Source organism: Manis javanica, chromosome 8, assembly GCF_040802235.1.
Source record: "Manis javanica isolate MJ-LG chromosome 8, MJ_LKY, whole genome shotgun sequence".
NCBI classification, from domain to species: Eukaryota; Metazoa; Chordata; class Mammalia; order Pholidota; family Manidae; genus Manis; species Manis javanica.
In genome coordinates, this window is record NC_133163.1 from 109498273 (window position 1) to 109630375 (window position 132103).

The 132103-nt window shown below is 39.4% G+C and overlaps 1 long non-coding RNA gene across 1 annotated transcript; it reads right to left on the reverse strand.

Annotated features, from left to right (window-relative positions):
• Positions 1–31934: 31934 nt before the first annotated feature.
• LOC140843172 (uncharacterized) lies at positions 31935–111005 on the reverse strand. The gene is made up of 3 exons (XR_012120718.1): positions 109473–111005; positions 107434–107494; positions 31935–39625 (listed from the first exon to the last, which is right to left on the reverse strand). It is a non-coding gene; the product is annotated as an uncharacterized lncRNA (long non-coding RNA).
• Positions 111006–132103: the final 21098 nt, after the last annotated feature.

Consider the following 132103-nt stretch of genomic DNA (forward strand, 5'->3'; position numbering starts at 1 on the left):
GTGTGGGGCAGGAATCTGAACTAAGGCCTGAAGAATCAACTATGTGGAAATGGCAGGGACGAGCACTCCCAGCAGAAAAAACAACAAATGCAAAGGTTTTGAGTCAGGAACAAACTCTTGAGTTGGATGAACAAAAGGGAAGACTAGTACCCCCGGAAGGTGCTAGGTATGGGGAGACGGGGAACACACCAGGAGCCAGGAGAGGCAGGCGGTAGCCCAGCCACATGGGACTTGTAGGCCATGGTCAGAACTCTGGATTTTACTCCAGCTGTCCTGGGAATCTCTCAAAAGAACCAAATAGAGGCCTTGGCTCTGCTCCACACCCCTGATGAGTCATAAACTCTCTAGAAGTCAGCATTTGCATTATTCCTTGGAATGAAGGAACAGCGGCACTGTGAATTACCTAGGTCTTCATGGACGGTGACTGTATCTGACACAGACTTGTTTCTGTTTGGGCAAGAATGTGAATTCTCTCTGGCAGGCACTAGCCAGCATCACTGAGAAACCTCCCAGCTGTGGATCGGATTTCCTTGTTTATCCCAGGCCCAGAAAGTATTTGCCTACCAGGCCACAGGCCCTGGGCTGTCCCTGCGCCCAGCAGAAGCTGGTCCCCACAAGCCCCCAAGCCCACGACACCCCGGCAAATTCTTACTTGCACACACACACATATCATCCAGACCTTTCTCCCCTCAGCAACCAGGAAGAACAAGCCTCAGAATCTTGTAGTAGTGGTGTAAACTGGATTTGGACTCAGATAGGCAGATAATTTAGAATCCTACACTGCGCATGAAGGGAGTTAGCCTCTTTGAGCTGCTTTCCTTTTCTATAGAGAATGGTGGTGGAAAAACAAATCCCACAGGCTTGCTGGAGAATGAAAATGTGATGACGTATGTGAAAGCACCCAGCTTAGTGCCTACCTTGTCCTACATGTTCAAAAATGTCTATTTTTAAAAATTGGAGCAGCCAGCCCTCGCCACACAAACCTAGACTCAGATAAGAACCCCCACCTGGGGATTTCTGTAAGCCACCTGCATCCTCTGTCTGTGGAACAAGAGAAGGGAAGACGAGCAAATTCAAATACAAAACATTGCTTCAAAATACAGCTATATTCAATATTGAAAAAAATGTAAAATTTAAATATGAGAATCACCTAAATTTGGGAGATGGGAAAATGAATAATAAATGCAGGTAAAAATTAAGAGTTCTGTTTTATGCATTCAGGGGAATAATTAACTAATCTCAAAACATGTAAATGAGGGCTTAGAAGCATTTTCAAAACACCACATCCAATTCCAGTTACATATGCAGAATTTGCTACATTATAATAATTAGCTTTTTTTTTACAAAAGATTTATTTATTTTGAATAGAAGTATTAAATATTATACTAATTACTGGTTATTTTACTTTGTACCCAGGGAAAAGAAATGAATATTCATTAGTTCCTTGAGCTACTGATTCTCCAACAACGAGACAGATTCCAACATCACCACAAAGCTGTGGGAGGGTGGAAAACGCTCCCTGTAAAACTAGGCTTGCACTACAAATCACAGCTCAATGTATTCTGCTAATGTGCACATGCTAGAATCCCCAAGTGATTTCTGCTAACACTCTACCCCCAGAGTTCCCAGCTGAGTAGCCAATAAGCCAGAATAGCTGTTAAACTGATCATAAGACAACAGAATATTTCTGTCTACACAGTCCAGTGATCTTGAACAAGACAATTCTTAAAATATTAAACATGGTTTCATACAATAAAACTAACATCGTCATCTACCTAAAATATGCCTAGTTTATTCCACAGGAATATTTCAACATACATATTTTGATCACTTTCTGGCTTGGTTTTTGACCCTACTCTAAGGAAAATATCCACCCCAAAAGGACAAGGCTTAAGATTTTAATTTATGAGGCATTTTCACTGTACCTCAATAGGCAGATACTGTTTTTTCTTTTGTAAAAGAGAAAACCAAGTAGGCAATACACTTCTCAAGTAGCACTCCGATTAATTTTGAATTCTTGCTGAGTTTCGGGCACCTCTGTGTTGAAGTCCATGTGCTGCCTGGTTTTTATTTTTCGGTTTGTTGAGCTATGGGAACCAAGTGAGTGCTCGGGCGAGTCACTGCTCCAGATGAGGGAAGGGGTGGTGGCTCTGGGGGACACCTGGTTCTGCAGGAGGGGTCTCCAGTTTCTCTCCTGGCTTTGTACCTGTTGACCTGCAGCTCCAGTGGAGTATCTCTACTGGACAGAGGCTCCTAATTATACCAGATTGGGCTAGGAAAAAATAGCTCTATCAGGGTGTCCTCAGCAATATGGACTATATGGAAAAACAGCCCTGGATCCTGCCCTGTGTGGGTAGAATATCAGGATGGGGGTGAAAGTAGGTAAAACACAGCTGGATAGAGTTAGCTTTCCAGAAAGTAAAAATTCCTCACCATCTAAACAGAGAACAAAGAGGAAGGATAGGTCTTTGCAGGAAGTTTCACACTTCTGTGGGTTAAGACAGAAGACTCATTCAACAAATATTTATTGAGTACCAAGCATATGTTATATACTCTTGTTACTCTAAGTGTGGTTCCCACACCAGCCACATCCACACAAATCTAGGAACTTCTTAAAATTTTTTCAAGCGTCTTCCTCAGACCTCCCAATGCAGTGTCCTGAGGTGACTCCTGTATTAAAGTTTGAGAAGCACTGCTGGACTATGTCCAGTCTTCACCATCAACCTTCACTTAACGTGTTAGAAAAGTCTAGGTCTTTTGCTGCCAAAACTTATGTCACAGCTTAAGATATAACTCTAAGTCATTGCAAGGGATACAACTAGGCATTTACAGTGATATGAAGTAGTCTGGGCCCTTTCAAAAGACCTCATGGGCCAAGCCAAGGAAAGGTCTTACTTCAAAGAAAACAAGGGTACCTCGACCCCCTGATGCAGGTAAACCAACAGGGCTCCCATTTCTAAATTTAGGTTGGAAGAGTTTCCCATGAAGAAACCCCAGACACTAGTAAGACCTAGGAAAAAACAGCGGGTTTCATCTGATTCTCAGCTGGCAATGAGATAGGGCTAGAAGGAATATTATCCACTTCATTTAGCCAACTAATTTATTTAGGTCTTCCACTAGTCCCGGGCCCTTGCATAGAGGAAATTGCATGAGGTAGATAGACATCAGGGAGAGATGTCTCCACTGATTTCACTGGACGGTTGTGTTACACTTAATCTTCATTTTCTGCTCTAATAGATGCTGGTGATACTTCTTCACAGGTTGTGTAGAGCCACAGATTTTCCTAAGCCAAATGTAACTGGCTTTAAAGATATTGTAGAAATTAATGACCCATGAGAGTTTTTTTTTTTTTTTGGAGAGGGCATCTCTCATATTTATTGATCAAATGGTTGTTAACAACAATAAAATTCTGTACAGGGGACTCAATGCACAATCATTAATCCACCCCAAGCCTAATTCTCAACAGTCTCCAATCTTCTGAAGCATAACGAACAAGTTCTTACATGGTGAACAAGGTCTTACATAGTGAATAAGTTCTTACATGGTGAACAGTACAAGGGCATTCATCACAGAAACTTTTGGTTTTGATCACGCATCATGAACTATAAACAATCAGGTCAAATATGATTATTCGTTTGATTTTTATACTTGATTTATATGTGAATCCCACATTTCTCCCTTATTATTATTATTATTTTTTTCATAAAATGCTGAAGTGGTAGGTAGATGCAAGATAAAGGTAGAAAACATAGTTTAGTGCTGTAAGAGGGCAAATGTAGATAATCAGGTGTGTGCCTATGGACTAAGTATTAATCCAAGCTAGACAAGGGCAGCGAAACATCCACGGATGCAGAAGATTTCTCTCAAAGCAGGGGGCATGAGGTTCTGAGTCTCACCTCTGTTGATCTCCAATTTCTCACCTGATGGCCCCCCTGCGACTGTGCCTGTCTTAGGTTGTTCCTCCCTTGAGGAATCTTACCCGTCTCTGGCTAACCAGTCATCTTCCGGGGCCATACAGGGAAATGTAAAGTTGGTAAGTGAGAGAGAAGCAATATTCTTTGAAAAGGTTAGCTTTTTACTTCTTTGCAGATTTATACCCTGTGGCTTCTATGCCCAGCATTTGTCTTGAGGTATCTTTACCACTTGGAAGAATTATGATACTCGGTAATTTCGATATGAGGCACGAATTCTACTTAAGGGCCATGAGAGTTTTCTATGGACTTTGTATCTACTGTCCCTGAAGCTCCTTCCATGTCAATCTTTATCAACTTGTCTAGTTACCAGCATCTTGTTTTTATATTTTTCTTTCAATTTTAAATTATAAAATCATTACATAAGTTCATGTTTTAGAAAATATTCAAATAACACAAAAATGTTATTGTAAAAATGTTTTTAAATTCTCCTTCACTTTTCCAGACCTTATCATATGCATTTACATTGCATATGTATCTATCCACATGTAGTAGCTTTACATATTTGGACCATACTATATTATTGTACTGCAACCTTTTATTGTTTGTTTGTTTACTTCCTTTTTTCCACTTTATCTTGAAAATGGCTCTCACATACTATGTTTTATACACACACACACACACACACACACACACAATTTCTAGAGAGCTGCATAATATTCCATAGACTAGATTTACCCTGATTAATTTAATCATTCCCCTATTGATGAAAATTCAGATTATTTCCAATCAATTTTTAAACAATTATAACAATTTTCCTAGATGGCCAGATATAAGAAAAATACATGAAAATCAAGAGCTTCCTATACATCACCAATAACTAATAAGGAAATGTAGTTATTTAAAAAGCTCATTCACAGCAATAGAAAAGTAGAAAAGTACAAGAAAAATATGAAAAAAATCAATAAAATATATTGACAGATATAAAATAAGACCAGAATAGTAGAGACATATACCTTGTTCCTAGATAAGAAGACACAATATTGTAAACATATCAATTGTTCAATTATCTTTACAAAAGTCAATGCAGTCCCCCCAAAATGGCAGTGGGATAGTTTATATAATTTGACAAAGTGGGTGTGAAGTTATCTAAAAGAGTAAGTGTGAAAAATAGCCAAGTAAATTGGGGAGGAGAAAGAAGACACAGCTAAGATACTCTCAATTTTCATGAGTGAATTTGCTTTATCTCTAACGTCATCACACCATAGGAGCCCAGTGCCAGTAGAACACACATGTTTTTGGACTGGAGGCCACAAGGGCACATGTAAGAGAAGGGGGAGGGTGGAGAAACTATCCAAATACAATTTAAGATTAATTTGCAAATCTAATTTCCAGCACACTACCACTAAAAATATCAACCAGGAAAGAAGTCAATGTATTCTTTATGACCAATTATCAAATATAGTAACAGTTTAGGAGTCATTTGAAAGGAACATAGGTTCTTGGTTATTTTTTGTTGCCTAAAAATAACACACATTACATATTCATAGTCAAGCTTTTTAATTCCACCCGAACAAGTACACATTCTTGGGTCTGCATACGTTGACTCCTGAGGAATGTGAGCACTTGAGTCTTTCTTCAGTTTAGGGAAATTTTATTTTATTATACTTACGATTAATTTCCTCTTTTTTTCTTTCTCACTCTCCTGGTCTTCATCATCTCTGTTGTTGTCCTCCTTTCTCCTTCTTCTCCCTACCCCTTCCTTATTTTTCAGCAAATTATTTTGAAGCAAATCACAGACATCATGTCATTTCAGCTCTACATACTTGAGTACACAGCTCCTGAAAATATGTCATTCTCTTATGTAACCGTAATACCGTTTTTACACACATAAGCAAAATGTAAATTTTGGTGATATTATCTAAGATTTAGATATATTCATATTGCTCTAGTTGTTTAAAATATTTTTACATGTGGTTTTAGGGATCCAAATAAGGTCCACCCATTATATTTAGTTATCTAAAGTCTCTCAAATCTAAAATTCTTTCTCCTCCCTTCCCTTCATTTTTTCCTTTTTTACAGGTAATTGACTTGTAGATAAACCAAGTCCTGTAGAAGATACATTTGGAATTTGTTTACTTCCTTGTAGTATCAGTTGATTGTTCATTCATCCTTTCTAGTTCTTCCAAATGGAGGCTAGCTTTAAAGGTTTGATTGGATTCAACTCTGGCAACAATCCTTCACTGGTCATAACTGCATCATATGAGACATGCACTGATTGATGCTAAGATTGATCAATGGGTTTGGGGCATGATTGTCTACCTCCTCCATTTTACATTTTCCAACAAAATTTCATCAAATAGTTTTATCAATTAATGATTATTGTCCAAATCTATTGTTTATTACAGGTCAAAAATGCTGATTTTCTAATTCTATTATTCCCTGTGCGTTTTTTTGTAGAATTTTTCTGTAAAGAAAAACGTTCACTCATCCCCTGGGGCTATTTGATTACACCAATGTACTATTTGTACATAAAAGACAAGAGAAATGCTTAATCTTCCCTTATAATTGACACCTTTTAGAGTAAAAAGCTGTTGTCCTATTTACTTGCAATGACACCTACTAAGATGTTTTTGTTTGTTGGCTTTTTTTCTTTTTCTTTGTTAAGTATCATTGTAGAATCCACGTGACCAATGTTTTTCGCTCAACACAATGCACTAATATTTTTGATGCTAAAACTTTGCCTTTATCCACAGGATCTTCTTCATGTTGGCTTCTGTATCCCTTTGACAAGACCCATTAGTCTTTGATAGCTCCCTTGCTTTCAGGCACAAGACATTCCAGAGACATCTTATCAATTTTTTGTCCCAGACCTGGAATCAATCATTCCCCCAAGGAGTCCTGATTCCTTTTAGTATTTGGAAACTACAATTTGAGAGCAAGATGTTTATTGTCCTTGGGCTTTGTAGCTTTTTCATACTTTTCCAGTGAACAAAACTAGAAAAGTGTACATTTTTTTTAAAAAGAAAATAATGAGTTTGTACAACTGTAATGGCAAAATTTTTTATGTGCAATCATTAAAAAGATAAAAAATAGTAAGTTTTAGTAAGGATGTGGAGAAAAGGAAACCATTATGCACTGTTGGTGAGAAAGTAAATTGGTGCAGTCACTATGGATAACAGCATTATAGAAAACAAAAAATTTGTTAATTTTTAACAGCTTGAAAATTTGAATCTTTCTATCCATGAACATGGAATATCTCTCCATTTATTTAGTTTGTCTTTGACTTCATTCATCAGTGTTTTAGGTTTCCTCATATAGATCTTAAACATATTTTGTTAGATTTGTACTTAAGTATTTCATTTTTTGGGGTGGTAATGTAAATGGCATTGTGTTTGTAACCATTAAAACTTAATTGCTGGTATATTGCAAAGTGACTCCTTTTTGTGTATTAACCTTATATCTTAAACTTGCTATAATTGCTCGTTAGATCCAGGTTTTTTGTCTATTCTTTTGGATTTTCTACATAGACAATCATGCCATCTAAGAACAAAGACACTTTTATTTTTCCTTCCAAATCTGTATACCTTTTTTTTCCTTTTATTGACTTAAAACATGAGCTAGAACTTTCATTATTATGTCGGAAAGGGGCGAAAGGGGACATTTTTTCTTGTACCTGATCTCAGAGGAAAAGCACTGAGTTTCTCACCATTGGGGATGTGGTTAACTGTAGGTTTCTGTAGACAGTATTTATCAAGTGGAGGAGACTCCCTTCAATTCCTAGTTTACTAAGAGTTTTTACCATGACTGAGTGTTGGATTTTGTTAAGTGCTTTTTCTTCATCTATTAATATGATGTGATTTCTCTTTTTTAGCCTCTTGATGTGATGGATTACATTAATTATTTTCAAGTATTGAACAAGCTTTGCCTACTGGATAGATGCAAATTGATCGTGGTGTAAAATTCTTTCTTACACTTTTTATTTGATGTCCTAATATTTGGTTGAGAACTTTTGCATCTATGTTGATGAGCAATATTTGTTTGAAGTTTTATTTTATTGTAATGTCTTTTTCCAGTGTTCGTATTAGGGTAATGTTGGCCTCACAGGATGAGTTCGGATGTATTGCCTCTGCTTCCATCTTCTGAAAGAGACTGTAGAAAATTGTTATAATTTCTTTGTTTCACCTTTGGTGGCACTCACCAGTGAACCCATTTGGGCCTGGTGCCTTCTGTTTGGGAATATTTATTAATTACTGATTCAGTTTCTTTCACAGATATGGGCCTTTTCAGATGGTTTATTTCTTTTCTGTGTGAGTTTTGGCAAATAGTTTCTTTCAAGAAATTGGCTCGTATCATTGAGGTTATCACATTTTTGGACATAGAGTTGTCTGTAGTATTCCTTTCTTATCCTTAAGCTAGTAAGTCCATAGGGTCTGTAGTGATGTCCCATTTTCCATTAGTAATTTGAGTCATCTCCTTTTTCTTCTTAGTTAGCCTGGAGAGAGGCTTATTGATCTTTTTAAATCTATCTTTTCAAAGAAGCCGCTTTTGGGTTTATTACTTCTATTGATTTCCTGTTTTCCATTTCATTGAGTTCTGCTTTATTTCTTGTCTTCTGCTTCCTTTGGAGTTAATTTGCTCTTTTTCTAGTTTTCAAAGGTGAAAGCTCAAATGATCTTCCTTAAGAAGCTCAAATGATCTTTCTTAAATTACAGATCTTTCTTCTTTCTAATACATGCATTTAATACCACAAATTTTCCTCTAATCATTGCTTTCACTTGGTCCCAAAAATTTTGATAAGTTGTGCTTTCATATTCATTTAGTTAAAAATATTATTAAATTTGTCTTAGGGTTTCTTCTTTCACTCGTGTTTATTCATTCAATAAACATTTTAATGGGCTTCTCTCTGTGTTAGGTATTAAGAATATAAAGTTAAATACAACATTCTTTTTGTCATCAAGAATCCCTAATTAGGATATGGGAACCACCAACTATAATTAAATATGATAATAAATACATAATGGAGATAAGTATATATTATCCAGGGAAAAGAGACCAAAGAATACTAAATCTGACTGGGGGAGTGAGGAAATGCTTTCTTACTCTACTCTTATTCAAATGTAACCAGCTTCTTGCTTTTCTTGGTGGATAAAGGCAGGAATATTGCTTTTTTTTGATATCATTAATATACAATTAAATGAGCAACACTGTGGTTACTAGATTCCCCCCATTATCAAGTCCCCACCACATACCCCATTACAGTCACTGTCCATTAGCATAGTAAGATGCTATAGAATAACCACTTGTCTTCTCTGTGTTATACTGCCTTCCCTGTGCCCCTCACCTACATTATGTGTGCTAATTGTAATGCCCCTTTTTCCCCTTATCACTTCCTTCCCACCCATCCTCCCCAGTCTCTCTCCCTCTGGTAACTGTTAGTCCATTCTTGGGTTCTCTAGGTCTGCGGCTGTTTCGTTCCTTCAGTTTTTTCTTTGTTCTTATACTCCACAGACAAGTGAAATCATTTGATACCATCTTTCTCTGCATGGCTTATTTCACTGAGTGTAATATCCTCTAGCTCCATCCACGTTGTTGCAAATGGTAGGATTTGTTTTCTTCTTATGGTTGAATAATATTCCATTGTGTATATGTACCACCTGCTCTTTATCCACTCATCTACTGATGGACACTTAGGTTGCTTCCATTTATTGCCTATTGTAAATAGTGCTGTGATAAACATAGGGGGACATATGTCTTTTTTAAAATGGGCTACTACATCCTAAGGGTAAACTCTTTGGAGTGGAATTCCTGGGTCAAAAGGTATTTCTATTCTGAATTTTTTGGGAACCTCCATACTGCTTTCCACAATGGTTGAACTAATTTACATTCCCAACAGCAGTGTAGGAGGGTTCCGTTTCTCCACATCCTCACCAACATTTGTTGTTGTTTGTCTTACGGATGTTGGCCATCCTAACTGGTGTGAGGTGATATCTCACTGTGGTTTTAATTTGCATTTCTCTGATGATCAGCAATGTGGAGCATCTTTTCATGTGCCCATTGGCCATTTGAATTTCTCCTTTGGAGAAGTATCTGCTCAGAATCTCTGCCCATTTTTTAATTGGCTTATTTGCTTTTAGTTTGTTGAGGTGCATGGGCTCCTTATATAATTTGGATGTCAACCCTTATCAGATATGTCATTTAAGAATATATTCTCCCATACTGTAGGATGTCTTTTTGTTCTACTGATGGTATCCTTTGCTGTACAGAAGCTTTTTAGTTTGATATAGTCCCACTTGTACATTTTTGCTTTGGTTTCCCTTGCCCAGTGGGATATGCTCATGAAGAAGTTGCTCATGTTTATGTCCAAGAGATTTTTGCCTACATTTTTTTCTAAGAGTTTTATGGTTTCATGACTTACATTCAGGTCTTTGATCCATTTTGAATTTACTTTTGTGTAAGGGGTTAGACAATAATCCAGTTTCATTCTCTTGCATGTAGCTGTCCAGTTTTGCCAACACCAGCTGTTGAAGAGGCTGTCATTTCCCCATTGTATATCCATGGCTCTTTTATAGTATATTAATTGACCATATATGTTTGAGTTTATATCTGGACTCTCTATTCTGTTCCACGGGACTGTGGGTCTGTTCTTGTTCCAGTACCAAATTATCTTGATTACCATGGCTTTGTAGTAGAGTTTGAAGTCAGGGAGCATAATTCTGCCTGCTTTATTCTCCCTTCTCTAGATTGCTTTGGGTATTCAGAGTCTTTGTCATTCCATATGAATTTTAGAACTATTTGCTCTAGTTCATTGAGGAATGCTGTTGGTATTTTCATAAGGATTGCATTGAATCTGTAGACTGTTTTAGGCAGGATGGCCATTTTGACATTATTAATTTTCTTAGCCAAGAGCAGGGGATGAATTTCCACTTATTAGTGTCCTCTTTAATTTCTCTTAAGAGTGTTCTGTAGTTTTCAGGATATAGGTCTTTCACTTCCTTGGTTAGATTTATTCCTAGGTATTTTATTCTTTTTGATGCAATTGTGAGTGGAATTGTTTTCCTGATTTCTCTTTCTGCGAGTTCATAGTTAGTGTATAGGAATGCCACAGATTTCTGTGTATTAATTTTGTATCCCGCAACTTTGCTGAATTCAGATATTAGGTCTAGTAGTCTTGGAGTGGATTCTTTAGGGTTTTTAATGTACAATATCATGTCATCTGCAAACAGGGACAGTTTGACTTCTTCCTTGCCTATCTGGATGCCTTTTATTTCTTTGTGTTGTCTGATTGCCGTGGCTAGGACCTCCAGTACTATGTTGAATAAAAGTGGGGAGAGTGGGCATCCTTGTCTTGTTCCCGATCTTAAAGGAAAGGCTTTCAGCTTCTCATGTTAAGTAGAATGTTGGCTGTGGGTTTGTCATATATGGCCTTTTTATGTTGAGGTACTTGCCTTCTATACCCATTTTGTTGAGAGTTTTTATCATGAATGCATATTAAATTTTGTCGAATGCTTTTTCAGCATCCATGAAGATGATCATGTGGTTTTGTCCTTCTTTTTATTGATGTAGTGGATGATATTGATGGATTTTCAAATGTTGTACCATCCTTGCATCCCTGGGATGAATCCCACTTGATCATGATGGATGATCTTTTTGACGTATTTTTGAATTCGGTTTGCTAATATTTTGTTGAGTATTTTTGTATCTATGTTCATCAGGGATATTGGTCTGTAATTTTCTTCTTTTGTAGTGTCTTTGCCTGGTTTTGGTATTAGAGTGATGTTGGCCTCATAGAATGAGTTTGGGAGTATTCCCTCCTCTTCTACTTTTTGGAAAACTTTAAGGAGGATGGTATTAGGTCTTTACTAAATGTTTGATAAAATTCAGCAGTGAAACCATCTGGTCCAGGTGTTTTGTTCTTAGGTACTGTTTTGATTACCAATTCAATTTCTTTGCTGGTAATTGGTCTATTCACATTTTCTGTTTCTTTCTGGGTCAGCCTTGGAAGGTTGTATTTTTCTAGAAAGTTGTCCATTTCTTCTAGGTTATCGAGTTTGTTACCATATAATTTTTCATAGTATTGTCTCATAATTCTTTGTATTTCTGTGGTGTCTGTAGTGATTTTTCCTTTCTCATTTCTGATTCTGTTTATGTGTGTAGAGTCTTTTTTTCTTGATAAGTCTGGCTAGGGGGTTATCTGTTTTGTTTATTTTCTCAAAGAACCAGTTTCTGCTTTTATTAATTCTTTCCATTCTTTTATTCTTCTCGATTTAATTTATTTGTTTTAATCTTAATTATGCCCCTCCTTTTACTGACTTTGGGCCTCATTTGTTCCTCATTTTGTAGTTTCATTAATTGTGAGTTTAGACTGTTCATTTGGCATTGTTCTTCTTTCCTGATGTAGGCCTGTATTGCAATATATATCCCTCTTAGCACGGCCTTTGCTGTGTCCCACAGATTTTGTGTTGTTGAATCATTATTGTCATTTGTCTCCATATATTGCTTCATCTCTGTTTTTATTTGATCATTAATCCCTTGATTATTTAGAAGCATGTTATTAAGCCTCCATGTGTTTGTGGGCTTTTTCATTATCTTTGTGTAATTTATTTCTGCTTTCATACCTTTGTGTTATGAGAAGCTGGTTGGTACAATTTCAATCTTTTTTAATTTACTGAGGTTCTTTCTGTGGCCTAGTGTATGATCTATTCTTAAAAATGTTCCATGTGCACTTGAGAAAAATGTGTATCCTGTTGCTTTTGGATGGAGTGTTTTGTAGATGTCTGTTATGTCTATCTCTTCTAATACATTGTTCAGTGCCTCTGCCTCTTTACTTATTTTCTGTCTGGTTGATCTGTCCTTTGGAATGAGTGGTATGTTGAAGTCTCCTCAAATGAATGCATTGTATTCTATTTCCCCCTTTAATTCTGTTAGTATTTGTTTCACGAATCTAAGTGATCCTGTGTTGGATGCATAGTTATTTATAACAGTTATATCCTCTTGTTGGATTGACCCCTTTATCACTATGTAATGCCCTTCTTTGTCTCCTGTTACTTTCTTTGTTTTGAAGTCTATTTTACCTGATACAAGTACTGCAACTCCTGCTTTTTTTCCCCTGTTAATTGCATGAAATATCTTTTACCATCCCTTTACTTTCAGTCTGTGTATGTCTTTGGGTTTGAAGTGACATTCTTGTAGGCAGCATATAGATGAGTCTTGTTTTTTAATCCATTCAGTGACTCTATGTCTTTTGATTGGTGCATTCAGACCATTTACATTTAGGGTGATTATTGAAAGGAATGTACTTATTGTCATTGCAGGTTTTAGATTCATGGTTACCAAAGGTTCAAGGTTAACTTCCTTACTATCTAACAGTCTAATTTAACTCACTTCATGTGCTATTACAAACACAACCTAAAGGTTCTCTCTTTTTTTTTCCTTTGTTTTCTTCCTCCTCCATTCTTTGTATGTTCTGAATCATATTCTGTACTCTTTGTCTATCCCTTGGGTGACATCTATTTAGCCTTAGCAACACTTCCATTTATAGGATTCCCTCCAAAATGCACAGTAGAGGTAGTTTGTGGGAGCTAAATTCTCTCAACTTTTTCTTATCAAAATTGTTTAATCCCTCCTTCAAATTTAAATGATAACCTTGCTGGGTATAGTATTCTCGGTTCAAGGCCCTTCTGCTTCATTGCATTAAATATATCTTGCCACTCCCTTCTGGCCTGTAAGGTTTCTGTTGAGAAGTCTGATGATAGCCTGATGGGTTTTCCTTTTTATGTGATCTTTTTTCTCTCTCTAGCTCCTTTTAAAAGTCTGTCTTTATACTTGATCTTTGCCATTTTATTTATTATATGTCTTGATGTTGTCTTCCTTGGGTCTCTTGTATTGGGATATCTGTGCCCCTCCATGGCTTGAGAGACTATCTCCTTCCCCAGATTGAGGAAGTTTTCAGCAATTACCTCCTCAATGACACTTTCTATACCTTTTTGTCTCTCTTCTTCTGGTACTGCTATAAAACGACTATTGTTCCATTTGGATTCATCCCACAATTCTCTCAATGTTAGAGATTCTTTTTTCTCTTTGTGCCTCAGCTTCTTTGTATTCCTCTTCTCTAATTTCTATTCCATTTACCTTCTCTTCTACTACATCTAATCTGCTTTTAAATCCCTCCATTGTATGTTTCATTTCAAATATGGAATTTCTTAATGATTGAATGTCTGACTTAAATTCATTCCTGAGTTCTTGAGTATTTTTCTGTACCTCCATAAGCATGTTTATGATTTTTATTTTGAACTCTCTTTCAGGCAGATTGGTGAGTTCAGTTTCATTTGACCCTTTTTCTGGGGTTTGTGAGATTTTGGTCTGAACCATGTTATTTTGATGTTTCATATTTCTGTGTGGTGCCCACTAGTGCCCAGATGCTCCAGTCTCTGGAGCTGCTCAGCCCCTAGAGTGAGGCTGGGGGTCATAGGGAAGCGGAGCTGGTGCCTGGGGTGAAGAAAGATGTGTTTCCTGATTCCCATCTGCGGAGCCTGTCTCTGGTGTCAGAGCCAGTGGGCCGAGCACACAGGTGTAAGCCTCTGTGCTTGGCATCTCTAGCTGTTGTAGGCGGGGCCTCCCTCTGGCTGGCCTGATGCCAGCACAGTGACTGCATGTTTGTGAACCGGTGTTGGCAGGCTAGGAGGAAGGCACAGCAGCCTGTGTGTTACAGTGGGGGTCCTCAGAGCTGAGTAGGCTGCCACAGGGATGGGGCACCTGAAGCTTCTCAAAGCTCCCAACCAGCTGGGCAGAGCACGCCCAGACAACCTTGTCTAGCTCTCCCCTCCCCCCGCACAGCAAGCTCCATGCATACCCTGCTCCTTCAGCAGCCCTCTTGCTGCCAAGAAGCCTCTCAGACCACCCACCTTTCCCTTCTTCCAGAGCCGCCGGGTGTGCATCCCCTCCTCCACAAATGGCCGCAGTCTGTCTCTCAAGCACTCCGTCTGTCTGAGCTCCCCAACATCCAGAGCACCACACAGTGTAGGTTTCTGCTCCCATAGCCCAGCTCCAGGGCCGGGTGTTCAGCAGTCCCAGGCTTCCATCCCGTCGCCCACTCTGTTTCTCTTCCGCCAGTGAGCCGGGGTGGGGGAAGGGCTTGGGTCCAGCCTGATTAAGGCTTTAGTACGTTACCCTGTTTTGTGAGGTCTGCTCTGTTTGTGAGGTCTGTGTGCAGTCTGGTTCAGCCTTCTTTCTTGTTGTTGTTTTAGGGTTAGTTGTATCAATTAACTACATTTTCAGACTATGTGTGGTTCTGGGAGGAATTCTCCATCTCACCTCTCATGCTACCATCTTGAATTCAGATTAACATATTTTTTGTATGAAATTGAATAAATGCAAAAAACAAGGGAGAGGTTTGGGTACAATAACATTAAACAGCAGAGACTAATAGAACAGTCTACTATTTTCATTATTCCTGTGTTACTGTCATTGCTACACATCAGCAAATGAATAAACAAGTTCACCACTATTTGGGCATTTGTAAGCAAGTGTAACCCAACTGCCACCTTGGTCATTAAAATAATAATATTGCTAAAAATTCCAGAAAAGCAGCCATAGTTCTGGGGGTCTGATTGCTTACAATTCTCCTATAAGTCTCCCTAACTCCTCTAATGAAGGCAAAGGGATGATGTTCTTATTTTCCCTTCCCCCTGCTCTTTTCTTGTCCATTTCCCGACTTCCTGTAACTGATTTCATACATACATAGTAATTAGGAGGGAGTCCATGTGATTTTTCCTTGCTCCCCACCCCCACCCACTATCCCTAGGAATGACCATAACTATACAAAATAACTTTTCTAGGGGAGTCCTTTAGAAACACGCTAAGAAGTAACTACATCTTGGTGTTCTGTGTATGCAAGAGAAGCCATGAGATGAGCCTATGTGGGAGCCCGAGGTGCAATCCCCTCCCCACTAGAAGTCAGGTATTTACCAATACTCTTTCATAGGCTGAAGAATCCTGAGGTATACAATGTGCCTGGACCATCAAGACTGTGTCTCTAGACCAGTGGTTCTCAAGGTGTCGCCTCCAGACCATCAGCATCATCTGGGAACTTGTTAGAAATGCAAATTGTGGAGTTTCACTCCAGACCTGATGAATCAGACCTGAGTACCAGCAATCTGTGTTTTAACAAATGCTATGAGTGATTCTGATGCTTGCTAAAGTTTGAGAACCATAAATTATTCTCAGTTTTGGTCCATTAGAGGTGGTAGCATACAGTGTGAAGGGTGTGGATTCTGGAGCCAGAATTTCTGACTTCAAATCCCAAGTCTCCCAGTCACTCTATGCTATTGCACAAATTGTTTCACATTCCTGTACCTCAGTTTTCTTATCTTTAAAATGAGGTTAATAATAATAATAATAATAATAATAAGTATCTATAGGATGGTTGTAAGAATTAAGGAGGTTCAATAATTCTTAGCTATTTTCATAAAGTTAAACTACTTATCAAGGCATCTCCTTCTAAGGAAAGGAGATCTGGTCAAGTACTGCCTTGGGAAAACTTTTCTTTCCTGAGATGCCACAGTGACTTCATCTGTGAATGGGACAATTATGTCTGAATCACTTGCACCACTGAGCTGCTGTAGGGACAATGTGAGAAAACGTGTAAATTCTTTGCACCCTGAAAGTTATTTAAGTAAGGCAAGGTATCAAATGAATGTCAAGTCACCAACTTGATTTTCCCTTCATCAGGTGCTGTGCAAATCCAACGAACTCTTTTAGTTTCTTTCTACCAGCTAATCATCCCACGCCTTTTCAGAGAGCACTCAATCATACTAGGAACAGCTGCCACAGTCTATGAGCTATGTTTCTAGTGTCTTGTCTAGTGACATTCTCTTCTTCTGTGACTTCACTCTCACTACATAAATATTTGTGATTTCCCCCAGTGGTTTCCATGTGAGTTGAAAATATGCCATAGTTAGTGGCATGAGTTCGTTGCTGGTATCCTTACAAACCTATTTAGAGTAACTGTACTGAAGACATGTTACGATAATAGCCATCTATTGAGCAACTATTAGGAACTACTGTGCTTAGGCTCCATATACTTCATTTCATTAATTCCTCAAAACAACCCCAGGAAGTGAGTTCAAAGACTTTCCCTGTTTTATAAATCAGAAAATCAAGGCTGAGAGAGGCTAAGAAACCCAACCAAAGCTTTCCAGCTAGAATCCCTCTTTTATTCCAAGAGCTCTTTCAACAGACTCATCCTGTGGAATAAAATCATCTTGTCCTGGAACTCTTTCAGCACTTTGAAAACTGAACACGTGAAAAGAAAAGACAGACAAATAAACCAGCTTGCATCACATGCCTCTCAAGAAGAGAACCTGTGTTTGGGTGTGGTTCAAGTGACATTCTAAAAACGAATGCTCCAGGGGCACTCCATCCTTCTCCACCACCTCTGTTGCCACATCAGCTGGGCACCTAACTTTCCCAGAGTAAATCAAAATCCAATGACCACTCCCATCACATTATGCAATTACTGTTTTTTTGCTGCTGTTGTTGTTAATATTCAGCACATTACCCACCCCACCCTTGGGCATACTGTATGTAACCAACAATTGAAATGACCTCACTTGTCCATTCAAAAGCATCTTTTATTAACTTTTTGTTATATATACTTCTCATCATTGTAAGAAGCCAGTATGCCCAGAGTTACCTGGAAAAGCTTAAATATCTACAAAATCTTTAAGTTTATTTAGAAATATGATCTGTATAAAAGAATTCTATTTACTTATAAGATCACCTTAGATCTGAGAGAAAAATGCCCAAAGATCACCAAATGGGTGTTTATAAAATCCTATAAGTGTAAACATTTAAATAGAGCCAAAGACCTTTCAACCAACCGCTTTACTTGACAGACATCATCTCTGAGGGCTTCTGGAGTAGACTCAACCATGTTCCTGCAGCTGGTAGAAGCAGTACTTAAAGCTCAGTTTTATTTAAATGGGTTTTTTGCTTTGCTTTGCTATAGTGCCTTGAAAAAAAATCTATGTAGTTTCCCAAGCATACAGACCTGAGAATTGCCTTCTAAAATATTTGAATAAATCAATTTCCTAATTCGTATGCAAATGAAATATAATTCAGGGGATCTTTACACCCCCAAGCCTGAGTTCTGTAGAGGTTCGAATGCATTTGTTTCAACTTTTGAAGTAGATTTTGCAAAGATCCTTGACTATCACTCATGGATGGTATGAATTTATGGAGTGCTAGCCTGGATGAAAACAGCATTATAACATAAAATGCATCATTAATACTTTAAAACCCAGTATGATTTATATTTATATAAATAACATAAAAGAAGCCAATTAAACCAAAGTCACTGAAGTGTAAATAACATAAAAACTTATTGTTCTGTAAGCTACTGAAAATAAACTAATAATGAAAGTATTTATCATATGTCTAAAAACCAAGCAGGTACCAGTGGGTTAAGCAGACTGCAGGGGGAAACATTTTTATTTTTCTGACATCTTTTAATACAGCCCCAACATTTTCATCGAGTTCAGATCCATTTAAAATGTGACATTTTATCTGAAAGTTGTCTTTGTCCATTTGAGTAATCAATAATTTAAATGTAACAAGGACATCTTGATTCAAACACTTTGTAATCTGACTAGGAGGATATTTAAAATTCATTACAGTACATTAAACTTGCAGCAAACAGTTAGTTTCATTGCAAAATAAATAAATAGCCAATTTGCTTTGATCAGCAGAAATTCTGATAAAATCAGCAAAACACCAATTAAAATGTGAAAAATGTCACCTACTGTAGTTATTCTAATGGAACATGGACTTAGAGGAAGGAACTGATTCAATGTTTATTTTCATACCAGCTGTGGCTTCCAAATGTAAATCATTTCACTTTTTGCTAGTGTAGCTAGCTCTTCCATGGCCACTGCACTCATCTTATGGTTGAACGATTTGTATTACGTAACAAGGCAGCTCTACTGGGGCTGCGGTTGAATTCCCTTAATTTTCTGATAAATCATTGTTTTTTTTAAATGTTGTGCCAGTCCTCTCATCTCGGGGAGACTGCTGATCGAGGGCCAAAACTGTGACCGAATGATCTGCAGTCCTGCCTGGCTTGTGCGAACACTGTCCTGGGTTGAAGCAGTCTCTCTTGGAAGCCTCGTGGCCTTTTAATTGTGTCAGTTATGTTCGACCATCAGCACAATGCTGCTACCTGTCCACAATAATCCAGACTTCAGTCACAGCATGGCAGGTTCAAGTTCAGCATGTGCTTGTTCATATCCAGTACTTAATCCAGTGCTGATTCAACCAATGAGTAGTGGAAGGACTGAGGGGTCCCACCTGAATGTCCGTCTCCTTCAGTTAAGTCTATGGCAGGTGCTTAAACCTCCTGATCTCAGGATCCAGAAATCAGTTCTCAGGTCCTCAGTGCCTCCAAAATAGAGGGAATAATTATGGTGAAAATGAAAAAAAGACTGCATAACACTTTGCATGCCCTGCTTGTGGCTTAAAAATAAAAGAATAAAAAATAGAATTGCTTCAAATTGCAAGATGGGTTTTTTTTCCTCATCTGCCTTTTCTTCTACGTAGGCAGTTTCTTCTTGACAGAAACTGTGAATTCATTTCTAACAGGCACTGTGGAATCTCTATCAGTTCTGGCCACTCCAGAAATCAGTAACAGGAAAGGAATGTGTAAAAATGAAAACAGTTGTGCTGTGTTGTGGGCACTGTATTCTTCTTTTGAATCTTTTCAAAATGTTATTTCACCATCTTTTCAATAATTACATGCAATAGATATTTAAGAAGAAATGTTATGATGAAACCCGCAGTGTGGAGCCTGGCCCATTGCAAAAACCTTGCTCATTATTCAGTTAGGAGATGCCACCTACATTTAAGCAAATTCACAATTCAAAAACCCCAAAATTAAATTTAAACATCTCAGGGAAACCCGTAATAAGTCTAAAATTAAGTGAAATTAACAGTAATTTTACTGAGTTCAAAACAACTAATTGTTTGGGAGCTGCTTTCACTCATTTGAAGTTTTGTCCAATTATTGCCAGGACATTTCATACCTTGAATTTGTATTTTTGCTGTAGTTAGCAGGTTCCTCTTAATGAAAAGGGATGGGCCAGTCCATTTGCCAGTAAGATGAATGCTGTGTGTATGCCCTAACATAGACATTACAAAACTCAACTTCGAGTATGTGCACATGAATATAAGACAGTATTTGTATCCTTAAAGAAAAGTTAGACACATGATCTTATCTGCAACTGGTCACTTGTTTTTATTGAATTCAAGAAAGCATAATGGCATAGTGAAATCAGAACGGTCTATCCTCCACCACATATTTGCTGAGATCTTAATCTCTCCAAGCCTTTTTTTCTTGTATTTATAAAATGGGATAATGATAACCTAATTGAAAAGATTGTTGCAAGGACTGGATGTTCGTCAACATAAAGTATGTAGGATAATGCTCAGCAAATAGTAATCACTCAATAAATTCTAGCCACTATAATTGGTCACTATCAAGCCATGTCTGACAACCACTACCAAGCAAATTAATAGGGTTCAGGGTCTTGGTCTGCAAAAGGATTGCCAGATAGAGCAAATAAAAGTGCAGGATGCAATATTTGGGGCATAGTTATACTAGAAAATTACTCATTGTTTACTTGACATTCAAATTTAATGGGGCATCCGGTATTTTATCTGGCAATTTAGTGCTTAAATTCTGGTACACACAGACCTCACCATTTCATATTTTCCTTTAAATACCTGGGAATCAAGCAAAGGGCAGGTTAGAAGTAAAATGTTTAGAGTACTGCCCTAATTCTTCACTTGACTTTGGGTATGGAGACAGAAAGTTCCCACTGCTATGCTGGATGTCCTTGGGACACCACGACATGTAATCAACATCACCTGTGTTCGCTGATCATTCAGAGCATATGATGCCCTTGTTTATAGCACCTTCAATTCCACAGACATTTTTACTTGACTAATTCACTGTTTCATACCAGGCAGTGGGTGGGGAAGAAATCATGCAAACTAAATGCTTCTTGGAAGTTCGGTTACTTGGCTGGAACACAGCAGATAAATTGGTAATTGCAAATGGTCTGAAATTTGAGTGATTCTTTTTCCACTTCAACTAAATCTATTGAGCACACCCAAATAATTTTAAAGTGCTGAAAATAAGCAGTATTGGGGATTAATGAAAGCAATATATTCACTCTGTTGCATTTATTATTTTTAAATTATAGTACTCTCACTTGAAGGCATGCAATGAGGTTGAAATGAAGCAATTTTGTTGTTAAATATTGTCATTTAGAACAGAATCCACGTGACTCTGGAATGGAAATAGCATTTGCTATTGCTGTTTTCTGTTTATCCTTAGTTATCTTCAAGTGAACCCCCTCCTTCAAAAACAAAAAGTAGTAAGAAGGAAGTCCCAAATCTCAGTGATCCCACAGAGGACCAACCAGTCTTGGCACAAAATAATTTGGGATGTGAGGACACAGGGGGCAGAGACAGGCATTCAGAGCTCTGGCAGCTCCTTCTGTGGCTCAGCTAGGAATGGCCCTTCTTGAGGACTGGCTGTGTCCCAGGACCTCCAAGAAGAGAGGTGAGGTCATGTGAAATAGGGAGACCTGGTCATCAGGACATTCTTTGGGGCATAGATCCTGATCTCATAGAGCTTCCTTTATAGTGGAGGAGACAAACAAAAAATTAAAATATTTTACATCAGATGACATAAGTGTTATGGAAGGAAAATGGGTTTTATGGGTCTATGACTTTTGACAAATTACTTATTCTCTCTGAGATTCAATTTCATTATCTGAAGAATGAGAGATAATATCTACCATGCAGTGTTCTTGTGAGGACTAGAGATGATGTACACAACATGCACACAGTTCCTGGGGAACAGAAGCAGTAACTGTAATGGCTTTTAACACTATTACTTTGGTTATTCATTGATTTTTTTTGCCCTGTCTTGTTCGAAATGGGAAAGCAAAGGTAGAGTTGCCAGATAAAGTACAAGATGCCCAGTAAAAGTTGAATTTCAGAAAAACAACATACAATTTTTTAGCACATGTATGTACCACACAATATAAATATATATATATATATATAACACGCTCATGCTTTTCAAAAAAAACCATTCATTGTTTATCTGATGTTCAAATTTAGCTGGGCATCCTGCACACACACCCCCACCGTCACCAAGCATGGCTACGCTAAGCAAAAGGTCCTTTTCAGGAAGCCTATTGAAATTAAAATCTTTCTTAGTCAAGTTCCTCATTCCTACTCATTTTTCTGTAATGTTGGTGTTTTCTTAATTTTGTTTTCCTTTTAAATTAATCTGTGTCACAGCCAATTCTTCATTAGGAAAAACGTGCAGTGCTCATTTACTTCTTCTATTTGTCTTCTACATACAGCACAAAGATCAACTCCAGTAATATCTTCGGAGTGGCTCTGGATCTGTGTATGTAGGGCCTCTAGGAGTGCATGCTCATCTGTGAAAAGCGGTGGGACTAAAGGTGACCCAGCTTATAGGACCTTCAGTGGCATGCACTAAAGCGTACGGAGCTTGGTGCACGGAGAATGCACACAGAAAAAGAAGCTATTGTTATTCACTCATTCATTCAACAATCATCCATCGAATTTCCATGATATGGCGGGCAGTGTGTGAGGCACTGAGAATACAGCAGGGAGCAACTCCCAAACTATTGTGAGTTTCCATATGGTTGGGATCCTGCTCTCACAGAACTAACTTTCTACTGGGTGAAACAAACAAAGAAAAGTATCTTACGTCAGAGGATGAGAAGTTCTATGGAAGAAAAAAAGGAGGGTGGGATTAGCGAGCGATAGGGAGGTGTAATTCTCAATAGGGTGGCTGGGGAAGGAAGGCAATGCTGATAAGTGACATTTGTGCAGAACCCTCAATGGAATTAAGGAGCAAGCCACATGGATATCTGGGGGAAGAACATTCTAGAAGGAGGGAGTAGCAAGTGCAAATATCCTGAGGCAGGTGAATGCTTGACATGTTAGAGGAAAACATGCTAATTTTCACAAGCCAGTTTACCTGGAAATGCTGGCCTTGTGCAGACCTCAGGCTCTCATTTTTCAGCCCAAGTGCAGCCACTGCTTACAAAGTTCACTTTGACAACCTCTTGTATGTGTCCTACGGTCTGAGTGCCTCTTTTGAAGCCTGTCCTTAAGGAGAGCGAACACTTCCCCAGATGCTGCCACTGTGTTTATCCAGCCCCATCAACACTATGAGGTGACCCTCCCATAGCCACCTGAATAGTGTAGTAGACAGGGGGCTGTCCAGTGGGAAGAGAGCTCCCAGCTAACCTCGCCCAACTCCATCTTTACTTTCTATTTCATCCATTATTCTGTTTTAGCTGTTAATTTCTATCCTTGTCATAGTAAATGATTATTACAAAAATCTGTCCCTTCAAGTGGCTAGTATACAACCTGACCTCTGGCATTTGTCCATTATCTCTGTTTCTCAGTCATCATGCAGTGCATGTAACTTGGTGAGATGACCTTCAGGTAAAGACGAGGTTATTGAAAATCTTTAAAATATGCAGCTGACTAGTTTTTCAATATTTTCACATTTTTCTTCCCCTAGAGCTCTTGAAAGTGCTCCCAAGAATAGAACAGAATTATTCAAAATAATCAAATTCATTTTTAATATGCCAGCACTATATTAAAGTGGTTCTTGGATTCAGTAACTGTATCTCACACTTTAGTGTAAACATTCCTTTCATTTACATTACTTCCTTCTATTTGTCTTCTACATACAGCGCAAAGATCAACTCCAGTAAATTAACATGTTGGGATCTTTACATTCAATGCTGTAAAGGGCTTTTGAAGCTTCCCGCTATTCTTTTCAGTAAACATTTTACCACTGTGATGGAGGGAAGTATAGATACCGAGCCATTTTTTCCTGTTCCTCCTTCTACCAGAATTAACCCTGATGCCTCCATAATACTGAGGCATAAAAAGTTACCTCTGATAAAGCTCCTAACAGTTTAATCAGTAAGAGCTGTTGAAGACCTGGAAACAATGGTTCCTTGAACTTCCTGCACAAGGACTTGCCTGTGCCATTTTAACTGCTTTTATTAAGACTTCTGAGCAATTACTGATGTCATGACAACACATGACTCTGCTAAGAGGAAAGAGTTACTCAGGCTAGAAGTTGCCAAACACTAAATCCTTTAACCTACTGAGAAGTACTTAAACGCAAACAGTATATTGTTAAGTTTTAGGAGCTAGGTAAGTCATACTTTAGGGAGGCAAAGCCTCCTCCACCTTTGGCTGGGATCCTTTCCTCCACCCCAAAGCATAGCAAAGGTTTCCATTTCTATGAGAAATGGCCACCATCTCACATGTTCTTGGATCGAGTTCCTTGGCTATAGATTCTATCATTGTCAAATCTAGTTTTAACTCTCAAATGGAAACTATAAAAAAGAAAAGAAAAAAAACCCCACACTCTTAGTTAATCTACCAAGCTGGCTGCATCGAGGAGGCACAGTTTATAAAAATTGTGTCATACCGCACATCCATCTAGAAGCATCAATCTATAGAAGCACCACCTTGCCACGGTAGCTATCTACTTTAGAAACGCTTCTACCTGGAATTGGAGGTGCTCCTGAACACTTTACTTTGGACGATGAAGATGAATCCCAGTCTCCCAGAAGTTCTTTCCATCTCCCAATAAAAATAAGATGCAGAGCATCAAAACAACAATAATATCCCCTTCTGAAGCCAGAAATAACCCAGAGAGTAGAATGGGAGCTTATTATAAGTAAACACCACGAAAACATACTGTATTAATTACTAAAGAAAAACTTTCCTCTCCATGCTGTTCAGTTATCCTGCTCATTTCTTAATAGTCCTACATTCACGAAAGGCCAAAGGACTCTGACCTTGACAAGCTAACTGAGCAGGAAAAGGCAATCATGTGTACAAGGCTGTCACCCACCTCACAAATTATGATGAAATACACCTCGGGATCAGAAAAAAGAGTTGCATATCTCCAGTGACATCCATAGTAGTACATTTAAGGATTTGAATAGAACAGCAATTTATTTTGCACTAACATGTTTTATGGTTATCATCAAGCATTATGTCTTCAGAGACTGAAAGGTGATGTTTTTATGGACTCTGGCTCCTTGTTGCATGATCTTCACAGCTCAAAAATTATCTCTCTTTTTAACCCCCCCTTCTTACTCCCTACCTTTGTCCATCACTTAACAAGACAGCTGTTTTTTGTAAAAGAAAGAGGAAAAAAAGATACAATGAATCCACATTACACAAAGGGCACAAAATGAACAGATTTCCAACCCTGAACAGTTTAAAAATGAATGATTATCTGGCTAATTAGTGAAATAAATAATAATAATTGCCTGTCCCTCCTCATTAGAGCCCTTAATAGTAAATGGAACCCCAGTGCAGAGTTCCAGAAAGCTGGTTTTGCAGCACAAGATTCAGCTCTCAGTTGGAAAAAAAGAGACTACCTCTATCTTGAGGATGCCTACATGCTAACCCCTAAAACTGGAAGAGCAAGAAAAAAGGGGGCTTTTGGATTTGCAAGGGAGGTGGCTTGGAGAATATGGGGAATATTTCTGGCTATGTTCCATGATCAAGGATTATTCTATGTTCCAAGTATCCAAGAGAGTCAAGAGCTATGAACACAGACCACTGGAGCCAGAGCACAGAAGAAAAAATTCTCACCTGTTCAAAGCTTATCTATCTAGTAGCATCCACATTCTTAAAGTCTAATCTAATCCATCTGCTACATTATTTACCTGGAAGGCTGTTCAACCTACAGTTCAGGGCTCCCTCCCCGTCCCACTGACTCAGAAGCTCTGGGAATGGGCCCAGGGTCTGCATGCACAACAAGATCTCTGGGTGCTTCATATGTACCTGAAGTTGGAGCACCTGGGTAACAGTCAGGAGCTGGTGAGCTGCACACTGCCATGAAATGAAGCATGTTTCTGCCTTGTGGGGGAGATGCTGAGCAGGAAGTCTCGTGAGATTGGACCATCCTCTCGTAGATCACCTGCAGATTGTTCAGCCACAGCATCTTCTTGCCAGAGCTTCTCTCTGCCCCAGCCCTGCCACACCTGAAACTGGCAGAGGCACTTGTTGCTGCTCTGGCCCTGGAGCCAGCCCAGCCGAAGCTACCACTCAACACTGAAAGCATTTGACTGGCTTCTACTGAGGCTGCAGATCAGCTTTCAGGGGTCTGTTCTCAGTGTGACGTATGAATGGAGATCCCATTAATGTTCATCAGTGGGAAATTCCCACTATTTGGTAAACTCTCTTGAAACCCAAATTATCTTCTTTCTGTGTTTTGAGGTCCCCACTATACAGGTCCTAGCAGGAAATAGGAATATAAAGATTTTCCTTAAACTTCTCCTCTTTTCTGAATAAGTTTTCTTTCCATGCTGAGCCCCCAATCCATGTTGTTTCCTCTGTCATGATATATTTTATCAAACTGCATTAAGCGATTAACTATAATGTGCTTAACACTGGGGAGACAGAGGTGTTTCTTGAGCTTGAAGAACTTACAGTCTAGTCTGGGAAACAGACTAGTAAACAGACAATTATAATATCGTGTTCCCCATAGGATGAACTGAGAGGGAAACTTGGGTCAAGTCTCAGAGATGAAGAGGAGATGCTCAATAGGAGATGAAGTGATGCTCAAGAGAAAATGTTCAAAAGAATAGCAGTTTAGCAAGGGAAGGAAGGGCTTACACCAGGCTCACCTCAGTCAGCAAGCTCCAACTCATCTGAGCTTCTCATAACAGGCCCAGTGCCCAGGACCCAAGGTATTTTTAGAGGACTGCATAAGTGTTTTAGTTCTAATTTATTTTAAAATCAGAAGGAAAAAAAATGGATACAGAATAACGAGTCTGTCCTGCGTTATACTCATCTTTATGTCAACAAGGTCATAAAATTTAATTTTTTTAATGGAAGCAGAGGCCCATAAAGATAAAAGCGTATTGGGCCCTGAAAAGCCACAATGCACAACGTATAAACCCTGGCTTATGTAAAGATACAGGTGAGTAATAAGGTGTGGGAGAACATGTGACAATGCCTGAAACACACTGAGCCCTCAGTGTATGAGGCACTTGATGAGCCTTTCAAGTATTAACCTCTTTACTCCTCACGATCCAATTACCACAACCCCCATTTACAGATCAGAAAATCCAGGCAGAAGAGGGTAAGTCATACAGCTAATACACTCATACAGTCATCCAGATAACTAGGTCGCCTGTTTAGTCACTGTGACTTCAGGGAGTCCGCACCCTTAAGCTGTGTGCTGATGCTTCCCAAATTATTTACAGGAATTATCTGTGATGAAGAGCCTGTTTTCTTTCTTTCCAGTCACAAACACCTTTGTAAAAAGCAACAAAAATGAATTGCTAGAAAAATGAAATACACAACAGAAACATACAAAAGGCAAGGCCAATTTAAAAAAAATAAAATTCATCAGACACAAAATAATTTCTCAATAGCTGCACTTGGATGTTGCACCCACGTCAAATTTATATAAAAGTTTCTCGGGGCTCAAGAATGGACTAACAGTTACCAAAGGGAAAGGGACTGGGGAGGACGGGTGGGAAGGGAGGGATAAGGGTGGGAAAAAAGAAAGGGGGCATTACGATTAACATGTATAGTGTGGGGGGGGGCATGGGGAGGGCTGTGCAATGCAGAGAAGACAAGTAGTGATTCTACAGCATCTTACTACACAGATCGACAGTGACTGTGAATGGGTATGTGGGGGGGACTTGGTGAGGGGGGGAGCCTAGTGAACATAATGTCCTTCATGTAATTGTAGATTAATGACACCAAAATAAAATTTAAAAAAAAAAGTTTCTCGGGGCTCACCCTCAACATCTTAGGCTTCCCCCACCTCACATGGTTACAACGAGTCATTCTGGGGCCAGCACTGCTCCCTGCACACACATTAGGAGCATTGTGCAGGCGACACTGCCAGCCAGGCGAGCTACATGTTGCTCTTTCACAGCAGTGGGGTGGAAGGGAGACACACAAAGGAAGATGCCCCTCCCCAAGAATGCTGGGGAGAAGGCTTGGTAGGGAAGAAGGCTGGGAGCTCAGAGTGAAGTGGGGTGCATGCCTTTCTAACACCCTCGAGGGCATGCTCTGGGCCCAACTCCGACCTATCACAGGCAGAGCTGGGGGCCATGTTGCCTGAGACTCCCATCCATTGAAGCCTCATATTTTAGACTTTTGATTTACCTTCAGGAGGTGAGGCACACACACAGGATCAAAAGAAGATGTTCAATGGCAGACTATAAACTGGGCTCCATTTACTGGCCCATACTCAACTATGGCGCTCTGTGAATTAATATTTTTAATTTAATCCTTTATTTGTCTTATATATCATACAACTGTGTTGATCACACAACTTTGCATCAAAAACCATTTATTAGATGCAAACGTAATATACACCATGATTTTTTCATTCCTTTCTATATTTTGTTTTATATCATAAATATATTCCTGAGAATGTAGGGAGAAATTAGGATTTTTGTTAAACATAATCATATTTTATATTTCTCAGGAGACATGATATGGGCAAGCAAACTATGTATAGTGAATCCTGTTTCCTTGTCTGTAAAATGGAAATGACCTGTTAGATGTAAAAAGCATGCACACAGTAAGGAACTGTCATTATTGCTCTCTCTAAATTGCCTGAAATTGGTAAAATTTGTATTTATCATACTCATGTTACAGATGAGCAAAGGATGGTGTCAAGAGGTTGTATACTTGCCATAGTTCACACAACTGATAGATTTTGATCCTGTTATTTCTAATTCTTCTCTGTCTCAAACACCATTCTGTGGGTTTTGAAGCGAACTAATCCTGTCTGGAGTCCACACCTTTTCTCCATCCCTTCCTGAACAAATAGAGGTATTCTGCTCATCTTTGCCTTGCCTGAGGCAAAAAAATGAAAAATATTTTTAAAGCTTAGTCGCAAATTTCGGTGTTGGGAAACATTGCCCTACCCTGCGCAGCCCCGGTCACTGTGAGCCGGGCAGTCAGAGGGGCCCCCCAAACGGCACAGACAATTTGTATAAGCTGGGCTGAAACCAGGCAACCCAACTCCTGGCACTAAAATTACTGAAATTTGCTGAGAAAAGTAATAGGTCAGTAAAGCCCAGTGTTTCCCTAAAGGGCAAGTATAATAGGCCTGTAACTTCAAACGTGTAAGAATAATTTGTTATTCATGTTAATCCCCTCTCCATTGCCAGTCACATCAATCTCTTTCAAAGGGGGACACTAGGAAAAAAACCACTGAAGTTTGAGAGGAAAAAAAGCAGGCATATAAGGTGGACAGCAGCAGCAGGTAGCAAAGCGGCTCAGTGATTCTGCTCGCTGCTGCCCGGGGCTTGCAGCGCCTCACTAGGGTTCACCCTACACCCCATGGCCATTTGGCTCCAACTGCCCTGTAATGCAGGGAGATGGGCCCTCTGAAAAACACCCCCACCAAGCCATTTATGGCTGTTTTTACAATGATAATGTTCTTCAAGAATTTTTACCACAGCGGTCCAGGCAAAATTACTAATCCTTGTTCAAGTTAAGGCATTGTGGCTGATTCAAGTTTCAAATCAGACACAGCGGCTACTTCAAAAAGCATACATGCACCCAGAGAACTGCAGTGGTTTTCAAGACTTCGTTTTCAAAGTTGCAGAAGTATCTCCAGTAAGAAGGACACATAGGAATAGGCAATAGCCAATAACAGAAGAAAGAAAATGAACGTGGATGGAAATGGCTCTGGAAAACCAAGAATTCAAAGAGACAGAAGGTACAGCCTGTGGGGGAACATCTTCCCATTGGTAACTCCAATGGCATCCCCTCTTTCCTTTTGCTTAAATTGTGAATGAAGGTTTATAGGCCGCATTTTCCACTTGCAGTCGCAGATGAGCCACCACATACCTTCATTTTGTTGTTCCATGCATATAAAAGAGAAGGGAAAGTAAAGATTCCTCCCCCCCCCCACTTTGGCTTGCCTTGACATGGCACCCAAAAAACAAGAGCAATGGTGATTCCAGTTTTCCCAGCTCTTGGCCTCTGGGGGAAAACAAGGCTCCTTTTTGGATGGATACCGACCAAACCATGGGGAAACGAACCTAATGTTCACTTTCATGAAATACGGCATTTAATCCTACCCTCTGCCATCAGCGTGGAATAAGCTCCACAACCTTCCAGGCTCAAAGAAGGGGAACCTCAGCCCCTGGCCTCTCCTCGGTAGTTCCTAAGTGGGTAGCCTCTACAGCGTAAAACCCAATTGGCTTCCTTCATCAGAAGTTGCCTAGGAAATCACTACTGGAGGAGTCCTGGATCCAGTGCTAGATGGGAGATGGTCTGGGCCTCCATACTGATGGGAGCAGGCCCAAGATAAGGGGGTGTGCGCTGGGTATATGGCAGCAGAACAGGTGCCAACAGTTTTATAACTAAATTATTTTGGATTTTCCAGGCCTAAACCTCAGCAGCTGCAAATTTTTATTTGGGGGGTATAGTTTTTCTCTTTAGTAATTTTTATAATTTCTTAACATTTAAAAAATTAGATGCTCATTGTAAGATATTTTAGCAACAGACCTATACGAATGAAAAGTCAGAAAGCTTAAGTCTCTTCCCCACTACCGTCTTACTTTTCAATACTGTTAATACTTTGGGGCAAATCCTTTCGAAACTTTTTCTAAGCACAGCTACCAGCATGTGCTGCTGTGGGTTTATGCTCCCAGCATTCTCTATAGATTCTGCCTCTCAAACCTGTGTTGCTCTGAATCTGCCCTTTGACAGTCCTGGTCTCCAACATCAGATAGGATTAGAGGTTAGGTTCTCACCCACAACTGCCTGGCTTGACAGCTTGCCCTCACTCTGAGTCAGTTCAGCCATTTATCATCTTTAAGCAGTGTCATCTGCGACTTGAAACCTTTTTATTTGTTTTTAAAAAATTACCTGGCTTTCCTCTCGCCAGCAGAAGAGAGCTGGCCATGGTGTTTTTATAAGGCACAATGCCAACAAGCAGTGAAGAAAACTTTCTAGTCTAGAGGGAATGAACAATATTTCCAAAGTTCTAAGAAAACGTTGACATACAAGACTTTTAATAACATATTTTTGGAGAAAATAACAAAATACTATATTGAGCATATTTATGAACTCTAAGATATCTTATAAACTATAAAATATTGAAATGTGCTTCCTAGTGTGCATTTCTGAATCAAGAAAATATGGTACTTTCACTCACTCACCCTTCATGATATAAGATCTATCTCACATACCCCCCTTCTTTTGGCATGGTCTCCCCTAGATATCTAAGACCTTAAACAATGAATAGTCTCAAATACTGGATGTTTAACGTGAAAATGAGTTGGGACCTGAATTAATCTAAGTCATCTTGACATTTCACACTGGCAAGCCCATCTTCGCTATGAAAAACTGTCTAGAATGATTTCTCCATAAGGAATCCTGCCCACGGCCCTTTAAAAATAAATCATGCCTGTAACTAATCTTCCTTTTCATGGTTGTGGCAGAAAGTGAGTCTTAAGTCACACATCTAGAAGTTGATAGCATGCATAGAATCTAGAAATGCAAAGGATATGGAAGAATATGGAATTACTAGTGTTTCAGGATGAGGTTCCCAAATGAAGCTATGTGAGGAGACGGTGACCGTTCACATAGCAACAGGCACTCCCCACCACTCCCCTCACTAGCCTCATCTCCCCTCACTAGGCAACTGGCAATTCCTCTAATAAACAGTTTCTTTGTTAATTGAAGTATAATTGACATACTCGTATTAGTTTCAGGTGAGCAACATAGTGATTTGACAGTTTTATACATTAGGAAATGTTCACCATGATACATGTAGTGACCAATGTTGCCAGACAACATTATTACAATATTATTGACTGTATTTCCTATGCTGCACATTTTATCCCCGTGAGTTACTTATTTTATAATTGGAAGTTAATACCTCTTTATCCCCCTCACTTATATCGCCCCACCCCCACCCCTCCCCTCTGGCAACCACTAGTTTGTTCTCTGTATTTATGAGTCTGTTTCTGCTTTGTGTATTTGTTTTCCTTTAACAGATAGTTTTAAGTGCCAGTATACATGGGCTGTTCCAATAAGGCTGGCCTGATGAATGCCTGAGATCTGGGACATACAGAATACCATGGCCCCACCCAAATGTGTGACATCTAAAACTCTACCACTGGAAATTCATTTATCTGCACTTACAAGTCTCTGAGAAGAGCAAAATCTTAAGTTACTGACATTTAATTCATGATTAGAAAACTACCGGGACCTAAGGATGAGGGACAAGATATAAAGGAAACACCAGGAAGGTGAAGATGGACATTTAAAGGAAGTTAAAGTGTCAAAAACACATCGTGTCACTTCTTCATCTTGCTTATGGCTTCCCCTTTGGGGGAAAAATTTCTTCTTAACAGTGGAACACTCTTAGAATAAAAAGTGATTCACTCTAGTAAGCCAGGCAGAGAAAGACAAATACCATATGCTGTCACTATTTGTGGAATGTAAATATAAAGCAAGACAGAATGAACAAAACAGCAGTAGACTCACAGACACTGAGAAGTGACTGGTGATTGCCACTGGAGAAGGGGTTGGGGCGGGGAGGATGAAGGAGATAAAGGGGCACAAAAATTCTCAATCACAATGTAGGTTGGTCCCAGGGACAGTAGTACAGCATGGAGAAGAGAGTCAATGGTTGTAACATCTTCCTATGCTGACAGATAATATCTGTACTAGTGGGGGTGAGGATTTAATAATGTGGGTAACTGCTGAACTACGGTGTTGTACACTTGAAGCAATAAAAAAGAAAATGTGATTCACTCTAAGGAACCTGGAAGAAGATTAATTCTCAGGAAATACTCCTATACTTTGGAACGAAAAGGAAGAATCTTTATGGATTCTAACCATCCTGACCCTCTTTTCAGCATAGCCTTGAGTACCAGTGACAATGGTAATACACATAAAGAGAGAATATGTACAGGAACAAGAGCTTGAACCCAACCAAAAGACAACCCCCCTCGGTTTCAGGATCCTTCCTGCTGTGGGGCTAATGTCTAACAGAAAACAGCAAAACTATTTAAAATTTTAAATAAAGTAACCAATTAAATATTTCAGAGAGCCTCATTAAAACATTTCACTATTTGTACTGATTATCATGTAGCTGCTTATACGGATGCCCATAAATCTGACTGCATTAGGTTCCCAGGCCTTTATTTCAGATCATTTCTTCTCCCTATGTGGACTTGCCCAGGAAATGAGATTTAATGAGTCACCATCCTCCCTAATAATCACAGGAGAGCTCATTAGCTTTTTGTCAGATTTGTACCTACTATCTGCCCTCAATATGCCCATGACTTCTTTTGAGTTAAATATGATATTACCAAAAGGGAGGGCTCAAAAGAGCAGGTCTGTGCTGAGTGCTACAGACTTGAAACACTATATAAATATTTTTACATATGTTAAAAGGCATCTGAGAGCAGACGGGAGAAAATAACAGAAATACAGCATCCCCTATTGATGGCATACTATTTAGATGACACACATCATTAAAAAGAAATAAAGTTTGACATTTACATCTTTGCAAGTCTTGCCAAATATGTTGAAATGCCTGGGCTGAGTCAAAGAAAGAGCAAGTTCAAAGGATAGAAGAAAATAGTCGAGTAATTCTTAGAATTCCTTAAGTCTAGGGGGTCCTCCATCATGTATCTTAGGATACTTCACCAGGGTCTCCTAATCTCATGACCTTCGGTTTTCACTGGAAAGGGCCAGGAGGCTCTAAGGCGCTTCAGGGGGAGGAATCAAATCCCACGTTGCTCTCAGAACAAAGCTGTAGGTGCATCTTCAGTCCTTCCACAGTCCGTGGTAGCAATAAGCTTGACTTCCTGGCACTGAAATTGCCCGTGTGGAAGTCATGACATTGATGGCGTTCAGCAGAAATCATCCAAGTGATTTTCTGGATTCTCATTTGGGTCTTCCCTGGGTGCAGAGAGGGTTACCTGGGTAACTATTACATCTCATTTAACCCCTACAGCAACCATAAGATGGGTATCTGTTATTACCCTCATTTTATAGATGAAGAAACTGAGGCACATATAATTTAAACAACCTTCCCAAGCAGCTGGTTGGCATCAGGGTTAGGACTTCAAACCCAGGGAAGCTCTGAAGTCTGTGTGCTGAAGCGCACTGGGTTATGCTGTCTCTCCTACATAACACATTTTTATTTTAAAACCAGTTCACTTCTAATAAGCCAGATGGAAAAGACAAATACCAAGTGATTTCACTTACCTTTTTGGAATATAAAAACAACGCAAAACAGAAGGAACAAAACAGCAGCAGACTCATAGACAGCGAGAAAGAGCTAGTGGTTACAAAGGGGAGGGGTTGGAGAGGGGGGAGAGAGGGAGGAGGGGCTAAAGGGGCCCAATAATTCCCAATCGCTATATAAGTTGGTCACGGGGAAAATAGTACAGCACACAGAATACAGTTGATGATTCTGTAACATTTTACTACATTGATAAATAGTGACCGTACTAGATGGGGTGATGATTTAATAACATGGGTAACTGTTGAATCACTTGGCTTTATAATTGAAACCAATGTAAGATTGTATATCAATGATACTTCAACAAAAACAAAAGAACAGTTCAATTCTGCTTTCTCATCTAATTTTTGCAACCCGTCCAGAAGTTAGATTAGGTAGCCATTGCACTTGAGTGGATGTTGAGGCATTTCCAAAGAGGACCACGAGATTTGCTTTCTATTCCCTTTTTCAGACACTGTAGCCACAGTTGATGAAATGAAACATTAAAAACCAAAATCCTGAATTGACCCTCCTTCCTCCATTGACTACAGGTTGATGCCCCAGGAACATTTCTCATTTCTGTCTTCGCAACTGTTCACTGCCTTGAGGACTAAGCCAGCACAGTGAGGTTTTTGAAGCCATGAGGTGTTCCTGCCAAAACCTGGCTTCCTGCAGTTAGTTCACAGAGCACAGTTTTGTTTCTACAAAGGAAAAGGCAGAGGGAAGAGTTGGAAGAAGAGGAAAATTGTCCATCTGCAGACAATACCACCACAATACACACATGATCGTGCTGAATATTAGATGCACATCTTTGTTCTTACATACAGCTCTAAATCTAATTGACATGGAAAGACATTTTTAAAAGTATTTAACCCTCTCTTATCTGAACATTACCCAGCATTCTGCAGCCTCAGCTGTCCTCACTCTTTAGTGAATCTCTCCCTCCTTAGAACCCCTATAGCATGTACCTGCTGCCTGTCCCTCACAAGCATCCAACATCTGCTGTCAGTCCCAGCTTCTCATTCCAGTGAAATGACTGCTCTAGCAGAGCCCATCTCCTTCCTCTAAAAATGCATAGAATTGCTGGGGGAAATGTACCAAAAACCTTTTTGAAACAGAACCATACTTGAAAGAATGAGTAAGAGGAAAGGAGAAAGGCAGAGAAGAAATCCTCAAGTACTAGAAATGAAGAGGAACACATAGGCAGAGCTGCCATCTAGTCGTTTGTCAACTGATGCTCTGGTGGACCAGCATGATGTGGATCTAGATAGAGAATCAAATGGTGAGAGGCTGTAGTTCAATGCCCTCTTAGAAACAGGAGTAGTGGAACAGGCCCATGGACGGTGAGGAACTAGAACTGACACGCATGTAGAAAGGCAAGATCCTAGAAGGCACAGCGAGTAGGCAAGGGACTTGGCCTTTTCCCAGCTTCAGGTGGTAAAGAAAGTCAGTTATGAGAAATCAAACCCCCAAGTCTGGGCACGCAGGGTACAGGGCCTGAACTCACATTATCCACTCATAATGAAATCTCAGTGAAGAAATTAAAATAAAAATTGGCTGCAGAACAATAAAGCCACTGAAATGCCCATCACAAGAAAATAGAAAAGTACTCTCTAGAAACATTTTTACAAACCAAGGGGCATGGGGTACCCCCAAGATGGGGAAAACCCCTTGCTAAAATCAAGCCCACAATTAAAAAGAAAAGAATTGCAAATCTCCAAGGAAATGATCCTCTAAAAGAGAGAGTAAGCAGACAGAGTAAATGGGAAGATTAATACACTTGAGAATTTAACAGAACGATCTGACCAATCAATAAAAATAAGTACATTCAGAATGACTAATGTCATAGAAGAAAGATTAGAAGCCATAATGAAAGAACAAGACACCATATTATAAAAATATATATGCAGACTTGAAAAAATTATGTTGTACCTCTGGGAGAAAAGAAAAGACCCAGAATCACTGAAATTTAAAGTTTAATAAATGGTATATTACTTTCCTAGGGCTGCCTTAACAAAGTACCACAAAACCAAGTGGCTCAGAGCAACAGAAATGGATGCTTCATAGTCTTATGGGCTACAAGTCTGAAATCAAGGTATTAGTGAGACCCTTTTCCCTTCGAAACCTGTAGAGGAAAGATCCTTGGTTGCCAGCTTCATCTTCTGGTATCCCCAAAGTTCTTTGGCTTGTGGCCCCATAGCTCCGATCTTCACAGGGTTGTTTGTCTCCTGTGTCTTCACACAGCCCTCCCTCTGTGCATGACTCTGCATCCAAATCCCACCCACCGCCTTTTAATGGACATCAGTCATGCTGGGCTAGGGCCCTCTAATGACTTCATTTTAACTTGATTACTTCTGTAAAAACTCTGTTTCCAAATAAGGTCATATCCTGAAGTGGCTGGGGGTTAAGACTTTGTTGTATCTTTTTTGGAGGATACAATTTGGCCTATTACAACTAGATTTAACATCAGATCAGATACAATAAAAGAGAACTAATGAAAGGAAAAATAAAATCTGGAAATTATCCAGAATTCAACATAGAAAATTATGAGATAGAAAATATAAAGGAGAAGTTCAAAGTTATACAGGACAAAATAAGATCCAAAATAAAACTCTCAGGAATTTCAGAAAGATGGAGTAAAAAGGATGAAGGAGACGTAATACTCAAAGAGAAAACAGATGAGATTTTTCCAGAATTTATGAAAAACATATCCTTAGATTCAGGAATCATGCCAAAAGCAAAGCAGGGCAAATGGAAATAAGTCCACACACACACATATATCACATAATAAAACTATAGATCATAGAAATTAAATATTGAAACAAACAAGGAAAAAAGATTAACTATAAATAAAGAGGGATTAGACCTATGGTAGATTTCTTATCAGCAAAAACAGAAAGCAAAACAAAACTAACATTGCTGGTTTAAGCCTGGATAGTGTTTAACTGTTTGGGATTAGTTGGCAGGGGACATGAGTGGGACTTCTTGGGTGCTGGCCATGTTCTGTTTCTTGATCTGGATTTTGATTACATGGACTCATTGAGCTGTGTACTCATAATATGTGTGCTTTTTTACATAAATATTATACTTCAATACAAATTTTTTGAAAGAGAGAAGACAAAGGAATAATATCTTCAAAGTACTGAGGAGAAAAGGTCAGCAAAATGATCACTCAAGTAGCATGATAAATTAAAGACATTTTTCAGTCAAATGAAGATTGTGAGACTTTCCTATTCACTGACCATGCTGAAAGAACCACTAAAGGATGTATTGTAGTAGGAAGAAAGTTGAAGCTATGATGAAGGAATAGCATTTCAAGGAACGACAGTGCGGCAAGAAATTGGTAGACATGTGAAGTAAATGCAAATAAACACTTAATAAAAAACCAACAGTAAAGATGACTAGTGTTTAACCAACAAAGAATTAAAATCCTCAGGGAAAAAATATCATGGACAATGAGCGGGATCTTTGTGTACAAAGGTTCTTGTATAATTTTGGAAAAGGGAAGAAATATTAAATTTTGGCTTTAAGTATGCATGTTAAAAATTTAATGACCACCAAATGATAAGAAGTAGCATATATTTAAATTTTAAACCAATCAAGAGGGGAGAAGGAATAGAAAATACAGTCTATCTAAGGGATACCAGTAAAGGAGAAAAAAACCAAGCTAAGAAAAGGCAGGGTAAAACAACAAACAAGATTGTGGGAAAAAGTCCAAAGAAATCATTTATATAATTTAAATCATTTAAGTGACTTAAATGGATTAAATTGGCCATTAAAAACCGACTTTCTTAAATTTTTAATAATTCAGTTACATGTGCTTTAAAAGAGACATACATGAAATATAATGACATGTAAAGTGGAAAGGCAAGAAGTAGAAGAGATACTAGCCCAAATACTAACCCAATGAAAGTTTGAAAATACTAATATCAGAAAAGAGAATTTAAGGAGAAAAAACCTTACTAGGAGTTAAGAAGAGTCTTTAGTTTACAGGATATAAAAGGACTAATTATTTCTCCAAGAAGATAGAACAATCATGAGATTGAATGAATCCAACAACATTGCATCAAAGTATATGAAGAAAAAATTTAAACAAATTGCAAGAAGAAATTGATAAATTCTCCATCATGCTGGGAGATTTTTCTAAACACTCCTGTTGTAGATCTGATAAGTCTAGTTGATGTGCATACATTTCATCTCCACAACTAAACTGTAAGATCCATGCAGTCACAGTGTGTCTGCTTGCCATGTGCCCCAGCATATGAGATGCACTTCCCCTCCCCCTTTTGATACAATGGATGGAAGACTAAGCGATAAAATTATAAATCAGAGAAAGTGTGTGCTAATAACTTATTATCGATAGTAGACACTTCAAGAAGTAAAACTATTACAAGTAGAATAATTAATGAGGACGTAACAATGGACTGAAAAGAGAAAACATTATATTATCATCACTTATTTGGCCGCATTTATGAGACACTAAGCTAGTTACTTAAATTATAAAATTGCTGTACTAACCAGAGGATCACTAATATTCATTCTAAATGGAAAAAAAAAATACACCTGGGAAGATGAACTGTGCACAGATTGCACTTTCAATGGACCGAAGTCATAGCAGTGATGCTGCCCCCTAGTGGCAGAGCACAGCGATCCAAAAAGTTTTTTTTATCTTAAGGGTCACTTCTGAACAAAAATGTTAAGCTACAGACCATAGAATTGAGGGCGATGAAGTGTTCGATTAATGTCTGTTATTGTCATAATTATCATCATCATTTTCCTTATGCTCAGTCTATAGTTAAGCACTTTTGTGACAGGTAGCAATTTTCAGGCCATCAGCTGTCAGGGCTGCAAAGTCATACTACATAGGGCAATTTATATTTATGGAACAATCTTTGGCCACTTTTCTCAGAAAGAGGAACTATAACCCCCAGACACTTGGAGGCTTCCTGGCCTTTATGGTACAACATGGAAAGACAGCTAAGTATACCCTGAAATGGTATCCATCGCAGGAAAAGATACAATTTTCATATGCCCTCAGATAAATGAAAACAGACATTTCAGTTACAAGTCAATAGACCCCATCCCATGTGTAAGCATGCCTCACATGGTGGATTTAAAGTGTATAAATTCAAGTTGAAAGGAGTTAAAGTCCCTATTTTATTTGCCGAGAGATCCTCTTACCATGAATGCTCTTACCTGGAGACAGCAGGGAGTAATGTTACCATTTCTTACTTTAATGAGAGTCCAGAATCAAATTTATTGAAAAGTCTAGCATGTGGTTTCCATTCGGCTTTCATCTAAACTCAAGGCCCCAGTGCAGATGCAGAATCTACTTCTATAACAGAAAAGAAGCTTTAAAATTCCAGCATATCTCGTCCTACACATGAAATAATACTCATTGTAACTTGAATAATCTCCCCAAGGCTTCAGGTCATTTTGGTTGTGTATCTTTTAGGCCCGTCAGGTGGAATACTTAGCCAACAATACTAAATCTTTTTCATGAGTTTGACTAATCAGCGGGCAAAGGAGCTGGATTTGGAGACAAACATGGAAGTGTGATCAAAGGCAATGTGAAGATGACACGGCAATCCAAAATTCTGTGAGTAAAATGTCCTACTTTATATGCTTAAAGTATATATGTTAGAATCTACCAATGCGGTCATTTTTAAGTTTAAAAATATTGTTGATAGTGAAAACCACACTTAGCTGCCATTTCAAACCCACCAGAATGGTTAAAATAAAAAGAAATATACAATACCAAGTGTTGGAAAAGCCATGAAGCTTCTAGAATTCTGTTCCACACTGTTAGAGTGTAAAAATGGAACAAGCTGGAGAACTACTTGGTGGAATCTTACACAATAAAATCTACATCTACCCTATGACCTCATAAGCCCACTCCTAGGTACTTAAGATAAATGAAAAAATGTAGGTCCACAAAAAGATTTGTACATGAAAAGAAGTTTTAAATTTTGATGAAGTCTAATTTGCTGGTTGATTATTTTCAGCTCTTGGTATCTTATCTAGGGAATGTTTGCCTATCCCTAGGGTTGTGGAGATTTTATTTTTTCCAGAAGTTTTATAGTTTTAGCTTTCATATTTAGGTCATGATCCATTTCAAGTTAATAATAAGACTGGTTCATAAATGTTTACAGCAGTTTTATCCATTATGACCCCAAATTGGGACCTCCCACGAGTCCATCAACAAAAGAATGGTTAAGTACAATGTGGTATATCCATACAGCAACAGGAATAAACAATTGACACAATATCAGTTAATCTCAAAGTAACATTACGTTGAGTGAAAAAAAAAAACAGACAAACAGGTATATTGTATGTTTCTATTTATATGAAGTTAAATAACCAGTAAATGTAATCCATGGGCTGGAAATCAGAACAATGGCCACTGGGGCTGAAGAATGGGAGAATGTTGACTAGAATGGAGCACAGGGGAACTTCCTGGGGAATGAAAATGTTCCATAGTTACTTTGAGTGACAGTTACACAGGAACTCATTTTTTAAAACTCTTCAAACTGTATACACTTAGGAATTTTGCATTTTATTATATATACATTATAATTCAATGAAAAAAGAATATTGCTGATTTCAATGCTGACATTTGCTCTAATGAATTTAATCCACTGGAGGACACCTTCCAAAGCACAGGGTTACCTTCCTGGAAAAGAAGTAAAAGTATTTCAAGCTTTTCGGGCCTTCCCCTTGCATAGTATTGTAACACAGAGAAACTGTAAGGCAGAAAATCAAAACCAGGGCACTATGGAGTTTTATGTCACTTTTTCCAGCTTCTGCTATTCAAAAATGCACTAATGAGGGGTTCTTGACTCTCTGCCACTTTCTTCCCTAGGAATAGTTGAGTCATAATGAACAGTATCCATTTTTTATTAACTTAACACTAAATAATTTTATTTTAAAAACAGGAACATGCCGCACAATCCCAGATTTCATTTTGAATTCAGTGTTCCTGTTTCATTCATTATTCATCTACACTGCACTTCCTTGGTTTATGATTTTACTAAATTTCTTCATTTGAATTATGGCCTTGTGGCCAACAGCAGGCGATATATTATTCTTATATAATTTTTAAATACAAAGGCAAATGGCACGGAACAATTAGAATCGATGACTGGGGAGTCTGGCTCACCGATGTCATAGGAAAACAGTGTGCTCTTGACTTTAACCTATGGGTTCCACTTCATGTGGGTTGTATTTTTCATACATCAGGGGTTTTTATAAATTTACTATTCAATCCAGCAGCCCTACTTTGTTCGGAAAATATAAGCAAAACAAATATGTCAGGGTAATGATGCCAGGACTCTTCCTTATTGAAAAAAGCAGTTTATTAATACCTTATTGCTACAAGCTAGATCTTATTATCATCTTGGGTCATTTAGAATCTTATTAGGTATTCTGCTGGTGGATGAATAATCCTGTGATAAATTCTTTGCCATGTCCTTCACAGTTGTCATAGCAGGATCATAAACAGCATTTATAACAATCTAGCCTAGAGGAAGCGGCTGACAATGGTCTGCTTAGCATGCAGGAAATATTCAGATCGGCTGTGTCTGGTTAGACACAAGCCCACAAGAGAGATCCCAAAGTTAAATGTAGCATGGGTTTCTCTGAAGATTCCCCTTCGAAAAATGCATGAGGTCAGGGATGTGGGGACCAAAAACACTTTGGAAGCCACAGATAGTTGCTTCCCATCAGATCTGCTGGGCAGCAGGGGAAGGCCCCGGCAGAAGCCATTTTATTCCTGACAGGCTGTACAGGTCTTTATTTGAAAACTCCAGATCAAGGTACAAAAGATTTTATATTGACTGATTTTTGCTCTCATTCTGACTTCATGTACAAAATCATGATTTGCCTGTGTTACTGCCCTGTGTCTAATTAATGCACTTGACGAGACAAGTCTAAAGGAGAACAAGATTATAGGTGCAACTCCTAGCAAAAGCCAGGTACTTTTGCTCCATCCCAAAACTGCAGATTTCATCACTTAGAAAAACCTCAGTTAAATATATTTTGTGTATATATATGTGTGTGTGTGTGTGTATTCTTTCTTCCTGTTCACACAGGGAGAACTATATTAGTGTAAACCTACCACAACTATTCTTAGAAAAATCCGTACAAGAGGCAAATGAGCCAGTCCAATATTTTTCCAGCCTCATCTGCTATTCTCTGCCTCTCACCTCACAATTAATCCACAATTAATTTCCATTATTCTTTAAATACGTCAGGCCTTTTTCCAAATCTGGGCTTTTACAAAAGCCATTGTTTTTGTCTAGAATGCCCTGGCTCTTTATCCTTTGCCAGATGACTTAAGTTGTATTTTCCCAGAATCAGAACCTAAAACAAGCACTTGAGGAAAAGTAATTTACTTTGGAGGTGACCCCAGGAAGCACAGATGGGGGGTGTGGCATAAGAGACACAGAAGAGATGGAACCCAATGAGTGCAAACTGTGAGCTACGGAGGCTCAGTTCTCCTGGGGATCTCTGAGACGCAGTACAGAATGCATCTCAGATTGCTCAGCTCCCCAAAGGGCAAGGAAGCTGGGGTGTTTATTACCTGCTCCCATTAGTCATTGACTGGGGACTGCTCCTGACAGGTACTGAACTCCCCAGCACTCCCAGCCTGCCCTCTGCACTGACTGAGCTTGCTCTACCATCAAGGGCAAGCTCTCAAGACAAGTTAGAAGTAGTGGGTCAGGGAACATCCTAGAAGTGAATGCCAAGGGGTTGCGGGTGGGACACTAACAGCATCTACTCCCCAGGCTAAGTCTTCCTTGTTCTTCAAGGCTTAGTCCATGTATTATTTCCTCTAGGAAAGCTTCTTTGATTCCCCCATCTGAGTTAGATGGCCCTTCACTTGGTTCTTGTGTCATGATGCTTAATCGCGGTACTTCTAAAGTCACTGTAAATGCGACTGTCTCTCCCTCCACCCAAGCTATAAGCTCCTTTAGGGAAGAGGCTGTGCCTGGCTTGTCTTTGTATAACCACCACAGTCCCTGACACATTAAAGAAACTCAGTAGATCCATATAGTCCATAAATATTTATTGAGGACCTACCATTTGTCAGAACTATTCTAGGAGCTGAAGGATAGGGCATCGGGCAATATATTCTACTCAGGGATCTTATAATGGAGAGAGGTAGGAAAAAACATAGCCAAATTGATAATTTCCTTTATTAGTAAATACTATAAAGAAAATAAGAGAGTAAGGGGTAGAAAATGGGGTAAGACGAGGTTGCTGTTTTGGCTAGGCTGCTGAGAAAAGGCTACTCTGGAAAGGTAATATGTGAACAAAGGTTTAAAAAATAATTAGCAGGGGTTGGAGAGGGGGAAGGACTGGTGAAAAGGCAAAGCACAGAGGGTTTCTAGGTCAGTGAAGCTACTCTGTGTGATACTGTAGGGCACATGTCACTATACACTTACCCAGACCCACAGAATGTGCCACACCAAGAGTGACCCTAACACAGATTATGGACTGAGTGATAGTGATGCGTCAGTGTGACAAGGGAAATCTCTGTACCTTCAGCTCAGTTTTGCGTGAACCTAAAATTACTTCAAGCAAAAAAATAAAACTAATAAAAAATGATAATAATGAGAAAGTAATGATAACAAATAAAAGCTTATGAAGATATGGAAGACAGTGAGTTCCAGATGGAGGAAACAGCAAGTTCAAAGGCTTGGAGGTGGAAACAATTGTGTGGCATTTTGAAGTGTCAGAAAAGCAAGGATAACACTGAAGTGAAGTAGGGGGAAAATGTCAGAAACGCTCAGCAGGGTTGGCAGGGGCCAGATCGTACAGGGACTTTCTGGTGTTACAAACTAAATTGATCTAACATCCCAAAATCAACTAGAAGAAAATTCAAGACTACATTAAAAAACTATTTTCTTCGATTGTCTGGATATTTAGGCTAATGTTGACTTCTAGATTTATTTATCAGGACACCTGATTCAGTTTACACGGCACAACCCCAGGGCTACAGTGTTGGTTAGAATGTTTGTTTTTTCAACAACCTATTTACTCACTCCTTGAAGGTAATACCCAAAGTACCATCTTCAAAATAGCCAAAGAAATGGAAAATAAGTCTCTGATGGTAACTGGCATCTTGCATCAGCTCTATTAACAACTGACCTATGTAAGCCCTTTACCATCATACGCTCAGTTTCCTTTTCAGCAAAATAAAAGAGTAGAGACTAAATGGCCTTTAGAGTATCTGGCAGCCCTATAAGTCTGTGCATCAAATTATACAAAGTGAGAATAGCAGCTATATAGCTGGTCCTTTTATTTAAGTTTCAAATAGGAAAATTTTAAAACAGTCACAGAAGTGGGAAGAATTCATAATGAAGCTGCATGAAGCCATTATTGATCTCCCAAATTTATGAGCATTGTGTCTTGGCTGGCTTTTTTTACACACATCAGAATTTTATGCAGCCAAATAGCCACAGTCCTTTCAATTGCCCTGAGAGTCCATCCCCATATCAAGATCATTCTTGCACCTATTCTAGGCAGGGGAGAATTAACCTGGGGACATGGCTTAGAACTCATACTTAGAGAGTAAAGTAGAATAAGGAAGATGATCGTTCAGATGATAAATGTTAAGCCTGAGGTAGTACATACTGAGTTTCCATATTGAAAACAAGGAAATGGCTTTTTGTTTAATGACTGGATAAAACTGACTTTGAAAATAAATACACGTTTTGAGCAGTGGTTTTTCACTATTGGAATTAAGTGTTTTCATGTATTTATTCAGTAAACATGGCATGTGTGGCTCTGGAATAGACACTGTGAGAGAGAGAAAAATGCATGAGCCACAGTCCTGTCCTCAAGAAACTCACAACCCAGTAGGTGAGAATTTGAGAGGTTATGCTGACTCAGGCACCCACATTCCAGCACGCTTGACCACACAGCAGCCTGGTCATCTGATTTGCCTTCACTGCCCTTGCCAAGGCAGCTTTTGTTATATAATTAACAGTCACCTTTATCTCCATCTTAATGAACAAATACATGTAATTCTACCACGTTTTCATCTCTAGGACAAGGGACAGCACGATCTGCTTTTCCTCAAACTCTGCCCAGGGAAAGGCTGAGATGCACACCATACTTGACCAGATGTTCACGGACACCCACTACTAGGACACTTTACAATGTGCAGTTCTGCTCTGAATAAGCTATTTCTCCTGTGTCTGGCACCAACTAGATCAATTGCTCCCACAATTCCCAGTGAGTGAATATGCAACTGTTTCACTGATTGATTGACTTAACACCAGCCAATTAGAGCTTAAACTGTCTAATTAAGCCAGAGATACAGCCATCAACTCGCTGAATTCTGAAGCCTGTTAACTTTACCTAAACAATAGAATGAAATCAGGTGTGTATTAGCATTGGGAATAACTAGTAAAACCAGAATAAAGCACCTTTGCAAATATAGAACTCTCTGGGAATGTTAACAAGGATAAGCAAAAGATACGTCTAAACTAAAAAAAGTCAGAACCTGTACAAAATTCATGTACAACTCTAATTTCCACTTTCAACATACATACTTTTGAATTCACTGTCTGTCTAAATAATGCACACCTAAATATGCATCATTACATAGGACTCTACCATAAATGGTTTCTGTTTTTATTTCTGGTTTTTGCAGTTATCATCGACCAGTGTTGTTTCCTATACTACAACTACCAAGGCAGCTCCATTATACCTGTTCTGATACAATTCACAATATGTGCTTCTTTCTCAACTCCTACATCAATACCATCATTACTCCCCACTTTTCCTCCTCTAAGATCAAACTGCTCACTTCAGAAGCATAATGATTACTGTCTTCTTCAAGAGTAAACAATAGAAAATATTTACTGGTTTGCTTTAAAATCAGACAGTTCACTTAAACAAAGATTAAAATTATCCACCCATACACTCTTTTTTCACTGTAAAATTAGCAACTGCAAAGAAAAAATACATACATGAAGAAATGTTGGAACCTGACTTGTTTAGCCAAATACAAATGTTTTATAAACACCACAGCATACAGAGACACCATTCAAGTCTGTCCCTAAAGCTATAGCTGCATTGGCCGCTGAGATAATATTTAGCAAAGAGGCATTTTAAGAAAGTCAGCATGAGACAGAAAAAAATCTTCTCAGGTATGTGTATGTTATTAATCATAATTAAGGCATATTTGACAGCTTCTTGGCAATAGAGACGATGAGTTCCTTTCTCTGACATCAAAATCCTAAAGGAATACTTGCTATTTCATTATCAACTTCTCTAGTCTTTACACCTATAATATTCACTTTGAGAATATGAGGTCTTAGAGAAACCTGGGCTCTGACAATTGTTTGCCCACTGCTGACACCATGTAAGGTATAACATAAGCGGAGACTTTACTAAGATAAAGTACAGGAAACCACTCTGGGGTTAAAATGTGAATTCTCGGAAAACACATGGCCTGTCCCATAATGCATTTCCATTGAAGGGTCATTCTTCAGAGTTGTTAGTTTTCATCTGTGCAGGCGGCTCTGCACTTTTGATTTCCCATTAAATTGGAAAGGGAGCACTTGGTCCCCACTGCAATGGCATCTGCTGATAAGATGGTGAGAATTGGGAATGGATGCATTTCAAGATATAGACTCATTTAAATAAAACCAAACAGGAGACACACTTCCATTTAATCATGCCCAATTTCATTTATGTGTTTTCTAAAATGCTGCTGCTCTGCAAAGGTTCTTAGGATGGCTATGTCCTGGAGAAAGCATCATCACGATTTCCACGTGGTACCTTTGTAGGTGATCTCAAGGAATTCATTTTTAGCATCTACTGATCACAAAATTCAGCTAAGTTTCTCTCCGGTCCAGATTTGGTCTGTTACACCAAGCCTCCACTTCACTTCCTGTTGTCATCATTCAGGAAAAGCATGGGCTTTTAAGCCTCACCTTTGCCTAATTTGGCACCTATTTAATAGCATACGTTGAGCTTTGGGTGGTTCTCAAACATGGTAGGTTTCTACTTGGAAAATGATCATTGCCATTCTCAAATTTCTCTCTCTTGCTCACTCTCCCCTGCAAGCTGTCTCTTATTTTCTCTTTCTCACCACCTCTCTCCCTTTGCCTTCTGACGGACTCTCTGTCCCTCTACCTTCTCTTTGCTGCTTTCTCTCAATCTTCTCTCACAATGTCCTTTTTCATCAGTCCAGGCTGACAAGCCTTGGGGTCGAAGAAAGACAAATGGCTTTGTGTCCATTATTCAGGTGAACTGAAAGAAAGTAAACTTAAAATCTTCATTACATGATTTCCAGCTTAATTGTCCCCACAGAGATCTAGAAGTGGAATCGGTGATGTTCTGGGACTGGAAGGGACCTAAAGGGGAAACCAACAAGTTAACTTCCTTCTGTCTGCTCCTCTCCCCCCAGACCAGTTATTCTTTAATGAGTGGTTTCTGCCTCTACTAACTTAACATTGTGACTATAACCTACCTTTAAATATGGTATTCAAGATGTTAAAATCACCACCTCTGCTGATTTGGGGCTTTATTGTCTATACTTGACTGTATCTCATCTTAGTGAGATCCCACAGGACTTAGCAATTAGCATGAATACAGCAGTTTGATAATCAAAAGTAATTAATGGCATCAAAACACCATCTTGCCTACTTCTAAGGACTTGTTACACATATCTAGATCTTTCTTTTTAAATGAGTACTTTATTCCTGTTAGAAAATAATCTACCACAAAATTCTATTTAGGTAGGAACCAATTCAGCTTAATATACTGATATGTTTGAAATAACTTTGGGAAAGTGATTCAATATGCCAATTAAGTTCTTAATCCACTAATAATAATTCTAGTAACAAAAGAAATGCCCAAGTTGATCTCTGCTGCTATATATACAATATGTAATACAGGCAGTATGGTTCTTTTTTTAAAAAAAAAGTAAAATTGTGAAATAGGGATTCTGTCTACTGTCAAATGGAAATTTAAGAAAAACTATGGTTATTTATTTTTTCTTTCAGGACTCTCATTTAAATATTGCTGAATAAAAGAAAAAGGGAGGGAGAAACTTCATGCAGTGTTCAATTTACCATGAATCACATTTTTTAAAATGCTAAAGTTTCTCGTAGTAAAAGAAGTGTAGGGGAGGAAAATGTTTTCCGTAACCCTCAGGTCCTTGGCTGGGTCTGAAAATTAAACTGACAAAGGTGGAGTAACAGGAGAAATGCATACAAGTTTATTGAACATAACTTTTACAGGACACTGAAGCCTTCATAAGGAAATGAAGACCCACGGAAACAGATCTGAGCAGTGTTACGCTAGGTTTGATAAAGACAGGGCAGTCGTGTAGAATTACGACAGATGAGAGAGCATAAACTAATCGTAGCAAACTGGGAGGAACTCAGCAAGGCCTGTTTGTGCTGGTACTTTCAGGGTCCCTGTTTCTGTAGAGAAGGATGCTCATTTCCTCTGGGTCCAGGAAGGGCACCTCTCACATGAAGGTTTATGACCTGGTTCAGAAGGAAAGGGCAAGGAAAAGGTCCAAGGGACCTTCCTACTTCTGTTTTCTCAGCCTCCTTCAGCTAACAATATTCAGTATGTAAAGGTGCCACGTTTTGAAGTAGCATGTCCTGATTACCAACAAAAGGAAATAAGGGTTTCAGTTTAAACAGATAAATGGAATTCTTGAGAACTTTGGATTTAACAAGTCACTGCTCCCCATGTCCTTGGGGAAATTGATCCTGTCTTTATTTCAATAGGGCATGGGAGGTACAGGTTACGAAGGGGGAGCATGTTTCCAAATAGTCAAGCCTTTCTTTCCTCAAGAGAACTTTATTTTTGAGCTGATTTTCATTTAAAATGTCCCCAGTTCCAGACAGATTGAAGCCAAGCACCCATGATCCCTTACAGTTTGCATCTGTAACAAATGCTTTTCCATTTCTTAAAAAACTGATGTTTGCTTTAATGCCCAACTCTCCTCTGGATCACAGGGATGTTAGCTTCAGGCAGCTTGGTTTCATTATTTGTAAAGGGAACACTTGGACTTTAAGAGTAGAATCAAAAGTGAGAAGACAGAGGTGACTGGCTGCTGTAGAAGTGAGAAACTCTTAGGAATCTCTTCTGGAAGCTTCTGTGTTTGGCATTTCTACTTCTAGGGCTACTAATATTAAGTTCGAGCAATGTGAACAAATTTTTTATATTGCCTGCTAATCTTCAAGATCAAATGGAGTAAATGTGAAGTTGTCCTATCAAGGACTTAGTCTTCTTGGTATTGGACTACGAAAATACACTATCCTGAAACAATGCTTATTTTTTTTTAACAATGCTTATTTTTAAGTGTGCTTTATTTTAATTATATTTGCAACCTGTTCTGTGATTAACAAATAAATGAGAATAATTCCTGAAGATTAAAGCAACGAAAAGACGTTGACATCGAAAGACAAAAGGACTTCGATGCTCTTTCTCCGATGTAAGCAATGAGAATGCAAGGATCTTGCTATCTTATTACAGGCAACTAGGTAAACATGTACTTTCCTGCTCACCCATGTTGTCTACCAACAATAATATATTTCACATAACACATGTATTAAATGAAAACAGACTAAAAAACTTAATATTAAAACCAACATTTTTTAACTGGGGGCCTTAAATGGCATTTGCAGGCATATTCATATTTGCTCCTCTGTTACAGCTACAGTCATAGAAAATGAAAGACCTTTACTAAGTTCCCTCCTAGGAAGTCTCAAAGATTATATTTATTATGAAATATTTAATGGAAACAAGGATAGAAAACCATTCAACAATCACAAATGTAACTTACCATTCACTTTGTCATAGCTTAACGTTTGGCCGTATTTGTTTCAGATCTTTTTTTCTTAGGGAAATGAAACATTACAGATACAGTTGAGGCCCCTTAAGTATCCCAATCTAATTCTTTGCTCCCCAACCCCACAAAAAACTGATAACTAACTTCAGACAGGGCAGTTGTGTTGCATAATTCACACCGGCCCGTAGAATTGTTCTTGGCAACATCTTCGATGCTGGGATTGTATTTCATAGTTTTCTTCATTTTCTTTCTATCACAGTATCACCCCCATTAGACTAGGATATGTGAAAAAAATGAATATTTAGAATATCTAAACTTCCCTAAAATGAAGTTACAGTCTGAACACAGACGGCCAATGCTTGATAGAACCAGAAGTTAGCTTCTGAAGGCGGGGAGGCTCTAAACTGCCCACCACGTGGTCCGCGCCTTTGCTTTTCCCCTCTCCTCTGGCTCTATTCCCTTTCTGTTAGAAAAAAGGATTTTACTTTTTAATTACAAAATATTTCTGTTCTTACTTCTATACTTGCAACTTAAACAAAATATAATAATTCCCAATGCACCACAATACACATTTAACCGATGTCATTATTTTGCCATATTTGCTTCAGGTTTGTTTTGTTTTTTAAGGTAATCATTACTAATTGAGCTAATAGAGCTGAAGTCAAAACAGATCCTTTTTAAAGTGATTATACCCATATGCTCTGCCACCAGCAGCTTGGAAGAGGAATTACTTCTTCATATTAGGGTGCATTATAGTATCACCCTGCTCCATAACACATTAGGGGGGCTTTAATATCACAACCCAAAGGAAGCGAGTTTTAGGCATTAGTGATAGGCAGGTCTGGAAGATTTAGGCAAGCGGCCATTCAGTATCTCACATAGTGGTTTTTTTTTTAATGTTCCTATCATCTCTCTTGTCCTCCTTATCCGTTTCCCATACCTTAGCTAGAGTGAATATTAAAGATCAAATCTGATCATGATATTTTCAACTCTAAACTCTCAGGTGCCTTCTAAAGAGAAACTCCAAGTTTTTACCCCATATGGCCAAAGACCCTCACCTCTCCCCTCATCCTCTGCTCTAGTCACACTGACCCTCTTTCAATTTCTTAAAGACCCCATACCCTGTTCTGTTTGTTTCACCTGAAAAGCTCTTTCTCCTCTGTAGTTAGCCAGCTATAAGTCACTGCTTAGGTCGCAGCTTAGAAGTCCTTCAGCAGAAACATTTTCCCTGGCCTCTCCTTTATATCTAAATAGGTCTTCTTAATGTAATCTTATTAAATATCTCGGGTTTTTTAACTCATACTTTGCAAATGTATATTTCTTTGTATGAGTATTTGTTTAGCCTGCTTTTCTTATTAGACTATAAGCTTCATGAAGAGAGGAACCTTGATCATTATTTTTTTTACTTCTGAACTTACCAGCATAGTGCCTCTTATATTATCAATAACTATTTATTTAATAAATCAGTGATTTCCTGTTCCAGATCTCAGGATATAAGGCTTCCTTTCCCAAAATTGCATAATTACCCTCATTCTTATTCTCTCCTAACTTACATGTGTCTCCTCTCCACTTCCCCCTCTATTTCTTTCCCCGACACATTTGCACCTTTTCTCCCATTTAGAGAAATGAACTAAGCATTGGTAATAAAAAAAAAGTATACCTTATGTTGATGATCTATATTCTAGTCTGTTTCTACTAAGTGTTGCAAAAAAGCTGTCACTATTACATGGCATATATACAATGAAAGATCTCAAATTTTAGAAAGTTCTCTTTTAAAGATACCATAAAAAATACCTCCATGCATATAAGCAAAAAAAGGTCAGACTAAAACAAACAGCTATTTTGCAAACATGGAATTAACCAAGAATTCTCAACCATAAGCTTGAAAACAATGCCAGTCCCTGAAGCGACCATCAGGCCAAAAAAAAAAAAAAAGTGGTTTTGAACAGAATTGCAAGGATCATTAACTACAACTGAACAGTCACGTTCCCATAGGAAGTTCTCACAAATATGATATACCATCTTGTCATGTAATATTCAGAGATACATTTGGAGGTTTAAAATTGGATTTTGATCCTAGCTATCTAGCCACAGTTTAAAAGAAAAAGAAAAAGCAGCAGGAAAAGGTGGGGCAATACCAAGTTAAAATCCCATGCTTAAAATTAAATAAGTCAATACTTTGAAAAACGTCATTTTTTCAAAAACTGATAAATGTTTTTACCTTTATTGTTTAACCTTTGTTGTTCACCCTCACACAAGTCCACCCAACTTCTCTATATTTCCTTTTCCTGCAAGAACTCTGTTTGTGACTTTGATGCAGTTTTAGAGCTCAGGCCTCTCTTCCTCCAAAATTGAGATGTTCTCAAGACTGGAATAACTGCACTGAGAAGGAATCAGAACAGAGGCAAATCGTTCCTCCCTCAAAGCAGCTAAAGCTACAAACAGAAAACATACTGTTGAATCCAAAATCCAAAATTTTGACTGGAGAATATTGCTAGTTGTGTTATTCTGGAACTTTCCTTTGTTGCCCAGAAATCCACAATCCCCATTCTGTTCAGAGAGATGCTGCAGACCAAGGAATGACCAAGCTTCCAATTTCCTTCTTGATCTTGCTTCCAAACTAGTGATTAAAAGGTAGCAGGGTAGGAGGAGTGAATGAAGGACCCTCCAGTGAAACTTTTAAGACACTCATTCATTCATTTATTCATTCAACAAGCACTTACTGAGCTGCTATCATGTCCCAAATCACTGTGGCCACATGGGATATGATAGTGAGCAAGATTCCCTACCTTCATGAAACCTGTCCAGGGATGGAAGACCAACAGAAATGAAACAATTATACAAACAAATATTAATCTACAAACTGTGATAAATGCTTAGAAGGAAAAGTATAAGAGCCTATAGGACTTATAAAAGGGAGAACAGAGTATTCTCTGCATTTTTAAGCTGAATTATAAATAAAAGAAGAATAGGTATAAAGGGATGAGGGTACCTCCTTGGCACAGGGAATGGCAACACAAAGGGCCTGAAGTAGGAAGGTGTGCAGGGCAGCACAGCTACTCTGTCAAGGAGGCTCAAGGGGAGAGAGAGAAAGGAATCAGAATGGTAGGCCAGGGCTCAATCACCAAGGGCCTTGAAAGCCTCTAAAGATTTTGGTCTTCGTCTAAAGAGGAATTTGAAACCATTGAAAGGTTCTGATTAGTGACATTCATGATTTAATTACAGTTCACTCTGTTATGTCCAAATGCGTTGAAGGGGGTCAAAGAACAGAAGTAGGAGGACCAATGACAACACGATTTGATGTGTAGTTTTTAACATTGGCTACCATGTGAAGAATGAGTTGGAGGGAAGCCAGAGTGCATGGGGGGGCGATACGTTCATTGGCAGGTGCAGCCACCCAGGTGAGAGATTATGATGGTCTGGACCAGGAGGCAGGCAGCATGCCTGAGGAACTGCCATGGTGGTATGTCAGGTGGCTCACTCCCACTAGCCTCTTGCCTAGGTACTGCTTGGGTCCTGAGAGGATGGCCCTCCAAAATGTCCCACGTACATAGAGAAGCTCCTCTTTAGGAAAACTCCTAAGAGACAGTAGGCTCTGATAACAGTGCCAAAAATCTCCTTGCTTCTCCTGAGCAACTGACTTAGGTTGGCCCCAGACATGTGAGACAATCACCAGTTACAGAGCCCTCATGTTGCTGGAGGAAAAACTCAACAATAGATTTGAGGCCCACTATCCCTAAGCACCCCCACATTCTCCAGCATGACTCTTCTTTCAGCTTACTTCTATTCTTATTTTATTCTTTCATTTTTCTTTTTGTTTTATTGAGTGGATATATGTAATTTTTTAACATATCTCTCTTTCTCATTTGGCAAGATTCTGTAGGAAATTATTTTTTTAAGCCAGTTATTTATTACTTAACATTTTCTTAACATAAAAGGAAAAAGAGTTTCCCTACTCACAACACTGTCACCAAAAGCGTGAGTTTTCCACACTAAGCAATTCTCCAATGCTTTGTGGATATCAACTGGGTGTTCCACAATTTAATTCAATTTTGACGCTAAATACCTAGAGTTAGTACAGACCCCACAGGTTAAGGGATCAACCTCACAAGACCACCCCACTTCAGACTCCAATTGCAAGCATTAGGTGCCAGGGTATCCACACTTCTGTCCAACTTTGCTACAAATCAGAGGTCTCTATAATCCCCTCTAGTTTGATAATTTGCTATAATGGCTCACGCAACCTAGTGAAAAACTTTACTTACATTTACTGATTTATTATAAAGGACAAAAATGAATAACCAGACGAAGAGGTACATAGGATGAGGTCCAGAAGGGACCCGACACTTCTATGTCCACGGATTTGAGGTTTACCACTCTCCCAGCTCATTCATGTGCTCACTAGTACAGAAGCTCCCAAAACTCTGTAATTTAGGGATTTTAAGGGAGACTTCATCATCTAGGTATGATTATTAATTCAATTTCTGGTCCCTCTTCACCCCTGAGAGGATGAGAGGTGGGTCTGTAGAATGGGAAATACGTCTGAAAGTTGCAAATTTCCTGTCATGTTAGGTCTTCCTGGGGACAGTCCCCATAAGCTACCAGGAGGCCCCAGCCAACAGTCATCTCATTAGGGTACAAAAAGATACTTTTATCACTCAAGAGATTCCAGGGGTCTTAGAAGGTGTTGTATCAGGAACCAGGGACTAAGAACAAACATTATAAAGATGTTCCTATCACTCCATTACTCAGGAAATTCTAAGGATTTTAGTAGCTCTGTGTCAGGAACCAGGGATGAAGACCAAATACTATTAATTATATCATATATGATATATATTCATTGCAGAAATGTGAAAAAGCTCAAGAAGAAAATAAAAATAATCTATAATCCCACCATGTAGAGATAATATTAGTTAATACTTTGGGGTATATTCTTACAATCTTATTTCTATGCCTATCTATATACCCATCATCTTCCAATCTTTTCCATAGAAAAGACTGTGTGTGTGTGTGTGTGTGTGTGTGTGTGTGTGTGTGTGTGTGTGTGTGTGTGTGTGAATGTATGTATGTTTGTGTTAGTATTTGTGAAAGTCTCTTAAGTCCATTTTGGAATAGTAAGGGAAATGGAAAGAAAGAGAGAGAGGGATGGATCATAGAGAGACAGACAGACAGATAGCCATTTCCCTCTGCATTTTGAGTGTTAGGTGACTTAAACCTTAGGGGGCTATTTTGACAATGTCAAAACTGTTTCTTTCCAACTATGTCTATCAATCAATAAATAATACTCCTGCTAGCTCAATCAGAAGCAATTGCTCGGCCAAGTGATGAATGATGACTTAGAGGCTATGTGATTCCAGTCTTTCCATCTTGAGTCCTAAGAGCATTGAGGCTGATGGAAGACTGACCACAGGTAAAAAGTAAACACTCCCCATGGTCATGTCACATGCTGCCAGACTGTACAGTACATTATATTTTAAATTGTTTATATAGCAAAACTAGATTGCCAGTGGAAATGAAAAATCTCTTAGCTTCCTTGTTTCTAGTAGCAATCTGTGACAAAGCAGAAAATTGCTCTCTCGTTTTATCAAGACTAGCTGTGTTTTGCTTTGTTTTTTAATTGCAAACCAACCTGAATTCAGTTCCCAGAAGGAAGGCACAATCAAGAGCTGGTCATCTGCACTACCTTCGGCAGGCTGTAACCATGATGCCTAGGACAGAGGCCACTTGAGCTCATGCTGTAAAAACCCACAAATTGCCCTTTAACAGATACTCAACTTTGTCCAACTCCTCCTCCGATAACCATCTGAACACTTAAAAATGCAAATACCTAACAGCATATTTAGTCCATATGGTTTCATTTTGGCCACACTTAGGTGGCCATTTTGTACCAAATCCCATAGAAATTTATGGCCACCATTCCATACCTCAACCCCAGATCAGGAGAGCACATTGAAGAGTTCCCATCATGTCTGAACTATACTAACTGGAAGAGACAAAGTGCTCAGTTCCAGGACTTCACCACCTGAATTCTCCCTGCCTTCTCCCTTCCTCCATGTATAGAGGCTCAACACCTTGAGGGTTTAGTGTTGAGATGGCATATTTTTTTAAATTAAATAATTCAGAAGAACTTTGGCTATATGGAGAAACTTTTACATTCTAGACTTACCACCAAATCATCTTCTAATTCTCTACCCATAATTAGGATGTGTTCAAGAAAGAATGCTTTATTGTAATATTAATTCAGCTCAATTTGAAAACTTCTCTTGAGCATCTAACTTATTCCACACACTATTCTAGGTACTGGGAATATCAAAATAAGGAGATACAACCCATACTTATAAATCTCCCAGTCTAGTAGATAGTCCATAAACACTGAGTGGAATTTCCCAATTTAAAAGATACATACTTTGATTATTAAAAAATGTGAATGCTTCTTTGAATTTTAATATACAAATACAAGGTTTTTTCAATTTTATGATCTTTCTCATTAACCTAATATCTGTTTTCTCTGATAACAACTGATAATAGCAGATTATAAGCTGTGTAATGGATATTTTCAGGAGTATCTCCTTAGCTCACACTCTACTTTTGTACAGAGAGAGAGAGAGAAAACATAGGCCCAAAGTTAAGCTTATTCTATAAAACGCAACCTTTTTAATCCTAAGTAAATGAACCACAAGTAAACACTGATTCTAGCTGGTTCTAGTCAGATTTGGTTCCTCCTCCTCTGACTATAGTGGAAAAGCTTGGATCAGAAAAACCCTTCCACTGTAAACACCTGGAAAAGATGGATAATAAACAAAAAATCTATCTGAAGGCAGAACAATACAAAAATGCATCAAGACTTGAGGAAATAGGATCCCAGAGAGAGGGGTCTCAGAGAGTTGAACCATACTTTTTCCTTTTAGGCATCTGCTGATTCTGAAGTGATAGCTGAGAGGCTTAGAAAATGAGCAGAACCATCAGTAGCTTCACAGAACTGCAGGGAGAAAATCTGGAATTTAGGGACCACTAGGAACAGTGGCCATGCTAAATACCTCAGATTTTCAGTTGGGACTCCTCAAGAGTGCATATACCCTAGTGGTAATAGTGAACTGGAAATACATCAGCCCTCACAATGACTGAAGTTCAGTTTTCAACCAACATAATCCCAGACTGGATCAAGGTGACCTGTCCCTGTTAGCAGGCAGCCTCTACGATGGCTCCCAGTGATACCCACCTCCTGGTACTTGGGTAATCCCTTGAGTGTGGGCTAGACCTAATGATTACATTCTAACAAATATAACTGGCAGATGTGATGGGTTATCACTTCCAAGACTGGGTTACAAAGACACTGTCCTTCTGTCTTGCCCTCCCTGCTTCTCACACTTGCTCTCACACAGATACCATGTTCTGAGCTGATTTATAAAGAAGGGATGTATGGCAAGGAATCAGTATCTCCAGCAAACAGCTAGTAAAGATCTGAGGTTTGTCAACAGCCATGTGAGTCAGCAGGGAAGCATGTACTCTGTCAGGTTAGCCTTCAGGTGAGACCACAGCCCCTGTCAATTTCTGAACTTCAAACTTCTGAAAGATTTAGAAACAGAGGCACTCAACTAAGCTACACCTGAATTCCTGATACATAGAAACACTAAGAAATTAAATGTTTGCTATCTGAAGCCATTGAGTTTGGGGTAATTTGTTGCTTAGCAATATTAGCAATAGACAACTAATACAGTCTCTACCTTAATGCCTTCTAGAAAAATATATAAATCATCTCTCAAGGACTATAAAATTACCCAATTACCAATTATAAATTAGCTCTAAAATTTTTATACATAGTATCTGACATTTAATACAGACATAATCAAACATGCATAAACATTAAAATAACCCAACAAATAAGAGGAAAAGAAACATTAGTTTCAGACTCACTAGACATTCACATATTGGTATTATCAGAGAAGAACTTTAAAAGGACTAACATGTTTAAGGAAGTAGACAGTATGACAGAGACTTTCAGCAGAGAACCACAAAGTATTGTTTACAAAGAATCAAAGAGAAATTTAAAAACAAAAAAACATAATAACTGATATTGAAAATTCAATGACTTGATTTAACAGCAGATTAGACATAGCTAAAGGGACGAATTGGTAACCAGGAAATTGTTCACACACATGCACACACATACACACAAACCCAGACTAAAGTATTCACTAAAAAAATTAAGGTAGAAAAAATTTTTTAATACTATGTACAAGAATTTTATGGACAAAATTATAGAAAAAAGTTGAAAAAGATTTATAAAAAAGATTGAGTGGTAAAAAATTGAAAACAACCTAAATGGCAATCAAGAAGAAAATGAAAATAAAATGTGGTTTTAAAATAGAATACCGCAAAGAAATTAAAAGGAATAAACTAGACTTATATGTATAAATAAGGATAAATCTGAAAACTTTATTGTTGAGTGATGAAAAAAGTTACTAAAGGATAAATAACATTGATCTAGACTTAGTCATTATATGTAACTATCCTATTAGAGGCAAAACTACTCCCATGCTGATCAAACAGAAGCTTCAGGGCCTTGCTTGAGGGCCCCTTCAAAGCCCTAAGTGGGGCTCTGGCATTGTGTTCTATGATTATATGTTTTGCAAAATTTGTGCAAATAGAGTATTTTAACCACCCTTGATTAGGCAGTCGTCTCTTCCCATACCAACTTCACCATCTGTCTTCCTTCCCTTTATCTCTGGTAGTATTGAAGTGACCATGGGCATTTGGGGATTTAATTTAGGAGGAGTTAATTTGGGGATATATTTAGGTTAGGCTTTATGACACACGCTCACAGGCTTTACCACCCGTCCAATGCAGGAATGGCTCCCAGGAACACCCCTGCCCATCATGGACCCTCAGGTGTGGCGTCATGACTCAAAGGTACATTGCCAAGGTCAGATCAAGACACAAATGTGTTCTATAGCACCAGGCACTGGAACTACGGTGATATTAAAAAACAGAACAAAACAAGCTTTGAAATGTATGGAAGCAGAAGTAGCCTGTGGAGAATTCTTCCAGTCAGACATGTAAACCTGTAAATGAGAGATTTGGTTTTCATTGATGCCTGGTCAAAGTTGTCAAGAATAGACTCATACTGTAACATAGACAATGACCAACACACTTTTTTGTTTCCTTTGAGGGAAAAGCTTACAGAATAGATTTTATCATCATTTTTGTGCTTCTAATGTGAAAATAACAGTACAAAAATGAGTATATCTGCAAATTGTGTGACTTCCAACTATCAAGAATTTAAAATTTTTTTCAACCAGACTAAAGAAAAAAATTGACTTTGTGCTCAATTATTTAGGTAACAATATTTCTCTCAAAGCTCAAGAAGAAGTATCTATTTAGGAAAAGCTAATTTGGAAAATATATACACAAAATTACTAAATCATTGCACATGAAATAGGAAGTATACAAAAAGCAAAAAAGCTAGAGACACAATATAACCGAGGTCTGTAAAATAATTAACAGATATTACTTTTCTAGATTCTTGTGTTCATGAGTTTTTTAAATTTGTAATTTGTTATATTTCTTCTCTTATTATAAATAAATATTCATTTTAAAAGGGTACTGAAGCTTTATAAGTTTCTGGCATGCAAAATTGGGATGAGTTCCTGGATCACCATATGTTATTTATGATTTAGATATAGCAAAAATCAAAAGCACTCAGGGGAAGAATATGAAGCAATTTTGGGGACTTGTTTACCTTAGGAATGGGAAAAAGGGGTCTGGTGATAAACACGGTATTGCCTCTCTGTGTTCATAGCATTTTACATACTCGGTAACTGGAATCCTTCAACTCTGGTGTGAGTGAGCATCAAGCTAAATCTGAGACGTGGTCTTATTAACAGAATTATCTTTTAAGAAAATAGGCAGGATAAGATTGCCTCATGTTGTAATACTGGATATCTTATCTCTATTTTTATTAAACAGGTAGTTAAATTGAGATCATAGGAAAGAGGGCTTTGCACATTATGGAAGAGTAAAATATTATATAGTTCACAAAATGGCAATCTCCATGCATCTATAAATAATGTCAATAATATTGGACGTTTATTGAACGCTCACTATATGTCAGGTGCTCTTCTATGTGCCCGATACGTATTTATCTCATGTAATACTAACAATAAACCTATGAGGGAGGTATTATTATTATTCCCATTTTATATATCAGATGAAATATGTAACATTTTGATGGGCCTATAAAATATTTACCTATATTTATTTAATAACTATATTTAAATAAGTTTGTGGCCTCACTCCTTTCACTCAAAAACCACCAGTCCAGGTGTATGACATCATGCTAAGCGTGGTAGAGGGTGGTGGGCAAGGATGCTGCAAGCAATTGTTGAATGAATTTTCATCTTTTTAGTATTTATTGTGTCATATATACTCAATATGTGTCATAAGTCTCAGTTTGAATTTTAGGGAATGATATGAAGTAATATACATAATTTAGTTTCTATATGTATATAGAAAATTTAGTTTCTCACTGAAATTTTCATCCCGATTCCACACTATTTCTTCCAAATTCAGAATTCAGTGAATTCAGAATATTCTTCTATCAAATTCAGAAGTTTCATTTTGGTATTTATCTGTGGACTCTCTAACTTACCTAAAGCATTATAAAATGCCACAACTTACATCAGAAAATGTCAGCATTATGGTATCCACAGTTCCAATAAGCATCATGCATTCAACAACTACATTTGAATGAAGTAGGAATTGTGTGCCGCGAACTGGGGTTTGAAAGAGAAAAAAATTCTCTGCTCTCCCTGGACTCACAGATCCGATCTGAACCAGCCAATAAAACAGGAAGTAGTAAAGGGAGACACAGAGCACACTCTCAACTCAAACCAGACGGAGCAGGTATTTAGGAGGTATTTAGGTGGGGGCCTGAGGAAACAAAAACTGGAAGGAAAAATAAATCCCCGGACCAGATTCTTTTGCAGGCCTCAATACTGCCTCACCCCTAAACTGATCTACTGTCCACCAGCTTCATTACCAAAGGCTCCAGTCAGGAGCCGGAGCTTTGAAATATCACATTGTGACTGCAAACAGAGGGGGGAGGAAGATCTTTGGTGAAGCAAATGGGAGAAAAAAAGTTGGACAAAAAATTTCCTGCTGGAAAGTGTTGGAAGTGTGTGGTGTTTCAGCCACAGGCTTCTGATGATGGAACTTTAGTTGCTGAACATGAGGATAATATCAGCACCCTACAATTATGTGCCTAATTAAAATTAAGAAATTAGAACACAGTTAAAAGGAATAATATTTTGCTCACAGCTAATTTCATTAAAGTATTAATGAACAGGACTCTTTTTATGGCCAGAGGGCAACCACTTTCTACAGAGTCCTTCCATGCTAGCTAATTTATTCATGCATGAAAAACAATCCAATGAGAAATGAGGGAGCTGGGAACCGCTGGTCCTAATTAAAATATTTAAAACACCATGTCTATTTTCTCCCATCTAGCCAAATACCTTAGCTTGAGCCAGCATGGTGCCAATTAACATGGAAAAAGCAAACACAAACACCCACGGTCTCTGATTAAAGTGCACATTATTGTACCATGCAATATATTGTTCAGCACATATATGTAAATGTTTAATTAACCCATGTCTGAATCTCAGCAACATTCAAAAATCGATACTTTAATCCCTAAACAAGTGGCAATCTGTGTAGGGGAGACACTTACTTATTTATCACAGTGCTTTATTCAAACCTAATTTAAAGCAGTCGTGTGCTAGACATGCTAAAGTGTTTCTTAAGGGAAGGAGCAGGGAGGAGATTCTTTGCTTGGCCGACTTCTCCTGAGATGGCAGCAAGATTGTTAATCGCCAAAGACTTGTGAAAGGAGCTAGCTTAGCCTCAGGTGATCTGAAATTTTTCATTAATAATGTAGGGGGAAGTCTAGATCTACACCCATTTGTCAGCTGGACAGCAATGACAACCACCACCACCACCACCACACACATGCACGCACGCACACGTGCGCACACACACACACACCCCTCTCCTCTTTGTTAACTAAAGACCCGTCTGTCAGAACAAACTCCAGATACATCACTGCCGTGGGAGCAGGAGGAAAATAAAGTTGAAACCAAGAAGTTGAAGATTTGAAAACCTTCCAAATATTAATTGGCATGCGAGCAATATGTTAGAAATAATCATAAAAGGAGAACTAACATTTTCATAAGCTGCTCGGGTTTAAAAGCACTTTCACTTCAGTTACCTTTGTCTTTACAGTCCTGTGAGGCAGGCTGAGCAAGGTGAAACCAAATCTCGGAGCAGCAAGGTGACCTGGGGGAGGTCACAGAGCACCTTCTGGGGCTGGAACTTGAACCCATGTCTTTCAACTCCAGAATCATGCCACTGCATACCACACTGACTTTCAACAGCTTTTAATTTTCTGTTTACATAACAGAGATATCAACTTAAAAAGCCCAATTATTACCCATTTAGCTATGAAAAAACATTTGTAGTTTACTTTTGAGAATTTTTTGGAAGGGGTTGGGAGGGTGAGGATACATTAGAAGACCTTTCCGCCTAGGGTTTCTCATTGTTTTCAACTAAAATAATGGAATTTTAGACGAAGATCTTAGAAGTCATTTTGTCTATAAGGTTTTAAACTGTTTATAGCAACAGAATTCTTATTTCAAACATAATCTTCATGAAACACAGAGCAGAGCAGAGCCCTCTGACCGAGGGGGTGGATCTCACTCTCCTCCAAGATGCAGCCGAGGCCCCACCCTAGAGCCCACCTAATAAAAACCACTGCCCTCATCAAAACCTTCACTGAACAGCTGGAAGAACTGGGGTTTAGAGAGATGAGGACACAAGGTTAATACTTATTCAGCAGGCCTGGAATATGCCTCCAGTAACCTTGACCCCTTGCTCAGAGCTCTTTCCACAGCACCATGATCCCTAATGGAATCCAGGGACACTCGAACGCATGGAGAGGTGGCCCAGAGTCAAACAGAGGTGGGAATGTTCATGCAAAATTACCTGCCACAGTACAGGAACATGTGTCATCAGGCAGGTTGGCCTGTACACAAAACAGGAGGTGAGGTTGGAGGCAGGAGGCTTAAGGGAGAAATTTTCTCTGCCTCAGGACTGTAGGCTCATTGTTTCACTTCTCTGGGCTCCAGATTCCTCATCTGAAAATGGGGTAATTATCTCACAGAATTGTTTTCAGAATGAAGAGTCAATGAACATGCCACTACAAAAGTACTTTATCACATTGTACTGCAGTTGATTCCTTGTTTATTTTTGCCACTAGACTCTGCTTATTCCAAGATAATGTCTGTGTTTTATTATCTCTTTATTCTCAGTGCCTGTCCAGAAAAGGTGTTCAATTAGCATTGGATGACGGTGTTGAATCCATATGATAGTAACAGTGGCTAACATACATTAAGCCTTACTATGTGGCAAGAATTGGTATTAAGCACTTGAAGTTATTCATTCAATCAATCATCATAACAACCCCATAAGACTGATACTATTCTTGTCCTCAATGCACAGCTGAAAAATGGAGATAAAGGAAAGTGACTTACCCAGGGTTCTAGAACTAGTACGTTTGGGAGAAAAGATCCACATTGAGATGGCCAAACCTCAGAGCCCAAGCTCTTAATCACTACGTTCTTCAAAAGCAGCAAAATGGGATAACAAACAGTTACCAGCTAGGGAACAAGCCAAACGTTACAGGTGGAAAAGCATGTGAAATACCCCAGACATCCACCAGAAACACGAACTACAAATTCCAGAAACAGTTTTGATCTCAGTGACTGTTCTCACAAGCCGAGGTTAGGGATGATTAGAGGACACCTCCCATCTCTAAGGATGATGTTGTAGAGGCCACATTTCCACTGTTCAACTCAGAAGGAACACTGGCCTGCTGCAATGTGTCTCAAAGAGAAAGATTCTCAAATATGCAATAGCCAAGGGAAGAGAGAAGCCAGGAGTGGAGGGGAAGGAGGGAACGGAGAATGGTTCACAATGCACCAGGGATTACCCCTGTGAACAACAGCCTCGCCGTTCTCATAAGTAAACACATGCAGCTGAAAACCATGCTAAATGGGGAAGTAGATGTGTCTGCAGTAGATGTGCTGGTGAGGGTCAACAGAGAGATGGCACGGGCCCTCCCTCATACCGAACCATTGAGTCACTGTTTTACAATGTAAGTAGAGTCAGCAAGGGTTTATGGGAACTCGTTAGTGAGGTAGCTATACCTAATCATGAGGGAAAGTTGGGTATACCTGGGTTATATCCCAGACATTTTCAGGGACATCTTTTTGCACAATCATGAGTCATATTATGGTCAGAAGTTGGATGGGCTGATTGGACCACTGGTAAAGTCCTATGAAATATTCTTCATGAGATCTTGGCGTTTAATTGGTAATTAGCAACTGCATTCATGTATACGAAGTCTCTCTGTGAAGACAAGAAGGGTTGTATGTTCCTGTGTTCCTAATTGGCTTTGACTGAACCCTTGGGGATTATAGTTTTCCAATTATTGAGAAGACTTCAGGAAAAGAGCTAATATCTCATCACCTTAACCCCCACAACTTACCTACATCATACCAAATTTCTCAGTTGTTTAAAATCTACAGTAATTTAATTAAATGCATTTTCAGCTACATTAACATGTAAGTTAGTATTTCAAACATTTGGCATTTCCTCCAAAACATCCAGTATTAGATAAAAAGATTTTTCAAAAGGTTTGTTTGTTTTTAATTCTGTCTCCATAAGCAAGTTTGGTCTTTGAAATTTTTACTTTCAAAGAAAAAAAAAAGCAACAAAGCAGATTTCTAAGACAGAGGCTGCATTTTTATGCATCTTTAACCAGACAAACATTAGTCCTTCCCCAGAACTAGAGCAGCTGAAGAATGTAAATTTGCTGCTTTCTCAATATGCAGATCGGCTGTTGTCACAGATCCCCATAGTAATGAACAACTTCTCAATATTTAATAAACCTGACATTCCTGTCCCCAGGCGGAGAGCACAGACAGTTGGTAGCTAGCTACTAACTGACCATTAAAATACAGAATCTCTCTTTAAAATGTGCTTCACAAATAGGTTGCATCACCTGCAGTGTGCAGGGAGTGCCGTCCTCTGCCGAGAGGTGGCCTGTTCTTCCGCCTGAAGAGATCTGGCAGAAGCGAAGTTAAGCCTGCTCAATATTCAAACAGGGGCTACAACGCAATCCTGTTTTTCCTGATAGGGTTTTTTAAAAAGGGGGGAAAGCCCATCAACAGCCCTTCTCTTTGCCGTTTTGTTAGCACCAAGAACCTCCAAGTAAATGGACAGTAGGAAATGAGCTAGATGTCTTTCATGTAGAAGAATGGAACTGTTCTGGGACTCTTTTTTCATTCCTTTCATGCTTGCTTGTACTTAGGAGTGTTTTGTGTTATATCTGGTGTGCTGTGTGAGTATAAATATGTTGCAACAATAATGCTCACTAATTGGACCAAAAAACCATTAATTTAGAATAATAATATTTGAGCATTTTAGCAGTGACTTTTTTAATGCAAGGAGTACAAAAACTAATGTTAATTTGATTATATGGAAATCCAGAAAAACATTAATACAATTAGATCATTTTCTGAACAACTGAAAAGCTAACATAATGAGCTCTCCTTGCTCTTATTGACCATTAAGATAAGACGTTTAGCTGTAACTGTAATTCCAGGTTAACACAAATATTCCTGTGATCACATTAAGTATATATAGAGTGTTAAAATTCTTGAGTGGGTCGCCCACAACTCTTGCTACCATCACTGCATAAATATGATTTCCTTTTTCCTCTTTGTTCAACAGCAATAGGAATTGTTACGTTTCTCAGGACCGCTTTTTGTAAGGAAAACGGATTTTTCTTAATCGTTTCAGGAGAATTGCTGCATGCATAATGATGAAGGAGATATGATAAAGACATGGGTGAGGAGTGGCTGACTGCCTAGCAGATGCCTGGCTCTCATCACCATCCTCCCATAGTGTGTGGCCCCAGCCACGTCCCAGGAAAACCAAAAATGACAACTTCAGGGTCCTTTGGACCACTTACCTGGAGCATTCATTCTAAAACTGTTTACTATCATATGCTGCCAAACAGTAAAAGGAAGAGACCTGCTCTGTGTTCTGTCAGGAGACAAAACCAGGATCAGGGGGTAAAAAAATCCAATGAAGCAGATACAGGGCCCTCATGAGAACTTCCCAGCAGAACTGTCCAGTCATGGAATGTGTAAGGTAACTTACAAGGGAAAGGCACTCAGACGCTCAAAGACGATCTCTTGCGAATGTAAGTAACAGCGTTTTCCAAAGATATTTTAGTGGTTTTTCTCAAAATTTCATACGAAGTCCCCAAATATAACACAAATGAAAACAGCACTGCTCTGGTTGAAGGAAAAGATGGAGAACCCAGAACTCCATTCATTCACCTTATTTTAACCCCAAGGCTCCTCAGGCAACCAACAGCGCTATAAGGAGCACAGCTAAAAAAAACACTGCTGTGAAAAATATTCCTAAATTATGTAGGAGATAGTACTAACCCAGCAGTTCTCAAGTTTTCTATTCTGGGAGACACATGGCAACTTGAATCCATGTGCACACCCAGATTCAATTTTCGTGGGGAGGTAAAACACCACAAAAATGTCCAGGCTCCACAACTGTTATATAAGTACTTACAGGTCTCAGGCAGCTACCTAACTCAGCCCGCCTCACCGACTCAAGAAACCCCCCAAAACACAAGAGTGTTGGAAACATATTATTACCAAGGCAGCCTTGGATCTACTCTTGTAAGATCTTGTAAAAGTAATAACGTTTTAAAAATATACTCACAACTTTGAATACTTTATCAATAATGATCTGTGCTTTTGGTCACACCTCACAACCGATCGCAGCACACCACAGTACTGTACCTCTGGGCTCGAGAACTCGGTTGACGGGATGACGTGATATCCACACCCAAAACCAAGCACCGGAGCTGATTCTACATGCTAGCCAACAGTGAAATAAGGGGAACATTTTTATTAAAATTGTACAACCATTTTGAAATATCCAAATGTTTAGCATTGTATGCCTAAAAAGCAGTGGCCAATTTCTCTTTGTTCAACTAGAGATTCAGGCATCCTATAAAAATTAGCCTAATGAAATTTTACTGCTCTGCTCCTTTGAAGTTCTTCCAAAGTACTCAGTATCATGATCAGCATGTTAGATCTATCTATGCAAGTGAAATTTTAAACAATAACCTTCTTGAGTGTTTATGACACCAGGCACAGTTCTGAGTGTCTTAAATGCGTTAACTCATTTAGGCTTTGCAAGAACCACGCGATATGGCTGTTATTGTAACCCCCTTTCTACAGATGTGGAAACTGAGGAATTAAGTAGCCTACCAAGCTCTACACAACAGCTAAATTGTAGGGATCTGAATCCAGGCAAATCTGACCTCCGGGTTCACAAGCTTAACCTTTACACAACACAAGAAGCCAGAAAAATTCTGCTGGCCAGAGGGAAACCAAAGAGGTAGTTCACAAAAGACCTGATACTGAAATTGTTCTAAGAGCTTCTCATCCCTGTTGTATGTTGTCAGTGAGCAACAAAAGAAAACAAAACGAAAGAAAGAGAGAAGTTGAAGAATTGGAGCAATGGATGTGGCTAAGCTACTTTTTCTGCAAAAGGCAAAAAATGTCAAGAATTCAGATTAGTTCACCCAAAGGTCAAAAGAGAAATTTTTTCTTTTGAGAAGATAAAGACGAAATGTGTTGGCTCACCCCGAGGCTGAAAAATAATTAGAAACACGGCTCCGCAGGTAATTGATGATTACCACAGGTGCTGGCCGCATACTGGACTCAGTGCAATGCTGGGGAACCTCCCAGAGGGCCAGCCCTGATCAGGACACACAGGAGACCTGTGGCTCACTGGTGGGGGCTGTTGTCAGCCTTGCGACAACCACAGCAATAAAATAACACTGCTGACAGTGTATCTAGCGAGCTCTTTAGAACGACAAAACCTCCTCACCATCATAGATGGCTGCTAGCCTCACGACCACCCTAGGAAGCACACATTATCACCTTTTTTATGGATGAGGGAATTGAGATGCATAGAAGCTAAGTGCCTTACTAGAAGCTTCTCAGCTGATTAAGGGCAGAGTTGAGACTCACGTCTTCTGATGTCAAAGCACCTCCTTATCACACCCCTTGGTGCAGATGTTACTCACTCACTGGAGGGTCACAAGAGCCTCAGGGTAAGTGCAGAGACTATGACCTGGGCTTAAATCTTGGCTCTGTCCTTTACTGGTTGCTGGATGACCCTTGGCAAGTTACTTAACCTCTCTAGGCCTCTGTTTTCTAAGCTGTAAAATGGAACTCATACTACATGCCTCATAGGGTTTTTGGGGTAATTAACTGAAGCCGAGTGAGTTAATGTGCAGGAAGAATAAAGCAAGGTGGCTAGTAAGAGTAAGCAGTCAACAAATGTTAGTTTTCATCATTAATCATTTACTGATGTTACAAACTTTGATCAGAGAGTTAGTTATTCTGCACCAGGCCTAGGTGCTTGGGCCTGGTGGTGTATGATAAACCCTGCCCTGAGGTTACTCATAGTCCTTGGGAGACAACACAAAGACATTTATAAGACAAGGGAGAAGTATGGTGATACTGGCAAGTTATAATACAGGATATCATGCAGGCACATAAAGTGGCTTTTTTTCTAGAGCAGCCAAAGCAAGTGGCTCAGAGAGAGTTTATAAAATAAGATCTTTTCATAGGAAGATACTACAATTTGAAATGTAATTCCAAAATAAACATCAATGTCACAATACTTTATTAAAAACAAACAACAAAACCCTGGGATTTAGAGACACTTAGCTTAAATCCCAATTCTATAACCTATCAACTACATGACTTTAATCAAATAATTTTACTTCTCTTTGACTTCAATTCGCTCATCTCTAAAACTGAGAAGGAAGAGTATGATGCCTCACACGGTTGTTATTGCAGATGAAATGATATATATAAACGTGCTTTGTAAATTTTAAAATGTCATTATAATTATTACTAATTACAGGGGCTGGGGGAGGATAAAGAAGTAGAGGAAAAGGAGGGGAGAAGGCGAGGGAGGAACGCTCAAGCATTTGCTGGGTATGGGGGCAGCCACGTGAGGGCAAGGCCTGCCAAGCTCCTGCAGGCTTAGCGCCGGGATGATGTATCTAGTTGAATAGGGTAGACATCTAGTTGAACAGGAATGCCAGCATTTTTAATCTACACAATTAGTTCCCTCCCACGGGGTCAGTTTCCTTATTCTCAGGTCCCAAGGACTGTTCTGAGATTTGGGTATCTTTACTTGGGGAAACCACGCTGTCTACCTGTTGAGTATTTACAACTAGAGGCAGCCACCTGCCTCCACCTTGGAGCTCTTCTGTACTCTGCGGCTCACTCCCTGGATGCAGAGAATGCCACCGTCAGACCTGGGGACACTGGTGGGCAGGATGGCAGCTATCCCACATCAGCTGCAGAAATGCTTCTCTTCACTACAACCCCTCCACAGGCCCCACCAAGCAACACTGAACTGGGCCAGTGAGGGGGAGTCTGAGTTTGTGAGGCAGACAAGGACAGTGAAAGGCATTTGCAGAGGGCACAGCCTGTAGGAAGACAGTGTCACGGAAGAATCTGGGGATTGAGAGAATGATGTGCAGAGTAAGGGTGTACAGAGATGGAGGGGGTGTGGCAGATGTGCCAGACAAGAGAGTTTAGGCTTTTATGAACAGTGTGGGAGATGCACAGCAGGGGAGGGATACGATCTGTCTGAAGAGGTGGCTTGCCAGAGAGTGGTAGAGAACAGACCAGAAGCCAGGGCAGGGCAGTTACCTAAGAGGCCCATAAGGAGAGAATGGGCTCCATTCCAGTGTGCCTGAGAAGAAAGGGGGAGGACTCATGAGCAATTTAAAAGGGAAAATCAACAAGATTTGGAGACTGGTTAGATGTTGGGGAGGGAAGCAAAGAGCAAAGTCAACAATGATTCTACTTTGGGTGACTGGATTAATGGACTACAGTTTTGCCAAAATAATAGTCAATTTCAGTAAATACCTTCTTACATTGAAAATGAGATTTATTTTTACTTATTATAAATCTCCTTTGACACTCCTATGAATTTGATGTAGGTCATGGATTAGGATAATACCTCTTCTTTATGGATGATGGTTGAGGCTCAGAGACAAATGCTCACTCAGGTCATGCAAACAGCTAGACCAGAGAAAAGTCAGTGTTAGCACCACTAACCTGGGGTTGACAAGCAGGCGTCAAGTTGTATGCCAACTCTGAGTTCATAATAATGACCGGAAGCACTAGCTAGAGATTCTGATATAGAACCTGACCTTGGAAAGCTAGATACTGTGACAAATTGGCAATATCTGCCACCACACCAGGAAAGGAGAGTGGCAGTATGTCAGATTTTTGCCCGCCCTGCACCGGAATATGGTGCCTCATTAGAAATGGATAAAACGAAAAGACAATTTGGTTGGATCCAGCAAATGGCCTCTAAAAACAACAGCACTGGGCACAGATAAAACTTTGTACTAATTGACATAACTGATACCAGCAAGACTGTGAGGTGACCAAAACATGCCTAAATCCCTCTTACTCTTCATTTCATCACTTTCAAGTGGAAGGCTCCACTTTCCAGATGGCCTGAATCCTGCTCCAATTTTTCAATTGCCAAATTATACCCCCACCAGCATACCTCCCCTTGTGAGTAATTTGCAAGTAATACAATATTTTATTTACGCCCCATCAGAAGCTCTTTTGCTAGACAGCAGTAAAGAAAAGTGGAAAGAACAGAGGCTGGATTTGAGAACTTCTGTTCTCTACCTGTAAAAAAAGAGATAACACCCGATCTCAGAGCTGTTGAAAGGATTAAATAATATATGGACACATATGGGTGGAACAGTCATCCTATGAATGCTTTAAAATTCTTATTTAGACACCAAACTGATGGGGATCAAGGGAAGCAATATTTTGATCAGACAGGACTTTAGTCCCTGTAAAGTCCTTTCTCTGCTATGGGATAGTTTTCCTGCCTCATGTGACAAATGCTCCATAATCTGCTGTCTGCACCATTTATTTCAGACACCATGAATCCAAATTATTTTCACTGGTGCTTAATGTTCAAAGTCAAAGATCAAAATAAAAATTGTTCCCAAGGCCAACTGTCATACCCTAAGGCAACTCAATCAACTCAACAAAATCAGTGATAAAAATTCCTTCTAACCTAAAATTCCACAAATCTATTAGTTGATGAATTTTTTTTTCTCAAAGAAGTAAAACATTCCGAAGCAGGACACTGAGTCTGACAGAAGTGAAAAATGCAAGCTTTGCCATCTAGTAGATATGAGTTTGAATTCCAGTTCTTTCATTTGTCACTATGTAGACTTAGGAAAGTTACTAAATTGCTCACAGCCTCAGTTTTCTCATCTGTAAAATGGCAATATCTACTTCAGAGGGTTTGCTCAAACTGAAATGATGTATGTAAAGCATTCAGCAAAGTGCCTAGGCACGTAATAGGTGCTCCAAATTGTAGTCATTATTATGTAGATAGATTCAGCAATATGAAAAAATGATGACGTTTACCAGCACATTGACTGTCATCAGTTGATATGACCTTGGCCTCTCTGACAGTTTCTGGATTATAACATTCTCTGTCCTCCCAGAATAGAAAATGTGAACTACAGACTTCATAGGAATAAAGCCATCTTGTCTATCTATATATATTTGACAATGTATATATTAAACATCAAAGTGATAAGCAGAAATTCAGACTGAGTTGGCCCAAACATCTTGGACCAATAATGCTTATTGAGAGGGGCTTCATAATTTTTTTAATCATTTTATGGAAGTCATAATTTTCTATATGACAGAGCAAATTAAACGTATTGGAGACTGAAAAACCCACTCAGTCACAGGGGTTAAGAAACTAATGAAACCACCATTTTTCAAGCCCTAAATACATACTTAGCACAGTTCTAGACATGACATGGATAGAAGAAAAGTGTAGAATATGGCTCCTATGTATAATCTGTAACCTCACTGAGGAGACGTGATTGGGCAAAGGGATTTCATTCAAAAACCATGCTCAGCAGAGTGCAGTCGAGACCCAGCAGCCAGAGCTCACCCCATGACCAGATGGATGAGAGAGCATTCAGCTAATATTTGGAAAGAATGCAGTTTGCCAGTAGTTAGCAGAAATGCCCAGTTAGGTAAGGAGTCCTTTGGAAAAGAAAAAGAAACCGTTTTCTGACAGCCTCAGGCAACTGACCAGGGCTGAAGAGAATATTACCAGTGTCCTCTGAGCTATTTATCTTTATTGGCACCATTTTTACAGGCACATGAGAAGTATTTGAGGAAATATTTATTCCATATAGACTCCAATTATTAAAACTTCCAGAAAATCCCTGCCACTACGGCAGCCACTGCACACACAAAATATTACAGCTCTAGGATTCTCCTTAATTAATGTGACTCTTTTCTGCTCAGCAATACCATATGGGGGGCTCTTGCTACAACTCGGACCAACTTTTTCTTGAGAACCTATTGCTAGACTCCTAAGTCGGAAGCATTTTCCCCTGCCCCTCTCCACTCAGCTATCAAAAAATGCATTAGACAAGCTTCTCCCTCAGAACAAAAGGGCTCCCAGGATGTTTCACAGGCTCTTCTCTGTGGGTTTGAAATTATACACAGCAGAGGCAAAGGTAAGGCATTTCTAGAGGTTTTTCTCCCTTTCTTTTTTTTTTTATTATAGTTCTGTGTGTTATTTTTCTTTTTTCCTGCTCCCACTCCCTCTTGTGGTATATATTTGTGGCCTACAGCAATCACTTTAGACTTTTTAGATACGTCCGGATAGAGATAGATGACACAAGTGATCTACTTATCTTCCTTTCCCATCACCAATAAAAGTGACAGGCCGCCTAATTAGGCCTAATAAAGCAGCCGCAGAAAGAGTGGCGCAGCGGCAATCTAAAGAGGGATGGCGCTGACCCAGAGACCGAGGTGCTGCCTTGAGGCATTGCTGCTATTACTTTATCTCCAATACATTACAGCTCCGCTCATGCCGTATTCAAATGCAAGTAGCGTGTTTTTCTCCTCAATTCTCAGATCAAGAAGAAAAAAAAATCCCATCTAATCAAAAAAGGCTCTGACAATTTTTCAGCCCCACATTAAAAGCAAAGAGTCATTCAGAACGGTGCACTCCATATTCTATTTTATAATATCACTTTAAGCTATTGCTTTGAATCTCAGACAGTTCTTTGTTACGAAGGAAAATCAAAAATTCATCAGAAGAAGTTCTTTCTTCCCCCCTCTTTTTTTTTCTTCTTCCAGGGCTAGCATGGGGTTTGCAGCTGGAACCAACATTTGTAGAAGTTAGGGGTCCTTAAGCAATTATTGGCGATGAGAGTTTGACACGCGTGAGAGTTGTCAACAACTGACTTTAAACAAAGTGGAAGGGAAGAGAAATAAACGGTGCTCTCAGCAAAATTAATATACAGGCCTGGAAATTAATGATGTCGTGTATTTTTTAAACAAGGGAAAAATCTGAACTTCGCATGAAACAGCATTTTAAGTACATCTTTGTAAAAATTATCAGATTGTCAAAGGGCATCAAAGCAAATTAAGTCTGCAACTATTCATGGTATTTCCACATACACTAAATGCAAAATTTATCTTACTTTATTCACCTGCTCTGTAGCAATTATTTAAAGTTATTAGAAAGGCTGAAATGTCCTTGATCTGAAGTGCCAGTGCTGTCCCACAGCACTTACTACAAGAAACATAAACCCCCACCTTGCATGTACAGGTGCACGCACACACACAAATACCCATTTTCCACTACTTCCTACTGGCCAGATGCTACTCAGCCCTGTGTACTCTATCTCACTTTCTTTCATTTATTCCTGCAAATAACCCACCTATTTACATGGTCTTGACTGCTATATGTATGCAAATAAGTTTCCCCAATCTCTACTTCCAACTACTAGTTCTAACCTCTTCCTTTTTTATCCAAAATGAACTCATGATCTTTTCCCCATCCTTGCCAGTCTGGCCCCTCTTAAAACATTCCTCTTACTCTAACATTTCCCCATTACCAAGGTTAGTTACAGCTCCCTTGTTGATAAGCTATAGTCCATCTCAACCCCTCTCTCTCTACTGTGCTTTCCAAGATGAGGACCATGTATGTAATGGTCAGAGCCACCATCCATGGAGGGCCTGCCAGGTGTTATGCATGATGACATATATGTTGCATATGGCAGTTAACTTAGCTACCATAACAATTCTAGGGAATAGGCACGTTTTGGCCTCATGTTTTAACCAAAGAGGGAACTTTGAAAAGTAATGTAATTTGGGCAAGACTGCCCAGCCAGTAAGTGGCAGAACTGGGATTTTCCTGCTGACTATTAGGACAAATCTGTTCAAAAGGGGAGAAAGGGGTTCTTTGAAATTAGTGGCCAAGTTGTCTCATGTCATGGTGTGCACCTTCACAATTGTGGGCCCCAGTAACCTCTCCTGAATACTGTGAATGGCCTCTTAGTCAAGTTTTTCATCTCTAGTGCCTGTCCAAATCATATCATAAGAGCAATCCCCATTCCCTCACACACGATATACCTCCCTCTGCCCTCTACCAGCTGGGTAACACTGGGAGAGTTACCCAGCCTGAGTTCCAATTCTTATTCTACAAAGGGGGGTTGATCCGCCTTAAAGGTCCCTGGTCAGGATCAGACAGGCTACATAGTAAGAGCCTGGCACCCTACCACTACCCAGCAAGATCCACTGATAGCTGTTGCTACTGTTAGTCCTTTCTCTCATATCATGCCTTACAACTCCTTGGAAGCACAGTTTAAAAGGCCTCCTGGGAGGTGAAGTGTCAAAGTAGGGAAAGATGGGGCTTAGAGTTCCACAGACCTGAATTGGGTTCTTGAGTTTGCCATTTACTACCTTGTGAGGCTGGACAAATCACTTACCTCTCTAACCCTCAGCTTCATCCACAGTAAAATGGTATGATAATGCTGACTGACCGCTCAGTGTTGGTAAACGTTCTACATGTGATAGAGGAGCTCCCAGTACTACACCTGACATACAAATCATCTTATTTAACCAGGAAAAGGAGGGGCTGCTATAACATTCGCTGCAGTACGTGCCAGGATGTGCTAAGTACTTCACAGTTTCTGGTCTAACTCCCCACGACAACCCTACAAGCCCACTCCCAGAATCTCTGTTTTTTAAATAAGAAAATTGAAGCTTAGAGAGACCACGTAGCCTCCCCAAATTACACAGCTGGTAAGTAGCTGGGCTGGGGCTTTAACCTAAGCAGCCTCTCTCCAGAAACTGCACTCAAAATCTTTCTAGATAATTAAAATTTCCTTTTCCTCCCCTTTTTGAAGACTTCATTGACTAACAGTTTCACTCCATGCCCCACCTGGAAAACACACCTACACACACATACACTCAATCACACCAGGAATCCCTACAAGGACACAACTATTCTAGGCACTTATACATGTGTCCATGTTTCTATTACTTTCATTTCTCTACATCCTTCTCATTTGTCATCCACACTCCCCGTCCCAATGCAAATTCCTAAAGAACAGTGATCATGGCTTTTACTTCTCTTACTTCTTACTGGAGCTCATACCTGCTCAGAAAGCATTTAGTACAGGTTGTCCATGCAGCAAATGGGGGCACAAATGTGGGCGCCATCACAAGAGGGACAATTCCTATATGCCAACTGTCTTCCTCATTTTAGAGACAGACAGAACCCCCAGCTGCTAAGTCCCATCATGTCCACACAAACTCCAGACCATCCTCACATGGCTGACAATGGCCACCTCTCCAGGAAGTACAACCTTACAGCAGAATCACCCGTCAGGACAATCCTGGTGTTTTGGCGTGCTTGTGTAAAGAGGGGTGGCGGGGGGGGGGAAGACTTTCAGGCCGTTTTTTAACACAGAGCTGTAGGCGGATACTGAAATGAGGACCTGGGTGAAGGCTTCCTCAGAATGGTGCACAGTTCTGTTGAAAATCCCCATGTTTCAAGTGGCAGCGCCTCGGCTTTGGAACCAAAGAGACCTGGATTCAAACGTTGGTTAGGTCACCTACTAGTTGTGGCCTTGGCCAAGTTACTTAATATCCTGAGACACAGTTTCTCATCCATAAAATGGGTACTGCAAAATATACCCTGTAAGATTGTCGTAAGGATTAACATTAAATGAAAAGATTTGAAACATTTTGTTTAATGAAAGCAATTACCCACGAGAGAGAGTATTCTGTACAGCTCCATCCACATGAGGTTCAATAATCAGCAAAACCAAACCATGCCTAAAGAAATCAGGACTGTGGTTGCTTCTGGACAGAATTCAGGGATTAACTGGGATGAAAGAGAACTTTTTAAGGGGTCAGAAAATTTTTTATATCTTAATTAGACTGTTGGTTATGCAGATGTCAACATTCATCAAATTGTACATTTAAGATACATGCATTTTAATGTATATAAGCTACATTGCAATTAAGAAAGACAAAATAAAATGAGATAACTTATATAAAACTAGCAAGTGCCAAGCAAACAATGGATGCCATATTTTAGCCATTTAGTTATTACTCAGTAAGCATCCACTAAGTGCCAGATACTCTGCTTGGTCAGGGACACAATGTGGTGGTCACTCATTTCTATCATTTATGTGGTATCCATAAATCTTATGGCTTAATAGTGTGGCTGGGCACAGGAGGGCAATCTAGAGAGAAAGAACAGTCACTAAGAGCTGAAGCTTCAAACCAGCTATGCTCATGGGCAGGTGCTCAAGAGTAAAACACACCTTTCTAATTAGAAAGGCAGAAACCAGAACAGAAGAATGATCATAGGAAACAGACAGCAGTCCAGGTAAGCAACAGAAAGGAGGAAGGCACTTACCTTGACAGGCAGGCAGAGTACATCAATGTGTACCAGTGATGGCATACAGAAGTCCCTGAGCAGGTCCCAGGGCCCCTTCAGAGAGTAGGCAACCATTTACCCAAACCATGGGACAAGGTGAGGCCTGGCAATGAGATTACTCCAGGCACTGGGTCAGGGCAGACTAACCGAGTGCTGGCTGACACCGAGTTGGACTAGGAGTCCATGTTCACCTCCTCTGTTCAGGACTGTTTCCAGAGGCTTCAACAAAGGACTCCAAGTTGGGAAGAGAAGAGATATGGGATCAGGGTAGAAAGCAGAGCCTGACACATACATTTCCAGGCTTTGAGGATAAACAGCTACTCTGTGAGAAGAGCCATTGATCAATAACATATACATACTCAGGCAGACCATGGAATTCCCTGGGAGTGGTAGTGCATCTTGGGACTTGCAGAGGGCTCCTGCTATATGCGCTCTGTGTTCCAACGAAATACAGTCACTTGGGACTCAGATGGACTGGGTTTAAAAGAGCTCTGCCACTGACTCGACCTTGTGGGTCTCAGAGTTTTCCTCAGTAAAACAGAGATGGTAGTAGCCTCTGCCTCTTAAGACTATTAAGAAGATTCAGTGAGATAATGTTTGTAAAATTTGTAACAGTGCCCGACACGTAAGTGCCCAACAATGTAAAGCACCGTTTTTAAGAGCTGAGTGACAATCTGAGGCAGAGGAACCAGCACACGGTGGGGATGCAATTTAGTTTCACATAAAACTTAAATGGCAACAACATTGGGGTTGTCACTCATATTATTCATGCCATCTATACATATGGCCAATAGGAGTATTTCCATTCCTTAATAGTAAAAGCTGGTTTATCTTACAGTCTAACAGTAACAATCCCTAACCTACAATACTTCCAATTTTACCAGAATCAATGTCCATAATGATAGCTTCATGTCCCAGAAAATTCTGATAGGCCTGATCCTGAACATAATTCCCTAATGTCTCTTGTTGCAATCTCTTTATTCTTTATGAATTGGCAACACATTTTGTTATCCAAATATTAAGAACCCTGCTCCCTGATCATTCAAGATAACCGAGGTCACCATCACATGGAGAAGACACAGTCACAGATGGCCCAGATTTTTAGCATCAGTTGATACTATTTTAACATGACTCAGTTGTTCATCAGTCCTGATTTCGGTCAGCTAGAAAATTCTGAAGAAGATGGGAAATCAAGCTTGAATATACAAAATATAACAGATTTGCTTAATTTGGTGTTGATAATGCTGTTTCAGGTGGTCGGTTCCCAAGCTATACCCTTAGGCCTCAGATTAGAAGTTCGTGGTCCACCCATTCCTTAATAGCAGTCAGTGGAAATGGGTTTTAACAAGAGATTTCAAATTTTTCATGTTTCCATGTAAGCTTTTTTGATGTATTTTCTAACATTTTACAAACACACTAAAATGTGACAAGTAAGGGGTCTACTGCCTCTCCCAAGTGTGTCCCAATTAAGAAATAGCCTGAAAAAATTGTTGGACTGCACCATCAAGGGGTCACCTACACACTTTGCATACGCCATGCATGCTATCTTCTTTTACACACTCTCCGTACAAGATGCTCTCCATAAAAACAGTCAAATGATAAATATAGATTCTATAGCAAAAGCATCCAGCACTAAAATGATAATTTTCACATTGAATAAACAGAGGCAGGGCTTCCTTTGTGGCTGTTGGAAGTGCTGTATGGAAGAACACTAGGTCAGAATATTAGAATTATTTTCTCATATTTTTTTGCTACCTGCTATTGGTTTAGCATCTTTTCAATACCTCACTGGCTCAAAGGTCAAATGGTCTCTTCCCAGATATATTTCCAGGCTCCATAATAAGGTTTTTCAACTGACGTGTCATCCAAGGAGTCTAATAAATTCACTGTTGTGTTTAGTCTGATGATCTTAGCCAGAAGCAATTAGAGAGCTATATTAGTATTTGGTTTATTTCAAAATGTATGGGAATGTTTTGAGTTTTAAAAATCCCTGTGATAACTCCCGGGAAGAATCCTTGAAGCTACTCAGAGGCTTACTTGCAAATGAGTGCGTGTCCTCTAGCTTCGGCTACCAGGGCAATGGTCTACCTCATAAGTACTTTAAGTACATGACTGACTTCGTTAAAGGGCTAAGTACAGTTGGAACTGCTTTTTTCTCCATCACTGGTTGGAATCTACTATAACTGACGCTTGGCTTTTGCATTTCCCACTTAGCTTTCTGATTCCTCTTATGAATATATCTCTGTAAGTAACTCATCAGCAAACCCAATGCAAAAATATACTCTTGCTACAAAGAGCACTGCTTTCTCAAGACCAACTAGCGACAAAATGAACTTGAACTCTTAATGAAGTGAAATAATGTGTTTTCCTGGGTAGGCCCATGCCTTTCCTTCCAGGGAAGGCATACGTACCCGCAAACAGCAAAGTGATTTATCATCATCTTTTTAAAGAGAAATACTGAAAGCTAAGCCAACAAAAAGAATCTCCCCTGTAAAGAGGCACAGAAATTCCTTAGCAAATCTTCCCCATTTTGAAGGCCATGTGTTTGGACATCCAGATTCCAGAATGGTCTAGTAAGTTCCAGAACAACATGGGAAATAGGCAGTCACGGGTTAATTCATTAAGCAATTTTACCTTGAGAACATCTTCCTTAACACAAAGAACAGGTATCATCCAGGCTATTGTGCCTCACCACCACTTCCACCTCTGACATCACTTCTCGCCAGAGGGAAAAAAATTGCTTTTTAAATATTGACTTTTTCGGTCACTGCCAAGGCCAACCAGCTGGCCATGAACCACATTTGTTGTTGCCATCTTATATAGATGTCGACATATGCTGCTTGCCAAGAAGCAATCTCCAGGGCAATAGCAAAGCCACAGAAACTATTCTGAGCTGAGACTCACGGTGTCTGAGCCAGGAGTGCAGGGAATAATTGCCTTCCTTCAGTTCAGGTGTCTCCTCCTAGTGACATGTCTCAGTGACACCTCAGACCTCTGCATTCTCTGTGCTCATCCTTCCCAGTAAGTCTCCTGAGCCAGCCTTGCCCTGGGGAGGTCTCGTCATTATCACCACCATCATCACTATCTTCACTAACAACTCTTTAACAGTTACTACATGCCAGGCACTGTTCTAAATTATTTTGCATCTATTACTACCACTATTCATAATAGCTAATACTTACAAGTCATGTGTTATTTGTTAAGCACCGTTTCAAGAATTTGACACATGTACTGAAATCCTTACAATACTCCTAGGAGACAGGTAGCATTATTATGCCTGTTCCAAAGAGGAAGAAACTGCAGCACAGAGTAGTTAAGTAACTTACCTGAGGACACACCCGGTAAGTGAAGAGCTGAACTTCTGACACAGGCTGCCTGGCCCTAGAGTCTGATGTCTACACACACCCTCTGGTCCCATGGGAAAGGCAGCCCTATAACAACCAGTCAGAATTCCATATTCCCTTAAAGTGGGTTTGGGGAGGGGTTTCTGAGACCTGGTCCACCTTCTTGGGCAAAATAACTATTGGGTTGAGTTTTGAAGAACCAAAAGTCAAGAAGGAAAACACAGGAAAAGCTTTCCTGATGGGGGAGGGGGGCATAGGGCCACACAAACCTGGGGCAGGTGGTGGCGAGGGGTTCACTGGGGGACTCCAGGCAGTTCTGTAAAGTCAGAGCAAAAGGTGCAGAAGAGAAGGATTAAGGGCGAAGGGCGAAGGGGGCTGGACCCAGTGCAGGAGGGCCTGCTGCTCATGTAAAGTCAGGCTGACCCTGGGAACAACGGCAGCCTCTAAAAGACACGAAGCCAAGGGACTGTGCAACATACGTGAGTTTCCTTTTCAAAAATATCCCTTGGTAGCCCAAGGCAATCGCACCAGACAAGAAAGAGAAACTAGGTAGGAAGCTATGAGCATGATCTAGCTGAGAAATGATGATAATCTGAACTAACACAATGTGAATAATTGTAAGCATAGGAGAAAATACCCTGTCTTGAGCATTTTGATATCATTTTAATTAAAAATACCCACCTAGACATGGGATTCCCAAAGTTCTTTTCCCTTAGATGACTTGACTTAGTCAACCTTTTCTTCACACACCTCATACGTATAGTGTCATATCTTGAAATCAATCACAAATGGGCTTACCACTTCAAGTTTCATTGTACAAGAACTCTACTGCTTGGCTGTTTTTATTGTGTAATAAAAATTAAATTAACCAAAATTTAACAGCCATGTCTAATAAAAAAAAATCTTTCCCATAATCATCATACTCCTCTACTTTTACATGAAGCCACTTTTACCATAAAAATGTTAAGAATATCTCCCAGGGTGCTGCTCACCTCTGGAGGACACCGCACTCCCTTCTTAAGTGTGTACTTCACTTTATAAACTACTCTTTGCTTAAAATAAAAAGAGAAGGAGAGAATACCTCAAGGTTGGGCCATGGTGCTTAAAATAATGCACCAAGAAGCCACATGCTGGTTGACCTCTTACAACACCTGGTTCACACTACATGTTCAATTAATTGATATTGAAAAAAATTAATCAGTGAGTTAAACCTATAATTGGTTTGAACAATTGGGCATGAATGATTTTCATTTAATATTTCACAAACCTGCATATTATGTTTGTGTTTACCCATTATGTTTTCATAAAAGTCTATGTCATTTTACCCCTTTTCTTTGGGATGCCTTGACTGTAAAAACAGTGGTTTAGGTGATTCAGTGGATAGTGGTCCACTGACCAAAAATGTTTGAGAATCACTTCTAGAGGACCTAGGAGATTTCACAGAAACCACTGCTGATTGCCTTCATCATCACTAGATGCTGGATTGTGAGTCATTTGAAACAGTGTATAACTCAAAAATATTCCATAGGTCACCAGGATTTTAGAGCTGAAAGAGATTGGCCCAGAGGGGTGAAGAGATTTACCTAAAGTCACACAGCCAGAGGCAAAGCTGAGACCAGGACATGTGATTGTTAATTCCTAGACATGCATTCTCTTTGCTGTTCCATGCTGTCTGCTCATTTCTGTAAAAATATTAATAAAATATAACTTGAAACTAAAATATAAGAAGCCAAGGATGTACAAATAATGTTGAGATGGTAAGCCTCAGAAATGCTAATGTTTACTATTTTGTTACTTGTTAGTTAAATGGTCAGTTAATTTTTTTAAATCTCAGCTCTTCTGTTCTTTAAAGGCAATAAATTCACTAGTCCTGCTTCTCACTGTCCATGAGGATCAAGTTCATCTCTACGGTTGCTTCCTCTCTGCTTAGAAATCTGTTCATAGTGTCCCTACCTGAAGGCCCCATCTCCAGCTCAACCTGCAACCTGGTTTTCCTTTTCTTTTCTTTTCACAACCAAATTCCTCAGAAGAATCTACATTCACAGCTACCACATGCTCTTAGTAGGAAGAGACTCAGTTCTTAGCTGTGTGCCGCAGGGTAAGTCACTTAACCTCTCCAGGCCCTGATTTCCTCAGGTATAAAATGGAGCTATTAGTAGTTCCTCTCTCTCGATCTCTGGGAAGAATAAATGAGACAGCCAAGGTAAAAGTATGTAAGCATTCATTCAACAAATATTCAGCACCTAATATGTACAAGGCAGTATTCTTGGCACCAGAGATACAGCAGTGAACCAAAATACATGTGAGCTTTCGTTCCCACAGGCCTGAGTGAGAAAGTCCTCGCTCTCTGCATTGTTTGCATGCACATCTCATCACTCCCATGAGGCCGTGAGTTCCTGGAGGGCTAGGTGTGTATCTGGTTCACAGTGTCACCATCTCCCTCTCCCAGACATGTGCCTTGACACAGAGTAGGCCCACAGAAAGGTTTATTGGTGGATGGACACCAAGAGCAACGCAGGGGCTGGGCCCTCCAGAGGGCAGTGTATTTTGGTGGCAATCCTCCTGCCATGCTCATTGCACTTTTCTTTTAAGCCTACCATTGTGCTTTATAAGTAAATAGAAAATGCTAGCCTTAGCATATTCAAAAGAACGTTTTAGCATGCAGCAATTAGGTTATCTCCTGGTTATTTATTTCTTCAGCTTGTTATTAGCTCTGCGTGGAATATTATTCTAATTATGTCAGCCCAATCAGCAGTATTGCATGTCCAGGCTCATTTTCATTAGTTTGAGCTTTGTCTTTCACACTGTGATACTAATTCAATGAGACATCAAACATTTAAATCGACCCAGGATGCCGAGGTCAGGCAGTTGTGCCCTTCCACTCTATTAGCACTCGGGTGTAATTGTGTTTGTCACTTCCCACATGACGAATAGTATCAGGGTGACTATCAGAGCACAAATGAGCAATGCACTAATATATTATTTTGTTCTATAATATCAATATGTGTTTATTCAGTACTCGTGCTAGCCAACTTGAAACAGTCACTTTAATGCAGCCGCCTAAATGGCTCTACTCCCAGCAAAGTATTTGTTTGGAACATTTGCTAGACTTTCAATGGAACTTGGCAGAGGGAGGAACATAAGAATGGTTGCTGGGAAAAAGAACCATGAAAGTCTCAAAATTCAGAACCCTTAGCAGCACCAGAGAGAGAGAGAACTTGGAAACCACAAAAACAAAGGGTAGAATGCAACTTTTTTACCTCGTCAGGGCACTTTGCAAACTCATTCTCTGATAGTTTAAAAATCAAGACGCAGCCTGTGGCATCTGAACAAATGTAAACTTGACGTGGGGTTAGCTGGAGTTGTTGATCTCTAGGACTCTGCTTTTGAGAGTGGGGAAAAATGGAGGAAACTGGCAAGCAGTGAAAATAAAAGTTTTTTGGAAATTAGTTTTTTGTTTCCATGATAGGGTAGATACTTTATGATGACTTTTATTCCTGAGACCCACCCACCCCCACCAACAAACCCCATCTCTGCTATTGCCATAAGATTTATCCTCATCATTATAAGACTTATTTGAATACATATTAGTATAATGTAGCAGAACCCATAACATTTTAGTTTCTTATTTCACATTTTCATATATAAAATACAAATAGGGAAGCTGGTTTGGCAAGAAGTCCGAGCCAATGTGGTGCACTACCTGATTGGGAGGCACTGTTGATTCTAAAAGGAATCCCATTTCTGGGTCAAACTGCCTTTTCACAATCACCATGCAGCTGATTTTGTTATTCCCATGGAATAAATTAAAACCCCAGGCCTGGAGAAGTTGGTGTCCAAGCCCAAGATCTCACAGATGGCCAATGACAAAGACAGAAGCTGCTCTGGGTTTTTAAATCCCTGCGTGGTCACGGCCTGCTCCAAAACCCCAAGCTGCCTGCATATCCCTGAACTGCCAGCACAGAGTTTGGGTCACCCCTGCGCTGTTACTATGTCTTATCCAGGCTCTGCTTCATTCTTGGCTTCCAGCACATTCCATAGAGCCTGTGCTTGGCACCCTGCCCAGATTGACTTATCTATCTTCTCCAAATCATAAACTTCTTAAACTAATGCTTGCATGTGCAAAGATATGCATTGGAAGAAAGTAGGAGGATAAATCATCCCTAACCTCTGCTGACAAGTTCAGTGAATTACACCAATGTATGTTAATTGAAAAATCGCTCTTTATAAATACAGATAAACCTAAAAGACACGATTAAGTACTTTTTAACAGCTTTTTTTAAACTTTATTTTAAACTCATTGCTTTACATAACCCTTACATATATTTTTGTTTTATTGATTCTACTGTTTTAAATGCAGATGCATCTTTTAATTTAAGGAATTAGCTGAGAGTTTCCTATTTTCTGTAGGGTTTCAGTGTGCATGCCGGAACTGCTGCTAGTGTAGATACAGCCAAGATTTAGCACTTCCATGGTTTTAAATGTAAACTTCTAACAACTGGCTCCACTGTAGGGGGAAATGAAACTTTTCGTTTCAATACTACAATTGGCCCAAGAAATTGAAAGCAAATCCACAAATGTTGGATGTTATTACTAGTCAATGACTTTTACCTTCAAGGAATGAGGAGGGGCTACATATGCTGTAACAGTTTTTCACATTTCATATTTAACTACCATGATATCTGCATATTGAAAGTAACATATCAGATTTTTGTTCTCAAAGATTCAAGTTGAGCAGAAATGCAAGTAGAAATAAGAGACTAACTGCAAGGTGAAGACCAGCTCTCTGAGATGCACAGCACTTTTGGAAAGGTGACAGAAGCAGAAATAAACCATTGGAACATATTAGAGGTTGGCAACCTTTTAAAAAGGGTGCGGTGAAAAGCTGACCCCTTTCCTCCCAGCATGCTGTTCTCTTGCTGACCACATCTTTGCAAAGTAGGAAACGGTGATTTGCCATCAGCCAATGGTCAGGTGGGAAGGGCTGCTGACTCTCATTACTACTGGTGAGCTAGCCACCCATGTGCATGGTGAAGAACTCTGGCTCATGTGCCACCCTGGTGAGTGACCGGGCAGGCTCACTCTCACCAGCACTGACACCTGTGATAAAGGGAGTAGAATTTATCAGGTTATCTTCCAACATAATTCTGATGACATGGAAAATATTGGTAGCATAAAATAATGAGACCCAAAGAAGGGTGGGGGGAGGCTACTAGACCAGACACCAAAGAAATCAGTGGCCATAGCCTATCATTTCTTCCCCTCCTACCAAAAAGAAATCAGACAGAAGATACTAAACAAATTCCTTAATGGGGGCAGGGTGGTACACAGAATCTCAGCAGACTGGGAAACAAAGAAAAAGAGAAACCATAGTCAACATAACACACAGAAGTAGCCATTTATTTATGCACTCTTTCCATTTATAAAAGATATGTTTCAGCCTCTGGCGGCATGTACATAATAATTAATGCTAATGAATATAAATGATACTCACTACTCAACCTGTTTACAGAATGTGTCTCCCCCACACACACCCTGTTGTTCAGGGAAGAAGTGAGTTTGGAAATACGATGTATGCTGTGTTCTTGGGCTTGGCGAGGACCCAGGGTAGCTGAGGACCATTAAATCATTTAGCAGTTAACAAGGCAAGAAAAAGCCAAACCCACAAAATTCAGCGCTTACTGTCATGGGCAGGGTCACAAAGGAGGACACTCTTTTTTGCTCCAACATTTGCCCATGGAGTAACATGTTTATTTCTGCATAACCCAGCATCTGAGAGATTCTGAGAGTAGAAATTTGGGCAACAACTTTAAAATCATGAGAAGTCTGAGTAAGAGAACAGAGAATGTAAAAAAGATTAAAAGAATTACACTTCCTTAGCTCAATGGGGCATGAGGCTGTGGGAAAAGGAATCAACTACAGGGCTATTTGGCATTTATGTACCAAATTAAAGAAATATTCCTAAAGTTTGCTTTTTTTTTTTTTTTGTCATTCTTGATTACCTGCAAAAAACACCTGAGGACCCAAAAACAAGCTAAGAAGAACTGAACTGGATGTATGAAAGTTCATCTCCAAAGCTCACTTTATTCATAGGAAAACCACTATAAGTCACATTCTAATCCCATTTACTTTTACATCCAAAAAAGAAGGTAATCCGGTCTCTGAGCTCAGAGCATATTTGAAGCCAGAAACTCATCTGCATGAGAAGTTAATAGTGACAGAACAAAGATGATGGCAGAAGGTACTGTACAATATGATAGAGACTGAAGAACACCAATTATTGGACCTAAGATTCTTGAAAATAATACCCAAGAACTTTTTAGGACAAAAGAAAGCACCCTTAATAACTCAATAAATATACCTGACAATTTTACCATATAAAAATGGGCTGAATTATAAATGAAGAGATCAATGATATTTGGTACACTCTGTTGATTGAGAAATAAAAAGCACAACACATCTTAGAAAAGATTTCTGCTCTCAGTTCACATATGTAAAACGGAGTATGAAGGTTTAAAAATGACAGCCTCAGCTTTCTGGAAAATTCACTTACAAGACACCTCATTTTCCTGGGACCCAGGATCCAATGCTTGGTGTGCTGACATTCCTGAGAAAATATTACTCCTGTCCCATTAGTGCAGCTCGTGCCTTTGATACCCCAGTGTGGGATATTTCAGGAGTGGAAGAACACTGAGAGATAAATGTTCTCAATTTGCGGTGGAAATAACTGAGCACAGGGGAGGACAGGGACCTCTGAAGGTCCTACAATCTTTGGGGGCAGAGGTGGACAGAACCAGGGACCCCTGGATCCAAGCCTCCAGCAGTTTCTATGATATTAAGAACCATGCACAAAGGAGAGCCACAAATATGGCCCTCGCATGCTGCCTGCCTGCATAGCTCATCCTTCTGAAGGTATTAGACAAGCCAAGTCAGGCAGCAGGAAGGACCCGGGGAATCTGGAAGTATGAAAAGCAAGAGGAAACTGAGCTCACTTCACTTGCTAAACCTTCACAGCAGTCCTCAACCTTCTCTTTCTCTAAAACTAGGCTTCCAACTTGCCTCATCCAAGAAGTCTCGCCTACTTCTAACCATTGATGGCATCCCAACACTTCCATTGATTAGTCATGTGGTATTTGCCCGATGGCTCAAGAATCAATCTGTTCATCTGAAAGATGGAGATACCAAAACCTTCTTCTTAGGATAGTTGTAAGATTCAGTGAGATAATATGTGTAAAGGGCCTACCACAACATCTGACAAATAATAACAAATAAAAATGGTAAGTGCCCAGTTAAAGATAGATGTCAGTATACCGTCACAATGACAAATAAATCCCTGCAGCCAAGTGGCTGGGTGCCTCTCTGCGGATCACTTCAGCACATATATTATATTTAGTTCTGCTACTTTGCTATCATTTTGCTCTCACCCACCATGAGCTCCCAGAGAGAAGGGCTGATCTGTGCATATGTTTTTGCATGTGGGTCGAAGCCCTCCCCTCTCTGCCTCTCTTACCTCACTAGATCAGAATTGTCTCCAGAATTCTCCCAGGTTCTTGTGGGTAATGTTGGTACACACCAGCTCCCAGCAGCTGACTGTGCCTGAGCTGAAAAATAGTAACTAACACTTTAAGGTTGTGAGAATCCTTTACAAGGCAATTTCACATATAGAAATTCATTTGATCTTTGCAATTACCCTGAAAGGCAGGCAGGACATTTACCCCATCTTAGAGAAGAGGAGAAAACAGAGGCTTGGAAAGCTAGGACGACTTGCTTCTCCCCTTAAGTGGGGCTGATACATTGTGAAAACAGAGGCTTGGAAAGCTAGGACGACTTGCTTCTCCCCTTAAGTGGGGCTGATACATTGTTGGAATCAAGAGCACCCTTATCTGGCTCATCAGTTTTCAACAGAGGATATTAATCCTTCCCCTGGATAACCTTTAAAATATATGACTGCTGGTGTGCAGTGTCCACTCAATAAAAAGTCCCTAAACACAGTTCTCTATGATCTTATCATCTACAACTATTGTGTCTCTCATAGCAACTTGTGTTTACATTATTGACAGAGAGCATCCATCTACCGGAGGTCAGCAAATTATGGTCATTCCTGCCCAGCAGCTTGTTTTGGTATATGGTCTGCAAGCAAAGGATTTTAAAGAGCTGTGTAAAAAAAAACAAAACAAAAAAAAGGAAATGCAACAGAGGTATATGTGGCCCCCAAAGCAGAAAATACTATCTGACCCATTAAATAAAAGTTTTGCTTGTCCCTGAATCAGCTTGCTTTGGCAGCCTAGAAGTTCAAAGCCCAATCTGGACCCTTCTCCAGCAACTGAATAGGATTTCGTTAAATGTATCTTGGGAATCTCACTGAGCTCCATTTTTCTTTCTGAGAAGGAAATTTGATATGACTTTTCTGATGCCGAAGAAATTAGGACCATTACTGATGACTCTAAAATACAAACCATTAAACTTTTCAGTTGCTTTTCTTTTTTTATGAAGTAATAGTTGTAACAGGCACCCTTACTACGTCCCTTACCCCAGGTCATCCTCGGGCCTTACTTACCCTTTCCACATGACTCACTCTTAAGGCTGCTGCAAAATGTCCTACCTAATGTTTCCTTTGCAAACTTATATTCAGTGTTTCATCTTACATTATAACAACCATTCTTGAAAATTATTGAATCCTTTTGAGAGCAAGGATTTATGGACTTTACCTACAGTAAATAACTTCCTTAGAATTGCCCAGGCAGCACCGAGCAGGCTTGAAGCCAGCTTACTTTATTCCATATCCAGGGCTTTTCACTGCTAGCCTTGAAAGTCAAGAAGATTCTACATGGAAGTGCTCCAAAATCTTACAACTATAGACTATCTACGGTTAAAAGAACATATGGGATGTGAACAGATCCCAGAAATGGGTTGCTTTAATCTGTCTGACTTCTCTCAGACTGTTCAAGTACAGTTGGACAATATCCATCATATCATAGACTAATTTTCACAAATGCCTAGGGTGCCTAAATGGTTTTCTTGGCTTCACTGGAGATGGCTGGTAATTATAGATTTGCTTTGTTTATGTCACCGTATTCCTATTATGTTAATATGTGTGCGCAAATTAGTTAGTAGTTTAAAACCTATACATACTTAAGGTACTCTACAAGAAGATATGTCAAAGAAATAATCAATCCTTCCGTGTTTTCTTCCACATGCTACCTCTATAGCTTTTCTTCTTCCTTCCTAATTACAACCCTTAAATAGAATTCGCGCCTCATATCGAATTTACCGAGTATCATAATTCCTCCAGGTGGTAAAGATACCTCGAGACAAGTGCTGGGCATAGAAGCCACAGGGCATAAATCTGCAAAGAAGTAAAAAGCTAACCTTTTCAAACAATATGGCTTCTCTCTCACTTACCAACTTTACATCTCCCTGTATGGCCCCGGAAGATGACTGGTTAGCCAGAGACTGGTAAGATTCCTCAAGGGAGGAACAACCTAAGACAGGCACAGTCACAGGGGGGCCATCAGGTGAGAAATTGGGGATCAACAGAGGTGAGGCTTAGAACCTCACCCCCCCTCTGTGTTGAGAGAAAGCTTCTGCATCCGTGGATGTTTTATTGCCCTTGTCTAGCTCGGAATAGCACATAGTCCACAGGCACACACCTGATCATCTACAATTGCTCTCTTACAACACTAAACTATGTTTTCTACCTTTATCTTGCATCTACCTACCACTTCAGCAGTTTATTAAAAATAAAAATAATAATAATAATAAAGGGAGAAATGTGGGATCCACATACAAATCAAGTATAAAAATCAAACGAATATTCATATTTGACCTGATTGTTTATAGTTCATAATGTGTGATCAAAACCGAAAGTTTCTGTGATGACTGCCCTTGTACTGTTCACCATGTAAGAACTTATTCACTATGTAAGAATTCGTTCACCATGTAAGAACTTGTTCGTTATGCTTCAGAAGATTGGAGACTGAAGAGAACTAGGCTTGAGATGGATTAATGACTGTGCATTGAGCATTGACCCCCCTATACAGAATTTTATTGTTGTAAACAACCATTGGATCAATAAATATGAGAGATGCCCTCAAAAAAAAAAAAGAAAGAAAAGAAAAAAGAAGATTCTACATGGAAACAACTGAGGACCAAACCCTGTTATTTAGTGACCCTCCCCAGCTGCAGCTCATTTTCCTGGAAGGCCCATCCAGCTTTCTCTCATGCTTCCGTAGAAGGCACACACACTACTCAAGAATCCCACTGACAGTTTTGGATTGGGACCAAAACTTATTCCCAGTTATATGGAAGTAATCTCTGGGATGTGGAATTGGATGCCCAGTTCTGGGTTCCACCCTCACCACCTACCAGCTGTGTGGCCTTGGACCAGTCACTTACCCTCTCTGATTCTGTTCTCTTGTCTGTAGAAGGGGATCACACATGGCTTAACATCTTCTTAGAGCACATTATGAATTGCATACATGAGAGTGGATGATAAAATGCTGAGTAATTTTTAGGATCCCTGTACCACCGGAAGAGATAGTTATCATAGCTACAGCCATTCTGCACCAGCGTGAGATGCTTGGGGTTGGAGTAATCAGCCCTTCCACCATCTCTGCCATCAGCTCAGCTGCTCTGAGAATTTGTACAAATGGGTTTTTCAGAGGAAAGAGAAGAAGTTTTGTATTTTTCTTCACTTCATCCCTGAAAGGGCCTCCAGGGACTAGAGGGACCCTTATATACAGAGAAGACAGAAGACAATGCACACACCACCAACAGGCTTTAAATGGCACCCTATATCTCCATGGAGAATCTCTAAGAAAAAAAAGCATGGCAAAGGAACCCTTACCCATGCTGCCAATTAGATGAGACAGAAGAGTCTGGAATGCAAAGTGATACTGACCCCATTCTGGCTTCAGGGAATGGCCAGGATAACCTTACACATTATCCACTTCAAATTTCCATGATTATGTCCTGCATATATTATATACTCCCACACACGAATGAACATATTATTTGTGTGTTTTATTTTCCCTCCCCAAGCTCAGTAATTAAGCCCCTGTGTATTGCATCTATTCACTTGAGAACATGACTTTTCATTTGACAGATTAAACATATATTTTTTCTCTTCTCTCATACCAGCCATTTCCTCTATGGTGCATTGACTTCCTTCCTTTAAAATGCTGTTCTTTGAATGGTTTTCACCCTGGAACTAGAGAACACCTTTCACCCTCAGACTTGGTCATAGCACAGACTGGTCCAGAAGAGATGGGTGAAACCAGTGGGGCCACCGTTGTTTGCAAGTAGAGGGGGCTGTGTGGCAGGATTTCAGGGCCAGTGGTAAAGCTAAATGGAAAACTTTTAGCTATGAACAAGGGCTGCTCTTTGGGGAGACAATTCCTCTGCTCTTTCTGAGACTAATAGAATAAAAAGTCTTTATCAGGGAGAGGGAAAGAAGCTATTATGATATATGATGAAAACATTCTGTTCTCCAAAACACAGGCCTGTCCTCAAGAGAAATAACTTTACCAGACCCTTATCTGACCTGGGCAAATGGCAGTTAGACAACGTGAGCCCCCGTAGCCTTTCTGTCTCACTTTAGAGGAAGGAAAAAAAGGGGCTAAGTAAAAATAATTCTGAAGGGAATCTGGCCCATAAAAAAAAAAGAAAAAAAAAAGACCTGAAATTCAATCACAAGATTATAAAATGCTTCCCCTCCCCAATTCTTACCACCACATCAATAAGACTCCAGTATAATGACAATGGACTATAACTGAAAGAGTGGCAAGACACCAATGCTATTTAAGTTTCCAGGGGAACCCAAAGATAATAGGGGATACAAAAATGACATGAGAGGAAATCAAAGCCTCTAACACCTACATCTACAAAAAAACATTAAATATAGCTTAACTCCAAAGTAGAAACCTATAAAACCTCACCCTAAAAGACTGTTTACTTCAGTTCCTATTAACTAATACATCATTCCCAGCTTTCAAAATTATGCAAAAAATTATAAAGCAAGTTAAAAGGCTAGAATAGCATACACTCTGAAGAGACAAAGCAAATATCAGAATCATATTCCCTTTGACACTGATATTGCAATTATCAGGTAGGGAATTCAAAATAATTATGATTAATACATTTATCCCTAATGACCATAGATACAAAAATCCTTAACAAAATATTAGCAAACCAAATTCAACACATATTAAAAGGATCATGCACCATGATGAAGTCGGATTTCTTCCAGGGACCCAAGGATAGTTCAACATTATGCCACAGTTACGAAATAAAGGATCAAAGTCATATGATCATCTCAATAGAGGCAGAAAAGGCAAAACAAAATTCAACATCCATTCATGACAAAAACTCTCAACAAACTAAGTATTAAGGGAATATACCTCCACATAATAAGGGCCACATATGACAGTTCCATAGCTAACACCATATTCAATAGTAAAAAGCTAAAAGCTTTTCCTTTAAGATCTGGATCAAGACATGTATGCCCACTCTGGTCACTTTTATTCAACATAGAACTGGAAGTGTAGCCAGAGCACTTAGGCAAGAAAAAGAAAAGACATCCAAATGGGAAAGGAAGAGGTAAAATTGTCACTATTTGCAGATGACATGATACTATATATTGAAAACCCTAAGACTAAAAATTAACTAGATACACTGGATAGAAAACCCTAAGACCAAAAATTAATTGAAGGTGAGAGAGGTAGAATTGGGGATTGACTGTAATTGGGCACAAGGGTCCTTCACACAGTAATGGAAATGTTCTAAACCTTGATTGTAGATTTACTGCATCAACTCTTTAAACTCACTAATGTCAGTGAATTGTACACTTGTAATAGGTGAGTTGTATGTTCATAAATTATACCCCAATAAAGCTGTTAAGAAATACGCTGGTGGAAAAGAGAATAAAATCATTCCGTATCACTCAAACAGAATCAAATTGCATAGGCAGTAATTCAATGAAGTCAGAAATGGAATGAAGTACATACATTGACAATTAGAGCTATTCAATAAAAATAACTCCAATTCCTAAATCAAGTGCAACAGTACTATTGATTAGCTAACCCAAGAGATATTCCTGATCCCACCTTCTTTGTCAATGGCATCTAGAGCTTGCAATGTGACTAGCTGCAGCTGAATGAATCCTAGTGGATAAATCTACCTTCCATAGCGGTAATCTGAAAGAGCTGAGTAACTGTGCCAGGGAAGGTACAAAACATCCCAATGGAAAGAGAGGATGAAATAATTAGTTGGTTAAGGAAAAAAAAAAAACTTTAAATCATACTTTCTATCATACTTTTTGAAAATCACCTGCATTATATAGATGCTCTTTGAATTTAGAAAAATCAATCATTACTACAGCTATGTATCTATATTTCAGAAAGCAGGAGATACTCTCTTCTTTATGCTATTTCAGCTTTTGAAAGGGTTCATAGGAGAGTTCTACTTTCAGATAACCAGGAGAGAGAGAGAGAGAGAGAGAGAGAGAGAGAGAGAGAGAGAGAGACAGAGAGAGAGAGAGAGAGAGAGAGTGAGTGTGGGTGGGTGGGTCTGTCCAAAGTACACAAAAGTGTCAGATCTGGCCTCTGCCCTCGTGGTGCTTGGAAGACAATCTTTAGGTAGGCAGGTGAGCACACCGGAAGCAATTAGCAGATAACAGATTAAGCTGTAAATTGTAGGGTATAAATACAATTAAATTCTGTAAAAGCCAAGCCACAGACAGCTTTAAAATCCACCAGGATTAAAATATGCTAGTGATAGTGAAATCAAGTAGTTGACTGAAGTGTCCACACCCAGAACAGTTATTTTGAACCAGATGTTAAGTAGTCCTCTGAAGGCTTCTGACACCAACATGCTGTTTGATAAAACTCATCAAGTGATTTCCTAGGAACAAGAGAAATTAGTGCCGTAGAAAGAAATCATTTAGAACACGCTCTCCGAGATCATTTCTGGATGTGAAAATGCCATAGTGGATTATTTCTTGAATTTCACTCAACTCCAGTGTCTATCCCTGAGATATGAAGGTGAAAGTTTTGATAGGTCAATGCAATTTAAGTACTGCTATAAGGAGAGTATCACAATTGGATTTTTTTCTTTACATTTTTTCATCTGCAGTCTTGCCTTCGGTTACTCTGGGATTTTTCAGAATGCCATAATCACGAAGAGCTGTGTTATTTCAATACTGTCTGGAAAAGTTCCAAGCTAAGGAATTTTGTAAAGAACTCTTGGCAGGATTAAAACTTTAACATATGCACTGGTACAGTTAACAAATGAACTAGCATAAATATTTTCTCATTTGAAGCTGATTATTTTAGTAATCAGTAAATGTAATTTGAGTTGCTTTTCTAAGAATTCTGAATCACCCATTCTCTTCTTCCTCTAATGTTAATGAATTTGATTTCAAGAGGTTTGAAGAGATGGTAGGTACATGGACTCCAGGAGATAATTTGTTCCCTTGCAAAGTTGACTAGTTCTTCTGAGACTCAGTCTAAAAGCTCTGCTCCTTTAATACCATGTTCACACACAGAGCAAGTAGTAAACTCCCTAACAAGTAATAAATGAGCTGCTAAGAGTTCATCTACCGCAACTTTCACCAGGGCAGATTTGGTGTCTGAATTTGAAGACAACTTATACCTGCTGATAGAAGGAGCCTCTGAGATGGAAACACCTAAAATTGTAACAGAAACAGCTCTAGTGAAATGTTTCTTTTGGTTCCTGAATAATTATCTACATAACAGCTATTTGCCATGAAAATTAATAAAAATTCATCTCCATTGCCTTCTATGTTCAACTTCTAATTGGCACACACTGTCTGACCACATTATTCACTTTACCCAAATCTGACTTTTTAGCAAACAAATCAACTTTCGGTGTCCTTTGCAAAGGAACAATTCTCAAGTTCCTTGAAGTGGTTAAAGAACTAGTCACTGTGAACAGATATTTAACACTTTTTACCCTAGAGCAAATACTCAGCATGCATTTAAAAACGGTGTGTTTTAAATTCTTATATTTCCCGATTCCCTTCTAAAAGTTGTTCCATTTTAAAGTTTTCAACTTAATGAAACATGTACCTGATAGTTTGGTATTTACTTTTTAAGTATTTCTTCAAAAGCTATTTGTTGCCATTCTTACTTCTAAGCTGACTTTATAATTATGCCATACATTCTTTCCACAATGAATTCTCTTGTTTTCAAAGTGCTGTATCAGAATTTAAATGTTGGCCACCATGGCATTTGTGAATTTCCTTGCCTCTACTACTGAGTATCAACTTGGACAATACTTTGATACCTTACAGAGAAATTGTGTAACAGATTAGTGAACAGCATTAATATCCTAGGATCAAAATGACCTAAGAATGAAGTCCACTGCACTAGTGAAGGTAAGGTTTTAATAATACGGGTAAACTATTGAACCACTGTGGTGTTTATTTGAAACCAATATAAGACTATATCAATGATACTTCAATTAAAAATAAATGGAGGGTTTTTTCTTTTTTGTTTTATGTTAGAACCACAAATTTCACATAATGATTTTTAAGAGAAGAATGTAGCCTCTTTATCTATAGCTCAGGTTTTCCTTCAAAGTTCTCATCTACTACTCAGTGAGGAAAAAATACCTAATTGTTTAACTGAGTTCAAAACTAAGTTGGATCTGATTGTTTATTTAGCACTTTTAGAAAAAGTTCATTCAGTCTTTTCTTATTATCATTTCTCTAAAAATTTATCTGGGCATCTGGAGAGGGTGGTGTCACATATATCCTGGTGAACTTGAGAGAAAAGGACCCCCTGGGCATGTGTGGGCTGGCACTCCTGAGCCTCCAGGACAATGCCCAGCTATTGGGTGTCCTGCCAGCCTCAGTGCTAGAATTTGCAACTAGTGAATCTATGGTCTACTCTCTTGGCTTGGTCAGTACTTTGTGATGGTCCTAGCCTGGCTGTGAGCTCTGCAGCCTGGAAACAAAGGTACTTTGCCCTCTCAGACAAGCCCCTGGCCATTCTCTTTATCATGCTATATGCCCAAGTTTATTTGATGGGCTGCAGCCTACCTTGGTGTGAGAAAGCCTGTGAGATGACCTCATCCCAGAGTCCTCAGGGCAGCTAGGTGGGAAAGGAGAAGTTGGAAGAGTCCCTTTGGCTTCAGTGTTACACTCATTTAGGTAACATATGGGTGCAAATGCTCTAGCTCTTAATATTCTGGGCACCTCAACAACTAGCTCTCTGGCTCCGTTCTTTGACTTCTGTTATTTCCCTGTTTGATGTTCTAGCTTGTTCTGGCTTACCCTCAGCCCACACTTCAAAATATGATTTCTAGTACTTACCTTTGAATACCTCCCTCCTCACCAGAAAAATCTTAGTATAAGAAAACTTGGAAATACACATAAGGAGAGATGGATGTAAAATACAATCTTCACTGATTTGTGATTAGCAAAGACTTCACTACAGAATATTTACAAGAATTTCCACCTCTACTATTTTTCTCATAATATATATATAGTAACTCACAGAAAGCTAATTACACCATCCATAATAAGCCTTATGAGACGATGTAACAGAAGAATTGCTTAATAAGTAGTATATTATTCTTTTATAAGTGAAAAGTTATCTAATGTGTTTGGGAATATTAAAAACTGTTCCATTCACTTATAGAGTCTATATTGAGCCAACATTTGTTTGTAATCTTTATATTCATTATCAGAGATGGAAAGTTTGTTCACTTCAAAATAACTAGAGATAGACCATAACTTGCCTAGTTTCAATCACATAAATTACTATAGCAAAATTAACAAAGACCTCCACATAACAAATTGAATGTACATTTTCTAAACTGAAGTCAGTGTGAAAATTTATAAGATATATTGTTTAATAAAGGATGCTGAAAATATTATGAAAGGGGTGGTTTTCAAAAATCATATAATTTTGTAAAACTTGAGACAAAGCTCCTGACTCAAAATGCTTCGGCCAGGTTAATAGTTGTTACCCTACCAAACTCCTGCCTAGCTTTCCAGAAGTGATGGCCTTAACCTACAATGAAAGAAAAGTTCCTTTGCTTAGAACACCCTCGCCCAGTTAGCTTTTAACATGTGCTGCTGTAACATCTTAGCAGCATGTAACTAACCAAGCATCAGTCAGCCAAACAATTCGTTCAAGCAGCTATAGGAGACAGTCCAGCCAATGGTGACCAGCCTTGCCAGTCTAGCAGAAGATGAGGCAGGTATATTTGAAGTCTGGCCTTTAGTGCACTATAGGACAAGACCAAAGATCACATCCTTCTCAGGCAGCCAGTGTGAAAATTTTATAGAACATTAAAAAAGGTGGGGGGGCAAACTAAATTCATTATAAGCAAATATAGGAAGTGCATTACCCTTAGATGTCTAGGACTACAGAATTGATTAAATAAATTATGGTGCATCCACACCATGCGATACAGAGTCATTAAAAAACATGTTCCGGAATGTTAATTGGCAGTGGAAATGCTATTATATGAAATCTTTTATATGAAAAGCAGGCCATAAAAAAGTAGGGTAGAGTTTCATGTGGGTTTTTTTGGAAATAAACATATACAGACTAGAAAAAGACATGAAAAGGCTAGTAAAGATTATTTTACATGTTTTTTTTATATTATTAAGGTATCATTGATATACACTCTTATGAAGGTTTCACATGAAAAGCATTGTGGTTACTACATTCACCCATATTATTGAGTCCCCCATACACCATTGCACTCACTGCCCATCAGTGTAGTAAGATGCCAGAGTCACTACTTGTCTTCTCTGTGCTACACTGTCTTCCCTGTGACCCCCCACACACATCATGTGTGCCAATCATAATACCCCTCAATTCCTTTCTCCCTCCCTCCCCACCTCCCCTTTGGTAACTGCTAGTCCCTTCTTGGAGTCTGTGGGTCTGCTGCTGTTTTGTTCCTTCAGTTTTGCTTCGTTGTTAAACTCCACAAATGTGGGAAATCATTTGGCATTTGTCTTTCTCGGCCTGGCTTATTTCACTGAGCATAACCTCCAGCTCCATCCATGTTGTTGCAAATGGTAGGATTTGTTTTCTTCTTATGGCTGAATAGTATTCCATTGTATATATGTACCACATCTTCTTTATCCATTCCATATAATGGTTTTTTATTTTCTTTTTCTTTATCTGAATTTTCTAAATTTTGTACAATAAACATTATTTTGATGTGAGAAAATGTTTAGCTATATTTTAGTTAACTCAAGAGTAAGCAAAGCACTTTGGGATAATTTAGGTATTTTAGTCCATATCCTGCCTACTGGTCAACACAACCCATTTGTCTACTACATTCAGTGAAATCAGTTAGCCAAGCAATCAATCTAGCAAAACAACCTTAGTATATTTTTGATATATGTAATAGTAGCCAAAGCATTTAAGAGTTAAGTTTTTACTGTCAGTTATTACAATGCAAACTGATGAAGAACTTGACACATTTGAAATAAGTAAATACCAGTACATCTTTCCTTCTTATTTAAGCATCTCATAGGAACTACAGCTTATGAAACTAACCATCCCTAATCACCATAGAACAATGAATGCTTGTGCAGGGGGATTAATATCCACTGGTTCTGGAATCACAGTTTGGAATGATGTATATGACTAAATTCCTAGTTTGCATTTTTTGTTTATATGGTACTTGTCTCAAAAGTTATAGCTTAGCTGTTTGGGTATTTGCAATGCTATTACAATGATTTTTGTTGTTGTTATTGCCATTTCAAATATGCAATTTCTATTTAAGTTCTTATACCCACTTCTTTGAAAAATTATTCATATACTGTTTGGAATAGGTAAAATATTCAGTGGGCCAAACATCAAAAAGAACAAAAGAGCATATTCTAAAAAGCCTCCCTTCCAGCCATATACCCTTCTACAGAGTTCCCATCCCCCTCCAACAGACAACCACTATTAGTTTCTGGTTTATCCTTCCAGAGATTTTCTTAAATGCATAAACAAGCACAGTATATATTTTTCTGCCTCTTATTTTATCCAAATATTACACTGTTAATGCCTTATTTTTTTACTTAATGATGTACATTAGAGACCCTTCCAAATTAGTATTATAAAGAGCATCCTCACTCCTTTTTACAGTTGCATAGTATTCTTTGTATCAATGTACCATAATTTATTAAACAGTCCTCTACTGATAGACCTCTAAGTTGTTTCCAATCTTTTGACAAAGAAGCAACACTACAATAAATTATCTTGCACATAAATTATTATACAAATGTCTGTCTATAAGGTAAATGGAATTGCTGGGTCAAAGGGTATATGCATTTATAACTGTCATAACATTGCCAAATTGCTCTCCAAATTAATTGTTCCAATTTACACTCCCACCAGCAATGTATAAAAGTGACTGTTTCCCCAATCCTTCCAACATGTGTTATCAAACTTTTAGCTTTTGCCAAGCTGGTAGAAACTGTATCTCAGTGTAGTATGAAGAAATCTTTCTCTCACTGTGTGTGAGGTTGAGCATCTTTATGTATATTTAAGGATGATTTTTTTTTCCCTTTTGGTGAACTCTCTGATAAGTGTTTCTTGTTGAAATTGTAGGAACTCTTTACTTATTAAGGAAATTAAATCTCTGCAAAATGAGATTTAAATATTTTCCCAATTTGTCATCCTTTTAATTTTGCTTGTTATGATTTTGCCATGGATAAGAAACATACAGACATGCATATTAATACATACATACTTGAATGTACTGATCTTTTCTCTTAAAGCTTTTAGATTTTTTTCAGTTTTCAAAGCTCTCCTCATTCTTATAAAGTTATTCTTTCATGCTTTCTTCTTTAGTGAGTTCATTTGTTCATATTAAAATTTCTATTCATTTGGATTATTTTTTATATACACTGTGAAGTATGACTTTATATTTTCCAGAGGCTACCCCATTGTCTCATCACCATTTTCTGAGTAGTTCATTTTATCCCACTGATTCACATTGGCACCTTTTCATATATTAAGTTGTATAATTGAGATTTCTGGGCTTTCTATTCTATTTCATAATTCTGACTACATGCACTAAGAACACACTAATTATTAAGGCTTTCTAGTATACCTAAATATCAAACATCTAGTCCCCCTGACTTCTGTTCTTTTTCAAAATTTTTCTAGCTTTTTTTAGAAAAAAAAATCCTGTATGTAGCAATAACTGCCTGGCTCTGAAGAAAAAGAAAATTTTTGTGTTATTTTTAAGGCACTGCATTAAAGTTATAAATTAACTTAGAAAAGCCTGGAATCTCTGTGATGTTACATCTTCTTAGCCAAAAGCAGATATTTTCCCCTTTTTTTCAATTATTTTAAGTCCTTCAAGAAAGTTGTAAAGTTTTCTTCATATACAACTTTTACATTTACTGCTAAATTTATTTCTAAATATTTTATCTTCTGTGTTGGTATTGCAAATAGGTTTTTTCCTTCATTTTTATCTTCTGATTGTTCTTTGTGTATATGAAAATGATTCATTTCTGTGTTAATTTTGTGACTACTTTACTAAATTCTCTACTTGCTTTTAGATTTTCTTTCACATACATTTTAGGTATACAACAATATCGCCTCCCAACAGAAATAATGTTTGCTCCTTTGTAATTTTAATTTATTTTTCCTGTTTTAAGACGTTGAGATGTAGCTCTCATTTCCAGCACAATGTCAACTGCTCCACATCTCTTACTCCTGGCTTTAGTGGGAGTAAGTCAAGGATTTCCCCATTAACAATAGTGCTTGTTTTGGGACTGAGACAAACATATTTTATGTTAAAGAAATATCCTGTTTTACTGAGTGTGTTCTATCAAGGACAAGTGTTGAATTTTTGCAAAAGCCTTTTTAGCATTTGTGGATATAATCGTATGATTCCTTTCTTAAACTTAGACTTAATATTATGAATTTCAGATTTTCTAATATTTGAATCTCCTTTTTTGAAATAAAACCCCAGGCGATTTGCTCTTTTAATGTTTCCAGATTATGTTCATGGATATTTTATTTAGATTTTTATGTCTATATTCATGAGATTGGTCTGCAATTTCTTTTTGTGTGTGCAATTTCTGTTAAGTATTGATATCAGCTTTACAGTGGCTTTCTTGTGTTTTTTTTTTGACCCCCACGTATCTCCTGTTGAAATACAACTGACCAGGGGAAAGGACAAGCGTACCCCCCGCTACCACAAGCGATGCAGTTCGGTCTCCGGCACTGGGGAGATGGCAGGGGGCGGCACACCCGGGGCGCAGGGGATGAGCCTCGCCCGGGGAAAACCACCTTCGTGACATGGTGTCTCCCCTGCGCACCGGCTCTTCTTAAAGAGCATTTGGAGATTTTCTTCCTTTATGGATGTTCTGAAACAACTGAAATATTAAAATGATCTGCTCTTTAATGGCACCACCGAATCTCCTTGTGAAATTATCTGGTCTTAGTACTTTTGGGCACTGCTTCTTGGACGACTTCCTCTATTTCTATGATCTACCTTTTAAGATTTCCTCTATCTGTGATTATCTGTTTTTACAAACTTATTTGCATTAGACTGAACAGCGTAGTGTTCTATAATTTAGTTTTCTCCTTTTCTCTAATTTCCCCATTTCTTATTTTTTGCATTTGTACTTTCTCCCCCTTTTTAAACTGAATGTTTTCTTTCCAAAATTTTTGAATTTATTAATTCTCCTAAACTCACTTTGCTTACATTCTTTCCTTCTTTCTTTTTGTTTTTCCTTTTCTAACATTTAACTTGGAAGCTTATACATAGACTTTCATATGCACATGTATATATATTCTCCCCTGAGAATTGCCTTAGTTGTATGCTATAGTTTCTGATATGTAATATACACATACTCATTATTTACTAGCTATCCCAACATTTGAGTTTACACTTCCTCTGACTCAAATGCTGCTTATTAGAGAATTTATTATAAAAAGGCATATATTTATCTATTTACCTATTATTCTAATCCCCACATTTATCTTAGTTTTAATTATGCTGAAATATATTCAGTATTTACCTCCAATCCTGCTGGTAACACCAACCTAGTCATACTGTGGTTAGCTAAACTGCCTCTAGTAGTCTCCTCAGAAAGGGCTCAGGACAGAGCTGGGTTAAGCCTTAATGCAGCCAGGGGCAAAAGAAAAAAAACAGTAATAATGATCCTGTCTTCAAAATGTTGATATTTTATTTATCATAGATTTTTTCCATGAATTTTTACTTTAATATTACATTAAATATCATTCTTGCTAACAGAGATTTTAGATATCCTTTACATTTAGTGCCAAGGCACCTAATACTCCTTAGGTTCCTGCATATCCAGTATCTATATTTGTTCAACAGCTTGGCAGCCTCACTCTTTCTTTGAGGAACTTGTAGGTAAGGCTCTAACCTGTTATTGTTAAAAGATGCCGTGAAAAGTCTGATCCCAGCTGACTTTTTTCATCTTAGGGAAATCCTTTTTTGCTGTTGTTGTCTTGCCAATGATACTTTCTTTACCCTTAAAGTTGAATGGATTTCCTAGGATCTGTTTTGGGTGTTGATCATTCCAGGTCAACTTTCTCTGGCACACAGCATGACTTTTCAAAATGTAGATTCAAGTATTTTTCTTTCTTGAATTATATTTTAAAGTATTTGTTCTGTACCATTTTATGGTTTTCTTCTTGGGTACACTACTAATGTGCTTTTTGATCCCCCTTATTTATCTTCTGTGTCTATCATTTTCTTGTAACCTTTTTAAAATTCTTTCATTTCTTTTTTATTGTGTTCACTTTTCTTACGCTTACCTTTTATGCCTCTAGCAGTATTTTCCATATTGCTCTTTACTTCTTCTTAAGAAATAGCTAGATTCAGATCCAGGCCATGGAACAGTCCCCATCCTAATAGAGGACTAAAAGTTTTTTTGTTGGATGAGGATAAAGCAAAGGGTATTTGGACTAAAAACTTCTAGGTACAGTTGATGGTAGATGTACCATTCACAAAATAAGGAGAACATATGAAATTGAGACCCTCCCCCTAGCCTTGCCTCACTTAGCTTAGAGGACCCTGGCAGCCAGGCAAGCACCCCTCAGCAAAGCCTGGAAAATGTGCCCCAAAGCAAAGACTTACACATACTGACATCACAGGTTCCTCAGTGAAGGCTCAGTCTAATCCTTGTAAAACAAAGCTCACAGTCAACAAGTCCACCCATGTCCTCCAAAGTTCCAATCAGAATATTAGTCTCTTAGTCTGATAGGGCTGCTGTAACAAATACCAAAGACTGGCTTAAATAACACACTTTTGCAAGACTGTTTTCTCACACTTCTGGAGGCTAGAAGCCCACGGAAATGCCAGCCAATTTGGTAAAGGTAAAGGCTTCTGGTAAAGGCTCTCTTCCTGTCCTTCAGACAACCACCGTCTCACGGTGTGCTCACATGGCCTTTCCACACATGCATGTAAGAGCGCATGTGAGCCCTCTGGTGTCTCTTCTCATAAGGGCACTAATCCTTTGGGTCAGGGCCCTACACTTATGTCCTCATTTGACCATAATTACTTTCTTATAGGCCCTATCTCCAAATATGGTCACATTGGAGGTTGTTACTTTAGTATATCAATGAGAGGGCGGGTGGACACAAACATCAGTCCATGACAGTCACCCACACATTGTCAAACCAAACAAATTACATCTATGGGATTTCAGTATATGCATGGTGACTACCAGTTATCACCTCTTTCCTTTTCGACTCTTTCACCTCTGGCTGTGCTCAGTGAATTTCCACAAGAGGGTATAACTAAGTGGGAAAACACTTCCCATTTCAGAATCGGGACATTTAGACTATTGGGTCTAGGGTAGACAGGAACTGGCATTGACTTCTGTGGATACTACTACATCTCCTTTCTCAGTTTTAAGTCTGTTGTAAAACTGGTACAGATGGAGAACTGAGCAATACTGATTAATATTTTTCATTGGATATATAAATGTGCTCAATTATAAGGCACTGTTCAAAAATACCTACTGATTGGTAGGTAGGACTATGCATCCATCTATACCATATAAAAACTATTTTGTTGATGTACACACTCCTTAACCCCTAACGATACTTATGCACAGGTGGACCCCCATCCCCGACTTAACCAACAGAAGCTGTTGATGGCTTTTTATTGGAATGGGTGAGCATTGCAAAACAAATCATGTTGGGACATCCATGTACCACACCATCAACCAAGGCATCCCTTCGTGGCACCCTCACCTCTGGTTATGTGGGTTCTTTGCCTCCCTCCCATCTGACCTTAGGGCCTGGAAGGAAACTGATCCTTCAGTAAACTCAGCTCTGAACAGTAAGTTTATGTGAGATATGTTGTCCCTTTGTTTGCTGCTGACAAGCGTAAAAAACCACTTTCACTGCTGATAATAATGGTTAATTTATCACATCCAGCCAAGGCTGACCTCTGGGTGTCCTGGCCCCTCCATCACCTTCACACCTGCTCAAGCTAATTGTTAGAGCCAAGTGTAAATGAAAATCAACTGGGCTAATAATGAATGGAGCCCATTACTCGCAACAGCACATTGCTTTACGAAGGTTTTTCAGGAAACATTATAACCAGTCCCCCTGTCACAGTTCCCTGTTTCATAGATGAGAAAAAGCAAGCAAACAAGAGGGGACCAGCCCATGAAAACAGGAACCATGACTGCATACAGAACATTTGGCTTTAGCTTCCAGAGCTCTGGAACAGCCATTCTAATATTTAACCAAAATTCACCTATATAGCAGAAAAAGGGGGTTAAGATATTTCCCGCAATGTTATGTTTATATAAGCAAATGAGATCATTACTGGATATGAAGACCTTAATTAATATGCTAATCTCATTCCTCCATCAAAACCATTTTTTAAGGAGCTCATCTCCACGGCTTCTCCAGTCACTGCCCCCAGCCCTAGAACTACCTTGCCATTCCCGTCTGAAAGGGGAACAGAGGAACAGACCCAGCTCCCAAATGCTGGAAATGGAACAACCAGGACTCCCAAAACTGTCAAAGGAAAATCCTGAGAGCCTATTTGATGTGAATATCTTACTGAGAGAGAAACAAACTGTTCACAAATAGACTTCCAAACAGAAGGTGGTTAAGAAGTTCTCTGCTCTCAGTAGTTACAGCTCAGTTTATAAAGCATGAATAAGTAGTTTTCTATCATGATTTGTTGTTAGAAACTTACATTCCTTTTCATCCATAAGCTTGCTTGTTTGTTGCTGGTTAGATAGGAAACTGCGCAGTACTGTTGAAATGAAGAAAGCTTAAGTTTTAAGATCAGAGTCAGCACTTCAGAGAAATCAGGGCAATTTTACATTTTAGTGACATGACTGTGAACATTCGATCTAAGGGTGTATTCAAACTGTGGTCTCCATTTTAATTTCTCCTTAACAGCTGTGTATTTTCAAAAGGCAGATATTAGACTATCAGAAATTGTCAACTGTAGTTTGAAGTGACAGCCCTGACAGACGGCAAGAAATCACTTCCCATTGCCAAATCAAAGTTTAAATGTATCTGAGGAATGTTTTAAAGTTTTTTCAAGTTTTTAGCATTTTTTTTCATTTTTAATGTATTTATAAGCAGTCAAGAGCTGCACTTCAAGTCATAATGTAAGAGAATCATTCATCACCCAAAAATTCAGTGATAGCAGGAAATTCTGCTAATCTCATTGGTCTGAGCAAACATTTTATATGGACATCTACCAAGCAATCGTCTGGATTAATGAACATGTCAGACCTCCCAATCAGCAATTTCAGATCAATCTGGACCAAATACCAAGTCATTCTGTGTTACATTTGAACCAGTAGTTTATAGAATGCAAATATCCCCATTGCAATTTGAACAAGTGGGACTGATTTCCCTTGGTCTTGACGTCTTGCCTGACTTCCCAGAAAACTAGTCTTAAACCTCGCTGAAGATTCAGGATTTTTCAAAGACAAGGCCTTTATTATCTGCCTTAATCTGAGTGATTTCCTTAATCTGAGAGACTTCCTTACCCAGATTATCTAATGCAGAGGTATACTAATCAGTGATTTCTGTGGTATCTGCCTAATAACTTTAAGTTCTGAGGTCACCATTTGAAATTTACACAGCATACTGCCTGCTTATAATATGGCAAAAAGGCCAGGTAGGTGAAGCACATACTGCTTTGAATTAGCAGGATGCACTGGTTCCAGAGGAACAAGATATGAATTATTCTGGGGGAAAAAGAGGTTCCATAGTCAAATAAGATTGGCAAGTACTGTGTTAAATTATATTTAGGAGGAGTCACTTTTTTAACACAGAATTTCTTAGAACTAATAAACATTATCAGTCTTTTTTTTTAACTTCCAAGAATATAGAACCCTTGTTTCACAAAACACCTGGAAACATCGAAAATAGCACTAGTATTCAGTTGAACATGATTTGGAAACACTACTCAAAAGACTTTGTCCAAATGAAGACCAAATACCGCTGCAGGAGGGAAGAATAATTAAATTACCATCTACTTATGTACTTCTGCAGTAAGGGATAAAAACAGTGCTAACATCATTTAAAAGTTTTTGGACTTTGGATTATTCAGCATTGTTGCAATAAGCCTGCTAGCAAACCACCCCCAAACCTCAGACATTTATAACAGCAAACGTTTACTTCTCATTGATAGATCTCTGGGCTGGTTTGGACTTTCAAGCAGTAGGTCAAAGTCTTGCATGTCCCAGGTGTTTCTCATTCAAGAATCTGGGCTAAAAAGCAGTGGCTCTCTTGTGTGTCCTTTTCTCAAAGTGAAGGGCAGAAGAACAAAACTACTGGCAGACATATGCTGAACCTTTTAAGCCTCAGTTCATTATCACTTTACCACGTTCCACTGGCCAGAGCAAGTCATACAGCTAAGCCCAACATCCATTGAGGCAGGGAAACATATACCACCCACAGAGAAGCCAGGAAAGGGCCAAGGAAGGAGGAACCATGGTGAGCAAATGATATCTACCACACTGACCTTAAATTCCAATCCGAAATTTAAGCACATGTGTGACAGGCGATCCAATCATACTTCCATTCTATTTAAACACAAAAAATGTCCTGGTTAATAATTCAAATACACAAATGATTAGCCTTGACAATTGGACTACAGACTTCACCTATTCTTTATTCTTTTTCTTCCTAATATGTGTCAGTATTCAGTATTTATGTGTGCTAATTGTCTACTCCTACTATGCAGTAGGCCAATTACATCATTGCATATGCACAGTGGGCAAGAAGATTATTAGGGTGGGCTGAGGATCCTGGCCATGGGAACTTCCAGTTTTCCTACACTCCACCCCTCCAGAATTCTTGCCTCACAGTGGATATGCCCTCAGTCTTCCATGATGGTCCCTGTGCAAGAAAGGTGGAGCATTGCAACCAGATTCCATAACAACAGGGGATAACAAAAATTATAATAATATTCAAACCACTTCAGCTCAGATGAATTCATGACTCATACTTTCCAAGGGAGGCCAGTAGCAGAACTGATAGGGAGCTCCATATACACCCAGCAAGCAGCACATCTGCTAGGGTGTGTGCCCAATACACACAGATATTAGAGATTAATCTTCAGGGCAATAAGACACATGTTTTAATGACACTGACATGGGCAAATCTTGTCTATCTGATAGAATGAATGCAAAAGAGTGGCCGTGTGATAGGGCTGTGACAGGAAGGGGGTCCCATCTGGGTCTAGTATACTATACCTTCACTCCTCTTTCTGTAGGGATTACCAAGGGGTCTATGTACAGTGCTACTGGAGGTGCATGCACTGGCCAGAAAGATTAAACTAAACTCCCCAGTAAGATGCTTTTAGCTTCTGGTCACTTAGGGTATACTACCATGATCCACTGGGGCCACTCTGCTATTACTCCAGAAATGCATGGGAGGCCAGTCTCCAGGCCTTGACCTCAAGGCCAGGAGAGCCAGCCATCGCTGGTCCATGTGTCAAAATGTCCAAGGTCATGTCCACTGGATGAAGTCTCCAGGTTACTATAGTTGGTGCTGGCAGCAAGATACTATTCTCGTGGCCAAACCCTGGTTTCAACTACTTCTCCCTGGTCTGCAGTTGTATAGGGTAGGCAGCAATGTGTGTTAGCATGTCTACAGGGCTCAATGCCCCCTTCCAGAGCTTCTCATTCAAACACTGTAGCACTATACATAACTGGACTGACAAGCCCTGTAGACTATTGGTGTCTTACTTCAGGCCAGATTTTAACAAACCACTGTACCTCTCTATCATGCCTGCCCCGGTAAGGTTATCTAGTACATGAAACTTCTACTTTATCCCTAATTGTTGCACACATTCTTGCAGTGTATGTCCAGTAAAGTGGGTGCCTTCGTTACTTTTGATTACCTGTGGCTGACCACAGGCTGCAAAGTAATGCTCTAGGCCTCTTTTGGTCATTTGTTGGTCTGCATGACACGCCGGAAAAGCAACCAGAAGTCCAGTAGCTGTGTCCACACAAATCATGGCATACTGATACGCTTCTGATATAAGCAGAGGTCCAATATAGTCCATCTGTCACCTGACAGTGGGGTATTGGCCCCTTAGCTATCATCCCAGGTTGCTGTGGGACTTGGTATAAGTCCCTTTTAGAGCATACAATGCATTCTGCTGGGCTCTGCTGACTTCTTTACGGTTAAAGGCAGGCCCACCAATGGGCTACAGCCCATATTGTTTTCTGCCCTGCATGCAACAAATGTCGATGTAACCAATGGGCCGCATTAGAGGCAGGCTGTCCTTCTAGCCAGTGTACCTGGGCCAATTCATCTGTTTCATCATTTCCTAGGGATGCCAGCAGCAAATGGCCTGTCACATGATATACCATAACTGTTTTAGTCTGACTGAAGGTCCATAAGTCTTGCCACAACTCTTGCCCCCAAAGGGGTCAGTGACCAAACAATCAGTTGGCATGGTACCATGTCAGTAGCCACAGGGTCAGGTCTCAATAGTGGGCTCCAAAGCCAGCACACAGTAGCCAATTATTTCTCTATTAAGGCATACCATACCTCTGCTCCTTTCCAGAATCGTGACCAGAATCCAATAGGTTGGCAAGTTCACTCAAGCCACTTCCAGAGGCCCCAGCCATAACCATCTTCAGTCACATGGACATCCAACTCACAGGGCCTTAACAGGCCTGCATGGCCTTGACTGCCTGCTTTGCAACAGCAAAGGCAAATGCTCATGTTTCATCCTAGTCCCGCATGGTGCCCCCTTTGATACCAAATGAATAAGGGCTTCAGAATTTGTGCCAAGTGGAGGATAAACACTCTCCAGTGACCTAAAAGACCCAAAACCTCTTGCTATAGTGTTAGAGTTGTAAAAGAACCAGAAGTAAACATGACATCATAACATTGTTAGACACCCTATTCCCAGTGGGATCCAGGCCTGTTTCACTCTGATAGCCTTAGCCCTGTATCCATCTGTAACAGTGGGAATCCCAGGAAACCATGCAGGGTTACCATAAATCAGTGAGCTTTCAGCTCCTATGTTTACCAGAGCCAGGATATGTGTACATTCACTGGGGACCAATGAATTAATATTTCAACATGTGGCCTCCGCTACCCCAAGGTGGGTGCCTCTACCCTCCCCTCAGTCAAACCATATCACCCAATTGTTTTCCTGTGAGGGTCCAGGCAAGATCAGCCCACAGTCCAGCAGAAAGTCTTGCAGGCACACAGATAAGACTTGTGGCTTTGCCTCTGGGTTCCATTTTTTGGTCCTCATCTTAGCCAATGGCCAAAACTGCTGCTCTGGTTTCAGTTGTTGCCACAGTTCCAGTAAGATTTTATTTGACTTCCCATCCGGTGTCTCTCTGTCTGCTCCTGCCTTTGTCAAATCAACTCAAATCTGGGTCCTCAGGACCCTCACAGGGCCCTTTAAGCTATTCCTTTCAGTAGCAGACTGCACTCCCTTCCATGCCTGCATCGCTTCAGCGTCCCCAAATCTGCCACAGTACAGGTAACCTCACTTACGGGTTTCCTTAAGAGAGGGGCAAGAATGGCTACTAAGAGCTCAAAGAGGGATGAGGGAGCCATTTGCAGCACCATATCCCTCATCCCCACAGTAAACAACTCCTCATCCAGGCCATAATTTACTGGGTTATAAATGTTTTCATGCCTAACTCCTGTAACATCTGTTGGAGCTCAGCATACGTATGCCATCTAGCAGGGAAAGATGGTAAGTTGCCCTGACTGAGCAATACAGTAATAAGTGTGGCCATAACCCTCTCAAGAAGTGAATGATTCCCTGGGGTCTAGTGTGTATTCTGCAGTTGCTGCCACAAGGCAGGATGAGTTGTCAGGGAAGCCAGCTTCCCCATCTCTGATCCAGACAGAATGATACCATCCACTCCTACATCCCAAAGACACAGGAGCCAAGCTGATAGGGCCTCCAAGGTTTTCTGCTGAAACTGGGAGCCCAAATCCACCAGCTCCACCTGCGTATGGGGGTGGAGCATAGAGTGCCCCACGACCTGGGGAGGGGGAAGTACTTCTCCCAGAGGGACCCACGGTCGCTGCATCTTTACTTTCTTGATTACAACTGGGCAAGACTTCATTCTCCCTCTACCTCATTCTCCCCCCAGCTCCCCTACCATTGCCAGGACTCTTGCCACTCCAAAGAGTGGCTCCTCTGCTACAGCTTTTACCTTCTCTACAGTGCGGTGGAGCAATGCTGCGTCAGTCTCCACCAGCTCTCTTACCGTCTCCTCAATACCTCACCACTGGCATTCTCATGCTGCCTCTTCTAGTGCTTCTCACAAGGTAGGTCCTTCTCCTTCATGGCCTTTTCCTCTTTCAGTGTCTTGCAACAACACTGTCTCATTCTGTAAAGAATCTTTTAACTCCTCCACAGCACCTTGCAGCCTGCAGTCCTTTGCTGTCTCTTCTTGTGCCACCATAACATCCTTTCCTTTCTCTACAGCACCCTGCAATGATGCCATCTCAGTCATCAATCAATTTTTTTCATCCTTCATAACCTTTCCCCTTTCTTGTGCTTCTTGCAGAAGCACATTCTCCTTCATGGCCCTTCTTAACACCACGAGGAACAGCCAACTCATGGTTCCTGCCACCCCGCAGACACTCTATTTCTCCAAGGACCTTTGCAGAGGGCCTCCTCTACTGCCTCAGGCATCACCTCCACCTCCCCCCAGTCCTGCGGAGGGGACCACTCCTCCAAGAGAATTGCCACCTCAGACCATATGCCCACTGGGGGATACCTAGGCATCTTTACATCCATAGGGGCAGCCCACTGAAGTACCCTTCCCACGAGGGTAGGCTTACTCCATTTTTCAGTCTGCAGTGAATCCTGCTGGCTGCACCAAATGTCTCGCCAGAGGTTTCCGGCTCTGGCCAAGTTCACTCTGGATTTGCTGAGATTGACTAATGACACTGGAACATTGGGGGTAAAAGGGTTTACACCCAGCTTTATTCTCACGGTGGCAGGCTGAGCTCTAGGATCACATCCACATCTGGCACGTCCGCAATCTGTCTCCGTCTCTGTCTCCTGGAACCAAGGGACAGCACTGGGCAAGCTCTTTATATAACACCAGAGACAATAATGGTTCATTGTCAACAGGTGTGTAAGCATGCGCTGACACAGTAGGTCAATTACATCACTGCACATGCACAATGGGCAAGTAGATTAATTATTAGAGTCAGGTGAGGGTCCTGGCCGTGGGAACTTCCATTTCCCCATACTAATCCAGGGGAGTTAGCGTATTAAGGCATCTTCCAGTTGACACCAGGGTGTATACCTGGAACACCACCATGGTCTATATTTTATGTAAAAACAATGATTCTTATATATATTGTCTATGTAGTATAACAACTTATGACAGCTTAAATTAATACATGTCTACCATCTCACAGTTTCTGGGGGTCAAAAGTCCAGGCACAGCTTATCTGGGTCCCTTGCAAGGCTGTAATCAAGGTCTGGATTCTCATCAGGAAGCTCAGCTGGGAAAGGATATGCTTCTAGGTCCACTCAGGTTGTTGGCAGAATTCATGTGTTTGCATTTGTAGGACTCATGCCATCTTACTTCTTCAAAGGCCACAAGGAAAGGAAAATTCTGTACCAATTTTCCTAGCAGTTCTGCTTACAAGACAGAGACTTGTATAATGTAACATCATTACATAAGTGATAGCCCGTGACCTTTTCCATATGCTACTGCTTAGAAATCTATCACAGATCCTTCCACACACAAGAGGTGGTAATTACATAAAGGCATAAATGCCAGGAGGTAGAGATCATGCGAACCACCTTAAAGTCTGTTCCCACAACTTGAAACCTAAAGGATATGTTATTTGTGTCCTACTTTATTCTAGCTTTGCCCAGATTCTCTCAGTGGAGAGTCACTCTCCACCATGTCCTAGAATTGCATTCACACTTAAATGAACCTACATGCACAGGTCAATTCTACTTTACATATTATATTTTAAAATCTTTTCAGGGTAGGAAACTTACTTAGTCAGCTGACCAATGCTGTTCAATCACTGAGTATTCAGTGTCATTAACACCAGAATGGACAAGAAATCATTCCATGTAGAAAAGATCCCAGTACCAATTATTGGACTGTCATGATTTATGTTTGTGACTGATGTGACCAACATAAGTCAACTGGTTATGCATGGAAATGGAATCACTGACTGACAAGAACTGCAGCATATGAGTCATGCTATGTCTACCCTGAGCCAAAGCAGTCAGTCAATTCTAAAAGTATAAACATCAATCAAATAAATGATTTGGCAGCCTAAATATTTAACAACTGGATGATGACTAGAGTTTTCAGTTTTCAATCAGTCACACAGACATAGCTTCAGTAAAAGAAACCACTGAAATTTAGAGTACTTTTCATTTTCCTAAAAGTCATTCATCCCCAAACATTTGCTGAATGCCTACTGTGCTCTAGGTAGTCTGTTTTTTTTTTTTTTTAATTGAAGGGTAGTTGACGCACAGTATTACATTAGTTTCAGGTGTACAACACAGTGATTCAACATTTATATACATGATAATTCTAGCTACCAGCTATTATCTAGGTAGTCTTTTTAATGTTGGGAATACAGATGGGAGTCTGAAATAGCGTTAGGAATGAAAATTATTCCTTAAGTTCTTTCTCTTCTAATACTATGTTATCTACCCTGATAAGCAATTTTCTGTGGCCATTAGTCATCAGCACCCAGTGACCTTCCCCATTGCTGCTTTTCCAAATATTTCTTATAGGTAAAGGAACTCTTAACATTTAACCAAAATTTTACTTTGCTTTGGCAATACCTCAATACATATCCATCTCATTGACTTCAAAGAGTGACTGGAATGAGATTACTGCTTTCTACTGGACTGACAGAAAAATCCGTATGACAAAAATGTATTCTTATGAGCCCATTATAAAACCTGAGGTTAAGAATACTTTGTGTTCTGCAAACACTTGAAAGCCAAAATAAAACAAACACAAGTGCTCCAAGTTGCATATAGACAGGAAATGCCAGGGAAAGACAACCTTGAACAATCTGCCTCTTTCCTTCCCTATACTCTTTCTGGAAGTAATTTTATACATTCCCATTGCATTTATATACTAAATCCTTAGAGAGCAAATAGATGACTAACTTTCTTTAGTAGTCATTTATCATAAGCTTGGTACAGGGAGAAAATAAACTCTTGACAAATACCAAGGACTCCTCTATTCTTAAATCCCCTTTATTCTCAAGGACTCCTTTATTCTAATGCAATGGCTCCTGAAAAACTTTCCTTGTCAAGGATACTTTTTCAAACCCAATCAATAATCTACAGTCAACTCTGTAATCTCTTTTAAAGGCAGGATATTTTCAGTTTTGGAGTTTTGAAGATAAAATGCATGGCTGTAGTCCTACAGGCCAAAGATTTTTAAATGGCCATTTTTTGGCCATTAATCATATTATTAATACTCTGTCTGGTGTTTGATACATAATTGGAAGTCAGATAGTTTTTTAAATTATTAGTTTTAGAAGTTCAGATTTGAAATGAGATTTAAAGCACATCTGGTCCAGCCCCTATCCAGAGCCTGAGTGTCTTGGCAACACTTGTAACAAATGGTTGTCCAGCCCTCTTGCTACAACAGCCCTAGCAATGGGGAGCTCATTATCTAGTGAAGGAGATCATTCCATCTTCTTGCATCACCTGAGCAATGTTTTCCTTATTCTGTCAGTTTTTTGTCCTTTTGCTTTAATCCATGACGCTAGCTATATCTCTTGGGGTCTTAGCAGACAAATCTAATCCCTCTATATGACAGCCCTCCAAATATTTGAAATCCTCTACCATGTCTTGAACATACTCTTTTAATGATCCACAGTTCCTTGAATTATTCTTCATACAATATAATTGTGGTTCCATTACCATCCTGGTTCCTGATCTCTGAATCAGTACATTTCAACCATGATTTTGTAGCACAATCATTCTGGTGATCAATAAGAAAAGAAAGGGTAAATTACTATAGCAACTGCACCCATAATTAAGGATAACTCACTTTCTATATTATTTTGTGCCACAGTATGTAAAACAAACAAACAAAATATCCAGGTGAATATTTTGCTTCTGTGAATGTGATCAACCACACATCCATGGTGGATTAAAGACTGAGAACCACTGCTTTAACTGTACCCCAGTTTGAACTCAGCAAAACTGCAGGACACAAAATCAATATACAGAGATCTGTTGCATTCCTACATACTAACAACAAACAAACAGGAAGAGAAATCAGGAAAACAATTCCATTTACAATTACATCAGAAAGAATAAAGTACCTAAGAATAAACCTAACCAAGGAGGTGGAAGACCTATATACTCTGAAAATTATAAGACATTGATGAGAGAAATTTAAGAAGATACAAATAAATGGAAATCTATCCTATGTTCATGGATAGGAAGAACTAATATTGTCAAAATGGCCATCCTGACCAAAGCAATTTACAGAGTCAATGCAATCCCTATCAAAATACCAATGGCATTTTTTAATGGCCTAGAGCAAAGAATTCTAAAATTTATATGGAACCACAAAAGACACCAAATAGGTAAATCAATCTTTAGAAAGAACAAAGCAGTGGATATCATACTCCCTGATTTCAAGCTATGCTGCAAAGCTTCAGTAATCAAAACAGTATGGTACTGGCACAAGAACAGACCCATAGATCAATGGGACAGAATAGAGAGTTCAGATATAAACCCATGCATAGATGGACACTTAATATACAATAAAGGAGCCATGAATATACAGTGTAGAAAAGACAGTCTCTTCAATAACTGGTGTTAGGAAAACTAGACAGCTACATTCAAGAGAATGAAACTGGGTTACTGTCTAACTCCATACACAAAAATAAACTGGAAATGGATTAAAAACCTAAATGTAAGACAGAAACCATAAAACCCTAAGAAGTAAACATAGGTAAAAATCCCTTGAACATAAGCATGAGCAATTTTTTCCTGAACACATCTCCTCGGGCAAGGAAACAAAATAAAAAATGAGTAAGTGCGACTATGTGAAACTAAAAAGCTTCTGTACAGCAAGTGATATCAGCAGCAAAACAAAAAGGCAACCTACAGTATGGGAGAATATATTCATAAACAATTCATCCAATAAGGGGTTAACATCCAAAAATATTTAAAAACTCCTATGGCTCAACACCAAAAATTAAATAACCTGATTAAAAAATGGACAGATGACCTGAACGGACATTTCTCTAAAGGAGAAATGCAGATGGCCAACAAGCACATGAAAAGATGCTCCACATCACTAATCATCAGGGGAATGCAAATCAAAACCACAATGAGATATCACCTCACACAGGTCACGATGGCCAACATCCAGAAGACAAGAAATAACAAGTGTTGGCAAGGATATGGAGAAAGCGAGCCCTCCTGCACTGTTGGTGGCAATGTAAGTGCAGCCACTATGGAAAGCAGTAAGGTGGTTCCTCAAAAAACTGAATATAGAGACTATATGACCCAATAACTCCACTTCTAGGAATTTATCCAAAGAAAAAATCTAGTTTGAAAAGTTATATGCACCCCTATGTTTACTGCCACATTCTTTGCAGTAACCAAGATATGGAAGCAACCAAAGTGTCAATCAATAGATGAATGGATAAATATGTGGTGCATATACACAATGGAATATTATTCAACCATAAAAAAGAAAGAAATCCTGCCATTTGTGACAACATGGATGAATCTAAAGGGTATTATACTACGTGAAATAAGGCAGGCAGAGAAATACAAATATCATATGATTTCACTTACATGTGGAATATAAAAACAAAATGAACAAAACAGCAGTAGACTTAGAGACACTGAGAAGTAACTGTGACTGGTGGTTACCTTGGGGGAAGGGCTTAGGTGGGTAAGGGGTTGTGTGAGGGGGATAAAGAGGCACAAAATCTCAGTCATAATATAAATTAGTCATGAGGATGAAAGTACAGCATAAAGAATATAGTCAATGGTTCTGTAACATCTTTCTATGTTGATAGTAACTAACAGTTGGGGTGAGGATTTAATAATGTACATAACTGTTGAATCACTATGTTGTATACTTGAAACCAATATAATATTGTATATCAACTATACTTCAATAAAAAATAAATACACAAAGAAACCTTAGTTTGTCTACATTCTTTGAAAAGTGCAGTAGCCAGAACTGAATGCAAAAAGAAAGACGTGGTTTAGTCAGAGCAATGCTGACTTGTTCCTTAAATCAAAATTTTCTCCTCTTCTACTCCTCCTAGCCCTTCAGGACTCAGTTTAACTCCTATATGAAATACTTCAAATAGAAAAGATAAATTTCAAATTCCCAAAGTGCTTCTTTTGGATGCAAATCTAAGCTGTACTCCAAGGTCCTCCACTCTGGCATCGTGTTCTTGGGCAGTTCTTGACTTTTCCTAAGTTCATCTACCAAAGGCATAAAATGAGGGTTTTTCTGCCTCACTGGGCAGCCCAAAATTTCTAGCACAGTTCCCAGCAATGTTAACTCACCGCCCTTCTATTCTGCTCAGAACATTGTGTTCAGAACATTCAGCTGCTCAGCTCCAAACAGATATGGTACATCTAGAATTATGAGACCAGGAGAGAAGATATTGCCATAAGGAACTGAAATTATGAAATGTCAATATAAAATTATTGCCTTGGTCATTTGTGGAAATCATCCTAGAATATTACCCACAGTTACAGATGATTTGTAACATATGACTAAGGTGGTTCCCCAAAATGTTCTCTGCAATGCATCAATCCAAATAATAACTATTGTTAGATCATCTACAAACAAGTCACAATTCATATAATCTAAGAGAGTAGATCTTAAAAGTTTTCATGATGAGGAAAACAAAATTTGTAACTGTGGTGATGGACGTTAATTAGACTTATTGTGGTGATCATTTCACAATACACAAATATCGACTCATTATGTTGTACACCTTAAACTAATATGTTTCAATTATACCCCAATTAAACGAAATCTAGTAACAAAAACTTCTATTTTACAGTAAAATTATTGCCTATGAGACTTTTGCTATAAGTGGAGATAATCAATCTTGACTCTCATGACAGACATATCCTTAGATTGGAGAAGTTATTGCTCAGTTCCTCTGCTCAAACTTGGGACTTACCTAGCAACCTTGCAGCCTTTATACAATCTCCTGAGCATACAAATATAAAGGAGGGTGTGCCTGGTGTGGAGAGCTGATACCAGTTACAGTCTCCCTCTGCCAATTAATAAATACATCACCACTCCACTGGAAGCACCAGTCTCCCGTGGGATTTGTGCGGAAGAATTGATTTCTCAGCCTAATCCCCTCTGGGAAAATGAATTGAGTTCTGTTCTTGAAAAGCTGAGTGATAGAATCTGCATGTGAAGACTTGCACACTGGTGCCTCCAGCACACCCTGGATCCTCTAACAAAACAGACATGTTGGTGCCTCATCCAATTTGTAGGAGATGGGGACTCTGCAGCCCCTCTTTCCCCATCAGACCCTCTTCTGCCCAATTCACCAGCCCCGCTCCCTCCAAGAGAGGAGGCCTTGCTGCTCTAGTCAGACTCAGAGACATTTGACAGGCCACTGACAGGACAGGATGGCTGTCCTCAGTGGCCTGACTGGTGCTTCTTACTCTCCTCCACATTGCGGGGTCCCAGCTGTGGGCCTGTCCTCTGAGACAGGAATACAGCTGACACAGTCACCTTCCACTCTACTCCTACAGGCTCAACGGACCACACCGGTTTCAATAGCCAATTTGGTGATAAGGTAGGTATGGACTTTGGGATGGAATAGGATGTATCATTTGTCCTCAAGCCTAAGTCATATTTTTGTAAGGAAAATTCTTTCTTCCTAAAACCTCTGGGGAGAAGTGTGTTTCTTTCTGCCTCTCCACTCTTAAATAATTCTGTTCACTTTTGTGGGTTCCTCATATACTCTAGAGTATTGGTTACAGTCATGGGGAAGGAAGGTGTCCACACAGGCAACTTAACAAGAGCATATGAATTCTTTTTTTCATTTAGCGCAGCTAGATGGATATTTAATGGATATTTAGTAACCACATCTTTTTCCAAGGGATTCAAGCGGCAGCTTTGCCACCTCACTGGATACTGGGGACAGGGGCAAACAGGGTAAGGAAAGAGGGTAGTGCCTTGACTCCCTAGGCCCGCAGACAGCACAAGGAATCAGAACGCTGCTGTGCGGTGATGCCAGGCCAAGCATGCTGATGCAGGGCTTTCTGCATTAGGCCTGGGTCTACAGCAGAAAAGAAATTTTCTTCTTTTTCTTCACTTTTTGCCAAATAGCCCTTGTAGCAAAACCTCACCCACCTAAGCTCTAAAAACATGCCAACCCGTGTTATCTGTATTAGGCTAATTTTCTCAGAGTGCAGTCTCCCTGAAAGCATGATTGATACTCTAGATTCTTCCTGTGTCTTCTGTTTTCTCCCAAACCAACCCATACCAAATATTTGCTAAGTTAGGCCATTTGCCCTTCACTTGGTGTGGATATATTATTTACATCTTAAGTCTCTGATCTTTTCTCACGAGCCCAAATAAATAAACACAATAAATGTTGAGTTCTTGGTGCCAACTAAATACAAATGTAACATGGGTTCTGAAATAGTGCAACAGGGGCTAACTACAAAATCTCCCAAAATGTTGTTACATTAAAAAATTTTGTAAATAAAACAAAAATTGTAAGTACTTATAAAAAAAGACATGGATCCCCTAAAATATATTTGAAAAGTCTAGTTTGAAAAACATTGACTACTACATTAAGTAAGTCTGTGAGGATGAATACAGAGAGTGGATGAAGTGGTATATATGTGAAATACTCACACACTCAAGGTACATGCATTATTTGACCTCTAAGGACTAAAGTGAATTAATTTTCATGAAGTAGAAAGAAACAGCCAGCTTGGGGACGGGGCAAACCAGGGCAACACAGGAGACCTGAGTCAGACCTCTTGCCACCGCTTCCTGACGCTTCCTGACTGTTTGCCTGAGTTACTAGCCTTGCCTCCCTAAGACAGCAGGGCTGGTGGTCAGCAAACAGGCTCTGCAGCTACACTGCCTATAAATGCCAGCTCTGCACACAAATGTGGCCTTGGGAAACTTACTACATTTGTTTGAGGCTCCCTTTCTCCATTTATATAATTGGGATGATAGCAGTTCATTTATGTACATGAATGGCCCAAAGCCTGACACAGAGTTAGCACTCAGAAAATTATCCTGGAGTCTCGATTCCTACGAGCCATCCTATTGCTGAGCCGTTCTGCAGTCCCGACAAAAGGGAAGGGAATTTCTTCTACCCTGGACCTCATAACTCCTTCCCAACCTTGGACACTTACTCAGCTGGTTGCCTCCACCCTGTCTGCTAGACACACTTAATCAGCATCCTAATGCCCTCAACCACCTTAAAATTTCCTCCCTCAATACTGCATCCCTCTCCAGCTACTTTCCTCCATCTCTCTTCTTCTTTGGAGAAACTGGGAGAAAAATTGGCCTATTGTTGTTCTAAGGCCAGCTCATAAAAGGAGATCTCCCCTGCCCTTGCATTCACTCTTCCATTTTACAAGGGAGAATCTGACCCACACCCCACTGAACTTGCTTTAAAAAGGTTGATAACCAAATCCAATGGACAGGTGTCACTGAAAAGTAGATGCCTGACAGCAGTGTCAGACTGCACGGAATCCTCTCTTTTCTAGAAATGTTCTGTTCAGTAGAGATTCATGACACTACTCTCCCTTTATTTGTTCCCTGTCTCCTTGGTGAGTCCTTCTTAGTCTCCTTTGAGGACACCTTCTCGCTGCTTGTCCCTTAGTTATTGATATTCTTCAGGGCCCAAGCTTTGGCCTCCTCATCTGTCTCCTTGCATGCTGACTTCACAACCTTCCTGGATGACGACGATTTGTAAATTTACATCCTCAGCCATGGGTTTCTCTCTTGAATTCCAGGTCATCACTCCTCACCCAGATGCCAGGATATCTTCCCTTGAACTTCTAACATATCACATTCAACACGCCTGAAACTAAACTCATAAATAACCCCCCAAACCTGCTACTCCTCCTGTCTTCACTATGCCCACGTCTTGCAAACCAAGACTGCCTTTTTGTATTTGGGAATTTGACCTTTTGAATCACAAGTCACACATGTATGTACACACACATCAAAATCTTTAGTGGGTTAACTCAAAAATGAAGTGTTTTACAAGGGCCTAGGCCTAGGAAAGGAAGGAACCTCTTTCCTCCTTCACTCTACCTCAGTCAGGCTCTCAGCAACTTTTTAATGAGACCTACCTCTTCAACCACAGACTCATCCCCACATATCATTTCCTCCAAGAAGGCTTCCCTGAGTTGAAATGCCTCTCCGCTGTGCCCTCAGTTTCCTACTTCACCTCTGCATTATTCAGTATGTCAGTAACTCAGCATCACCACCGCCAGGTAACAGGGCTTCTCCCTCACCGGGATCTGAGCTCCTGGGGACTCTGCTTTGGTTATGTTGGTGATCCCAGTGCCTGATATAAACAAATGCTTAATAATATCAGCAAAATTAATGAATGGCAACTATTTCTAATGTGGATTAGGCAGGAGACTAGAGGGTTTGAATTAGAGGCCCACATTCTATCCTTGATTCTAATTGTGACTCATTGTACGGCCTTGGGCAAGTCCTTTCACTCCCCATGCCTAGGTTTCTGCATCTTTCAAGGAAATCAGAACACCAATATTACCTTCTTCACAAGGCTATTGGAACAATTAAACAGAGTGAAGTCCATAACACTTCTTAGTCTGTAATAGGTTCTCTAACATTCTGGTGAATCTATTGGGGGTAGACAGAAGACAATGGAGCTGGGGACAAGGGACACAGAGGAAAATGACAAACTTTTACTCATGTAATATGAATTCAAGTTCACATGTCTCCTTCATTTTGAAAATGGAAACCTGTTAAGACAACATGAATAATCTACGGATGACTGGCTAATAATATGACCAGGGATTAGTGAGGTATCAGAGGGAGAGGGCACCTCAGCAGAGAGATGGATGGAATACTGGTGTCATATCACACATTTGTGGAGCCTGCGTTTTCTCAAGAGGTGGGGAGCAGGGCCAAAGACCTTGGACTCTATAATGTGTTTTCTCTCTTAAAAAGACAATGATGCTATCTTATCATGCTGATGAACAGTGACTGCAATGGGGTGTTGGGGGTGGGGAACTTAATAATATGGGTGAATGTAGAAACCAAACAATGTTGCTCATATAAAACCTTAAGATTATATATCAATGACACCATAATTAAAAAAATAAAAGTAATGTACAAAAAAAGATCATGATGCTATTACCAGTCCAAATGGAGCTAAGATGGTTAAAGTCACAGAGTGTATTAGCATCATTACAGATGCAGGCTACGGCGATGCACAAGCGCTAATATTAACTATGGTTCTTAGCCTTTGGAGCTGGGGAGATGAACCTAGCTTCCTGCAGACCAAACACTTATGCTAATTGAAGAGAAACTTTCTGGAAAAAAAAAAAAGCCAAATCTAAGAGACCTGTCAATTCCAGGGTCATCAGTGAAGTGATCACCAGGAAAGAGCTGAAATCAAAGGCTGTCTCTGCCTCCCCCTGCACCCTCTGTTCAGGAGGAGCCCATGGTGGTCACAGCTCCTTTAACAATATTTATAATGAAGGAACAATGCTGGAGATGTCAACCTTGATTATTCATAAAGCTTCCTCCTGCTCAGATCCACCCTGAGGCTAACAGTAGAAGTACCTGATTCCCAATTCTCAAACACAAAAGCCTACAGAGCTTGAAAGAGGAGCTGACTAATAAAGTTTGCATATCCCTGAGAAAAAGAGCATACAAGGAAGAAGAAAAGGCATGGCAAGATTAAACAAAACACAGAGCTTGGATGGGAAATGATAAAAATTTTAAAAGGCAAGAACTTAAATCTATGTTCCTTTTTTTTCTTTCTTTCTTCTTTTTTTTTTTTTTTGTAATGTTCTTGTTCATTTACATTTCACTATAAGCCATTCGGAGGGAACAGCTGTTTCATCTCCAGAGTAGAATGTGGAGGTGCTTTGAATGCTTACTGTGGGGGCATAACGTTGCTAACCTCTGCTCTGGAGAGCAGCCTAGTGGCTTTAAACAGTGAGGGGAGGCAGAGGGAGGCGCTCATCACTGTCACATTAGACAACGAAATAACCGAAGCACAGGGCTGGAAGACTCACTTAGGAGGTCTGTGCAGGGAGGAGTCCACCGCCCGCTCTGGGGCCGAGAGCCTGGCTCTCCAGCCTCGTTATTCACATGGGCATTCCTTCTCAGTTTCCTCATATTTTATTGTAAAGTGGGAATAATAATTCTACCTTCCTCTTAGGGCTGCTGAGAAATTTAACTAAATAAGGAAAATAAAGCCCAGAGCCAAGATTATAGCAGGTACTTAATAAAACTGATTTGCTGCTATCAATCCTGACAAGATACGTCAATTAGAAAGTAAACTGATTGCTTTTGGATTTGGTGATTTTAAGAGAGGTATGGCTTGAAGTTTTATGGTAACAGCTGATGGTGAATGCCAAATATCCTATCTCTTCTCCCCTCCTGGCACAGGCCAGATAAGCATTACAGTTCTGGCCACTTCTGACTGGGCACAGTGGTGCAACTAGTTCTTGACAGCAGTTGTGAGGGAAAGGGCCACATGTCACTTTTAAGCCAGAGCATTTGTTAGTGCAAAACCCTCTAGAGCTCTCTTCCTACTGCCATGTTACCTACAAATGTTCCAAATGATGACTATTCCATCAACCTGGACTTTGGAGTTCATGAACCTCTTGAATTTTAGCTGATTTAATGTCTTTCTTCAGTTTTGGAAACCCTAGGTTTCTTTAAATATTGGTTCTGCCCTGTTATCCCTCTTGCAGCACGTAAGACACATATAAAGTTGTTCTTGTATCAATTGTTCATAATAGTTAAAGTTAAAAACAACCTCAAGATTCATCAAAAAGATCACTAAATTATATTCATTCAGTGAAACATTACACAATAGTTAAAATACTGAACCAACCAACAGAAATTCAAGATGGCGGCATGAGAGGTGAGATGGAGAACTCCTCCCAAAACTACAAATAGTACGAAAAGATAGTTAATACAACTAACCCTAAAACAGCAACAGGAAAGAAGGCTGAAACAGAGTGCATACAGACCACACAAACAGAGCAGATCTCTCAAAACAGGGAAACGTACCAAAGCCTTGATCTGGTGCAACCTGGGCCCTTCCCGCACCCCAGCTCACCGGCAGGAGGAAGAGAAACGGAAGTGGGGAGGGGGTGGAGGCCTGGGACTGCTGAACACCCGGCCCTGGAGCTCTGCTTTGCCAGCAGAAACCTACCTTGTGTGGTGCTCTGGAGGATGGGGAGCTCGGACAGATGGAGTGCTGGAGAGACTGATACTCCAGCCGTTTGTGGATGGGATCCATACCCCATCGCTCTGGGACAAGGGAAAGGCGGGCAGTGTGAGAGGCTTCCTGGCAGCAAGAGGGCTGCTGAAGGGGCAGGGTTTGCACGAAGCTTGCTGCGTGGGGGAGGGGAGAGCTGGGCAAGGTTGTCTGGGCACGCACGGCCCAGCTGCTTGGGAACTTTTGAGGAGCTTCAGGTGCTCCATCCCCATGGCTGGTTACTCAGCTCCAAGGACCTTCCACTGTGACATGCAGCCTGCTGAGACTTCCTCTGAGCCTGAGAGCACTGGCTCGCAAACCAGCAGTCACTGCACTGGCGACAGGCCAGCCACAGGGAGGCTCCACCTACAACAGCTAGAGACTCAAAGCACAGAGGCTTACACCTGGGTGCTCAGCCCACTGGCTCTGATACTGAAGATAGGTATGGCAGATGGAAATCAGGAAACAGCTCTTTCCTCCCCCTAGGCAACAGCTCCGCTCCCCTACAACCACCAACCTCACTTTAGAAGCTGAGCAGATCCAGAGACTGGAGCTTCTGGGCACTACAGGGCACCACATAGAAATACGACATGTCTGAACCTGATTCAGAACAAAAATCTCACAAACTCCAGAAAAAGGGAAAAATGAAACTGAAATCACCAATCTTCCTGAAAGAGAGTTCAAAATAAAAATCATAAACATGCTTATGGAGGTACAGTAAAATATGCAAGAACTCAGGAATGAATTTAAGTCAGAGATTCAATCATTAAGAATTCCATATCTGATATGAAACATACAATGGAGGGATTTAAAAGCAGATTAGATCTAGTAGAAGAGATGGTAAATGGAATAGAAATAGAGAAGAGGAATACAAAGAAGCTGAGGCACAGAGAGAAAAAAGAATATTTAAGAATGAAATAATATTAAGAGAACTGTGTGACCAATCCAAACAGGACAATATTTGCATTATAGGGACACCAGAAGAAGAAGAGAAAAAGGGATAGAAAGTGTCATTGAGGAGGTAATTGCTGAAAACTTCCCCGATCTGGGGAAGGAGATAGTCCCTCACCATGGAGATCCACAGATCTCCCAACACAAAGAACCCAAGGAAGACAACACCAAGACATATAGTAATTAAAATGGCAAAGATCAAGGATAAAGACAGACTATTAAAAGCAGCCAGAGAGAGAAATAAGATCACATACAAAGGAAAACCCAGGCTATCAGCAGACTTCTCAACAGAAACCTTACAGGCCAGAAGGGAGTGACATGATATATTTAATGCAATGAAACAGAAGGGCCTTGAACCAAGAATACTATACCTGGCAAGGTTATCATTTAAATTTGAAGGAGGGATCAAACAATTTCAAGATAAGCAAAAGCTGAGAGAATTTACCTCTCACAAACCATCTCTACAGTCTATTTTGGAGAGACTCCTAGAGATGGAAGTATTTCTAAGGCTAAATAGATGTCATCTAAGGGATAGACAAAGAGTACAGAACATGATTCATAACATACAAAGAATGGAGGATGAAGAAAAAGGAGGGGGAAAAAAAGAACCTTCAGGTTGTGTTTGTAAGAGCACATGATGTGAGTTAAATTAGACTGCAAGATAGTAATGGAATTACCATTAAACCTTTGGTAACCATGAATCTAAAATCTGCAATGGCAATAAGTAAATACCTATCAATAATCACTGTAAATGCAAATGGTCTCAATGCACCAATCAAAAGACATAGAGTCACTGAATGGATAAAAAAACAAGATCCATCTATATGCTGCCTACAATAGACTCACGTCAAACCCAAAGATATACACAGACTGAAAGTAAAGGGATGGAAAAAGATATTTCATGCAACTAATAGGGAGAAAAAGGCAGAAGTTGCAGTACTTGTATCAGAAAAATAGCCTTCAAAACAAAGAAAGTAACAAGAGACAAAGAAGGACATTACATAACGATAAAAGGGTCAGTCCAACAAGAGGATATAATTATTACAAATATCTATGCACCCAACACACGATCACCTACATATGTGAAACAAATACTAACAGAATTAAAGAGGGAAATAGAATGCAATGCACTCATTTTAGGAGACTTCAACACACCACTCACTCCAAATGACAGATCAATTGGACAGAAAATAAGTGAAGAAACAGAGGCACTCAACAACATATTAGAACAGCTGGACCTAACGGATATCTACAGAACACTCCATCCAAAAGCAACAGGATACATATTCTTCTCACATGCACATGGAACATTTTCAAGAATAGATCATATAATAGGCAACAAAAGAACCTCAGTAAATTAAAAAAGATTGAAATTGTACCAGCTTCTCAGATCATAAAGGTATGAAACTAGAAATAAATTAAACAAAGAAAATGAAAAAGCCCACAAACTCATGGAGGCTTAATACCATGCTTCTAAGTAATCAATGAATCAATGACCAAAGAAAAACAGAGATCAAGCAGTATATGGAGACAAATGACAACAATAATTCAACACCACAAAATCTGTGGGATGCAGTGAAGGCCATGCTAAGAGGGGAATATATTGCAATACAGGCCTACATCAGGTAGAACAATCCCAAATGAACAGTCTAAACTCAAAATTAACGAATAGAAAAAGAAGAACAAATGAGGCCCAAAGTCAGTAGAAGAAGGGATATAATAAAGATTTAAGAAGAAATAAATAAAATCAAGAAGACTAAAACAATAGAATCAATGAAAGAAGGAGGTGGTTCTTCAAGAAAATAAACAAAATAGATAAACCCCAGCCAGACTTATCAAGAAAAAAACAGAGCTTACACACATAAACAGAATCAGAAATGAGAATGAAAAAATCAGGACAGATACCACAGAAATACAATGAATTATGAGAGAATACTATGAAAAATTATATGGTAACAAAGTGGAAAACCCGGAAGAAAGGGACAACTTTCTAGAAAAATACAACCTTCCAAGGCTGACCCAGGAAGAAACAGAAAATCTGAATAGACCAATTACCACCAGAGAAATTGAATTGGTAATCAAAAACTACCTAAGAACAAAACACCTGGACCACATGGTTTCACCGCTGAATTTCATTAAACATTTAGTGAAGACCTAATACCCGTCCTCCTTGAATTTTTCCAAAAGGTAGAAGAGGAGGGAATACTCCCAAACTCATTCTACGAGGGAATACTCCCAAACTCATTCTACGAGGCCAACATCACTCTAATACCAAAACCAGGCAAAGACACCACAAAAAAAGAAAATTACAGACCAATATCCCTGATGAACAAAGATGCAAAAATACTCAACAAAATATTAGCAAACCAAATTCAAAAATCATCAAAAGATCATCCATCATGATCAAGTGGGATTCATTCCAGGGATGCAAGGATGGTATAACATTTGAAAATCCATCAACATCATCCATCACGTCAACAAAAAGAAGGGCAAAAACCACATGATCATCTCCATAGATGCTGAAAAGGCATTTGACAAAATTTACCATCGATTCATGATAAAAACTCTCAACAAAATGCATATAGAGGGCAATTACCCCAACATAATAAAGGCCATATATGACAAACCCACAGCCAACATCATACTTAACAGCAAGAAGCTGAAAGCTTTTCCTTTAAGATCGGGAACAAAACAAAGAGGCCCATTCTCCCCACTTTTATTCAACATAGTTCTGGAGGTCCTAGCCATGGCAAACAGACAACACAAGGAAATAAAAGGCATCCAGATGGGCAAGGAAGAAGTCAAACTGTTCCTGTTTGCAGATGACATGACATTGTACATAAAAAACCCTAAAGAATTCACTCCAAACTACTAGACTAATATCTGAATTCAGCAAAGTTGCAGGATACAAAATTCATACACAGAAATCCATTGCATTTCTATATACTAATGATGAACTAGCAGAAAGAGAAACCCGGAAAACAATTCCATTCACAAATGCATCAAAAAGAATAAAATATCAAGGAATAAACATAACCAAGGAAGTGAAAGACTTAAACTCTGAAAATTACAAGACACTCATGAGAGAAATTAAAGAAGATACCAATAAATGGAAACACATCCCATGCTCATGGATAGGAAGAATTAATATTGCCAAAATAGCCATCCTGCCTAAAGCAATGTACAGATTCAATGCAATCCCTATCAAAATACCAACACCATTCTTCAATGAACTAGAGCAAATAATTCTAAAATTCATATGGAATGACAAACCACCCCGAATAGCCAAAGCAACCCTGAGAAGGAAAAATAAAGTGGTGGGAATTTTGCTCCCTGACTTCAAGCTCTACTACAAAACCACAGTTATCAAGACAATTTGGTACTGGCACAAGAACAGACTCATAGACCAATGGAACAGACTAGAGAGCCCAGATATAAATCCAAGCATATATGGTCAATTAGTATATGATAAAGGAGCCATGGATATACAAGGTGGAAATGACAGCCTATTCAACAGCTAGTGTTGGCAAAAATTGACAGCTACATGTAAGAGAATGAAACTGGATTACTGTCTAACCCAATACACAAAAATAAACTCAAAATGAATCAAAGACTTCAATGTAAGTCATGAAACCATAAAACTCTTAGGAAAAAACAGGCAAAAATCTCTTGGACATAAACATGAGCAACTTCTTCATCAACATATCTCCCCAGGCAAGGAAAACAAAAGCAAAAAATGAACAAGTGGGATTATATCAAGCTGAAAAGCTTCTGTACAGCAAAGGACACCACCAATAGAACAAAAAGGTACCCTACAGTATGGGAGAATATATTCATAAATGACAGATCCAATAAAGGGTTGACATCCAAAATATATAAAGACCTCACACACCTCAACAACCAAAAAGCAAATAACCCTATTAAAAAATAGGCAGAGGATATGAACAGACACTTCTCCAAAGAAGAAATTCATATGGCCAACAGGCACATGAAAAGATGCTCCATATCACTAATCATCAGAGAAATGCTAATTAAAACCACAATGAGATTATCACCTCACACCAGTTAGGATGGCCAACATTCAAAAGACAACAACAAATGTTGGCGAGGATATGGAGAAAGGGGAACCCTCCTACACTGCTGGTGGGAATGTAAATTAGTTCAACCATTGTGGAAAGCAGTATGGAGGTTCCTCAGAAAACTCAAAATAGAAATACCATTTGACCTAGGAATTCCACTCCTAGGAATTTACCCTAAGAATGCAGGAGCCCAGTTTGAAAAAGACAGATGCACCCCTATGTTTATCGCAGCACTATTTGCAATAGCCAAGATATGGAAGCAACCTAAGTGTCCATCAGTAGATGAATGGATAAAGAAGATGTGGTACATATACACAGTGGAGTATTATTCAGCCATTAGAAGAAAACAAACCCTACCATTTGCAACAACATGGATGGAGCTAGAGGTTATTATGCTCAGTGAAATAAGCCAGATGCAGAAAGACAAGTACCAAATGATTTCACTCATCTGTGGAGTATAAGAACAAAGCAAAAACTGAAGGAAAAGAACAGCAGCAGACTCACAGAATCCAAGAATGGACTAACAGTTACCAAAGGGAAAGGGACTGGGGAGGATGGGTGGGAAGGAAGGGATAAGGGGGAAAAAGGGGCATTGCGATTAGCACACATAATGTAGCATGGGAGGACATGGGAAAGGCAGTATAACATAGAGAAGACAAGTAATGATTCTGTAGCATCTTACTATGCTGATGGATAATGACTGTAGGAGTATGTGGAGGGGACTTGATAATAGGGGGGGGTCTAGTAACCATAATGTTGTACATTAAAGATACCAAAATCAAAAAAATCAAAAAAAATACTGAACCAAGCATATGTAAGTCAACATGGACTAATCACAAAAACCTAATGTTGACTACAAAGTTTATTCTTCATAAATGTTTAAAATACAAAAATGCTATATATGTATATATGTTTGGAGGCACATAACATGCAGATTAAAGTCCAAAAATATAGATGAGATTGATAAATATAAAATCAGAATAGAGGTTGCTTCTGAGAAAAAAATTGAAATCAGAGGTGACTATTAACTCTAAGTACATCTTTTTACTTTTTAAAGAAGCAAAATATGAAGCACATATCACAAAAAGATTATTAAAATTGTGTATGTTTGAAATTTTTCATAATTTTTTTAAAAATGTGAAAAATGAGCATATAAAGGTACATGCCAAATCATGTTTCTGTTAAATAATGAAGAAAGTAGATTGAACACAACTTCTAAAAATAAACTATTTATGTCCAGTCTCTACAGAGACCCCAGATGACAATGGTTAAATAAGACAGAGGTTCCTCTTCTGTAATCACAGTATAGGAGCTAATGGTCCAGGGCTAGTGGCACAGCTCTGCCATCCTCAACCCAGGGTTCCCATCTCTAGGTCCAAGTTGGATGCTCTAACACCCTCCATCACATCTACAGAACAGCAAATGGGAGAGCAAGAAAACGTCCAAGAGAGTCTGCCTCATTCTTTTTAATGGAACAACAAGAAATTGCTACACATTTCTTCTCACATCTAATTTGCTGCATGACCACACCTTGCAAAGGAACATGAGAAATGTAGTCTCCGGCTGGGAAACCAGAAGTCCAGCTTAACTCTGCAGCTCTATTATTAAAGGAAGAAAAGAGAAGAATGGATGTAGCTGGACCACTAACCTCCTCTGCCATAGAAGGGATTAAGCGGAGCCACAACAGAGATACAGCAGGAGCATTTACAAGTGGGAAACTTGTCCTTCTGTCTTTATCTCAGGATGCAGCCCCACAAACAGACCCTGCTCATCTTTCTTGCCAAAGCTCCCTAGCTCTAGTCTTACTCAGCTGTCCTTCATTCTATCAGCACCTTCCAAGAGCTAGTCACTCTGTGAAGTGCATTCCAAAGATGGAATGATGTGGACCTGCCTTCAGAGAGAAACACAATTATGATACCCATGAACAACACCAAAATGGCAATACAATATGCATAGTTGAATCTGAGCACTGGGGAGGACTCATGAGCCAGTCAGGGGAGTCTGTAAAGGTTTCTCTATAAAGTCTCCAAGAATCACAGAAAATATGGCCCTAGAATTGAGGCTTGGAAGCTGTGTAGGAGACTGTTAGCAAGACAAATGGCATTCTGACCAGAGGGAATAAAATACGCAAAGATAAGAGAATGAGAAGCATAACATGTTTGGTAAAACAAAAACAGTGTGCATGTAAATTAATAAGGCAGTGAGCCAAATATGGTAGGTTTGGCGAGATCAGATCATGGAGAATCTCTCATTTATATGAGGATGCTTACCCTACACACCCAAAGGGAGCCACTAACAAATTTGGAACAAGTAAGGAACAGTATTAGATTTGTTGGATCACTCTGAAAGCAACGTGGAGGATGGATCAGAATGGAGAGAAAACTATCGATAGGAAACAAAGGTAGAGGAGACAGTCCCGGGAGGCGGGGAAGGATGAGTCAGTCCAACTGGTGACTGGCTTGGTTTGAGGTCCCCTTAGAGACACCCAGAAGAGATGGCCAGTAAATATGATGTTGGACACACTTGAAGCTCAGAAAAGAATTTTTGGCTTCTATGGGGTGCCATTCCGCCAGTTTTCAGTTTCTGGAATGGATAAAACACTCGTAAGTCATTAACACTCAAATATGCTTCTCAGTTTATGGTGGTTGGTCTGCCACTCCATGACAGCTGGACATCCTTATGTCCCTGGCCTGTGCT